This window comes from Acytostelium subglobosum (assembly GCF_000787575.1).
Source record: "Acytostelium subglobosum LB1 DNA, scaffold: scaffold5, whole genome shotgun sequence".
NCBI classification, from domain to species: Eukaryota; Evosea; class Eumycetozoa; order Acytosteliales; family Acytosteliaceae; genus Acytostelium; species Acytostelium subglobosum.
Window position 1 is genome coordinate 1255901 of NW_012236527.1, and position 122770 is coordinate 1378670.

General features: G+C 45.3%; 48 protein-coding genes across 48 annotated transcripts in view; 25 read left to right on the forward strand and 23 right to left on the reverse strand.

Annotated features, from left to right (window-relative positions):
• SAMD00019534_032660 (hypothetical protein) overlaps window positions 1-1689 on the reverse strand; it is a gene marked incomplete at both ends in the record, with an annotated part of 5294 nt that extends 3605 nt beyond the window's left edge. Inside the window, 3 exons of the mRNA XM_012901399.1 lie at window positions 1-898; window positions 975-1265; window positions 1345-1689. The exon at window positions 1-898 is cut by the window's left edge and continues 3605 nt beyond it. Of these exons, the coding sequence (XP_012756853.1) occupies window positions 1-898; window positions 975-1265; window positions 1345-1689 (1534 nt within the window). The remainder of the gene's footprint in view (window positions 899-974; window positions 1266-1344) is intronic.
• A 2014-nt stretch (window positions 1690-3703) lies between these two features.
• Window positions 3704-4581, reverse strand: SAMD00019534_032670 (hypothetical protein; the record flags this gene model as incomplete). Its single annotated transcript, XM_012901400.1, has 2 exons — window positions 3704-4363; window positions 4516-4581. 2 exons carry the CDS (start codon window positions 4579-4581, stop codon window positions 3704-3706), a joined length of 726 nt encoding a protein of 241 aa, XP_012756854.1.
• Window positions 4582-4810: 229 nt separating this feature from the next.
• On the forward strand, window positions 4811-5713 carry SAMD00019534_032680 (hypothetical protein; the record flags this gene model as incomplete). Its single annotated transcript, XM_012901401.1, has 4 exons — window positions 4811-5033; window positions 5140-5272; window positions 5341-5415; window positions 5482-5713. 4 exons carry the CDS (start codon window positions 4811-4813, stop codon window positions 5711-5713), a joined length of 663 nt encoding a protein of 220 aa, XP_012756855.1.
• Window positions 5714-5922: 209 nt separating this feature from the next.
• On the reverse strand, window positions 5923-7534 carry SAMD00019534_032690 (hypothetical protein; the record flags this gene model as incomplete). Its single annotated transcript, XM_012901402.1, has 5 exons — window positions 5923-6228; window positions 6313-6443; window positions 6524-6744; window positions 6816-6940; window positions 7028-7534. 5 exons carry the CDS (start codon window positions 7532-7534, stop codon window positions 5923-5925), a joined length of 1290 nt encoding a protein of 429 aa, XP_012756856.1.
• A 752-nt stretch (window positions 7535-8286) lies between these two features.
• Window positions 8287-9134, forward strand: SAMD00019534_032700 (hypothetical protein; the record flags this gene model as incomplete). Its single annotated transcript, XM_012901403.1, has 2 exons — window positions 8287-8318; window positions 8471-9134. 2 exons carry the CDS (start codon window positions 8287-8289, stop codon window positions 9132-9134), a joined length of 696 nt encoding a protein of 231 aa, XP_012756857.1.
• A 342-nt stretch (window positions 9135-9476) lies between these two features.
• On the forward strand, window positions 9477-10446 carry SAMD00019534_032710 (hypothetical protein; the record flags this gene model as incomplete). Its single annotated transcript, XM_012901404.1, has 2 exons — window positions 9477-9736; window positions 9807-10446. Coding segments are annotated over 2 exons (900 nt in total), but the record flags the coding sequence as incomplete, so codon positions are not given.
• An 18-nt stretch (window positions 10447-10464) lies between these two features.
• Window positions 10465-12918, reverse strand: SAMD00019534_032720 (hypothetical protein; the record flags this gene model as incomplete). Its single annotated transcript, XM_012901405.1, has 7 exons — window positions 10465-10680; window positions 10751-11100; window positions 11172-11435; window positions 11513-12059; window positions 12132-12342; window positions 12416-12837; window positions 12910-12918. 7 exons carry the CDS (start codon window positions 12916-12918, stop codon window positions 10465-10467), a joined length of 2019 nt encoding a protein of 672 aa, XP_012756859.1.
• Window positions 12919-13032: 114 nt separating this feature from the next.
• SAMD00019534_032730 (hypothetical protein) lies at window positions 13033-15248 on the reverse strand (the record flags this gene model as incomplete). The annotated part of the gene is made up of 3 exons (XM_012901406.1): window positions 13033-13117; window positions 13203-15159; window positions 15230-15248. The coding sequence occupies 3 exons, from the start codon at window positions 15246-15248 to the stop codon at window positions 13033-13035; spliced, it is 2061 nt and encodes a 686-aa protein (XP_012756860.1).
• Window positions 15249-19334: 4086 nt separating this feature from the next.
• Window positions 19335-21683, forward strand: SAMD00019534_032740 (hypothetical protein; the record flags this gene model as incomplete). Its single annotated transcript, XM_012901407.1, has 2 exons — window positions 19335-19504; window positions 19577-21683. The coding sequence occupies 2 exons, from the start codon at window positions 19335-19337 to the stop codon at window positions 21681-21683; spliced, it is 2277 nt and encodes a 758-aa protein (XP_012756861.1).
• Window positions 21684-22890: 1207 nt separating this feature from the next.
• Window positions 22891-23367, forward strand: SAMD00019534_032750 (hypothetical protein; the record flags this gene model as incomplete). The annotated part of the gene is made up of 1 exon (XM_012901408.1): window positions 22891-23367. One exon carries the CDS (start codon window positions 22891-22893, stop codon window positions 23365-23367), a length of 477 nt encoding a protein of 158 aa, XP_012756862.1.
• Window positions 23368-23597: 230 nt separating this feature from the next.
• Window positions 23598-26569, reverse strand: SAMD00019534_032760 (hypothetical protein; the record flags this gene model as incomplete). Its single annotated transcript, XM_012901409.1, has 6 exons — window positions 23598-23923; window positions 23984-25144; window positions 25201-25502; window positions 25574-26079; window positions 26161-26382; window positions 26462-26569. The coding sequence occupies 6 exons, from the start codon at window positions 26567-26569 to the stop codon at window positions 23598-23600; spliced, it is 2625 nt and encodes an 874-aa protein (XP_012756863.1).
• Window positions 26570-27013: 444 nt separating this feature from the next.
• Window positions 27014-28513, reverse strand: SAMD00019534_032770 (hypothetical protein; the record flags this gene model as incomplete). Its single annotated transcript, XM_012901410.1, has 1 exon — window positions 27014-28513. A coding segment is annotated over one exon (1500 nt), but the record flags the coding sequence as incomplete, so codon positions are not given.
• A 690-nt stretch (window positions 28514-29203) lies between these two features.
• SAMD00019534_032780 (hypothetical protein) lies at window positions 29204-30796 on the reverse strand (the record flags this gene model as incomplete). Its single annotated transcript, XM_012901411.1, has 1 exon — window positions 29204-30796. The coding sequence occupies one exon, from the start codon at window positions 30794-30796 to the stop codon at window positions 29204-29206; it is 1593 nt and encodes a 530-aa protein (XP_012756865.1).
• Window positions 30797-32941: 2145 nt separating this feature from the next.
• On the reverse strand, window positions 32942-35252 carry SAMD00019534_032790 (hypothetical protein; the record flags this gene model as incomplete). Its single annotated transcript, XM_012901412.1, has 2 exons — window positions 32942-33956; window positions 34024-35252. 2 exons carry the CDS (start codon window positions 35250-35252, stop codon window positions 32942-32944), a joined length of 2244 nt encoding a protein of 747 aa, XP_012756866.1.
• Window positions 35253-35558: 306 nt separating this feature from the next.
• On the reverse strand, window positions 35559-36689 carry SAMD00019534_032800 (hypothetical protein; the record flags this gene model as incomplete). The annotated part of the gene is made up of 2 exons (XM_012901413.1): window positions 35559-36307; window positions 36386-36689. 2 exons carry the CDS (start codon window positions 36687-36689, stop codon window positions 35559-35561), a joined length of 1053 nt encoding a protein of 350 aa, XP_012756867.1.
• A 536-nt stretch (window positions 36690-37225) lies between these two features.
• SAMD00019534_032810 (hypothetical protein) lies at window positions 37226-38251 on the forward strand (the record flags this gene model as incomplete). Its single annotated transcript, XM_012901414.1, has 1 exon — window positions 37226-38251. A coding segment is annotated over one exon (1026 nt), but the record flags the coding sequence as incomplete, so codon positions are not given.
• Window positions 38252-39397: 1146 nt separating this feature from the next.
• Window positions 39398-40192, forward strand: SAMD00019534_032820 (hypothetical protein; the record flags this gene model as incomplete). The annotated part of the gene is made up of 1 exon (XM_012901415.1): window positions 39398-40192. The coding sequence occupies one exon, from the start codon at window positions 39398-39400 to the stop codon at window positions 40190-40192; it is 795 nt and encodes a 264-aa protein (XP_012756869.1).
• A 266-nt stretch (window positions 40193-40458) lies between these two features.
• On the reverse strand, window positions 40459-43555 carry SAMD00019534_032830 (hypothetical protein; the record flags this gene model as incomplete). Its single annotated transcript, XM_012901416.1, has 3 exons — window positions 40459-41788; window positions 41880-42033; window positions 42118-43555. 3 exons carry the CDS (start codon window positions 43553-43555, stop codon window positions 40459-40461), a joined length of 2922 nt encoding a protein of 973 aa, XP_012756870.1.
• Window positions 43556-45958: 2403 nt separating this feature from the next.
• SAMD00019534_032840 (hypothetical protein) lies at window positions 45959-53161 on the forward strand (the record flags this gene model as incomplete). The annotated part of the gene is made up of 3 exons (XM_012901417.1): window positions 45959-47313; window positions 47391-48027; window positions 48092-53161. 3 exons carry the CDS (start codon window positions 45959-45961, stop codon window positions 53159-53161), a joined length of 7062 nt encoding a protein of 2353 aa, XP_012756871.1.
• Window positions 53162-54422: 1261 nt separating this feature from the next.
• Window positions 54423-56216, forward strand: SAMD00019534_032850 (hypothetical protein; the record flags this gene model as incomplete). Its single annotated transcript, XM_012901418.1, has 2 exons — window positions 54423-54513; window positions 54592-56216. 2 exons carry the CDS (start codon window positions 54423-54425, stop codon window positions 56214-56216), a joined length of 1716 nt encoding a protein of 571 aa, XP_012756872.1.
• A 282-nt stretch (window positions 56217-56498) lies between these two features.
• On the reverse strand, window positions 56499-58411 carry SAMD00019534_032860 (hypothetical protein; the record flags this gene model as incomplete). The annotated part of the gene is made up of 4 exons (XM_012901419.1): window positions 56499-56917; window positions 56984-57229; window positions 57312-57748; window positions 57825-58411. 4 exons carry the CDS (start codon window positions 58409-58411, stop codon window positions 56499-56501), a joined length of 1689 nt encoding a protein of 562 aa, XP_012756873.1.
• A 274-nt stretch (window positions 58412-58685) lies between these two features.
• On the forward strand, window positions 58686-60345 carry SAMD00019534_032870 (hypothetical protein; the record flags this gene model as incomplete). The annotated part of the gene is made up of 2 exons (XM_012901420.1): window positions 58686-59658; window positions 59837-60345. The coding sequence occupies 2 exons, from the start codon at window positions 58686-58688 to the stop codon at window positions 60343-60345; spliced, it is 1482 nt and encodes a 493-aa protein (XP_012756874.1).
• A 13-nt stretch (window positions 60346-60358) lies between these two features.
• On the reverse strand, window positions 60359-65279 carry SAMD00019534_032880 (hypothetical protein; the record flags this gene model as incomplete). The annotated part of the gene is made up of 6 exons (XM_012901421.1): window positions 60359-60781; window positions 60846-60965; window positions 61038-62056; window positions 62117-62304; window positions 62380-64370; window positions 64443-65279. The coding sequence occupies 6 exons, from the start codon at window positions 65277-65279 to the stop codon at window positions 60359-60361; spliced, it is 4578 nt and encodes a 1525-aa protein (XP_012756875.1).
• A 247-nt stretch (window positions 65280-65526) lies between these two features.
• Window positions 65527-69617, forward strand: SAMD00019534_032890 (hypothetical protein; the record flags this gene model as incomplete). The annotated part of the gene is made up of 4 exons (XM_012901422.1): window positions 65527-65620; window positions 65692-65873; window positions 65958-66778; window positions 66851-69617. Coding segments are annotated over 4 exons (3864 nt in total), but the record flags the coding sequence as incomplete, so codon positions are not given.
• An 824-nt stretch (window positions 69618-70441) lies between these two features.
• Window positions 70442-71967, forward strand: SAMD00019534_032900 (hypothetical protein; the record flags this gene model as incomplete). Its single annotated transcript, XM_012901423.1, has 2 exons — window positions 70442-71194; window positions 71269-71967. 2 exons carry the CDS (start codon window positions 70442-70444, stop codon window positions 71965-71967), a joined length of 1452 nt encoding a protein of 483 aa, XP_012756877.1.
• Window positions 71968-72017: 50 nt separating this feature from the next.
• On the reverse strand, window positions 72018-72428 carry SAMD00019534_032910 (hypothetical protein; the record flags this gene model as incomplete). Its single annotated transcript, XM_012901424.1, has 1 exon — window positions 72018-72428. A coding segment is annotated over one exon (411 nt), but the record flags the coding sequence as incomplete, so codon positions are not given.
• A 2129-nt stretch (window positions 72429-74557) lies between these two features.
• SAMD00019534_032920 (hypothetical protein) lies at window positions 74558-76180 on the forward strand (the record flags this gene model as incomplete). Its single annotated transcript, XM_012901425.1, has 2 exons — window positions 74558-75203; window positions 75267-76180. The coding sequence occupies 2 exons, from the start codon at window positions 74558-74560 to the stop codon at window positions 76178-76180; spliced, it is 1560 nt and encodes a 519-aa protein (XP_012756879.1).
• Window positions 76181-76514: 334 nt separating this feature from the next.
• On the forward strand, window positions 76515-77450 carry SAMD00019534_032930 (hypothetical protein; the record flags this gene model as incomplete). Its single annotated transcript, XM_012901426.1, has 2 exons — window positions 76515-76952; window positions 77019-77450. 2 exons carry the CDS (start codon window positions 76515-76517, stop codon window positions 77448-77450), a joined length of 870 nt encoding a protein of 289 aa, XP_012756880.1.
• A 1620-nt stretch (window positions 77451-79070) lies between these two features.
• Window positions 79071-80285, forward strand: SAMD00019534_032940 (hypothetical protein; the record flags this gene model as incomplete). Its single annotated transcript, XM_012901427.1, has 1 exon — window positions 79071-80285. One exon carries the CDS (start codon window positions 79071-79073, stop codon window positions 80283-80285), a length of 1215 nt encoding a protein of 404 aa, XP_012756881.1.
• A 459-nt stretch (window positions 80286-80744) lies between these two features.
• SAMD00019534_032950 (hypothetical protein) lies at window positions 80745-81995 on the reverse strand (the record flags this gene model as incomplete). Its single annotated transcript, XM_012901428.1, has 1 exon — window positions 80745-81995. One exon carries the CDS (start codon window positions 81993-81995, stop codon window positions 80745-80747), a length of 1251 nt encoding a protein of 416 aa, XP_012756882.1.
• Window positions 81996-82658: 663 nt separating this feature from the next.
• On the forward strand, window positions 82659-84335 carry SAMD00019534_032960 (hypothetical protein; the record flags this gene model as incomplete). Its single annotated transcript, XM_012901429.1, has 2 exons — window positions 82659-84204; window positions 84271-84335. The coding sequence occupies 2 exons, from the start codon at window positions 82659-82661 to the stop codon at window positions 84333-84335; spliced, it is 1611 nt and encodes a 536-aa protein (XP_012756883.1).
• A 125-nt stretch (window positions 84336-84460) lies between these two features.
• On the forward strand, window positions 84461-86209 carry SAMD00019534_032970 (hypothetical protein; the record flags this gene model as incomplete). Its single annotated transcript, XM_012901430.1, has 1 exon — window positions 84461-86209. The coding sequence occupies one exon, from the start codon at window positions 84461-84463 to the stop codon at window positions 86207-86209; it is 1749 nt and encodes a 582-aa protein (XP_012756884.1).
• Window positions 86210-86791: 582 nt separating this feature from the next.
• SAMD00019534_032980 (hypothetical protein) lies at window positions 86792-87998 on the forward strand (the record flags this gene model as incomplete). The annotated part of the gene is made up of 4 exons (XM_012901431.1): window positions 86792-86876; window positions 87063-87265; window positions 87362-87718; window positions 87795-87998. The coding sequence occupies 4 exons, from the start codon at window positions 86792-86794 to the stop codon at window positions 87996-87998; spliced, it is 849 nt and encodes a 282-aa protein (XP_012756885.1).
• Window positions 87999-88427: 429 nt separating this feature from the next.
• SAMD00019534_032990 (hypothetical protein) lies at window positions 88428-90498 on the forward strand (the record flags this gene model as incomplete). The annotated part of the gene is made up of 4 exons (XM_012901432.1): window positions 88428-88657; window positions 88739-88986; window positions 89063-90084; window positions 90145-90498. Coding segments are annotated over 4 exons (1854 nt in total), but the record flags the coding sequence as incomplete, so codon positions are not given.
• Window positions 90499-90650: 152 nt separating this feature from the next.
• Window positions 90651-90965, reverse strand: SAMD00019534_033000 (hypothetical protein; the record flags this gene model as incomplete). Its single annotated transcript, XM_012901433.1, has 1 exon — window positions 90651-90965. A coding segment is annotated over one exon (315 nt), but the record flags the coding sequence as incomplete, so codon positions are not given.
• A 987-nt stretch (window positions 90966-91952) lies between these two features.
• Window positions 91953-93498, forward strand: SAMD00019534_033010 (hypothetical protein; the record flags this gene model as incomplete). Its single annotated transcript, XM_012901434.1, has 4 exons — window positions 91953-92369; window positions 92437-92755; window positions 92830-92943; window positions 93017-93498. 4 exons carry the CDS (start codon window positions 91953-91955, stop codon window positions 93496-93498), a joined length of 1332 nt encoding a protein of 443 aa, XP_012756888.1.
• A 190-nt stretch (window positions 93499-93688) lies between these two features.
• SAMD00019534_033020 (hypothetical protein) lies at window positions 93689-94691 on the reverse strand (the record flags this gene model as incomplete). Its single annotated transcript, XM_012901435.1, has 2 exons — window positions 93689-94385; window positions 94447-94691. 2 exons carry the CDS (start codon window positions 94689-94691, stop codon window positions 93689-93691), a joined length of 942 nt encoding a protein of 313 aa, XP_012756889.1.
• Window positions 94692-95475: 784 nt separating this feature from the next.
• On the reverse strand, window positions 95476-97535 carry SAMD00019534_033030 (hypothetical protein; the record flags this gene model as incomplete). The annotated part of the gene is made up of 2 exons (XM_012901436.1): window positions 95476-97356; window positions 97473-97535. 2 exons carry the CDS (start codon window positions 97533-97535, stop codon window positions 95476-95478), a joined length of 1944 nt encoding a protein of 647 aa, XP_012756890.1.
• Window positions 97536-98218: 683 nt separating this feature from the next.
• SAMD00019534_033040 (hypothetical protein) lies at window positions 98219-100006 on the forward strand (the record flags this gene model as incomplete). Its single annotated transcript, XM_012901437.1, has 1 exon — window positions 98219-100006. The coding sequence occupies one exon, from the start codon at window positions 98219-98221 to the stop codon at window positions 100004-100006; it is 1788 nt and encodes a 595-aa protein (XP_012756891.1).
• Window positions 100007-100598: 592 nt separating this feature from the next.
• On the forward strand, window positions 100599-104365 carry SAMD00019534_033050 (hypothetical protein; the record flags this gene model as incomplete). The annotated part of the gene is made up of 3 exons (XM_012901438.1): window positions 100599-102777; window positions 102915-102971; window positions 103035-104365. The coding sequence occupies 3 exons, from the start codon at window positions 100599-100601 to the stop codon at window positions 104363-104365; spliced, it is 3567 nt and encodes a 1188-aa protein (XP_012756892.1).
• A 457-nt stretch (window positions 104366-104822) lies between these two features.
• Window positions 104823-107387, forward strand: SAMD00019534_033060 (hypothetical protein; the record flags this gene model as incomplete). Its single annotated transcript, XM_012901439.1, has 4 exons — window positions 104823-105035; window positions 105107-106731; window positions 106798-107300; window positions 107344-107387. Coding segments are annotated over 4 exons (2385 nt in total), but the record flags the coding sequence as incomplete, so codon positions are not given.
• Window positions 107388-107863: 476 nt separating this feature from the next.
• SAMD00019534_033070 (hypothetical protein) lies at window positions 107864-108515 on the forward strand (the record flags this gene model as incomplete). The annotated part of the gene is made up of 2 exons (XM_012901440.1): window positions 107864-107975; window positions 108052-108515. Coding segments are annotated over 2 exons (576 nt in total), but the record flags the coding sequence as incomplete, so codon positions are not given.
• Window positions 108516-108554: 39 nt separating this feature from the next.
• SAMD00019534_033080 (hypothetical protein) lies at window positions 108555-111738 on the reverse strand (the record flags this gene model as incomplete). The annotated part of the gene is made up of 5 exons (XM_012901441.1): window positions 108555-110131; window positions 110191-110502; window positions 110568-110855; window positions 110920-111521; window positions 111581-111738. The coding sequence occupies 5 exons, from the start codon at window positions 111736-111738 to the stop codon at window positions 108555-108557; spliced, it is 2937 nt and encodes a 978-aa protein (XP_012756895.1).
• A 317-nt stretch (window positions 111739-112055) lies between these two features.
• On the reverse strand, window positions 112056-112888 carry SAMD00019534_033090 (hypothetical protein; the record flags this gene model as incomplete). Its single annotated transcript, XM_012901442.1, has 2 exons — window positions 112056-112732; window positions 112792-112888. The coding sequence occupies 2 exons, from the start codon at window positions 112886-112888 to the stop codon at window positions 112056-112058; spliced, it is 774 nt and encodes a 257-aa protein (XP_012756896.1).
• Window positions 112889-114260: 1372 nt separating this feature from the next.
• On the forward strand, window positions 114261-115835 carry SAMD00019534_033100 (hypothetical protein; the record flags this gene model as incomplete). The annotated part of the gene is made up of 1 exon (XM_012901443.1): window positions 114261-115835. The coding sequence occupies one exon, from the start codon at window positions 114261-114263 to the stop codon at window positions 115833-115835; it is 1575 nt and encodes a 524-aa protein (XP_012756897.1).
• A 69-nt stretch (window positions 115836-115904) lies between these two features.
• SAMD00019534_033110 (hypothetical protein) lies at window positions 115905-117221 on the reverse strand (the record flags this gene model as incomplete). The annotated part of the gene is made up of 1 exon (XM_012901444.1): window positions 115905-117221. One exon carries the CDS (start codon window positions 117219-117221, stop codon window positions 115905-115907), a length of 1317 nt encoding a protein of 438 aa, XP_012756898.1.
• A 418-nt stretch (window positions 117222-117639) lies between these two features.
• SAMD00019534_033120 (hypothetical protein) lies at window positions 117640-118662 on the reverse strand (the record flags this gene model as incomplete). Its single annotated transcript, XM_012901445.1, has 1 exon — window positions 117640-118662. One exon carries the CDS (start codon window positions 118660-118662, stop codon window positions 117640-117642), a length of 1023 nt encoding a protein of 340 aa, XP_012756899.1.
• Window positions 118663-118751: 89 nt separating this feature from the next.
• Window positions 118752-118958, reverse strand: SAMD00019534_033130 (hypothetical protein; the record flags this gene model as incomplete). The annotated part of the gene is made up of 1 exon (XM_012901446.1): window positions 118752-118958. One exon carries the CDS (start codon window positions 118956-118958, stop codon window positions 118752-118754), a length of 207 nt encoding a protein of 68 aa, XP_012756900.1.
• Between the last annotated feature and the right edge of the window lie 3812 nt (window positions 118959-122770).

A 122770-nucleotide genomic window follows, 5' to 3' on the forward strand; every position in this document is an offset into this window, starting at 1 on the left:
TCATGATCTCAATGACCTCGGCACGAGTCTCCACGGTCTGTGGCACGTGGAGGTTCATCTCGTCACCGTCAAAGTCGGCGTTGTATGGTGTGGTTACAGAGAGGTTGAGACGGAACGTGGAGTACGGCATAACCTTGATACGATGACCCATCATAGACATCTTGTGAAGCGATGGTTGACGATTGAAAATGACCACGTCACCATCTTGAACGTGTCTCTCCACCTTGTAGCCGCACTCGAGATGCATGTCGCTGACCTTCTTGAGGAAACGCAGGTCGAAACGCTGGCCATCCTCACGGATGATGTACTTGGCACCTGGATGTTCGTTGGGGCCGTTGCGGATCAGCTCACGCATGCGGTCGATGTTGAATGGCGTCACTGTCTCGGGGTAGGTGAGGTTGAGTGCGATAGAGCGAGGCACACCCACCTGGTCAATGGAGAGGTTGGGGTCGGCAGTAATGACTGTTCTTGCGGAGAAGTCCACACGCTTGCCCATGAGGTTACCTCTGATTCTGCCCTCCTTGCCCTTTAGACGCTGGCGGAGCGTCTTGAGCGGACGGCCAGAACGTTGCTGTGCCTGTGGCAGACCTGGCAGCTCGTTGTCGACATAGGTGGCAACGTGGAACTGGAGGAACTGTGTGGCCTCTGTGATGATGTGAGCGGGCGCACCGTTCTTCTCCTGCTTCTTGAGCTCCTTGTTTGCCTTGACAATGTCTGCCAGCTTGTAGGTCAGATCGTCCTCTCCTCTAGAGGCTGTGTCCATCATAATGGATGGGCGAACTGGAGGTGGTGGCACTGGCAACACTGTCACCACCATCCAATCGGGTCTTGCCCACTCTGGGTTGAGTCCCATCGCCTTGCAGTCTTCATCTTTGATTCTCTTTAGTATGTTGTGAACCTGTGGAGTGTATGAATCAATGTTAGTAATTGTGATTGATTGATTGAATGATCACGTCATGTGTGAACAAACATACTCTCTCTGCAGACAGAATCGACTTCTTCTCGACAGACTCGTCCTGGACCTCTTTGAACTCGACGATGAACTTCAACTCCTCCTTGGTAATCTTTGGCTGGAGGTTTCCACAACCGCCCTGCTTCTGCTTCTTCTCTTTCTCGCGCAGCTCCTCCTCAGTCTTTGACAGATCGTCCTCCTTATCCTCGGCGGCCAATGCGCAGACCTTCTTTGTTTTACAAATATCGACCACAGCACCCAGTCGTCTCTTTGGATTCTTGATCTTTAGCGCCTGTCTAAAATGTACATCGTCCTATATATATATCATCCAATCATGAATGAATGTTAGTATGTTTAAATGATTGATCGATCACATGATGAATGAGACTTACAGTATCGACCAACAACTTGGAACAGTGGAAACAAACACATCTGAGAATCTTCAAGACTGTGTCGATGAATCCAATGTGAAAGACTGGCTTGGCCAGCTCGATGTGACCGAAATGACCTGGACACTCGGCCATCGTACCAGAGCACGTTGCACACTTCTGTGACTTGTCCACTGTGCCCATCCTAGGGTCGACCAGTCCACCGGGCTTTGGTTTGCCATTCTCGTAGTTGTTTGGATGTTCGACCAGTACGACTGACATCTCACGGATGTCATCAGGACTGAGGATACCGAACTGGACCTTTTTGACCTTTCTAACTTCGGCAGTTGAGTTCTGGAAGGATGCCATATTATTGTTGTTGTTTTTTTTGGTATATGTTTTTGTTTGTGTTTATAAATATATATGTATGTATGTCTATTTATGTATTTATGTGTTTATGTAATGTATGAGATTGTGATTGTGTGTGATGGTGATGGTAAAGTGATAATATGATACTATAGTATTTATGTTAAGATTCGGTATTTGGGGGAGAGATAGAGCATCAATGTGCACTGATGTTTAGAATTGGAATGTGTTAGATGAGGTGATTGTGATTGTGATTGTGATGTGATGGTGATGGTAAAAGTGAGATATATATAACTAATGATTAAGAGATATTAAAGAAAAGTGTATATATATGTATATGAATGAAAGTATATGATCGCAAAGTCGGTCGAATTCTCTGCTGCTGCTGCTGTTGTTGTTACTCCTGCTGCTGCGCGATTGTCTTTGATTTGTTGTTGTGTCTGCTAAAGTTTATCACCTGTTTAATCACAACATCATAATGATTGGTCGGTTGAATGATTGATTGATTGTGAGTGGGAGGGAAAAAAAGATTAGTACTTGTGTGAACATCAACAACATTGTTGTTATTGTCTGTTAAAGTGATGACTGCAAAGAAGCAAACAACGTGACAATGAAAAGGTGTGAATGGATCGATATGATGGTAGTTGTGGTGGTGATAGATTATGATCTATTGTGATGGATTGATATATTAATCGATCGACATGTTTGACATAGTAATAGTTGTTGTTTATGTATTTATTCCCACTATGATACAGAAGCATCAAACAAACAACAAGAAAGATAGGTCGCAGTCTCAATAATATATATGAGTGTTGAATGAATGACTTTGAATGACTTTGAATGAATGAAGTGCAAAGGAAGGTTAAGATTAAGGGAGGGGAATGATGTTTGTCTTTTTCTTTATATTAATTAATGTGATTCTCTCCCGATAAGACTTATAGTAGTCTTAAAGAGAGAAGAGATGTGGGTGATAATTAAAATTATAACTTCACTCACCTACTGTGCACGACAACAACAAATGAGAGAATGAAAGTGTGCGTCACTGTGCACTTCTATAAATGTGTGTTGTTTGGCACGTGGTGAGAGTGAATAACTCCCTACTAAAATATTCAATTTATTCAAAATTAAATCATATCAAAGCAAGAAAAAAAAGAGAGAACACAAAGAATAGAAGTTGAGTGTGTTGCATTGTTTCAGCTTTCATTTACATTCGCGCGCCAACATAAGTGATAAGAATTATTATTTATGTGTCTCTGTCTGTGTTTGAAAATAAAAGAGGACTCTTCCATTGGGTTATAATGAATTAATTGTTGTTGAGCCAGATAGGCTACACAAGGACTCTGGGAATGAGAAGTTCCAAGTTGGAACGATACCTGAATGGGCTGGGATCACTCCATCCAAGGTCTTTATTTTTGTGACTGCCCAGGGAAGTCGGGATCATTCAATTCAAATCTTAAACCAACAACAATCAACAACATACATAACTTAAACATACAATTGTACAGATAAATATAACACACCTAACTACTCGTTATCAAACATAAATAGACATGAACTCTCCGAAGAGCGTAGTCTGGGGATTGTAAGAGGATAGATGGATTGATGGATTGATGGATGGATGAATGGATGAATGAAATGGAATTGAGGTTGAGATTGAATGATGATACTAACATAAATGGTAAATGTATTACTAGTATATCCTTAACAGTGGCGGGAATGGGTGCTTGGTACATCTCTAGAAAGGATTACATGAGTGACAAACAAAAGAGAGTAGAGCTGGCACAAAAGCAAGCCGAGATGAATGAGAAGCAGGTAACAGCAGGTGGCTACAAGCTGTTTGATGAATCAGATACACGAGCCAATAAAAAGACATAGCAGTATAACAATAGTAATATGATCATACATTCACTTCATTCAATCATTCATTCTCATAGTGTTTGATTGGTCAATTGGTATGTTTATTGATATATATATGTTGTTCGCAAGTCGTTCATTCGTTCGATCGTTGAGGGCAGACCTAAGCCATCTCGATGTTCTTCCTCTCGACACGCGGTGACTTGAAGCGGTAGAGGTTGTATTCGTCGATCTCCTTCTTGTCCTCAGAGAGCTGCTTCATCTCGAGCACAGCTGTCAGCACTTCGTTGGCTGCGTAGGGCACGACGACCTTGTCGACGAGCTCCAACTGAACATCTGGGAAACGGTTGAGCAGGAAGGGTGTTTGCAGGTCGCCATACACGCTGCCCATCGAGTACAATGTCTGCTCAAAGGTGATCTGGTCGATGGGATGATTGATGCCCATAGAGACGCGATAGTACTGCTCGGTCTGGAAGACAGAGGTGATGCCGGCAAGGCCGGGGTTGTGCTTGGTACGACCTCCCTTGATACGCTCGACAACACCCAGCTTGAAGAGATGCTCATAGTGGATGGCCAAGAATGTGTTGGACTTGATGTTGGGCATGAGACGCACGATCCTGCTCAGCACCTCAAAGTTGTCCTTGACGAGATAAGTGTCTGGCTTGACGAGCAGCAAGTGATTCTCTGGTGAGTACGACAACATTGTGCTGCAGTCCTTGAAGTTGATCCAATCCATCTTTAAGTTGTTTGCCAAATAGTCCACTGTCCTTGCTCCAATACTGTTGCGGCTTGCAATTGTGCCATAGTTACCAACACCAAACACCTGTATGTATGTTATGTGATTGATTGATCGATTGATAAAGTGTCAGCATGATGTCTATTACCCTGTTTCTGTTTCTGTTGCTGTTCCTGTCGTTTGAATCATTATCATCGTCATCGCCGTCCACATCACATTTGATTCGCGTATCAACGTACAACAATAGGGTTTGGCTTAGCCTTGACTGTATTGAATAGGTTGAGCAACTGCTTTGATGTCGACATCCTGTATGTATATATATGTGTAATGAGTTGTATCTTTCAAACAAGTGCATCTACATTTCGAGTCAACTCACTCAGACATTCGGTCACACTCACTCCCACAATCAAAATTCATCAGAAACGAGCCTTCACCCACCCTCTGATCAAACTTCCTACGATTATGAATGATCAACATCATTAATTACATTCAATAGATAACCCATTAACCTTTTAATCAATCAGAACAACACTAATGAACTTGAATCAGAGTCAAGGCAATCTACAGCAACAACAGGGGCAACAACAACAACAGGTTGGCGGACCAGCTAGCTCACTCGCCTCATCAACCTCTGCCACAGGCGGATCTGGTGGAGGCGGTTTAAGTGCAGGCGGTGGTGCGGGCGGATACACCAAGATATGCGAGTTAAAGCCCTTTGTAAAGAACGTCAATTGTATATTTATAGTATTGGAGAAGTGTAAGTTGAACTTAGTGGAAGTGTGTTGGCGACCGCCAGAGTACCTGTCACTCTCCTCTCTCCCCAGGTGTACTAAACTAACTCCCTTCCACTTCCCTTCATTCAGTTCCACCAGTCAAGAAGAAGGAAGTCATACACCAAGTACTTGTAGCAGATCATACCGCATGTATAAATATGACATTGTTTGATCAGTTTGGAGAGCAAGCACAACCTGGCGACATACTTAGACTTAGGGGAGGGTAAGCATGCATGCAAGCAAGTGATCGATCATTCATGTTCACCATCTAATCATTCATATTCCTCACAGATATGCATCACTGTTCCACGAATCGCTATATCTCTATGTTGGCAAGACGTCTGGTGTCATTGAGAAGATTGGAGAGTATGTACCTTTGCCGGCGCGCTCAAACACTGGACCTAGAAATCGCTAACATCCCTCCAATACCAGGTTTGCACTCAACTTTGTAGAGCATCCCAATCTTAGCTCAGCTCAATGGATGCCAGATCCAAACAATCCAAAGCTGTTCATTCCTAAGCAATTACAACCTGGACAAGCACCTGTTGCCGTGCCATTCCCATCCAAGCTGAAACCAATGTCCCAATCACAACAACAACTACCACTCCCAACACCCCCTGCAGGAGCGGCTGGTCAACTACCGCCACAGCAACAACCAAAGTAAAGGTGCCACAAGCATCCTTGATGTACATATACATGACGATGAACGGAGGTGGGCAGATGCACCCACTGGATCCATTCATTTATTCCTCAAGCGTGGAGGTGGAATCACCTAGAGGTGAGCTTGGCTATATACACTGTTGTTGTTGATGATGATGACGACGTTGACAGGTTGGAATGAATGCCCGGGTGCGATGGTGGCATATTAACTACTCATATTGAATCGCTGACGACCTTGGACACGCCAGAGAATACACCATATAGTGTTGCTCCAACCATGCCAGTGCCCTTGGGTGACCTGCCAACGGTCTTTCCAATGTTGCCACTTGTGAGTGTATCGTAATGCGCCTCGCCATACCTAAAGGTGTCTGCTGACACTGGCAGATAAACGATCGAATAGGATTCCTTGTCAATCGTGGCCTGGCCCATGTCCAGAGTTACCTTTGTCACATTGTGCTTCTTCTGGATATACTGTTGGCATCTCTCCTTCTGTTTCTGTTCAAGGTATACCAGTACTTTCTACATTCATTTGTTTGATTATTGTTTCGTTGTGTCGTCAGTATCGTGTACCATCAACCATCACTGTCATTGTCACTAACATACATCCACCCATATATCATTCTTTGAGATATCGATACTAAGCGTCTTCTCTGACAACTTGTTGTCTGTGGTGATTGCTTTCCACTCGCTCTTGTCTGGAAGGTAATATGGATACCTATGTGAGTAACTGTTCTCTGTGTTATGCGTGAAGGGGATGGTTAGCAACAGCCAGCCAGCAGCCATCAATACTCGTCATTCATGTCCGTCGACATACTAAATATAAGGCTTTCTACAAGGGGAACATCAATGGAGCTTGAGGCGCAGACAATGATCTCGTCAAAGACACTGGAGAGTGTCTCTTGGACACACATTTGCTGGTCCTTGGCATCCTTGGCACCAGACTCATCCTTAACTGTGAAGTATGCGCTGAACTTTGTTGTTACACTCAAATTGAACACATATACTGGGTAATAGTATCTATTCTGTTTGGTCCATCTTCGTTGGTAGGTAGTGGTGTCAATACTAATGTCCATCCATTCAATAATTCATTCATTCCATCTACATACTCTATCTCCTCCATGTCTGATGGCAGGAACCATCGCTTGGCCAGCCATTTCCTCGCTTCATTACTACACATCTCTGTTGTTTGAAGGAATGGTATATAGTACTGAGAGCATCCATTGGTACTTATCTGTTCATTTGAAGAATGAATGTATGAGAGAGTGAGCAAATGATTTGATTGATTGATCGAATGAATGAATGATTGAATGAAACATACAACTAGATCCTTGATCTCATAGAATCCATATTCATCTTCATTGTCGCTCTGAATCGAACTTGTGTCATCGAGTCCTCCAAATGAAGTTGGGTCAAACACTGTGTACTTTTGTTGTTGAGGTTGTTGTTGAGGTTGTTGCTTCAGATTACCATTTCCATTATTACTATTACTCTGCCTGCTTTGTTTCGATGATGATGTTGATGTTGATGAACGCGTTGTTTGTGTTGGTGATGATCTTTGATTTAGTTGTTGTTGTTGTTGTTGTTGTTGATGATGTTGTTTAAAGAAGTCATTATCAACATCATTGAACACATCACTATTGAATGAACTACCAATGTGTATGACCTCTTTACTGTTTGAGTGCTTTGAGCTGACCGATCTCTTTTGACCCTGATGTAGCTGTTGTTGTTGGTGTTGCTGATAGGCCTGATGACCACTTTGGTTTGCAGTAGCCAACAAATCAATCCTTTTTGAGGTATCAACCTTTACAGAGTTATTGTTGCTCATTGTATAACACTACAACTCTTGTTATTAAATATGTATATATATCTATTCTATCTATCTATTGTATATATCTATCTATCTATCTTGTCATCTTCACACTCACACTCTCACACAACACACAACTTTACAAGGCTCTTCTTCTATTCTTCTGCTACATTTATTAATTAATAATTTAATTTAACTTTTGATTTTATTTCAAGACAGTTGAAGTGAAGAGGCGGGAGTTTGACACAGTGATTTCAAATATCAGTCTTCCAAATAGATATAAATTATCATCAAATTAGTTTTCAGCCATCTTTGTTATCAATTGATTTTGAATAATTTAAAGTTATTCCTAATCATCTTTTCAAAAAATAATATTGTATTGTTATAATATTTGTAACACAAACATACATAATCCAAAAGTTCCCAAGTTCTCCAATGTAGTGTGGATCATTGAGGAGAAGTTGGAACAAGTTGAGTATCACATCAATCATACATTCTCATTGGACTCAAAACACAGACAAATCGAAGTTTCACTGGGTGGTGCATGAATGGATTCAATTCAGTCTTGGGATCAATCAATGATGGGCTGAACCCCCAAAAGAGTGAAGAGTAGGTCGCAATCTAGAGAAAAATCGTTGTTGTTGCAAACAATCTTCGTGTCATGTCTTGTCTTCGAACAACATGAGTTATTACTAGCTCATTCACCTTAACATTATATAAGTATACATATACATATAATATAACGAACAAAGAAAGAAAGAAAGAAAGAAATGAATGAAGAAAGGACACCATTGTTACTAAAGTATGTTTGTTTCACTCAATCAATCAATCAATCAAATGCTAACAACGAATTTAAATAGTACGGATGCCAACTCGTTGATTCAGTTTCTGTCAAAGACATACTCTGATATAACAGCATTCGAGAAACAACTAAAGGATAWTTGGTACATCAAGAGATACCAACACATTCAGATCATTGCTGTACAAGAAGAAAGTCACAATCAATGAGAATCTAAAGCTCATATCATCGAGGTTGAAGCAACCAGGACTCAACATGTCCAAGATACAAAAGGACAAGATAATCAAAGACCTGCGCGATGCCACCAATCGCTACGAAGAGTTGATCAACATTGCACATCAGAAAGAGGCCCAGCACAATCCAATCAATGACCCAGAGTCGATTGAATTCCACAGGAACTCGTATAGAGACCCACAGATGATTGGAAGTCCAGAGAGGACGCCACAGGATCAAGAGAGCAAGTACATGACGTTTGGCCTGGGCGGACAATTGATCGATCAGGAACAGATTTATAATGATATTATCGAGGAGAGGAACAAGGCCACAAGACAATTGGTCGACGATCTGAGGACACTTCAAGAGGTTGTCGGTGATATCTCTGAACTGGTAGTTGAGCAAGGTGAACAATTGCAGACTGCCCACACCAATGTGGTGCAGGCCGATGCCAATGTTGAAGTGGCTGTAGACGAGCTACAAGATGCAATGGTCTACAAGACATCCTATCGAAAGAAAGTGTTCTTCCTGGTCATCTGTCTATCAATCACATTCATCGCCCTTGCCATCTTCCTGGGTCTGTGGTTTGGTGTCTTCCACAGATGATGACGTAGAAATAGTACTTAGTCCAATCCTTGATGTTGGGTATCCCTTAGCATCATTCATTCATTCATTCATTCATCAATCATTCAATCTCCCACTCCTCCTTCCTTCCTTCCTTCATTCATACATTATGTATATATCTCTAAAGTCCATCAATCGTGGTGGACAATCAATCAGCCAATCAATCCAAGATGGTGCATGTAACAGTGACACCATCTACATTATGCACCAAGACCATAGACGTCTGGCGGCATTCAATAAACGACAGGGACCATCTTTGGCCTCGTGTGTGGTCCATCAAAGTTCCATGAATGACCAATCAATCATTTCATGCATCAAACATTACAGATATTTACAAACAAAGACAGATATCATAATCATATAATGAATAAAGACGAACAATCTAGAGTTGTTGTGATCACTGGTGCTAGTTCAGGCATTGGTGAAGCACTAGCATATATCTACGCAAGCAAGAAACAGACCACGTTGGTATTGGCATCAAGAGATGTCACCAAACTCAATGTTGTAGCCAAGAAGTGCAAGCAACTAGGTTGCAATCAATGTATAGTGATTGGCTACGACGCAGCCAAACAATCAGATTGCCAGTATGTCTCAAGAGGGACACTCATGACATTCTTCAACATTCGCTAACATGTGAACTACATCGCAATGTAGGAGCTTGATTGAACAGACCATCAAACGATTCAAAAAGATTGACTTGCTCATACTTAATGCTGGCGTGTCATATCATAACCTATTCACAGCGACTGAGAACCTCTCTGTCTATCGCGACATGATGAACATCAACTTCTTTGGATACATGTACACAACATATTATGCACTTCCTCATATGATCAGTCAATCAAGTGGTGCCAATGCTACAAAGCCACAGATTGCCGTCGTTTCGTCGGTGTCTGGTGAGCTGGGACTGCCTCTGCGGGCAGGCTACTGCGCGTCAAAGTTTGCAGTCAATGGCTTCTTTGAGTCACTGCGCATGGAGGTGCCTCAGGTGGACTTTACAATGCTGCTGCCGACCTCTGTCAACACACCAATGCGCACTCACTCTCTTGGTGCCACCGAGAAGAAGTCCGTTCAGTTCAATGAGGACGAGAGCAAGAGGATGTCATTGGAGGATTGCTGCAACATTATGGTATCATCAATCGAGGGCAGACGCAAGAAGGTCGTCTTCCCATTCAGCAACTATCTGGCCACAGTCATCAAACCCATCTTCCCATCCTTCATTGAGAAGATGGCTCTAAAGAAGGCAGGTGGATCAGTGAGCGCATCATCGACACGACCTCAGCTCAAGGCCAAGCTCTAGGCGTCATCATCATCACAAGTTTATTAAACTCTCTGCGATGATATCCATAATGGTTCTTCTGGTCTCCTCACTGCAGGTCTCGATGCTAGCATTGGATGGTGACAGTCGAACGATGGTCTCCTCCTGTTTGCCAGCCACAACATGTCTGATTGTAATGGTTGCCGATGCATTGGAGTTGAGTCTACTCGACTCACTCTCCATGTCTGTCGTAACATTCTTGAATCCCTTCTACAGGTTGGATTAGATGTCAGTCAGTCACGTCATGATAATTGTGCTGTAGTCGGAATGGATCACTTACGACACCGAGTTGCTTGATGATCGCTTCTACAGAGAGTGTTCCCCACAATAGCTTCTCCTTCCAGTGGGATAGACGACTACGATCGGAGAATGTAGGGTTGGACAGGACGTATTGACTGTCATTGAGTGATAGAACAGCCTCAACTTGTGCCACCGTGATGCTGTCTTCGCCATTATTGGAAGTGTTGTTCTCAAAGAGTGTCTTGGGTTGTATCTGTTGTGCCAGTGAACTGTCTATATGTCCATGTTCGAAACGTTGTCGATTGTTTGATTGGACCTTGATCACATCAGTTGGATTGAGTATAGTCGTCACGCCTTCTCTTCCATTCGATTGTTTGTTCTTTAGTGCATCTGAATGAATGTGAAGTTGTTAGTCATTGTCCATCCTGGGTGGAAGGAACCAATCCAAGACGACTACATACATTGGTATTGATAAGGTATTAATAGTGTGCTTGGGGATAGTTCCTGGATTAGATCATTGGCCTCTGAATGGCCTAGACGTGGATCGATAGGGATGAACTGAACACGACACTGTAGATTTCCAAATGGTAACAGTGTCTTCTTAAAGTCGTATTCCGGTTCAATGAAGAGTATGGCGTTCTTTGGATTCTCCCCCCAGAGGTTGATCATATGTACAACATCTCCCATTCTGCATGATGGATGTCCAACAAACATAACACTTCCATCTGATTGATTGATTGTGATTGATAGTCAGCCAGTGTCCGCGTCACCACTCATTTTGATCGATGGCAGCCATACTTACCCTTTGGAAGGAAGTTTGAGGATATATGTTGAAGTGGAGTGAAGTGTTGATTGCGTATCATGTCTTGATGGAGGAATGGTGCTTCGGGCATGTATGATCGCTCCTTCTTGGCCCGACTCAGCCACTCGGAGTAGATGTCAGCATATGATAACACGGACTTTGATACAGGGGAGCAGTAGTACATGTTGGCAAATGTCAGTCCGACCTTGCTAAGATACTCGGAGAGCGGTTCGAACAGATCGAGCACCGTACCACATGAGTAGGTAGGTATCAGAACGTTTCCACCACTGCTCAATGTACTGCCAATTGTTGACAACAACTCCTGGATGGCATCACCAAATGGCAACTGATACTGTGCCATTTTGGCAACGAGGAGCACGTCCGGCTTGGCAATTGATTCGCGATCCAATGGTTCAGGATAGCGAGAGCTATAATGTGATGAGTCGGACAAGTAAACAAACTTCTCTGAGCTTGACTCGACAATCCAGTTTGAGCCGCCCAAGCAGTATCCAGAGCTAACAGCTCTGATTGAGAATCCGTAGAAGTGCTGGATCAGGTGGAGTGGAGGGCATGTTGGTTAGACACTGTATGGGCTGGCGCGATAGATAAAGATACATACAAGATGCTCATTGAAGCGCACTGTTTGTACCTTCTCAAAGCACTTCTCTGTGTCCAAGTTGTTGTATAGCTCGCGCCAGTGTGGCGCATACTTGAAGGCACTGTGAGCCTGTGCTGCGCCAATCTGTTTAAGTAAGCTACTCGATTGCCAATGTTGATTCCTCGATGTCTTGTTGTGCTTGTCATACTGTATCATCTCATCCAGTAGCAGTCTGTGAATGTGATTGTTTCAAGGTTAGGACTTGATTGATTGAATGAGTGATTGAGTAATGATGATGGACATACTTGCCAAGCTGGACTGAGGGTTCGGTTGCATAGATCTTGCCATTGAATGAGGTGTACTCGGTGATGTATGGCAGTGCAAAGAGGTTGGTGTAGTTGGACAACAGGATGATGTCCACAGTGGCAAAGTCAATGAGATCGAACTGTGGCGTATGATACTTGATGCCAGCGTCTATATATACAATGTTATTGATACTCTTGAAACAACTACTATTCTTCAATGAGTTATCTGTTGTTGACGTCGATGATGTTGATGCGGTAGATGCTGTAGATGTCGATGTTGCCGTTGACTTGCAATTAACAACAGGTGACACTGGTAAGAATTGTAACAAAGAAGTACATTCCAATGAGCAATCTAACAATATTCTACAGTTCTTAAAGTGTAACAGATAGCATGATGACGATGGTGTCAGACCTAGACTACTCTGCAATTGATTGAATGAGTGATTGATTGTGAGTATGATTGTTTGTTGGTCAATGATTGACTTGAATCATACCAGCTTCATAGTATCTGTTGGATTATGTTTATGATGTATATCAATATATATATGATTGACAATGCAATGAAGGTCAGTCAAGTGCACTTCACTCTTAAAACCCTCAACCCTAACCCTCAACCCTCAACCCTTGCCCTCGCCCTCGCCCTCGACCATTTGAAGAGTGACACTTTCAGGAATACATTCGAAGATAAGAGATAATACCTCTCTTATGTTAGGTTTTAATAATAATATTAGATATATAGAGATAAAGATAATAGGATGTTTAAACTCCACCTTGTGGATCAACAAACAATGGATTCACTTGGTTGTTGGGACTTGGTTGATATAATGGATTCATGTTGGTACCGGTATTGGTCATGTTACGATGTTGGTTCCAGTGATCATAACCCTTCTTGCCACCATAGATTAGAGCGGCAAGTGCAACGGCTGCGGCTACGACTACACCGGCAATGACACCAGTCGAGATGACTGCAGCCTTGTTACACTTGAATGGCTTGGGATCAAACTCGTGGAACTCACATGCCTGTGTGACGTTGTTACAGATGCCGTATGAGCAGTCGGGGTTGTCGGCAACACAACGATGCTCCAGCACCACACATCCTAGACGGTCGTCACAGAAGGCGTCGATACAGAAGTTGTCCGAGGAACAGGTGATGTTCTTGGTGGTGCATCCCTTGCCTGGCTCACAGAAGGAGTTGAGGCAAAGGCTGGTGGGCTCTGGGCATGTGGTCTGGTTGTGGATACATCCTGCAACCGAGTCACACGAGTCGATGGTGCAAGGATCGTTGTCATCACAAGACACTGGCAGGTAGTCGCAGGTGCCGTTGGTGCACACTTGGTTCGTGCAAATGTTTCCGTCGTCCTTGCAGGTCGCACTGTTGTCGACACAAGTACCGGCTTGGCAGGTCTGGCATCCAGAGCACGACTTGGGAGTGTGCTTGATCTCACCGTTGGTCTCATCACAAGTGTCATCAGTGCAAGGATCATTGTCGTTGATCAATGGATCCTTGGTATAGTTGCATGCACCTTTGTCCCAGGTGTTGAGATAACAGTTCTTTGGCTTGCAAGAGCTGCACTCACTTGGTGGAATGACAGTGTTGACACACTTTCCAGCGACACATTGCGAGCGAGTGCAGTTGTCAGGTGGGGTGCACACCATCGACTTGGAGACACATCCCTTGACTGGGTCACAGGAGTAGATCTGGCATGGATCGTTTCCAGTGCAGTTCTTTGGTGTATCGATACACTTGTCGGCGGCGCCGCCAGTGCCTGCCTGGCAGACCGAGTTGGTGCATGGTGTTGAGGTACACAAGTCGAAGCTCTGGCATCCAGAGCCCTCAACACAGACAGGTGGCTTCTTGCAGGTCTTTTGTGGACAGGTCACAGCAGTCTTGTTACCACATGGGTGGTCAACATCTGAGCACTGGTAGTTGAAACAGGTGGATGTAAGAGCGCACTTGACTGGTGTGTGAGTGCAGTAGTTCTTATAGTTGTCCTTGGTGATGCCTGGAGTGTTGGGCTTGGGACAGGCATCGATGGTGCAAGGGTTTCCATCATTACAGTCAACTGCGGCATTGCAGCACTCTCCGACACCGTTGCAGGTGCCACAGTAGTCTCTCTGGCATTGGACCATGATGTTGGTGTCAAAGTAAATCTTGGAGCTGTAGGTGTGACGCTCACAGAAGTACAAGTCGAACGAGTAGATCTGGCCCTTTACGAGTCCAGATATAGTGGACAGCTTGATGTAGCCATACTCTGCACTGTGGACTCCACCGATATCGACTACCAACTTGTTGTTGATGAAGATCCAGACGTCATCGTCACCGAGGAAGTTGAACTCTTCATTGCCAGCATAGGTGAAGAATGAGTTCCACTTCATGCAGAAATGGTAGTTCTGGTAGTTGTCTGAGCGATCGGCGTAGTTACGGTAGCTCTTGTCAACGTCCCATCCCTTGTAGTTGATTGGGAAGAACTTCTCGTTGGAATAAGAGTAGGCGGTCTTGTTCTTGGTGAGTGAGAGGTTGAATTGGAGTGGTTTGTTGATACCGTTTGTTGGTTGGAAGAATGATGGGAACAGGGATGGGTCCACAATACAAGAATCATCACCACGGTTGGGGTTTAGACGGGGAATCTTGTCGTTTGGAAGATCCTCGAGGACAGTGTTTAGACTGAGTCCATCACTACATGTTTGGAAATTCTCATTCTTTGATGGATGATGGTCATAAACTTGTACAGTAATATCCAGATCTTTAAATGTTGTTTAATTGATTGTAAAGTTAGTATTTGTTTTAGTCCAATCAATTAATTGTTAACTTACCTTGACCATTGGACACCATGGAGCATATTAATATAACCAATATAATATTGGCAAGTATGAATTTGTACAGAGACATTCTTTAAAGAATTATTATTGTCTCTTCAATCAATTAATTAATTAATCAAATAAATAAAGTATGAATGTATTAATGTATGAATATGATGATGAAGGTGGAGGGTCAACTAGTAGGTAGTTAATATGAGAACAAGGTTGATTGTATGAATGATCGGTACGGGTACGGGTATGTTGTGGTTATATAAGTATATTTGAATTAATGTAACAACGATGTAATGATACTAGATCACAATAGAGATAATAATAATTTGTGTTAATGTTGTGATTGATGTAAGAATAATTCTGCCTTTGTGGCTATTAAATAATATTTGCTCCCATCACGAAGTGTCTTGTCGTGTCGCGTTGTGTCTGGATGATCAAGTGTGTCAAAGACAAAGTACCCCTCCCCCAACCATCAACCTCAATCACTGACCAATCAATCCTCTCACAGTCTTTGACTAACTCACACTAACTCTATCAAAGAACGACAAACAGACAGACAATCACTAAAATTTATTATTATTAGTGTCGACAACCACCCGGGAGCATGTGTTTGCAACAGAGGTTGTCAATCGTCAGGGCAACTGGTGTGATGTTTGAGGTGCAGTCCCGCGGGACCTTTGCATCCTCCCCCAACAGTGTACCATCTTAAACACCTTGACGTCGTTTGGCAATTTTGAGCACAAAAACGAGATCTCGATCGCCCCCAAACATCAATATGAAAGCTTTCGACAACTGAACCCAGCTCTAATTTGATAGCCACTGCTCTGTTGGTCATTTATTGGTCGTTCGTTGATGCGCGTTTGGGGGGAGTACCACACACGGTCAAGGAATGATCCTGAACCGTCGAGGCTCTCGTGGTTGTTGGATAAACGGTGTTCATCATTTTTGAGGTGGTACTAAGAGTGGTCCACCTCAGATGAGGTATCGATCCCAAACCAAACACGAAAGTTAGAGATGCATGTATGACATCAATAAGAATGACACTCATTTTTCCAAGTTGAGGGAATGAGCACAATAACATTATCCAGCCTTGTTAGTAACTAAAAATACATCCTCTTTTTAAGTGAATTGGAAGATGATGTATTAACCACCAGGTAATTCGTCCATCCCTCCCCAACTTTAATATTATTACATGTATATTATTACAAACAAAATAGTCTTTGATCAACCCTTGATCGATTGGTTGTCACGACTTTTTGCCCCATTTGTTGGTGTCTATCTATTACCACATTCTCCAATATGCTGTTACATGATTAGAAGATTGTTCAATTGATGACGGCAGTGGACTTGAGACTTGGGTGGTGGTCGAGTTGGATACTGGTTTTGGTCCATTGGATGTTGATGGCATCGAGGTGAAGTTACCAAGGTTTCTAAGGGAGTCTAGAGATCATACATTATATTTAGTTAATTGATCATTCAATTCTTTATCAATAACATTAAACTTACTAATAATGGTCATTTTTTATGAGTTATAGTTAATTAGTTGTACAGTTAGTAATACAATATATTATAGATTGGAAATTGACTGGATGTTATAGTTGTGATCACTCGAGTATAAATAGTGAGGGGTACCTAATACTATAGTTGATCACTAACTAAACTTAAGTAGTTATACTACCCTACATTACCAACTACCCTCCCACCTACATACCCATCAATCAATTTACAACCATTCCTCAAACGCTTCTTTTAAAGATGATCAACAGTGTTGTTCTCGTTATTGTCTATAGGAACTCTGACGGATATCTCAAGGGTCGGGGGTGGGTAGTTGGCTCACGGCTCACTACCAAACTCCATATTAATTAACCAGCAGTTGGTTAGTTTGATCAAGGGTGGTAACCATATTGGGGAATATTGATGATGTAAGAGGTGGTCCATATAGTTGTCATCAAATTCCACAATTTCCATTACAGTTAGAACTGATAATTACTATCATGATGGGTTGATGGGTCGTCACCAAACCCTCCCTCCTACATATATCAATCAATCAATCAACACACACTTCTAAAACGATCAGTCATTCAATCACAAACAAACACTCATACACCACACTCACACCCACATCCACACATTTGTCGGGTAATCATTCAATCAATCAATCAATCAATTAAGGGTTAATCAATCAATATTGACGATAACAACAAGGGTAAAAGGACGAAGATGATGTATACATGTTGTTGTTGATGCTGCTGTTGAGTTATTGAGTGACTGGTCTTTTGGTAGTTGATTGGACTTTCTTTGACTGTTGTTGAAATAATAATATATATTATTAATTACTTCGTTGGTATTGTTGTCATTGTTGTAGAGTTGTTGTTGTTGTTGTTGTATGCTTAGATGTCACTAAACAATGTGATGTTCACCAAGAGTCATAACCTTGTTGTGTCTCCCTCTCAACATAATGTTATGATGCGAACTAGCAACTTATGAAGTTGTGTGGCTGTATTCTAGAACAATATGAGTCGTAATCAAACCCATGATGTACTTTGAGCTTGACAGGTTGAGATACCTCCTTGATATCCTTGTAATTGTTTGACTAAACAATAATGATGTGATTCCTATGACCCGGGACATCATGTAGCCAACCATATCAAAGTTAAATGATGATGATAGGTTGTGGATTGTTCCTTCGAAAAGAAAGTATTCGTCTTTCAAGTAATGATCACATCATCAACCTAATAAACCTCAATCATACCTGTACCTCCGAGGTCAATGGGTGCCCAAAGACAAACAGCCGTGGTCAAATGATGTCACTGATCCAATGACCAATGCCATCCAACACTCTTCAGATAATAACAATAATAATCAATCAATCAAAAGTTATGTGTGTTTGTTTCACCTTTGCATCATTCACTGAATCAACTCACAAATACATGAGCGAGCCCTCTGCACTGTTTTGTGTTCAAAAACAAAACTTAAAACTAAACAGCCCACAGGTCCATCAGTCTTAATAAGGTAAGTGTTTTGATCAAAAACCCACAAAACACATACTATTACCCAATGGTAAGGTTTAGGATAGGATTGGTTGGGATTCTAAAGGACAATCTAGACCAGGAAAAAGTGAGTAACTGCGCTTCTTTTTTGTTGATGGTGGCGTTGTTGATAGTGATCACACGTGTGCCGTATCTTTCATTTGAGGACTCATAATATTATTCTGCCCTAATACTGCGTCAATCAAAAGGTAATGTTATCTCCCTCCCGCTCAATACCTACGAACCACCAATCACCTTGTGTATGGAAGTGAGTGTGTGTGATAGTGTGTGTATGATTGGATGTGATTGTGTGTGTGTGTGTGTGTGTGAGTGTCTCTATCCCTTGGACCGGACCGTCATACGCACACACACACTCACTTCCATCAGAGCACTAACTCAGTGGACATTATATATACCACATAATAATTCAATCATTATGATAATAGAGAAACTAGTTGTCCAATTATCATAATCAGAACACTGTTCTCTCTTCCTAGTGATGTTGTTGTGTAAGCATGCATTCCTACCCTAGCTAGGGTAGCGAGCTGTAGCTCTCATCACCATGGTGAAGATAATGGAGATAGAATATTTGGTCATACCATCTATGGACATTTGTTGTTGATTATATATCTTTGAGACCATCCTTCAATCACTTCTGTAAACATCATTCATTCATTCATTCATTCATTCAATCATTCTTTCATTCTCACTTTCAATCATTCATTCCTTCGTACTTTGTCTCTTTCAGAATTCAAGAGTTCACAGGACCATTCAATCTTAACAGCAATTAACGAATAACAACTTACTTAATCAAGTCATCACGATCAATTTCAATTAATCAATATCTCTCTTGTTTATAACAAACTTAGAGTATTCATTTGTACAAACGACCAATCAACCCAAATAAGGTAAGATTGATTGGAGCTCACATATATGCAAACTCGTTCGGTCCCCCTCCCCCAAGACGACTAACTCATTGATTGATCCATCATCAACACCCACTACTTAGCACCTTAGCACTACACTATCCACCCGACCCGATCGACCCGAACAAACCACACCACACTAGACACGACAAGATGACCAAAAAGAGAACTATAGAGGCACTTCAAGCGGACGACAGCCCGTCTTCATCCAATCAATCAAACGCCAACACAAGCTTTCCAGACATCAAGGCAGAGGTTGATGATCTTTCAGCCGATGGATTCACAACCAGTGATGACCTGCTCTCACTTATGACCTTCCTAGAGTAAGTTTGAGGTGATCGTTTGGCCCAGGGTGGCAGCCCATCACTCATCACACTCTAACTAACTCTCTTTAGCAATGGATCACAGTCGTCATTCATTATGAAGAATGATCCAAACTCATCGCCAGCTGGAAACTTGTTTGAAATGCATCATCACCAACAGCAACAGGCCCAACTCCATCATCACCAACAACAGATGCAACAACATCAACAACAGCAGCAGCAGCAACAGCAACAGCAGCAGCAGCAACAACAACAGCAGCAACAGCAACAACAACATCAACAGGTACAACAACATATTGTTCCAACAACATATACCAATGGAGGCGTGGTACAGGGACAAGGACAACATCGACAATCCTATCCAATGCCAATCGTTCAGATGAACCAACAACATACAACTACGACGCCATTGATCATCTCGCCTTCGATATCATACGCTCATCCAGCCGATCTACATCAGCAACAACAGCAAATGATGTTACAACAGCAGTTCCAGCAGCAAATGTCCGCCGCGCACCAGATCCAGACTGCGGCACACTCATCACCCCCGCTCCAGTTGCAGCCTCTCCACTCCATGCCACCCAACTCTGTTATCCAAACATCCCCGACCAATGGCGGTGGTGCCCAGGACAATGCATATGTGGCACATCAAGCTTATGCAGCCGCCACTCAGCAGCCCCGCCAACACCAGGTTCAGAGCAGCACATCGACGCCAAACCCCAGCAACCAGCCAATCCCCCTGCCTCCACACTTGCTGCTCGTGCCATTTGGCAATCAGCCACTGCAGCCACATCAACAGATCATCAATGAGTGCTTGAAGCTACACCTGGCGCAGAAGGATCAGTTGGAAAAGATGAAGATGGTCCAGAAGCAAGTGCTGGCACATCCACAGAAGGAGACATTCCAGATGTTGGACAACGAGCAGAACACCTTGAAGAAGCAGATCGATGCCGAACTGACATCTTTGACGCAGATCGACCAGACATTCATCCTGTCGCCACAGGAGATCCGCAACGTCGTGTTCCTGTTACACGAGTTGACGATCCAGTCGATACAGCTTGAGCTGTACCATGAGGAGCTGCAGCTGCTGGTGCGTCCACAGAGTCCGCCACCAACCATTGCTGCGCTGGTCGTCATTGATCAGCCATTCCCCATGGTGATCACCAAGTGCAAGCCATTGGAGGATGACCCTGTCGTTGTCCAGCTGCTGAGCGGCACACGAACTGAACTCCAACTGATTGGAAAGGTCAAGGCGACAATGATTGTTGAGAACCAACAGAACTCCAAGACAACGTCCACGCCCAAGACCATCGAGACTGAGGTAGTCAGCATGGACGAGACACAGCGATTGGCAAAATATCACCTCAAGTTCCTCAATGGTACCAGGAAGAACCCGGTAACGCTCAAGTTTGGCATGCAGGTGCAGGTCGTTGGCAGCACAGCCGTCAACATCGAGTCGCCACCAACTAGCCCCTTCATCGTCATCACCAACGAGTGTCAGTACGAGGAGAGTGACGGCACGCTGCTCAAGAAAGACAGTTTTGGCAACAATGCCGAGCTGGCCTGGGCATCATTCGGAAACAAGCTGCAGCGCCACTTCCTCAGAGCCACTCGTCAGGACTCTATCAAGCCCACTCGCTACCTGGCGCGCCACGAGCTGATGTACCTGCACTCGCAGTTCTTTGGATCACGCGCACTCATCACTCAGGCACTGTTCGACACTTTCTGGAGCTGGTTTGGCAAGAGTCTTCAGAAGCTGCGATACCAGCGCCACGTTTGCTCAATGTGGCAGTCGGGACTGATCTACGGCTTCATCTCACGTCAGAGCGTGGAGGAGGCACTTATCAATGAGGAGGTGGGCACATTCCTCATCCGATTCAGCGAGCGACATGCCGGACACTTTGCCATTGGCTACAAGGTAGACGATCCTGACCCCGAGAAGAAGATTCGTCACTACTTGGTCAAGGCGGACGACACTGCCGGCGCCAAGAAGACCCTACCAGACTTCTTGTCCGAGTGTCCACTGTTCAACAAGATCATGCAATTGACTATCGATGCCACTACTGGCGAACCCAAACTACGTATCTTCCCAAAGGATGTCGTACTGGAACCCTACTACTCCAAGCGTGAAGCACTGCCGGCAACCAATGGCTACGACTCTTTGCCAGTGATGAACTAGTTCCCCTTCCTTCCTACCAACCCTATTGTACTGCTGCACTAACATATACATTACATTACACTACCTCACCGTCCTTTGTATATACATTAACCAATCCAACTCTACCGCCCGACCATCCATTTAAACAATCATTACTTTACTTGTTGTACAATCAATCAATGATATATATAAAGTTTTGCAAACAGATAATATATATTATATATAATTCTCAGTTTATGTATGTGAATACAGATAGATAGTAACTATCTATCTTCATCTGTCAATCAATCTATCTTGAGTTGTGTGTGAAGTGTTGCTTTGTGGAAATGATATGATATTGAGTGTTTGGCGCGGATCATGATGTGAGTGAATTGGGAAGGGTGATTCATTCTAGAACGACATCCCACATACATACATATCAACAACATCATCATAACAGCAACATTACATTTAAACATACTTATACATACTTATAATACATACAAAGAAAGAAATATAGTTATAAATGGATGATGCTCTTGCCTTTGCAGCTATCACCTATCACAAACAACCGAAACAAGAACGAATTAAACCTGTAGAGTACCTCGATAAACAGTATGACAAGATCTTCCAAAGCAGTTCATACACTGTCATCGATGGTATATTATATGCAATGCCAAAAGAGAGTACGGATACAACAAATCAATCAATCAATCAATCAATCATCCAATACATGTACTAACATTTGTTAAAGGAGGGTCAGCTCCACCAAAGAGAGTGGTCGTCAAATCAATGGCAATGGCAGTGATGGCAGAGGCACACAATATCCATGGTGGACACCAAGATGCATCTCTGATGAGGAAATATATAAGAAGTATATAGATCGGTTCAGAAATATCATTGTGACAAGATATTTACATAGAAGTACTGACCGACATATCATTACCTCTTATTGTAGGGACATATTTATGGAGCCATTTGCAAGAGGAGCTGTGTCAAGAATACGTTGACAATTGTATCGAATGTAAATCAAAGCCAAAGACAGAGAAGACAGCCGACAAGAGAATCCAACCAATCAAACAAGACAACAGTGGTAGTAGTGGAAGTGGAGCAGGAAGCACTTGTAGCTCCAATAACAAGAGGAAGGAAGATGTACATAATGAAGGAAGAAAGTTAACATTTGGTAGGTCAATCAATCAAAGAGCTGAGTTGGCGATGAAGCCATCAGAGTCACTCACTAACAACAACCATGGCATTGACAATAGCAATCAAGAAACCAAAGATTATACCTGGAGAGTTTAAACAAGAACAAAACGACAAAGCACTGGTACTGCCATCACCGACATCCATAACTCCATTACCACCCAACACAATGACACCTCAAATGCTATCGATCAATCAATTCATTGGCGCAATTGACACATCAGAGATGAAGACCAACGTTGACAATCTGACAAAGATAGTCTCCAATCTGACGGATCAGAACAAGGAGAATATCAAGTGGGCAAAGAACCAGATGGTGATGACCTGCGACATTGGCCAGGCGGTGGCTGGTCTGGACGAGAAGGTGGAGACAGAGATACAGAAACTGAACACCAAGCTGGACATAGAGGTACAGAAGCTGAACGACAAGGTTGACAAGACGCTGCAGCAGTTGGACAAGCAGACTCAGTTATTGGAGAATATCTACAATTGCCTGTACCATAGCCAAATTAGAAACCAATGAAGGAATCTTCTTCTGCTGTAACAAGTTGAAGTTGGTTCATAGACATGGATGGTAGAGATTATTTATTATAATATATATTTGTTTGTGTGATCATTCAGATGAAGTTGTTGTCTAAACTCATCTCTAGGCGCAATGTTCGATGTCGATGATACTGTTGCTTATTCTTGCTGTTGCTGTGTTGCTACTTTACTCGCTCAATCATTCATTCATTCGTTCAATCGCTAAATCAATCACTTCTTAGACTTTGAAGCTGGTTCTTGGGTGGCATTAGGGTTGGGCTTCAAAATAACGATACCTTCCAAGACTGATGACAATGGAATGTAGTCGTCAGTGGCCAACTCTGCTCTCTCGCTATATCCTATTAGTACAGGTGTGGTATGTGTCTGGAAACCGGTGATGGTCTTGGGCTTGCCTGCCAGACCAACTGTATCTACACTCTGTCCAACACGCACAGACACTGGCAGTGGGTTGAGCTTCTCATCCAATGTCATCAGCATTCTTGGGTGAATCGCCAGGACAATAGAGTAGAATAAATAGTGAGCCTTTGTAAACAACACTGATTAGAAATGATGTTCATGTTAGTTAAGGTTAATTGATTGATTGGGAGTTGACTTACAGTTCTTAATATCCAAACCAGCATGAAGAAGGACCAATAGACCACTGACAGCAACTGGTGACATCAAGTTACGATCACTGTGATATGGGTTGAGGGTCAGAGTACCCTTGCCAAGATGGAGGAGACCTTGTGCCATGCGGACAAAGAAGAGATGAGTCTCCTTGGCATAGAACACAGCCAATGCCTTCAAAAGGCCTCCAATACGGGCGTTGTTGGTACCGGCTCCAATGAGACCGAGAGAAATGATGGCACCCTGGGCAACCTCGGGGTCCTGGTCGTGGGACAACTTGGACAGGATATCCATGACGGCAATACGTGGGTTGGAGGCAGACAACAGACCGAGGGCCATTGGGATGGCACGGCGAATGTTGATGTTGCCCTTCTGGAGCAGATGGTCAAAGGAACGGAGACACATCTCTGAGCCAATCTCCTCACCCATGGCTATCAGCGAGATACAGAGGACGGCCAACGAATGGTTGGGGTTCTCCTTACCGTCGCAGCAGAGGTGGAGCATGTTTTGTACCTTGAGCACGTTTCCAGTGCCGGCGAAAGCACAGCTCTCCAATGTGAGACGAGCGTATTCACCTGGGGCACCCTCGATGGCCTTGAGTGTCTCGAGTGTGAGCTCAGCCTCCTCTTGCTTGCCCAGATATAGGAGACCAAGGGCCAGATGCAGGAAACGGCAGTAGGAGCTTGTGAGGGAGGTCTTGTCGCGAGTCAACAGTGTCTGGACAAACAGGGTGGACAACGAGTCGTCACAGCTGCCCACGTAGATCAGACCAAGAGCAAGTGCAGCAATTCCAACCAGCTCCATTCCAACAGAGTTGTCTTCGACGATTGGCAAGATGTAGGACTGGAGGTCCTCGCGTCTAGTGCCAGCGTAGGCAAAGCCCAGCGACAGCACGGCGGCCGTCCTGACTGTGACGGATGGATGGGAGAGATGCTCGACATTCAGCGCAATAACTGGGTCGACCTCACTGCGAATGCCCGATGAAAGGATTCCAATTGCCAATATAGCTCCACTCTTTGCATTCTCATCGGTGGACGTAAGGTACTTATCAATCTTGTTGAGGCCATTGTCAATGTCCCACAAATGAACCATTCCTAGCGATGCGACTGTACTCATAATACCGAGATCTCTGTTCTTGTACCACCATTTCTCTGTTGTTGATGTTAGTCATGTTCAATCAATCAAAGTAATATGCTGAACAACATACCATCTTCAGTCATCAACTTATCCTTGGTGAAGGCACAGTTGACAAAGGCATTTACAAAGGAGGAGGCAAGGTTGATTCTGGCCGACTCGGGGGCGACACCGGTGGAGTTCTCCAGGTGCGATTGGAAGATGTCCTCTGGAAGCTTGGGCTCACGGACGTCGAGGTCATTGGCAAGGTTCAAAAAGTATTCGCTAAGATGAGTGTTGTTAATGATCTCCTCGACCGAAGAGATGTCAACATCGGTTGGAACAATCTTATGTCTGGCGGCAATGTATGCCAACTGTTGAAGAATGGTCGTGTTCCTATATGAGTGAGTTTGTTAGCATGACTGTGGACTGACTGGTCACATGACGCAAGGGTAAGTTAAACTTACTTCTCAGCGAGTCTGAATATGTTGGAGACGAGAGCTGGCTCACCAATCCTCAGGGCAACACGGAGAGCGTCTGGGTATTGCTTGACCTTGATGTATATCTCGACGACGACCTTGAGGATGTTGATGTCATCGGGGCCTGGCACGTAGTATGCGGCGCTGGTGAGATAAAGACAGACACGGGGATAGTTGTTCTCGTCGATAAAGTTGAAGAGCTTGGGCAGCTGCTCAACCTCGAGCAGCAGGTCACAGGCCTCTGGCTCGGCGTTATGTGCCATCTGGAAGGGGACGATCTCGTCGACCAGTGCCAGCAGGTCGTCGACAGACTGGTTCTCGACCTTGCGGATGTCATAGTCGACACCAATCTCCATGGCCAAATGACGGACGTACTCGTGACCCCATGAAGATATCTGTTCGCCAGATCCCAGCAACTTGTATTTCAACGTATCCCTTATCTCCTCATTACCATTCGCCATTGCCAACACTGAGAGTATATCTGCCAATGATTTCTAGATTGAGTAGTTCGATTGATTGATTGAGTTAGTGACATCATCATATATTGTTCGCGTAGACACAACCAATAAACATACCTTTGGCTTGCCTTCATTCATTGTCTTGTATGTCTCAACCATTGTATTGTAGTGAGCTCTGAGGAACTTGAGTGGCTTGGGCACTGATGTCATTGAGCTGGTTGAAGACTTGATCTCACCCTTTAGAGACTCGAGCGATGCCAATACAATCTCTGCATTGCTATCCTTTGTACGCTCGACCAATAACTCCAAGTCGGCCTTTAACTTCTCATCCTCTGGTGACTAAATAATAATAAACAAATAAAAATATATATTAGAATCAATCAATCAATCAATGAATGATTATTAATTAATAACATACCAAGTCATCATCCTTCTTCTCATCCTTCTTCTTGTTGGGCACCTTCTTCTCAGCTGGTTTCTGCTGTTGAGCGTCCTTTGATGCTGCTTGTTCTTTCTCAGTAGGCATTCTAATCTAATATACTCTACTGTTCTATTTTATAATATAATATATGTAAATGTAATATGTAATATGTAATATGTAATATATATAAATGTTGTAAATTATGTACACTTAAGTGATGTTGATGATGGAGATGAATGAGAATTGTGATGAAGTGAAATTAAGTGAGTGATGTTCAACTCATCACAACTTCATCAAAAATGTGTGTTCCATTCAATTTAAATTAAAAAAATTCCAAAATTAAATTCATTGAACTTCCAATTAGTGATCAACTTAATTGTTTAATGACTAATTATGATCATCATGATGTAGTCATTACTAATTGTTTGAAGGATTGATTGGAATAGTCCCATCCTCACTATGTACTGAACTGGATCTATTCCAATCAATCATCCAATCAATCAATCAATCAAGAAGTTGGAGTTTGATAATTATAATATTATTTATTTACATCAGACTAGCATTGGTTGTTGGACCAAAGACTTGGGGTTGGAGCAGGAATTGATCATTGATCAATTGACTGGAAGATGGTCTAAGTGTGTAGGGTTGTAATATACGCTCAATGAATGTTGATTCTTTGGGATACTGGAATTTGAAACTGGATGGAAGTGTATGATTACGTTTGAGTGCTGATAATGACATTACTCGCTCCATCTCCGTCTTGAAACACGCCAACAATTCATAATATATAACGCCAACACTGAATATATCGGTCATCTGATTGTATGATTGGCCTGATTCTTGTTCGGGACTGGTGTACAAATATGTTCCAACTGGTGCCTTATTATTGATAGGTGCGCCACGATGATGTTGTAGATGTTGATCAAACATCATTGTAGATTTTAGATGATCCAATGATTCGGCCAGACCGAAATCGCCAATCTTGGCCAGCAATGAGGAGGGCGTGTGGAACAGGAAGATATTGTCCGGTGTGATGTCCCTGTGTACAAAGCCTTGTCGATGTATATATTGCAGTCCATTGATTATCTGTTTGATTATCTCTTTACATTCACCCTGATTCGATCCCAATTGTGATTGTTGTTGCTGTTGCTTCATCCATGATCTCAATGTACCCTTGCCGCACAGCTCCATCTGAATGAACAGGTAGCCAATGGGCGGGGTCTTCGACATGCACTCGTCCTCAGGGTCATCTTCGTCCAACTCGTCTTCATCCAACTCGTCCAAGTCATCGATTGACCATTCGCCAATATCATCCTCATCATTGATGCCAGTTGTAGTATCATCGGTGGGATGTAGGTGTGCTGGCTCCATCCATGTTGAGTAGTAACGTACTATGTTTGGATGGTTCAACTTGGCCATGGTACGTGCTTCTTTGAGAGCGATGGCAGGGTCGCCACTATGTACCGCCAGCCTCTTGACAGCATACTCGACCTGGTCAAAATGATTGATGCATCGATACACCACGCCAAACCCGCCTCTTCCAATCGTGTTGACCATGTCGAATTCATCCTTGAATCGACTATATCCATGCTCACCAGGTGAGTTGATATCGCCTGTTGTGGACGATGAAGTTGATGTCGATGTTGTTGTTGGTGAAGATGATGACGTTGATGATGCTGTCGAGTAATGTTGTCTGTTGTTTGTATTGTTGTTCAAGACTTGGATGCTTGTGGTCGTGGCTGTGGCTGTGGCTGTAGCTGTGGCTGTGGCCGATGCAATCTTTGATTGTTGTTGCTGTATAAGATGTGGCGTCTGTAGGATGGCCGAGAGTGCAGGGACTTTGACCAAAGTCCGTTTGGATGACAAACTTGTCACACACGACTTGTTGTTGTTGTCATGAGTTTGTGATTGGCTGGCAACCAATATAGGTTGTTGTTGTTGTTGCTTGGTGATGAATGAGGATGTGTGAGGAGGTGGTGCAACACTTGGTGTCAACAATAGTGATGATGATGATGCCCTCGTTTGCAATTGATTAAGTATCTTCCACATCTTCGATCAATCATTCAATCAATGATGAATGTGTAAACTTGATTGTGATTGAATGAGTGAGCGAGTGAGATCAACATTGATCTTTGATTGGCATTCACTCCCTAAGAGAGAAAGGCAGGTAGTGACCGACCACCAGGTGCCACTCACATCCATCTGACTGACTGACGACTGACGACTGACTGATTGATTAATACATCATTATTAGCTCACTTTACAAAAGAGGAGTGTGGTCAATCATGTGATCATGAAGCCCAGGGCTCATTCGTTTTTGGATCATTAAGGGAGAAGTGGACTAGCATTGATGTTGAATGGCAGCACATAGTATTATGGAATAGACTAAAGAATGGATGTTGATGATCATTTATTATTACTTGGGCCTGGCTTACAGTTAGGGAATAGTCATCGGGCGAAATGTTGGTAAGGTGTTGTGGTCGGTGATGCTGATGTAGTTGTTGTTGAGGAGTTGATTGTTTGAATGATTGGGTTGGGTCAGGTTGGGTTGATTGAATGTTTATTGATCGATGCCTAAGACACCGAGGGTAATTGGTAAGTTGAGTGTGGAGAGGGGCTTGTGGGCGAAGGGCTAGCCCTCAGCGGCAGACAACTTGAAGAAGTAGGCCTCGGCGACAATCGGAGGCGTGTGTATGGTATTTGCGTGATGCGTGTACCTGCTCCTGACGACTAGGGGATTTAGTAGGCAAGGAAGTATGGTCTCCAGTTCTCACAGATGGTCTTGAGGTATGGGACCTGGGCGTCGAGATCGGTGGGGTCTGGGCCGTAGTACATGGCGTTGGGGTAGGTGGATGGCCACTGGGAGAGGTAAGACACTGGGCTTCCGTTGGCGGCAAAGTCAGTCCAGGCGCGGTTCATTCTGGAGGCCATGAAGTAGTCGCCGGTGGAGAATGGGTATGGGGTGTAGACGTCGCGGAAGAAGATGTATGGCAACTCGTTACCGTGGGAGGCGGCCAAGTATGGCTGCGAGGCGGGGTAGTTTGGCGAGGAGTAGTTGAAGATGTATGAGTTGAAGTTGATGTTGTCGCGGTTGAAGTACTCGGTGGCGAGGATGGAGCCACAGGTGATGTAGTAGTCGCCAAAGAACTCAGCGCCGCCGTACCAGTTGCTGGAGGCAACGGATGGGACGTACCAGCTGAGGATGTTGTCGACGTCGGATTGGGCAAAGTACACCTTGAGGTACTTGGCGATGGTGTCGTTCAACTTGGTCTCGGTGACGTTGGCAGTTGGTCCGACGAAGCCAAGACGCGAGTAGGCCATGAAGTTACCCTCGTCGTAGTTGTGTCCGATGATGACCTCGGCGTGCTTGTTGTACTGACCGTTCTTGAGGGCAGTCAATGGGAGGGTGTCGATGAGACGGCCGTCGACCATTGGGACGAAGAAGTCAGACTGGGCAGCAGATGGGGTGATGTTGCGGGCGGGGAGGGCACGCATGCACTCGAGGACGCCGTTGACGTTGGGGGTTCCGTTGGAGTTGGTGATGTTGCAACCCTTGGTGGCGGCGTAGGCAACAGTCTTGTCACGGGAGGTGGTGGCGGTGGGGATGTACCATTGCCATGAGGACTGGATGATGGCACGGTCGTACAAGTGGTAGGACTGGGGGATGGTCAAGTGGTGGAGCACAGATGAACCTCCAGCAGACTCTCCGTAGATGGTGACGCGGTTGGGGTCTCCACCAAAGGCGCGGATGTTCTTCTGGATCCAGCTGAGGGCAGCTTGCTGATCCTGGAGACCGAGGTTGGTGTTAGAGTCGAATGACTGGAAACCAAAGATGTTGAGACGGTACTGGATGACGACGGAGATGACGTCGCCGACTGGGGCGATCAAGCTGCCGTCAAAGTCGGTGGCGGCACCGGTCCAGTAGCGACCACCGTGGATGAACACCATGACGGGGAGACGCGAGAAGAACTGGTCGTCGTCCTGGGACACGTACTTGGGGGTGAAGATGTTCATGTAGAGGCAGTCCTCGCTCATGTTGTAGGTGGCGGGGAGGCCAGACTGGTAGCATGAGGGCGGGTTCTGGGTGGCGTAGGTCATGCCCCAGTTGTACCAAATGGGCTGGGGTGGACGGAAACGCAGGTTGCCGACGGGTGCCTGGGCGTAGGGCACTCCGAGGAAGGCACGAGTTTGGTTCTGGTAGACACCTGTGAACAGACCAGAGATCGAGCTGACTGTCAATGGGTATGTCTGGAGCTGTGGCTGAGTGGCAAGCACCACACAGCTGGCGGCCAACAAGCATGTGGCCAATACCAACAATGTTTGTGTTCTCATTGTTATAGTGATAGAGATAGTCGTAATAGTATTTGTTGTTGTAGAGATATTATAAGATCGGTGGGTTGGGGATTAGAATTACAATGAATGAGAGTGCTGCGTGGGGGTGTTTGCGCAAAGGGGGTTGGGCAGGCAAGCAGGCAGCAATATGACGCGTTATGGATCGACCTAAAGAATGAGATATCAAATCAACAAACGACAAAGGCGCAAGGTCAGTCGCAGATTGGATTGGAATTGGATTAGGATATTAATATATATTAAAAAAATAGTTTGTTTTTGTTGTTGTTGGAGTGTGCATGCATGCGAAGTGTAGTGAGTGAGAATGAATGAGTGAATGAGTGAATGAATGGATGATGGAGTTGATTGAGTTGGATCAATGACGTTGATGTCCTTGTTGTCGCCAAAGCCAAGTACAGCCGCGGTCGTCGACACGACGCCGTCTGGCGCGCGAGTGTGTTTAAGGGGGGGTTGGTGGCAGTTGACTTGAGGGAGGGGTGGGTGGGGGTTGAATTGGGTTGAGTTGAGTTGAGATGAGATTCATACCTTTTTAGGTGTGTTTGTGCGCGCGCAAGTACGAGATTGATTTAGATCAAGATATAAGAAATGAAATAGATAATGATTATAAGACACACAGAATGTTGATATTGAGTATTGTTACAGTACTCTGTGTATTGTTATATATATCTATCTTATAAGATGTAGTAGTAGTAATTATACAGTGTTTGATTACCAAGTGGTTGCGCAAGTGGACATCATTTAAAGGTTGTGGTGGAAGCCCAGCTTGGCACTGCTCCGCATTCATACTCACTTTCTTCCATTGATAAGTACATCACACTCATACACATCACCATACAACCTTTAGGTATTTTTTTGGTAAATTGATGTTAATCGAGGCCGAGGAGATTTTTATCGAGGTGCAAGCCTGATCGAAGGGTGATACAGAATAATCACATACGCATATGTGTGCCAAACACGGGGCAAACTGGCACAGCGAGTGTATCTCACCTCGACCAAACCATCACCAATTTTGAAAAATGGTCTGTCTCTACATTGATTCACTCACTCATTCATACACTCACGCGCATGAACCCAAACAACACACTATTATTGGCATTGACAAACCGCGTGGTCCAAGATGGTCTTGATCCCCCAGACAATGTCCTTGTGGACCCACATCACACCCCCAAGTTTGAATAAAAAGATTCAGCACACATGTACATCGTCATCATCAACTACATAACGACAAACAGAACTGATGTGCCACCATCGTGGAATAAGATAGAGTCTTCAAAACTCCAACGGTTTGTTCCTTGTTGCCTTGTTTGAATCTATTGAGAAGTGAATGGATGTTGTAGAAATGGAGTGGCGTGGAGCGATGGATTGATTCATGGAACGAGTGACATCAAATATCAGATATACCCTTGGACACGCGAATATATACTTATCGATGGATGCCGATGGCGATTGCATGCATACACTCCCTGCCTGTTTGGGTCCCGTCCCCACGAGAGGCAAGAGCACTTACCTACTTTAAGTTATAAATCTAGAAAAGCGACTTATCAATACTTGCAGCCTTCTGGTCTGATGTGCCTTGATGCCATTGGCTTGCCCAGGGCACAACAGCAAACGAACCCTCGCTGTGTGTCGACCATACCAAACATTGACCTAACCTTACCAAGCACGTCTCTCGAAAGTCGATCAACATGTTTGATCAAACTCACCTACTCGAGTGGATAGTCCTAAGAATACTTTGATCGATCCAAACACCTGGCTCAACATAGTCCATAGTTGGAGATTGTGATGAGGTTGTTGTCCATGTCGTTCTAAAAGTGGATGTTCATACTATGTATGTTGACTCAATCATTCATCATCAACATCCGTCAGTTCCTAAAGGTTACATTGGATTATGTCTGAATGAATGAACATACTTGTGATCAGTCCAACACAAACATGCGCGCGACTTAAGGATGGATAGATCGCGATGTCAGGTCCGATGGTCCTACCCTGCCCACCTACCCAAGACCCACAACCTCACTTGCCAAGACAAGTCCATCAATCATCGCATGTGCGTAGCAAACATTGTTGGACATGTTCCACATCATGATGTATCATTGTTATTGTTGTTTGTTAGGTATGTGGATGTATTTATTGTAGCTTCTTTTGTTTCTTCTGCTCCTTCAACTCCTTCTTGGTGAGAGGCTGCTGGGGCGCACGACCAGGACCTGGTGGCAACTCGATTGGATTGGGATTCTGCTTGATGTCGAGGTTGAGAGTGTATTGTGAGTCGCAGCCAATGTAGCCATCGCACATGAGGTGCAGCGAGTAGGAGTACTGGCCTGGCTCGCGAGGCGTCAGGAACTGTATCTTGATAGTGTTGCCAGGCTCGCTCGACTCTGACTTGCCAATGGCCACCAGCTCGTTCTTGATGCGGTCGCCAAAGATGATCCACCAGCACATGTTGCGATCGTCATTGACGAATGGGCTGTGATAGTAGTTGTCGTTGGCCTTGGGCTTCTTTGGCTTGGCGGGTGGCTCCCAGTCCGAGTCGCTGTCCGAGAGCTCGTGCTCCGAATCGGTGTCGCGCAGATCCTCGTCGTCGTCCGACAGTCCGTCGTCCTCGTCGTCGATGACTTCGCCGTTCTTCTGTGCCTGACGTCTGGCATCGCGCTCCAGCTGTCGACGCTCCCTCTCGATGGCCCTCTGCTCGCGACGCTCCTTCTTCTCCTGCTCCTCGCGCTCCTTCTTCTCCTTCATCAGCTTCTTTTCCTCGCGCTCCTTGGCGGCCTGTCCCTTCTTTCTCGAGATACCCTTCTGCTTCTTCTGTCCACCTGCTACCACGGGCGAGGTGGAGGTGTTCTCCTGTGACGCATCCTGGCCCTTGCCATCCTCTGCTGTCTCCTCTGTCGAGGGGGACTTGGCACCAGCACTAGCTGACGACTCGTCGGCCGCCTGCTGTTGCTTAGTCTTCTTCTTTGGTGTCTTGTCAATGAACTCCACCTCCAATGTGCAGACGGATGTTGTATAGATGATACCGTCCTTCTCTGTGATCACCTGATACTTGATGCCCACCTCTGTTGGTATCTTCTCCAACACATTCTCAATGTCCTGCAACTGAGCTGCTGTGTACGAATCCTGCAAGTACTCCTTACGTGTCTCTGGTCTATGTTTGTGCGAGTGAGCGTAAGTAAGTGAGCGAGCCGGCTCGCGATCAATGATCCAATACATACTCCAATCTCTTGAACTTGGCAATGTCGTGAACCTTGCGGAAATGGAGTGAGTTGATGGCAAAGGAGTCGAGATAGGGCACTTGCTTGAGGGTTTGCTCCTCCCATGCGCTCTGAGTGATGCATTGAATGAGCCTGGTGAGCTCGATGATGGGCACCATCATTCTTCTCTCCTTGACTAATTGGAAGGCACCGTTGACCAGCATGCGCACCTTTCCCAGGACCTCCTGGAGGTCTTGTGCCAGGTTCTCGGGCAGATGTTGATGAGCGCGCGAGATGTGAACGTAGAGCAGTGTGGTGGCCTTGACAATGTATGGTTGGTTGAAGCGGAACTTCTTGATCTTGTGCTCGGTAGGCAGGTACTTGTGCAGCGCCTTGAGTGCCTCCTCGTCCGTGGTCCTCTCTGGAAGCGATTCCTTGAACTCTGCTGACGCGCCAATGATCTCGATTAAAGACTTTAACAATGTCTTGTCGCTGATCACGTGATAGTACAGTCCCATTGAGTTCTCTGAGACAACACCTGACGAGAGTTTCTTGGCACTCTTGCGCCAGAAGTACACTCCTGAGGGTACCAGCACGACCAAGGCGATAAGATAGATAGCCAGCACGATCGATGAGTTGTTCTTGTCGACCAACCACGAGGGAAGTGCAATGCCGACCGAGATTGGCTGTGGGCCGTCTGGATTGCCGTACATCTCCCACTTCTCGCGGATGGCAGGGTCGGTGAGCGCTGTGTACGCCTTGGCGATGGCAATGAACTTCTCCTCAGACTCAGCCTTGTTCACGGCCTTGTCCGGATGATGCAGCAAACTGAGCTTCCTGTACGTCTTCTTGATCTCCTCCTCGGTAGCGCCCGTCTGCAGACCGAGCACCGAGTATGGGTTGTATGGCTCGTGCTCGGCGATGCCGCCACCCGCCACCTTGAACAGCACGATGAAGAACACCAGCCAAAGGAGTGCGAGCAGACCGAAGCGCACGTAGTTGGACACTGACTTTATCTCGCGCTGTTGTTCTTTGATCCTCATGCCAATCTTTCGCTCGCAGCCTGGACAGCTACAATCGATCTTCTTGCATGGCTTCTTTGGGAAGAGCTGACGCTTCGCCCACAATGTACTAGGCAGCAACACTATCAACAGAGAGAACAATATCCAATACTGGAATGCGCTATCATTATAGTCCTCTGCCTTTGTGCCTGAACCTCCTTGTTGTTGTTGTTGTTGTTGTTGAGACATTGGTTGTTGTGTTGTTTGTCTCTATGTGATTGAATGAACGAATGAAGTCGTGTCTGGTCTGTACACGCTTATATCTTCCCTACAACTACCTATATATATGTATAATATATGTATAATATAAGTTGACACGAGACTGTCTAATGAACTGACTCATCACACGACCGACCCATCATCATCAAAGAGAGTGTGTGACTCAAAAAAGTCAAAGTCAACACTTGTGTTTGTTCAGCAAGATGAGCGTGTGAGGGCAAGGGTAAGGGCAAGGGTAAGGGTTGATGACGAAGATATCGTGTATTCTACTCTATTCTATTCTAATGAGATATGTTGAAAGGATGTGGATGATGAGGTTGGCGCAACTTGTTGTTGCTTGGACTGATCAATGTTATGTTGTTGTTGAGTTTGTTGTGCACTTGGATCATTATTGCCATGAATGTCCAGTTGAGTAAGATCCAATTTGATTGGCTCTGTTGTCTCTATTAATCCGTCGTCCATACCGCCACCAGACGGTCTGTTTGGTGTAAGTCCATTATTATTATTATTATCATTATTGATGTTGTTGTTGTTGTTGTTGTTTAAATTTGATGGTGGAGACTGTGATGAAGAGGAAGAAGAAGAAGCGGGAAGCATAGACTTGAGTTGATCCATTGATGGAGATATCATTTGGGTGGTGACACTCTGCTTGGTTGGTATGCGATGAAGTAGTCCATAACCAATGTCGCATCCAAGACTGCCAGAGCCACCCCAGTTCTTGTTGGGCGTGATGGTGACGAGTCTCACCTGCTCCGTCAGCGACGAGTAGACGTAGAGTTGAATGGGTCTGTACATATTGTTGTTGATCAACGTGAAGAAGTCCTCTTGTTCATTGAGTATGAGATCGGGAGTGCCTACTATATAGTCGGTGCGAGTCTGCAGACCCGACTCATGCGCCGGTGAGTTCATATACACATCGAGTATATGCCATACAGTCTCCAATGTCTTGACCCAAGAGCAGAAGCGAATGCTTATACCAGCCAATCCATTTCCGCCCCATGAGTTGCTAGGAACGATCACTTGTTCTGTGGTGTATGAGTGAGTGTCAGTGATCTCGCTCTTACTTACTCGCTCACTCAATCAATCAATCAGTTAATGCATACCTCTAGTTGTATCAGACTTGATATTATACACGATTAGTTGAACTTCTTTACCAACATTCTCTCGGAAGGTATCGGCAAAGCGTGAGTCCTCCTTGTCAAAGATGACCTGGTTGGCAGCGACTATAAAGTCAAAGAAGGGTACTAGTCGACCACATGCTGGAGAGTTTGGTTGTACCTGCAACACATGGTAACCTGTCTGATTGTATTCATTGCCATTATTCGCCTTATCATGTACACCAATAGCATTGCCCTTGTTTGCAGGGAATAGAGTGTTTGGTGTCTCACCAGACTGTGCGTTTCCCATCTTCTATGTAGTTCGTTTGAGATAATAATATCTATTATGTTGTTATATTTATATGATTGTGTCTTTACAACTTGTTAATTAAATAATGAAGTTGTTGTTGTGTTTCCCCTCCCAAATCAATCATCACAGTCATCATTCACTTCCAACAAACAAACAAACACAACCCTTTAAAGGTGTGAGCTGGCATCGTGGCAGTGTGGTGGGGTGGGGAAGTAGTTGTGATGGGAGTGAGCGTTGACCTTGGGCTTGTAAGTTAAAGGGCAAGTTATATGTATAACAAATTAGACATGTTGTCAATGATCGATGTGTTGAGTGAACATCAATCACTAAATCAATCACTTCATCAGGTCCAACCAAAATGGGACGAAAGGGTGACAACTTGTTTAGATGGGTTGAGTGATTAGATGAAAGTGATGGAGGGATTGAGTGTGAGCGAGGCTCAATGATGGGCCTTCACACTCTTAATTCATTCAATCACTATTCATTGTAATATATACATTCTACATACATATAAAGCACATAAGAAAGAGAGGAGGATGACAAAAGTAAAGAGATTGTTCAAAGTTAGAGTACCTGCTACAACAGCAAACATTGGATGTGGATTCGATACATTGTCTATTGCATTAAAGTTGTATATTGTGACTACTGTTTCTTATGAACAACAAGATAGTCAAGAGGATGATGCAAAGAATACTTGGTCTGATAGGTATAGGGTAGTATACACAGGCCTAGGAAGATACAATGCCGACTCCCCTATACCAAGCCAGCCAAGCAAGAACTTCCTAGTACAGATACTCGATAGAGTGCTTCAGGAGAACAAGGAACACTTCACATTGCCATCTGGACAGCGACTACTACTCGAAGTGGAGAATAGCATACCGATTGGAAGAGGAATGGGTAGCAGCGCAGCAAGCATCGCTACTTCTATACTTATCGCAAATCAATTGGCTGGCCTTGGATGGACATCCAATCAGATATTCCAAAAGGCAGTTAGCTATGAGCCTTCGGCCGACAACATCTCCGCGGCAGTCTTTGGCAACTTTAACATTGTCGTTGGCACCGAGCCGCAGACCACCTGTCGCACCATCCCCATCTCACCAAGCACTTTCCTCCGGGCGATCGTGGTCATCCCTCACTTCCAGGTGCTGACCTCGGAGGCACGCACAGTCTTGCCCGCTCAGTACTCACGTCAAGATGTTGTATTCAATATACAACGTGTGTCTATGTTGACGGCCATGCTATGTAGTTCGTTCCAGGACACACCTCCTTCGACACCATCAGAAAATCAAACCTCATGCTTGATGTTCAACGATCGTGTACACCAGCCATACAGGGCCAAGTTGGTCCCGGGTCTGGAGGAGATCCTATCACTTGGTCCAAATATACCTGGCATGTTTGGAGTGTTCCTAAGTGGATCAGGGCCAACAGTGCTATGTCTGGCATCTGGAAATCACACTGAAATAACCAAAATGATCACGGACATATTCGCCAAGCACTCAGTTACATCAGACAGTATGGTGATTGAGTTTGACACTCAAGGCCTCTATGTTGAGGCATCGGTATGAAAGTCCATCAATAAACGAATGGATTGATTATTGAATAATCAATCATATCAATAAATATAACAATCAAACGGATCGATCCAATCAATGAACCGATATATAATAAATATTTTTTATATATATATTTATTAACTTTTAAAGTCACCATTATATTGACATATGACCAAATAAGGTCGTGTTGTTTTAGAGACCTTTCAAGAAGTAGTCGACTCTGATAAGTGCAATCACACACACACATTCAACATCCATTACCACCATCACTACCAACCCCTAACCACAACACAACGCCCGAACGATTTAATCATCTATACACATACACACACCTTAATACCAACCAACCAACAATCATTGGAGTTGACCATCCGCCTCATCACCCTATCACTTCCACTCTCATCGTCACACACTCACTCAATCAATCACTCACCCACACACTATTACATTAATAATATATATAATCAGTCACACCATATCTAGCTATCCAGCCATCCATCCATCCATCATCCATCCATCATCCATTCATCATCCATCACTAGTTCGGTTATCTCCTCAAATTAATTAACTTTAAGTGTGATAGACACTGTTAATCATTAACTCTCTCTCTCTCACTATCCATCATCACGCGACAAGTTTTATCTCTTTGTCTATCTATCTCTCTATCCTCGTTCATTCACTCTTCACCTTCACTTCACTCCACTCTCATTAAAAGAGTGACAGTACTACTATCAATCCAAGGCCAATCATCTACCACAGTGAACTCAAAGTCTGCAAGACATTATCAACCAATCAATCAATCAATCAATCAATCTATATATATATATATATATCTCTAAGTAGTATTAGATTAATTAAAAAATTAATATATCTTTGTAGTTTGAAAGTGAGCCTAGATTAGAACATCAAGATTCTCGGCCCCAGCCCACACTCATCTGTCCAATCTCAACCAATCACCAAGCACGCGTCCCTTCACACTCACAAAGCCTCTTCCACCCAAGCAATCAATCAATCAATCCAATTCGATCCATTAATCGGATCACCAGCCTCTCTCCCTGACAGACACTATTCTATCTTGCAAAGAAGTAGCCAATGTGTCATTGAACAGATAATATATAATATAATAGATAATTGATAGATACAGATATACCAAAGATGGATATGCCACCTACATACTCACCGATCATTCGACCGGTTATACATCAACAACATGCGGTGCCACCGTATCTGTCACATGACTTGTCGTCACCATCGCCACTGTCCTCACCCTCAATGTTATCAATGACGCCAAACATTGGCAACACACCAACGCCGCCAGTTCTACTTTTGAACCAGACATTCCTGCATGTTATGCAGCCAGTCGGGGACAGGGACAGGGACAACAATCAACCAATCTTCATGCCTCTGAACAATAATAATAACAATCACTTCGTACTCAATAACATTAACAACAACAATGCCAACTTGTTGACAACTACAACTACAACTACGACTACAGCCACTACTGCAGCAACAACAACCAACTTGAACATCAACAACAACAACAATAATAATAATAATAATAACAATGTATTTAATCATAGTATATCACCTTCACTTACACCTACATCTTTAAGTGTTCCGTCAACACCTTTGGTCGGGCCACTCAATCATCCGCCACAGTCAAACAATGTTGCCGCCAACACAACACTGGCGCCACTCAATCAAACACCTTTCGGAACAGTCAACACATTACATCTACAACAACAACCACAACCATTACAACTACAACCTCAACAACAGATGTCTACAACTACAACTACAACTACAACAAATGGCAGTGCAATACTTAGGAGGATAGCAGTCAGCAATAATGTACAAAGAACAATGGAGACTGAAGAACAGGTAGTACCAAGAGGCTCAAACTCACCTCTTATATCATCTTGTAAGAAGAGAGTGAAACTATGGTAGTAGTAGTAGTTGACACATCTGGATGTATGGATGCCCGCGAGTGAGGGCTAGGATTTTCCTTCGAAGCAACGACTACGCTACACAACAATGTATATTAAAGGAGAACAACATTCAGAGAGTTATCATGTACAAACCAACAACATACAAAGTGAGAGATAGGGATGAAGATGGAGGGACAATGGTATATCCCTCACATGTGGACACAGGTATTATTATTATTATTATGTACAGAGAGGTGGAGGAGAAGGGAGGATGAATGATGATGACTACATCACAGATGCTTGCTTGGACTTGGTAAGCTTGTTGAGTGGATTGGTGGGCGACTCGACAAACTTGGAGAAGGCGTACAGCTCCTTGTCGGGAAGGATCAGCATGTCCTTGTCGAGGAAGTTCTGAGCGTTGGAGTTGCTGGTGAAGCTGAGATATGGATGCTTCTGGAAGAACATCAAGTTCTTGAAGATACCTGACAACAGTGTCATCTTCTTGAAGTTGACCACCTGGTCCATGCCAGCGGACAATGATAATGGTGAGCTGCCAATGACTGACGTTTCACCGCCAATGACGCCACCGCCACCTTGGACCATGTTGTTGGCATTGCCATCCTCGAGGAAGTTGATGTCCTGCAGGAACAGGCCGAGGTAGGGAAGACAGGGGAACTCGCGCGCCTTGATCGCACTGCGATACAGCTTCCAGTTCTCGTTGGTCGAGAAGAAGTCGGACATCTGTTTGAATGAGTTTTGATAGGCGCGTGGCAGAGCCTTCCATGTGTCCTTGAGACGGCGCACCGAGCAGTTGCTCAGACCCGAGACGATCTCCATCATCGTGTTGAAGTTGTTGATCTTGCGGCAGTACTCGGCCGTGGTGATGAAGCGCTTGAGCACCTCGACACGCTTCTTGGGATGTGGTGTGGTGACGACCTCTGTCGCCACCCAGTTGGCCACGCGGTTCGAGTTGTTGATCATCTCCATCACGTTGGGACTGGTCTCGAACTTGGTCTTGGCCACCGTCCAGCTCTTGTGGTAGAGCTCGCGGATCTTGATGCGCTGGAACATGCCAAACTCAATGATCGTGAGCTGCTTGGCCAGGTCGTGCGGGTGGTGGTCCAAGAACGTCTTGGAGTACGACTCCTTGGAGATTGGCACCGGCGGGATGGAAAAGACGTCGTCGCGCTGGATCTTGTTGCGACTGGCATCACTGCCACTCGCTGCCTTGCCAGTCGACGAGCCACTGCTGCCCGGCGTCACCTTCTTGGCGATGATCATGTTCTTGATCACAATGTCGGCTGCCGCGCGTCCCACCGACAAGTGTTGCACCAGCCAGTCCTGTAGCTGGTGTGCTGCGTACGTCTGTGATTGTGACTTGCTGCTCGTGGCACTACTAATGCTACGTGGTGAGTGTTGTAGATCGGCGCGCATCAGCTCGAACAGACTGTCTATATTCGAGCGCATGACGACCTGTTTGTCGACGGCCTCCATCAACGCGCGTGAGTTCTGTTGCTGCTGTTGACAAAAAGTCAACAATCTCTGATGCAGTATCTCATTATCTTGGAAGTCTGCATAGTTGGAATCGATCCAAACTAATAATACAATGATTACACTATATTGATTAGAGTATTAGTATGAGTGTGTGAGGTGGGGTTGATCGGGGGGCTGAGGCCGAGGCTGGAATCATTCCAGTTAGTACATACTTTTGTCTAATACTATCGTTGCTGTCATCACCAGTGGATAGCTTTAGTGAACCATCATGGTTGTTCTCATACCTCCTAACGAGGAAGTCGAACAACTCCTCTGGCGTCATGAAGTAACTAAAAGTCGTGAGGAAACTATATACATATGGCAAGTCTGTTGTTGGATGGATGGATGGATGGTCATGTTAGTCCAACGAATCAATCAATCAATCATTTGAATCATCCAACTCCAACCTACCTAGCTTGTTCTTATTACAAAGGTAATCCAGAAGATGCTCCTTGCGGCCAGAGACCACTGATGGCTTGTGTTCCTCGTTGTTCTCGAATGTTAGACTGTTGCTGGATGTGCCAAGACCTCCAACAACAGAGTTTGATCTGTTGCTACCAATGCTGCCCATTGAGTTGGATCGCTCGTTGGTCAGAACAATGACTGGTGACAATGATTGATGCTGCTGGTTGGTTGTGGATCGTGGCGAGGATGATGGCGAGGTGTTGTCGGCTGCGCCGTCCTGGCCATTACCTATGGCTGTGCTGTTGCCGTTGGCTAGATCGCCGCCTGCGGTGAAACGCTGCGAGATACTACTGCCGCGACTAAGTGACAGTGAGCCGTTTATCCTAGGGCCGCGCATTGGCAGCTCGTCCGCCATGTTCATCTCGTCGTAGGGGGATGCCTGCTCCTTGACGTATTCGTCGATGGAGTCGCGGCGCTCCCATGCAACATAGTCCCACGATGCAAGCAACTCGACTGACTTGCTACGGGGACGTATCGGTTGGACAGGTCCCATCATAATGAATCTACGCGACTCTGAGTCGTCGGACGCGGCCACGGTGACTCCACGCTTCCTGCTGTTCTTGCCGCCGGGCACCTTGGGCATGCCCATGCGAGCCGAGCCCAAAGGACTACCGCTAGCGCGGCCGTGTTGGAGTAGACTTGGCGAGGACATCTGTCCTCTGGTGAACACCAGCTGTGATGGTGGTGATGGGCTGCCGTGGATGGTCGCGCCATTGCCATTGCCACTTCCACTGCCGGGGTGGGCGACATGTCCATTGCTCATCATTGAGCGTGGCAGTGGCGGCAGGGGAGATGATGGTGCCTTGCGCATTGGTGATGGGCTGCCGCCCAAGGGAGTCGAAGGTGAGGTCGATGGCGAGGGCGATAAGATGCCCGACTTGAGACGGGGAGGCACTGGAGGTGGAGGGTAGTTTGGTCGCTGAGGTGTCGATGGCGATGAGCCACTGGCGCTGCCTTTTCTTATGCTGTTGCTGTTGCCGCTGCCACCATTGTCAATTGGTATTGGCGATGATGTTTGGTCAAATGTCGAAGGGGGTGCTGGGGGTGATGGTGATGACGGGTTGAGTGATGTCCAGGGTGATGGTGTGGGAGCGGCTGTCGTCGATGTTGTGGATGTGATCGTAGAGGTGGTCCATGGAGAAACTGTTGGGAGTGATGGTGTGGAAGTTGACATATTTGCTGCGGACATTGTTGTTGATGTCGATGTAGTGGATGTTGTCGATGGTGAATATTGCGACCCAACATCTTTAGACTGGCCAATGTTGACTATAGGCAGTGATTCGAAGGACCTAGACTTTTCGTCATTAGGCAGTTGTTTGGAAAGCAGTTGTGATGAGTGCTGTGGTTTCCTCTGAGTGATTCCTTTTGGTGATAGCCAAGACATCTTTGTTTGATTATGATTGATTGATTGATTGTCTGATTGAGGGTTTGAATAAATAAATAAGAAGATGGAGAAGATAAGGGTAGGGGATGGAAGGGGATGGATGGAGGGGAAGGTGGGAGGAGTACTTTATACAGGTGGTAATGTTAGGGAAGTGGATAGGAAGAGGAGGACCTTATGCGGRAAGGTTGTGTTTTAAATAAATAAATAAAGTATATGTATGTAGGCTTTAAGTTGGCGCTGTATGAATGACAATGTCAATGGGCCAAGAATTGGAACGGATGGTGAACAGCTACAAAAAAAGGGGGATGTGACTGATCAGTCAAAGGAAAGAAAGAAGGAGCAAAGTCTTTCCGAGGTGTCGTAGACTTGCAGCCTTTATTCAGTGAGTCCGATGTCTAAGTGTTTGTGATTGTGATGTGTCTGTGTCTGTGTGTATGTGTGTGTGTGTGTTTGTGATTGATTATGATTATGATTGTTTGTGTGTGTGTGTGTGGAATGGAATGTGTTCACTACAACGATTAAACAGTCAGTGATCATGGTGTGATGACCTGAATGACAAAGTCACGATGCAGTACATCGCCATGGCTATGGGCTGATTTATTATCAACATTGTTTTTTTTTGTCTGATCCACACAACCCAAAACAGAGATCTAATGGGCACTTTGGGAAAACGGGCCGTTCGTCATCTCGATTGCTTGCCGATTTGGCTTGGAATGATACTATTAATGATCATTATTATTGTTATTGGTAGACAGACATCATTCTCTCTATCTATCTCTTGGTTGTGGTTATGTTGATGATGTTGATGATGATGATGTTACTGTTGTTTAGGGGGGGCTACGTTTGTCTATCAATCTACTTGACATTGAGAATTCAAGTGATCCAAAAGACAATCAAATAATCATTGTGTTTCAATGATTGGTGCCCAAGGTTTTTTTGGACAACTGTTTAGAGGGCCATTGTTGTTATCCCTGTATTTAAACAAAGACATGTCTGCAATAGCTCATCATTGTTGTTGAGACAGTTGGTGGGAGTGGGCTAATGAATGAGGGAGAGGCCAAGTTGTGTGTTCAATTCATTTAAGATAGGTAAGAACTTGATGAATACGAAAACATAGTTGGGTCCAATTCGTCGACGATGGGAGAGACCACGTCTCAGGGTCTCACGCCACCGATGACTGGCGATAGGTTAAATGGTCCAGGGACTGACTCGTGGTAGCTTTCCCTGTATGTTGATGATTGGTTACGCAAAGAAATTGATTGTTTCAGTAATGGGCGGAGGCCTTGATTGCAAATTTTCATGTTTGTATCTTGGGGAAGGGGCACAATGGAGGACCAACAGGTCCCCGCATCTTTGATGGTGCGAGCTCTCCATCCAATCACACACATACAATGATTGGATGTCCTCTCATCAATGTCAATCTATCAATCAGTCTATTATTGTCGTCCTCCTACTCGCTTTCCTCATCGCTCGAAAAGATATTATTGATATCAAATTTACATAAATAAATAAATAAACTTTATGAGATAGTTGATGTGGTGTGATGTGATAGATTGTTTGTTAATGTTTGGACTGAGACGGAGAGACGGACTGATTGTTTGATTGATCACCAATCAAAAATTGGTAACCTCAGACAATCTTTAGATTAGGGGTGAATCCTCCAGAAAAGGTAGGCAAACACATTCACACCCTTCACACACTCTCAAACACACAAACAAACTAACAAACAAACACAACACACATCATCAATCAACATCATCTCATCCCAACCAACAATAGTCAGTGACCTTCTCTTTCTGCTCTCTCACACACATAAACTCATACTCAACAACAAATAGCTATTACCACCTGCTACACTTACCCAATTACATATACATATTAACTCAACGACATATTCATATTCATACATTACATTGAAAGAATTGCATTGTTGTTGTGGATTGGATTGATACAGGCACACATCGCCCAACTCAATTAATCAATCAATCAATCAAACTCCGAGTCATCGAGTCAGACAACAACAACAAACAACAAATAACAACAAGGAACAGGTGACACACACACACAGGGTACAGCGACAGGCAATATGAACAACAACAATATCGATCAGTGAATTCGATCAATATAATACATACATACAACCAAAAAGGAGTCATAGTTTGAAAGAACCTTTCATAAATACATACATACATATATACATACATATCACTCTAACAACACAGGAACAGTGGAGCGACATAGCATAGTAACATTAGACAGAGGACAGATAGATAGATAGATAGTTAGTTCGAACGGACAGGACAGTTCACCAACAGACTGACTGAGATCAGTCACAGTCAGAGAACAACACAACCCAAAGACACAGACACATATACATACATACACATACACATACATACAATGATGAATACATTCGTTGGCGGTGGCGCGACGGATGGGGAGGCTGGCGGCGGAAGCGTCGTCGCCACACCTAGTAGGGTGGCCCATCTGTCGTCGCATATACCATCGTCTATAGTATCGAGATACAAACGAAATCAGACGCCGCTCGATACGACCGTGGCCGACGTCTCAGCCATTGTCGCACCGGTCATCGTCATTAAACTGTACAGCCTCTTGAACAGTGGCGAGTCAACACACCGTGGCCATCACTCGAGTTACCTGGCCATCATCGAGCTGGTGTTCCAGATCATCCTGGAGGAGGGCGGTGACATCCTGCAGGTGTTGAATGGCGAGGAGATCATTGCCGTGTGGCACGAGACCACGAGCGAGGAGATGTCCACACTGGTGCGACGTGCGGCCAAGTGTGCGCAGAAGCTGCGCGCCCACTTACTGCGGCGCATCTCAAGTCTGCGCGGCGAGGAGCACGGTGGTCCCACGACGCCCAAAACCCCGGGCATTCCCATCCCCAACAGCAGTAGCAGCAGCAGCAGTAGTGGCAACAGTAACAACAGCAGTATATTAAGTAATGGTCATCATGGTCACCATCATCATCACAGCAGCAATAACAACAACAACAACAACAATAGTAATATAAACAGTATCAACTATGGCATTGCCACAGGAACACAATCGTCATCAACTTCTCAAGTCAACTCTGGAAGTATCAACACGTCGGCTCATCACACGTGGTCCAGCAACATGGGCACGTCATCCAACAGCTTCAACTACAACTACAACTCGTCCAACTTTAAGAACCACTCACTCTCATCGAACGCAACGACAGTGGGCGGCGGCAACCACAACAGCAGCGTGGTCAGCAGTGTGGGCTCGTCGCTCGCGCATCACCATCATCAGCAGCAGCAGCATAATAACCACAGCCAACATCATCAGCAGCATCCACACTCGACCGACCTTTTGCTGAGTATACCAACCAACCATGCATCGCCGTCCCTGACGCCAACGACAGCTTCAGCCTACCACAATGTATTTAGTGGCGGCGGCAACATGGCGGGCGGCGGCTCCTCCAGTAACACGCTCAATGTACCATCGTCACATCATCATCATAGTCATTATAATCAACCTCACAGTGGCGGTGGACATCATGGACACACCGGGGCGTTCAGCCCCTCTGGTCATCATCATTTATCAAGTAGTCCCTCATTCAATTCGCAACAACATCAGCAGTCCAATGGATCGAATGCTGCTGGCTCACAACCATCCAACCAAAGCATCCAAACGGCCAACACAGAGCACCTCTTCAACATATTCATTGGATGTGGCGAGGTGTTCCTCGGATCAATTGGCGGTGAGACCAACAGGTATGTTGTCCCAATCAATCAATCAATCGATCAATCACTCACTTACACATCCACACTCTATATATATATGTATATAGTTGGCTATTCTTTCAAGGTGGAGAAGGAGTATGCTCTATCTACAGCATCATCAGTGCGTATGACGAACTGTTTAATATCCAGTCGTTCCCTGTAAGGCTGTCTTTAAGTAGACAGCAACAGGAGCAGCAGCAGCAGTCGCGAATGAAGTCATTTTATACATTCCCATCGGCGACGACGGGCACAGCAGGCTTCCACTCGACGTCGGTCTGCTACCCAAATCGAGTGTTTGGTCAGATCGTCATCACGGCTGCCACCTGGCAGATGATCCGAATGTATTCGCAGTGCGAGCCGCTGACCTCAGAGATCGACCCTGCGGCGCCGCCCATGTACTTGCTCAAGCAGATGCAGGAGATGTCCAACCCAGTCGGTATCTCGGTGGAGAAGACCCTGCAGGACATGCAGCCAGAGCAGCTGATCACCATGCATCGTCTGCTATGGTGCCATCTCCCGATGCATCTCAAGGTACTGGCGTCGTCTTCCATGCCCAACAGCTCGTCTCAGCCCGCCACCGAGCAATTCCGTCTGACGCAGGACTGGAGTCTCGAGTCACGTATCGTCACAGTCTTTATCTTGCACTTCTTCGATCTAACCTACAACTGGGAGACGATCAATTTCTTTCATCCAGTAGTGGCAAAGGTATGTTATGCAGAGTCCGCCGTGTGATCCACAAGTCTTACTTACTCACTCATTCATCATTCAGTTGCAAGAGATATTGAGAAAGAATGACGGATCAGTTACAAAGCTGTTACAACGCGAGAGTGGAGTGTTTGTAGTGTGTGTCATGGGCCTGCCACCATTCTCCAATGATAGTCATGCAGTTGCAGCTATCAAGATGGTGATGGACATTGTAAAGATGTTGCAATCACATAACAAACACTATATACGCGATGTCAATGCCATGGTGGTCAGCGAGAAGATGGTCTGTGGTCTAGTTGGCGTCAAGTCGCGATCAGAGTACGTGGTCATCGGAGAGAAGGCACACTACATGATCAAGTGGCTGTCAACTGTGCGCACTCAAACAACCTTCCACATCGACAACAACAACAACAACAACAACAGTAACAACAGTAACAACAATGGCAATGTTGGTAACCTGCCACAGGACACAACAGAGGGAGGATGGATACTTTGTGATGAGGCAACCAGGAAGGCTTGTGACAAGGCCATCAAGTTTGATGCAATCACCTATGACATCCAATTCCCTTTGACAGTGACAAAGACCAACACAATGCATCCATCGGGAATAGGCCTCAAGCGATCAGCTGATGCCAGCGCCCCAACGACACCTACACCCATGGATAACAACGCTGGCGACGCCGACGACGAGTCGCTCAGCGTCACCTTCTCGCTAAAGAGCTCGTTCAACTCGGATCAGGGCGGTGAGAACACCCCGCGCAACCCAATCTACATCGACAGTGCCAACAAGGGACGCGAGTTCAGTGTGCAGTGGCGCCACTACGTCGCCACGATGGTCACGTACCGACCGATTGCCATTGCGCACATCCCCACCACGATGGACAACCAGGTGATGGTGGACGACCCCAACAACATTGGCGGACACAGCATCATTGGTAGGAAGAAGGAGATCACCACGCTGATGCATCGATACAATCTTCTGTCGGAGCGTCTGGTCTCATCGTTCACGCTGATCGAGGCCGACATTGGCATTGGCAAGAGCTCGCTCGTCACAGAGATCTACAAGCAGTGTGCCAGGTGTAACGCGCAGGTGCTTTGCGGCTCGGCCAGTCTTCTGGAGAAGACACGCGCCTACAACGTCTTCACGGGCGTCTTCTCCGATCTGTTCTTCTCCGAGTTCTCCCTGGGCGAGACGCGTTTCGCAGGCGACAAGCACGCCTATCGCACTTTATCATGGACGCGCTACAGACACGTGCAGTCGATGCCGCCTGAGCAAATCCGACAGTACATCTTCCAAAAGTTCACAGACTGCCGTCCTGAGCTGCTGCCCCTGCTCTCCCTGCTGAATCCCGTGCTGCGCATTGACTTCCCGCCCAACGAGGTGACGGCAATGTACATGGGCTCGTCGGCCATGCTGCTCGAGAAAACCTTTGAGCTGCTGTCCTACTTTTTGCGCGCCAGTGCCTCGCGTCGCCGTCTGGTAATCATCCTCGAGGACATCCACCACATGGACTCAGTGTCATGGTCGCTCCTGATGCACATATCCTTCACCATTCGTCCCATCATGATCATCGCGACGACGCGCAGTCAACACGAGAAGACGAAGGAGTTGAATCGCATCAAGAAGGCCTTCAGTCCAACGACGACCAAGGCGCAGTCCCCAGACTCGGACACCTTTGTCGCTTCCACCACCACCACTGCCCCAATGGTGCCTGAGCAGGCACCGCAGCAAGTCCGCGAGGATGCTGGCGGTGATGATGTGGGAGACAATGACAGCAGCGATAACGATAACTACAACGACCACGACAATGACCAAGACAACCATACTGTAGATACAAATGTACATAACACAACAAGCCGAACGACACAGGGTACACAACAACAGCAACAGCAACAGCAACAACAACAACACTCAAATCTGACCACACCATTATCATTCGAGTACCATGAGATGAAGCTGGGGCCTCTCTCGCCCACCGCCATTCACGAGATCATCAAGCAGCAGCTCAACGTCAAGGTGATATCCAACTACATCTATCAGCTCATCCAGCTCAAGTCGGAGGGCAACCCGTACGTGTGTCTCGAACTGGCCAAGAGCTACCTGGAGCGCAACTTCCTCATCATCGACAACAAGCACTGCATTGTCCAGCCGGCCTATTTCACACGCGGGTTCCCCTCGATGCCCGAGATCCTGGAGCGCTTCTTCCTGAGCAAGGTGAACCATCTCAACGACTTCTATCTCATCATCCTCAAGGTGGCCAGCGTCATGGGCCTGTTCATGTTCCCCTATCCCCTGATCCATCTTCTGTACCCCATTGGCTCGAAGCGACCCTTCCTTCGTGACATCCTCCAGCGCCTCGTGGACGCTGGCTTCCTCGTCAACTTGAAGCGCAGCGAACTGAACAAGGATCACTTCTACTTCCCTCCACCCTCGACCAAGCATCGAATGAGTTTCATGAACACGCTGCAGGATCAGAGCAGCTCGATTTCACTGCCATCGGCGTGGTTCATCCCCACCAAGGACAGGAAGGGCTCAAAGTCGAGGACAATGTCGCCCACCAGTAGCATGACCAACATGCCCATCCACACACCCACCAGTGGACACTCACCCGGCAGCCATCTCCACTACAGTGCCAGCAGCAGTGACGACGACAACCTATCGGCCTCATCCTCTCCTACGGGCCTGTTCAAAATGGTCCGTGGCCATACTTGCGACTCGCGTCCCAAGAGCATCTTTGCCGACGCTCAGGCGCCCTCCAGCCAAACGCCGCCCACTGCTCCTACGACCGATCGCTTCCTGGTCGAGGAGGATTGGAACCAGTACTACGGTTTCAAGAGTCCGTTGCTGCAGGAGGCCATGTACAACTCGCTGTTAGTGATTCAGCGCCACTCTCTGCACCAGAAGATCGCGGACTGGATCGAGGAGACATACAACTCCACCGAGATTGCCTGCTACAACGAGCTGCTGGCCGACCACTGGTCCAAGACGGACCTATCCATCAACGAGAACCTGGCCAAGGCGTTGCACTACAACTTTGCCGCAGGTGAGGATGCCCACCGTCGCTGCATCTACTTTGACATGATCAAGTATCACAACGAGTACATTGCGCTGTTCAAGAGCTTCAAGAATGGCATCATCACAAAGGACCCGCAGTTTGAGCGATCCATCTTTGACTCCTTCGACGACCCCATCACATTCGCCATGAGCACCGAGGAGCGTATCCGGTTCGCCATCTCCACCCGTCGCATCGCCGAAGCCTACGCCAACCTTGGCTACTTCAAGCTGTCCGAGAAGTACTTCTTGTGGGCGCTCACGGGCGTTCTGAAGGAGCCCACGCCCAAGGCCTCGAGCACACTGGCAGTCTCAGTCGTCACAATGGTCACCAAGCAGAACCTGCTCAAGCTGGCTTCAAAGAACAAGAAGTACCAGGCCTACCAAGAGTCCGACAGCTACATGGCGCCATCTGCCGCGCTCGCCTTTGAGACGGCATGCATCTACTCCTCGATGTCCGAGTTCTTTTACAAGAGCCAGCGACTTCCCCTCGCAGTCTACTGCGCTATGCATGGCGTTCAAGGACTAGAGATGAGCCAGGGTGCATCTGTGTGGATGGCCCTTCCCGAGCTGGCTTTAGCGTGCTCGCGTCTCTCCATCATGTCGGCACTCTTCCCCTTCTGTGGCACTGTGTCCACATCACTGGCCAAGCAGGCCAACAAGATAGTTGAGGACCTCATGGACGACTATCTGGAGCTGGGCAACATTGAAGCAACCAACAACCTCATGTTGACGCTGGCTGTTCTTGGTCTGCGCGACATCTTCTTTGGACAGTGGAAGAAGGTGGAGAAGTTGTACCAAAAGTTCAGCTACATCTTCCACAACTACCCCAACGCGCTCAAGAAGGACAAAGAGCTACTGCTGTTTGTCTTTGTCGTGTATCGCTTTGTCAAGGGCGAGCTCAACACTGTGCACACAATCGTCGAGGAATGTTTGGAGAACAACATCCTGTCAATGTCCTGGATGACCACGCTCACCTTCTTCCATTTCCGCGCGATGACCTTCACCTTCCAGGCCAAGTACCAGGAGGCTCAGAAGATCATCATCGATGCCGAGCTGCTCCGACCCAAGATCGATGGCATTGAGTACGTGCTGCACCAAGCCGTCAAGTCCACCATCGCCCTGTCCAATGACCAGATCACCAACTCTATGGACTTGATCTCCACTGTGCTGCCAATGGTTGGCGGGGGATGTGGTATCCGTGTCGTCCTCTCACTCGTGCTCATCTCGAGAGTGCTATTGTCCATCGTCGAGAGGGACAAGCTCAGGAGGAATAAGTTGGCACAGGCTACTGTGCATCCTGCCACCTCGTCTTCGTCATCATCGTCAAACAGGTCGTCAGTGTCACTCAGCAATAGATCATCTGCTGTTACACAGACCAGCGAGTCAGTGCCCATCCCTGCTGCACAGGTTCATCTACAGCAACAACAGACTCCAATATCATCTTCGCCATCTCAGGCACAGTATCCAAAACTGTATATCGTTCATCCACAGAGGGCACAGCAGCAACATCAGTCGACTGTGGAGCTCAACAAGGCAACAACAGTGGCTCAAGAGACGGCTTCAGCCGCAACAGACGTCAACGGCATCAATCCACCCAATGATGGTGCCGTTGGAGACAGCACTATACCGCCATCTCTGCACACCATCAATGGAGTGCAGATCTTTGTCGATGACAACTACAATGGAGGCAGACACAGTGTTGCGCTGGGCAGTGGCGGTGCCAACAACGTGTTTGAGCTCGACACTCAGGAGATTGAGATGTGGATCAAGAAGATTCTGACCGAGATCAAGTCGATGGAGAACACGTCGCCCTTCTCAGTGACGAGCTACACGCGACTCAATGGCTTGTTCATGATCATCTTCCAGTTGGGCCGTGATGCTCGCGAGCGTGGATTGGCATCGCTGTACAAGAGCGCCAAAGAGGCCAAGCTCAGTGAGCTGCCAATGGAAGAGGCATTCGCCTGGCATGAGATATCAAGATACGAAGAGGCAGCATCGCTCAAGCAACAGTTGGCATGGCGCAATGCCACCGAGATCTCACAGAAGCTTGGCATTGATCCAAGTTCATTGATTGTGTAATAAATCGCTACTTTATATATTATATATTATACTTATATTACATGGATATTGGAGAAGGGATTGATTGATTGAATGATCAATCCAAGTCTTCAATTTCCTCATCTTCGTCATCTTCATCAACTTTGTCAACTTCTTCATCTTCGTCATCATCATCATCGTCTAGTCCAAACCTATACAAGGCAAGTCGAATGGCCAATTTAAGATGATCATAGGATAGGATTGGGTAGAGGATGGCTGATGCTATGCACAATCCAGTTCCAAGAGTGAAGAAGAGCTTACAATATGGTTTGGAAACTCTCCATATATTTCTTAGAGGATGTATAGTTGACACCTTTCTTCCTCTAATTGTTATTTCATCATTCTCTCTACGTATATACATGTTGTTGCTGTTTTTGTTGGTATTTGAATTGAAGTGTCTGCCAACTAAAGGTCTAGAAAGTCCGTTATGGTATGATGAGAATCCTCCTTGACAGTGTGAGGAAATAAAGTAGGAAGGACTGGCAATGTATCTTGAAGATAGGGCAAGTTGTTTCCATAATGAAGTGGATGAAACCAATGATCTTGAGGTTGTTCTTAGCATTCTTGTTGGTTTGTTTGTTTGATTGTTATTGATTGATCGATTGTAATATATCGGTCTTATTTGGTATTGACAACTTGTATTCAAACAACATTGATGATGAAGGGAGAAAGAAGCCACCTATAAATGAATAATCATTCTGATGAGACCATGTCATTGTGATGTCAATAATATGATTGGCTTTGATTGATGATCGTCAATGAAATGATTGACTTGATTTAACTAAAATCATTCATTCTGATTGTATCAATTTAATATCATAAGTAATTACATATATTTTAGTATCTCTTTTAGATAGTTACTAAACGTAGAATGTCAAGTCAATAAAATGATTGACACGTTTGTAAAGTGGTGGTTGTCATTTGATTGAATACGGAATTTCATTGAAAACTATCTGAAATTTCAGATAGATCCTAAAATGGTAAACAATTAAGGTGTGTGTTTTGTCCTTCACTTCCAATCTCAAGGGACACCACTTCAGGAGAAAGAACAAGACAAAACTGTTAACACTTGGTCCACATCATTGTTACATACATCTACACTCATTCATACGAACATTCACTAATACTTATACTCAAACATAAATAATAGAAAGATAGATATTTATTATTGTAACAATAATTATTAACATTATATTAATCAATCAATCAATCAATCAAACAAACAAACAAATAAGAACAAACAATGGACCATGAGACTTTAAAGAACAAAGGAAACGAGAGTTTCAAAAAGAATAACTATTCGGAGGCCATTGATTATTTCACAAAGGCTATAAGTATGTAATTATTTTAACTTGAACTACTTTGATAATAATATTAATACTAACATTCAAACTTACTATCCATAAATATAGACTATTCCGAAGGAAAGATAGCATCTTATTTTGGAAATAGGGCCGCTGCCTACCTGGCAATGGGCACAAGACAATCGTTGAAGAAGGCTATATCGGACTCGGAGAAGGCTGTTGGTGTTGATAATAAGTTTATGAAGGGTTACCTTCGTGCTGCAAAGGCCAACGTTCAACTTGGTCAAATTGACCAAGCACAATCTTTTATCGTCAAGGGACTGGCTGTTGACCCAAGAAACAATGACCTATTACAAGAGAAGACCAATATAGACACCTTGAATCGTTTGATTCAGGCGTTGTCACAAGACACTGGCCGTAATCCCAAGCAAACAATATACCTAGTCGACCAAATTCTTGCTCAGTGCAAGTTCAACCAACAGGCCATCACCAAGAAGGCTGAAGCCTTGATCAATTCCAAAGAGCACACCAAGGCCAACAACTTCCTAACCTCAATGCTTCAAGATGAATCTAATGACGACAAATTCAAGGCCCAGTTGTTCTACTTCAAGGGACTGTCACTGTATTATTCCAACAATCTATCATCCGCCTCATCATCGCTCCAGAGTTCGCTCAAATTGGACGCCTCATCGACCAAGACCAAAGAACTGTTACAAAAGCTCAAGGACCTAGAGACCAAGAAGAAGGAGGGCAATGAAGCATTCAAGAGCAAGAACTACACCAAGGCACATCAACTGTTTACTCAAGCTCTCCAGGTTGATCCGACCTTTGACCAAATGAATGCTCAACTCTACAACAACCGTGCTGCTGCATCCTTCCAGTTGGGCAAGAGGAACGACGCAATCACCGATTGCACAAAGGCCATAGAGCTGGACCCCAATTACACCAAGGCATACATCAAGAGAGGCCAATGTTACATGAAGGAGGAGCAGTACGAGGAGGCCATGAGGGACTATGACAGAGCCAACCAATTGAGCCCCAATGATCCGGACATCCAAAGCAACTTGCGCCAGGCCCGTATCGAGTACAAGAAGGCTTCAAAGAAGGATTATTACAAGACTCTGGGCGTTGCCAAGGGCGCGTCGGACGCAGATATCAAGAAGGCCTACAGGAAGCTTGCTCTACAGTACCATCCCGACAAGAATTGCAACATGTCCGAGCCAGAGAAGATCAAAGCCGAGAAGATGTTCAAGGAGGTTGGTGAAGCCTACAGTGTACTCTCCGACCCTACCAAAAAGCAACGATACGACCTGGGCCAGGACGAGAATGGCTTCCCAATGGACACTGACGAAGGTTTCAGCAATGGAGGAGGATCATTCAGCACTGGTGGATTTGGAGGCGGAGGTTTTGGCGGCCAGAACCCAATGGACATCTTCAACATGTTCATGGGAATGAATGGAGGAGGCATGAAGTTCAACATGGGCGGTCCTGGTGTAAGGACTGCATCTTACAGCAGCTCTTCTGGAGCTGGTGGTGGCTTCGGTCAGACACCATTCGGCAATGCAGGAGGCTTCCAACATATGGGCAACATGGGCAACGCAGAACCATTCGAGGCAATGAACTTTGACATGGGAGGTAGTCCATTCGCAGGCTTCAACTTTGGCGGTAACATGAGACAGCAACAACAGCAACAGCAACAGCCTGGACATCCAGGTGGATTTAGATGGGGATAAAGACTTGTCTCCACTGCGCCGGCCCTAACAAGATATGTAAATAAGGTAGACGACAGACCAGTGGCCAGCAATCAACCAAAAATTTGTTAAATAAAGTACCTGTGCATGGACAGCGAAACTGCGTCCGTGTATTATCCAAACACTGGAGGCATTACACATGCCTTGGCTTGTATTTATGTACATCCACTCAGCCTGGAGGGTTGCTGGAGGAATGAATGGGGGGAGGGGGATGAATGGGAGAGGATGGTTGGGTCATGTCGCGGCATAAGTACACTCAATCGCTCACTTTGACCTGGTAAGCTCCATATCCTTGGGCTTGTTAATTGAGGTCTTGTTCTCTTGTAGTAACTCATGTAGATCCTTGCTGATGAGGATGTTCTCGGCACCATTGATCTCAAGGTCCTCAAGGTAGCAAACAAAGATCGTGTCGTTGCTCACACCAATGATGTGTGAGAACATGTTGGCAATGCAGTAGGCAAAGATCGCTGATAAGAGTATGGTCAACATGTTCTCGCTCAGATTCTTCTGCGTGGCGTACAGTACGATGCCAGCCACCAGCGATGAGATGGCCATCACGAGTACCTTTCCAAGTAGCAAGACGAACCAACCGATAAAGTTCATCAATATCGATGTAAAGAAGTTCCTTGCGATGACGTTGTAGCATGCCTTGGTCGATTGACAGTAGCTGTATCCATGCATGGCTGTTTGATTGGTGTGAGTGGAGTTGTTCCCAACGATGATGCTAGGGTATTGTATACAATACTTACACATGTATGCATAGCCATAGGTATTGGCCCATTTGGCAATGGCAGCCAGACAACCAAAGACATAGTGAAGGCACTTGAGAATGGACTGTACCCACTTCTTCTCAGACTTGATCCTTTGGACCAATCTCAATAAGAATGCCAATGTCTCAACCCATCCAATCATTAGACTTCCGAATGCAATGCTACCCATCGAGAGTGAAAAGGCCAATGATAACGAGGCCAGAGCATTGCGTGATCCAACCTCGGCTAAAGTGTTGTATAAAGATTGATTGATTGAGTATGTGTGTAAAGTGATTGAGTGATTGATTAATGGATTGAGTGAACTTACACTTTCCAGTTGGTCCACGGGAGAAGTACCAACGTGAGATGGCTCCAGCGATGGCAAACTGTGATACAGCACCAAGGAATGAAGAGGTCCAGTAGAATCCAAAGGACATGATGGTGAAGAGATACCTGATCTTGGTGTCAAAGTCAACAGTGTGAAGTGGGATGCGGTGGTGATCACCATCACCATCCTCCAACTTCAGGTTGCTCTTATCTGGGATACTGAACAAATAGATCAATGTAGTGGTCCAGTAGAACAGGAAGGCAAGGAATATCAACACGACCAATGTCACGGCAAAGAATACCGAGCGACTTTGACGAACGCCACGGCAACTCTCTGCAAAAGTGGCCACAGTCAAACGAATGCTCCTCCTCATCAGGTACAATATGATTGTGAACAGTACCGAGAAGGCTGTAACTACTCCACCAAATATGATTGATCTGTTGGGATGGTCAAGTGTTAGTGATTGGATTGGATTTCCGGAATTATTCCAGGTGGACAGGTCACAAGACATACCCTCGACTGTTTTGAATTGATCCAGCAACGATGAAGAATGTACCAAGAGTGAGAAGAATGATCACGCCAAGGACGATGGTGACATAGATTACTTTGCGAGTGAATCGTTTGAGCAACTCGATCCAGATGTCTGAAATGAAGAAGGCAACGATCACCGAGTAGAGTAGACAGTAACGGTTCTCCTGCATCTCACTGACGTACTCGGACACTGTGTAGAAAAATCTGTTGCCATTGTCCCAATTGGGGTCGGGCAATGTTCCATTGGCCAATGTGTTGTTCTGGACGAGCAATGATGGGTCGCCACGTGTGTAGGCTATAGCTGACACCCAGGCCATTGAGCCCAGTAGACCGAGAAAGAGGAAGAGGAACAACAGGTCATTGCACTTGTACTGACGCTTGATAGGCTGTTTGCGAGAATATAATCCACTGCCATAGTTCATACTGTTGTTGTTGGATGAAGATGGTGTATTGATGTTGGACATTGACTTCATCGAAGATGAGCTGCTCAACGTAGCGCCAAGCTCGCCACTGTCATTATTTAGTAGCAGTGGCTGTTTTGACAGATCGCGTTGCGAGTCAGACCACATGGTTTATCTCTTTGTCTATTTGATTGTTTGATTGTTTGTTGACTGTTTAAGAGTTTGACGAGTGAATGATCACTCCTTCATTCCAGTGATGGGAGCTGGCCAAAAGGTTCCCAAAATTACTTGAAAAATCTTATGAGGCTCAGGTAGCCCGCAAAATGCCCAATTTGGTCTGATTGGGACATAATGAAGACTCTTTGGAGATATCAATGATTACAAATAAACTCACCTAGGTTCTTAAGATCACTCAAGAGTTTCAATCAATTATAGTTTAATAATGAACATCAACAAAGATACACAATCACAATACTTCATTGGGGTTGATGTTGGCTCAGCAAGTGTTAGGGCAGGACTCTTTGATGACCAAGGCCAGAGGTTATCATTTGCAGTAAATGATATCCAGGTGTTTAGAGGCGTGCACTCACATGATGTAGTGGAGCAATCATCACAGGACATTTGGAATGCAGTATGTCGATCTGTTAAGCAGGTCTTACAACAAGCTCCTCCACATGTCCCAGCCACATCTATCAAAGGCTTGGGATTCGATGCCACTTGCTCGATGGTCGTGATCGATCACAATGGACAACCACTCAATGTCTCACCAAGACCAACAATGGACAACAACACAAATACATTGCATGACATCATCATGTGGATGGACCATCGGGCGACCAAAGAGACATCGCTCATCAACTCGACCAAGGATCCAGCTTTGATGTATGTTGGAGGCGAAGTCAGCGTGGAGATGGAGCTTCCAAAGGCATTGTGGCTCAAGAACAACCTGCCTCAGACATACAAAGATGCTTGGCGTTTGTTTGACCTTTCTGATTACTTGGTGTGGCGCGCCACCGGAGTTGATGCGGTCGGTATCTGTACATTATCATGCAAGTGGAACTACCTGTCTCATGAAGGACGCTTCAGTGAGACGTTACTGCGAGCTGTGGACTTGGAAGATATACTGGACAAGATACCAACAAAGGTCATCGGCGTTGGACAGCCTGTTGGAACATTGAGCAGAGGAGCAGCACATGAGCTTGGTCTATCGGAGGAGGTTGTTGTCGCGAGTGGACTGATCGACGCACATGCTGGAGGACTGGCCATGATCGGTCAGTCGCCCGACTCAAGCCTCGCCCTCATCTCTGGCACGTCTAATTGCCACATGTTGGTGTCACGCGATCCTTTGATGGTACCAGGCGTCTGGGGACCATACTTGAGTGCCATGATCCCTGATCTATGGCTGAGCGAGGGAGGTCAGAGTGCGGCAGGATCATTGGTCGAATGGACCGTCATGAATCACATTGGCTACATTGAGTTGGAGCGCGAGGCATCAGCAGCGGGACACAACAACATATATCATACACTCAATCAATGGGTGGACAAGKTTGGAGGCAGAGGATCGCTATCCAACACGACATCTACATGTACTAGATCATCATCATGGCAACAGAAGTCCTCATTCAAATCCACACTCGCGAGCAGTTGTCATGGGCCAGACCCTGGAGCAGGGCTGGCGAGCATTGGCTCGATTGTACCTGGCCACGCTCCAATCAATTGCCTATGGCACTCGCCAGATCATCGAGGCTATCGAACAAGCGGGTGGCACAGTGGGCAAGGTTGTGCTGTGTGGCGGCGCCAGCAAGAATAGGATATGGATGCGGGAGTATGCCAACATTACAAATAGGGCAATAGGATTGATGGTTGACGAGGATGCCGTCACCCTTGGCGCGGCAATTGTCGCAGCCGTCGCATGTGGTTCGTACACCTCTATACAGGAGGCTTGTTCGCGAATGGCCAAACTTGGTGCGAGTGTGGAGCCCAAAACTACCATCGCAACCAAGTCATTCCATGATTTAAAGTATCAGGTCTACCTGAAGATGTACAACTACCAACTCGAAGTGATGGATACTATTAATAAACATGAATGCCACCCATCATAGATTGGTGGTTCCTTTACTTCCTCGTTCGCTTTGTCGCGGGCTTCTTCTTTGTCGCCGCTGCTGGCTTCCTTCCACCTCTAGTCTTGGGCTTTTCCTCTGCCTCTTCCTCCTCGGCTTCTTCCATCTCCTCCTCAGCAGCTTCCTCCTCAGCCTCCTCCTCTTCCTCTGCTTCCTCCTCAGGCTCCTCAGCTTCGTCTGATGACTGGTCGCTCTCTCTTTGTTTCCTCTTTGTCGTCTTCTTTGTGGCTGCTGCCGCTGCTGCTCTTTGTCTGGCAGAGGCACGTGTTGGCTTGGCGGCGATAGGCTTCTGGGCCTGCTCCTTATCTTCATCATCCTCATTTCCAGCATCATCATTGCCAGCATCTGTGATATCGAATGGAATGGCAGCATCTGGTGATTTGCCGCCAATTGTTGTATTGGTGACTGATGATATGTTCTGTTCAAAGTGAAGAGGTTAGTATTTATTTCATGTTCACTTTGCGATCGATGGTACTACTTACATGTCTCAACACTGATCCAGGACTCTTCTCCGCTAGCTTCTGATAATATGTGCTCTCATCCAATCGTTCAGCACCCCTTCCATTCATCACAACAAAGAATGTTGGCAACTTGTCAGTCGTCTGGAACATGATTGATGATTGAGCGATGGTTAGGAATGGTCCCAATCAAATTCAAAAGGGAGGGCTACTTACATCCATGTCATATTCTCTAAAGTCAATGTTGTCCATGTAGATGAAGTACTCCTTGGGCAGGTTCATCTGGGTCTGGACCTTTTGGACCTTCCACTTCTTGTCCTTGTACTCCTCGGACAGGATTTGAATGCCGTGATTGGCTATTCGTCGCGTGTTCTTTGAGTATGGCTCCAGTCCATCGATGGACTGCCTGATAAAGACGAGGTAGTTCATCAGGATGGCATAGTTGTCCTTCTCCTCGATCATCATGTTGGTGTAGTACTTAAAGTACTTGGACGTCTCTTCGTAGTCGGGATACTCTTTCTCGATGCCCTCGCGATGCGCGATCAGATAGATGAAGTAGGTGAATGAGTCCTCTGGGTAGCACTCGCCCTCCAGCTTGAAAGAGGGGTCCAGTCGCGAGATGGTCATACGCTTCATCTTGATGATGGACGACACCTGCTTCTTGACCATGTTGACGATGCTCGTGGGCTGCAGTGCCGTCAGGCCGAACGCGGCCATGAATCGCAGCGGGATCTTGTTAAGGCGGACCGACTTATCCAGCTTGTGGAAGAAGCGGTGCTGCAGGGCGTCTTGGTGCTTGGCCTCGCTCTTGATGGAGGCGACGTTGCAGAAGCCAATGAAATGTACAGGTTGGAAGCAGAGCGTGAAGTGATGCTGGCGCAGCATGCGCATCGTCTCAATGTTGACTGAGAGCTTGATGTAGAGCTGCTCCATGGGTGTGAGGTTGGCCATCCTCTCGGGCAGGTAGAGGAAGTCGTAGAGATATGAGGCCAGCTCATAGGTCTTGCGTGTGATCATCGTCTTGGGTATGCCACACAAGTAGTTGCCCATATAATATATTCCGTACATCTTGAGCAACACCTCCTTTGAGCATGGTACGTCCAACTTCCACTGCTTCATATTAATGTCCGCCTTGGCCTTTCCATTCATCACTCCCTTGTACACGAATACCTCTATCATCTCATAATGCTCATAGTCTATCAATGAGTGATACTTCCTTGCAATGAGTCCAAGTGCTATGTGTGGATTGAGTGAGTGAGTGAGGGCGGATGATTGAGTGAGGACAATGGACTTACAAACGAGTGATGAGATGATATTCTTGGTCTTGTCTTCGAGGGTTGAGACCAGCTTCTCGGCCAGATCCTTAAAGATTGCTCGCGTGTCTGTCAATGTGATGGTCACCTTCTCAATGATCCTAAAGGCCATCTTGACAACCTTTGGTGATCCAATCTCGCAAAGTGTTGACAATATACCTTGTAGTTTCCTGTTGATGATTGATTGATCATGGTTAGAATGATTGAATGGTTGATCGTATGATTGAATGATTGGACGGACATACTTGAGTGTTGGCTTTGTGAACTTGAGATACTCCATCGTGTTGAAGATGATCTGGACAAAGTTGTCGGTGATGACCCTTGAATGATAGAGGAAGCCGACAAGCTTCTCGCCATAGCCTTCAAAGATGTTGGGTGAGATCTTTGATATGCGCAACAGGAGGTCCATGCTGATCTCGACGTTCTTGGTGTCTTTGGTGTCCTTGAGATACCTCTTCTCGACAAAGTTGGTCTGCTCGACGTTGGGCAGATTGTTGTCCACGTCCTCCAGGATGAACTCCAGTGTCTCGTGACTGACGAATGAGTAGCTGAGCAAGAAGACAAAGTACTTGATGAACTCGGAGAAGGCGCCCTCGCTCGACGACGCCTTGTTCAGTATGGCCACCTTGATCTCAAACTGCTTCTGCAGTGTCGTCTCTGGACTGCTGATGGCTTTGAGCAGGCCCAGCACCTTCTTGTTGGCCGGCTGCAGCAGCGTCTTGAGCAGCGTCTTGGTCGTCTCGTTAGCGTACTTGGGAATGAAGTTGTCCACGTAGGCAATGTGCTTCTCGATCAGCTTCTTGTCGTCGGGCGACTCCTCCACCACGGCCATCAGCTCGTTGAACTCCTTGATGACGGAGCGCTTCTTCTCGAGATACGTGAACAGACTCTCCTTGGACTTGTTGTCGAGGTAGCCCAGGATCTCGAGGAACTTCTCAGTGCGCTCCTTGGGGTTGGCGTGCGCCTCAAGTATGATCGTGTCGATGGCCACCTCCAGACGGTACTTGTCGTCCTCCAACAGGTTGAAGCAGCTGAACAGCACGTTGGGGATGCAGTCAAAGCACTCGGCCAGATGCTGGGGCCACTCATCGATCGGGCCGTTCTTCTCGCGAATGGCCTTCCACACTTTGGACAGTGTGACCACGGCGTCCTTGCGCACAGTGGACTCCTTGTCGCGCACACGCTCGTAAAAGTTCTTGAGCATCTTGGGCGTCAGCAGCTTGGTGCGCTTTATGATATACTCGCACATGGACGCGATGGTCATTGAGCGAATTGCTGGCTCGGTGTCCTTGAGACGCGTCACAAGGTAGTCCAGGATGATGTCGCTGTATGTCGAGTCGATGGGATAGATGCGGGAGAAATCCAGCATGATCTTGCGGATGCGATGATCAGCATCCATGAATCGCTTGAGAAACTTGACAAAGAGTTCCGAGTATTCCTCGTCCAGGTGCGGGTCGGCCGAGAACATCTTGGACACGAGTTGCACGGCGTTCTTACGCACCTTGGGGTCCTCGTTGTGGAGATCGACGGCCATGTCATAGACGCCAGCCTGGTCCAGGAACGTGGGGTGCAGCTTGAACAAATGGTAGATGATCTCATTCTTGCGCGCCTTGAGCTCCGACTCTGAAATGCCACTTACGAGCTCGCGGATATAGTAGCGGAAGTGAGTCTCGAGATACTCGCGGTTGTGTGTGAGGATGGACTGCACGGCCTGAGCGCGCGTCGTCAGCTGGTGGTGGTCGTTCTCGAGCATGAACGTGCAGATCGTGTCCATCACACGCACGTTGTAGTCCTCCAGGTTCTGAATGACCGACGACATAATGTTCTGCAGCAGTGGCAGCATTGCCGGGGGCAGTTTGTCGTCCATGAGCTTGAGTGTCGACTTGAAGAAGTCGGGCAGGCCCGGCGCATCGATCTTGCCCAAGATCGAGAAGGCCTTGATTGAGGCCAGTCGCTCGATGAGGTGGTAGTAGGCGGGGAACAATGCGTCGTCCGCGGGGAAGTAGAACAACTCGTTCATGAACAGTTCGTATATGATGGACAGTTGGTCCTCGTCCTCTGTGGGCACGCTTGGCCATGACAGGCGGAACAGTTCCACAAGGCAGCACGCCACCATCAGCTTGAGCTCGTCATCCTTTGACTTGAGCAGACCTGGAACAAGCAATAGCTTGAGGAGATGGTCCAGCTTGCCCTCCATATCGCTGGGCGACAAGTTGGACAAGTGTTCATCAAGTTTCTAATGTGTTGTAAAGGCAAGGAGTTAGTTGACCACGATACGGTACGCATTGCAAGTTCGCGGACGCGTTACCTTTAACCTCTTTATGAGCTTGTCGACCTTGACGACGGCGGGCGACAGGTATTCGTCGTCCTTTTCCAACTTCTTGACGTTGAGTGGCTTGAGCGCGGGAGCCTTCTTGAACTTGGATGGCTCAAAGTTGTGAATCTGCTTGGATTTGCTCTGTGTCGTCTGGGAGGATGTGCTGGCAGCTGACTGTGAACCAGACTTCTTCTGTTGTTGTGAAGCCTTGGTTGGTGTTGTCTGTTGTTGTGGTTCTTGATTTTTGCCCGATGGCTTGGTTGGCCTCTTGAATGAGTCATCCTTTGGTGCTGACTTCTTCTTCTTCTTCACTTCTACCTCCTCCTCTTCAGACTCGTCATGCTCAACCTGTTCCTCCTCAGAGTCCTCGTCCTCTTCATCCAACTCTTCTTCTGCTGGTCTCTTCTTTGACTTTGAATGCTTGTTTGCAGTTGCAGCAGCAGCAGCCGCAGCCCTCTTGGTAGTTGCCGTTGTACGTTTTCTCTTCTTGTCATCCATTTCGCGATCAGTTATAATAATAGATATATCTTGTGAATCATTATTATCATCTTGGACTTCATCATGATCATTCTTCTTCTTTGTTCCTTTTGCAGGAGGTTGTCTTCTTGTTCTTGTTGTGGTTGTAGTAGTTGGTTTGATTGGTGACTTTGTCTTTGTAACCTTTTTCTTTGGCTTCTCTTCCTCTTCCTCCACTTCTTGTTCACTTCCAGTGTCCATCTCATCATCCTCATGTTCTTCAATCTCCTCAACCTTCTTCTTTCCTCTTGTTGCAGCACCAGACTTTGTAGTCTTTGCAGTAGCTGCTGGTTTCCTTTTTCCTCCAGCCATAACTATTAAGTTATATGTGTATGTATATGTATGTGTATATGAATGTCAAGTCCAAAGAGATAATTGAATGACAAGTGTGACCCTTCATTTGTTTGAGTTCGCGCCATTTTTACAATTCGAAGAACTTGAAAGTTTGTTATTGAGCTTGGCGCCAAGATTGGCAAAACCCATTCATTCACTTCAATTATCTCTAGGACAGGCTACAGATATTAGTTATCTGTATAATAATTTATACATATTCACCATGGTCTATATTAAACAATTAAAGATCGAAGGTTTCAAATCATACAAACATCTAGATTTGGCCTCAAATACATTTCATCAAGGCTTCAATGTAATCAGTATGTTATCAATGTTTGAATCAATGAATGAATGAAGTGGAGTTAAACTAACAATTAATGGTTGATTGAAGCCGGAAGAAATGGAGCTGGTAAGAGTAATCTATTCAGTGCAATTAGGTTCATATTGGGTGATATTGGATCGATGACTGGACAGAGAGAAGACAGATCAAAGCTCCTGCACACCTTTGGTTCAGTCACTGTACAAAGTGGCTACATAGAGGTAGTCTTTGACAACAAAGATAACAGATTCCCAGTATGTTACATTACTCATTCAATCAATCAATGTCAATCACATCAATCACTCACTCGAACAATCAATCAATCAATCATAATATAGATTGAAAAGGAAGAGTTTACACTTAGAAGAACGTTTGGACCAACAAAGGATGAGTACTCATTGGATAAACAAAAGTTGCCAAAGGCTGATGTAAAGAGTTTGTTGGAGGCAGCAGGTCTGAGTGCAAGTAATCCATATTATATTGTACATCAAGGCCAGATCACAGAGCTGGCACTGATGAAGGACGCTCAGAGACTGGACCTGCTCAAGGAGGTGGCCGGTGCACGTGTCTACGAGGACCGCAAAGAGGAGAGTCTCAAGCTGATCCTCGAGACCGAGCAGAGGATTGGCAAGATCGTCGAGTACCTCGAGTACATCGACGAGAAGATCGAGCAGCTGGAGCACGAGAGGAATGAGCTTCTGCTGTTCCAGAAGCTGCGCAGCGACAAGAAGTTGGTCGAGGCCTACATTGCTCAGATCGACGACGTCTCGTCGGCCGAGCAGATGAGGTCGGTGCAAGAGCGCCGAGACGAGATGATTGAGCAGGCAGAGATAGCCGGCCGCCGTCTGACCGAGCTGCACGAGGAGCTACGCGCAGAGCAGGCGGAGCTCTCCGAGCTGAGCCTGTTGGTGAAGCGCGATCGCATGGAGCTGGCCACGTTGGAGAAGCAGTTCGAGGACCACCAAGACAAGAGGACAAAGATCGACGTACATTTGAAACATTTGCGCGACCTCAACAGGAAGCAACAGGCCAGACATGACAAGCTAAAGACAGAGCGCGAGAAGCTCAACAAGTCCATCAACGACACGACCGCCAAGCTGGCCGGTATCCAGCCTGAGCTCGAGGCCATCGAGAACCAAGACAAGGAGTTTGACGAGGAGTAAGTGTCCTGCGAACTGGACTGCGTGTCATCAGATCACTCACTCATTCAATCAATCAATCAATCAAACAGACTATCCAAGAATGATGTCAGACTCAATCAGTTGTACTTGAAGCAGGGAATGCTTCAGTTCAAGACAAAGAAGGAGAGAGATACATACTTAAAGACAGAGAGCGATCAGATTAGTGAGTCGCTGAAGCATCATCACACCCAGATCCAATCAATCAGAGACGACCTGCAAAAGACACGCGACATCATTGCGAACAAGGCCAACTCGCTCGATGAGATGAAGGCACACGAGTCGCTGGCCAACCAAACCATCATGGAGATGCAGACAGAGATCTCCAAGAAGAGATCGGAACGCGATGATGTGGACCGCCGCGTGAAGCTTCTCCAACAGACCGATCAGATGCAGAAGGCCAACATCACTAATCTGCGCAATGAGCTGAAGCGCGCCGAGCGCCACCTCCAGTTTATCTTGCCGCGTGGCATGTACGAGGGCATTGCCAAGATCAATCAACTGCGCGACGAGGGCAAGATCCAGGGCGTGTACGGCCCACTGATCGAGCTGTTTACACTGCGCGACCCCAACTCCTACAAGGCCATCGACACGATTGGCGCCAACAGTCTATTCCACATCGTAGTGGACAACGATGACACTGTCAGCAAGCTGCTTGACATGCTCAACACTGAGAACATTGGTCGCCTCACATTCATGCCTCTGAACCGCCTGCAGATCAGGAAGGGCGGCAAGCCACTGCCGCGCGCCACGGACGACTACGAGCCACTGATCAACATCATGCAGTTCGACCCCAAGTTTGACGTGGCCCTGCGCATCATCTTTGGCAAGACTATGTTCTGTGCCGACATTGAAAAGGCCGAAGCGTTGAGGAAGGAGCACGCAGTCGACTGTGTCACGCGAGACGGTGACCTGTTCTACGGCAAGGGTGCCATCGTCGGAGGTTACCACAACGCCACCAAGTCGCGCTTCCTCGCCTTTACCGACTTCCAACAGTGGCGCACCAAGATCGTTGAGAACCAAGAGCAGATTATGGAAGGCGAGCAAGAGATGGTCTCGCTGCAGAACCAGGCACAAGGCGTCAGCAAACAGATCAGCGAGTTGGCTCACAAGCGCGATGAGATGGCCGCCAAGATTGAGACGATGCAGGCAGAGCGAACATCAGACAACAGGCAGGTGTTTGAGGAGATTGTGCGCGAGAAGGAGACACTACTCAAGAGGATGCAGTCCGACTATGCCAACTTGGAGAGAAGGCTGCAGGGCCACCAAGAACAACTCAAGTCGCCCTTTGAGACGACGCTCACCGAGGCCGAGAAGGTGGAGCTCACCAATCTGAGCGAGGCCAGCATGAAACTCAAGGAGCAGCGATCGGCACTGTCCAAAAAGATGGCCGACCTACAGATGACGCGACACAGGATGGAGGACCAGCTGCGCAACAATCATCACAGACGTCTGCGCGACGTCGAGGAGGAGATGTCCCACCTGCGCTCCTTTGACAACCCCGAGGAGGCGGCCGACGTGCAGATGGAGGAGTCCGAGGCACTGTTCAAGACCGAGAACGAGGAGGTGCGCCGATACGCTGAGCACATCAAGAAGTTCAAGGAGGAGAGCAAGAATCCCAACAATGAGAAGTACACCGCGCTCAAAGAAGGCACGGCCAAGAAGAAGGACGAGATACAGCAGACCGAACAGAAGCTTTTGGAGTACGCCAAGAAGCTGGAGGAGATTGTTGTGAGGCTGAAGGAGCACAGTACCACCTCCACAAAGAGCAGAGCGCAGGCAACGGCGCAGCAGCTGAACTTTGACGAGCTGAAGGGCGTGTCCAAGAAGGAGGCCACCGAGCGTCTGCGTACCATCAACGCCGACATGAAGAAGCACACGGCCAGGAACTTGAAGGCCGACGAGCAGTACAAAACGTCGGTTGAGATGCGCAATGGACTGGTGGCGCGACGTGAGGAGCTGGACGAGTCACTCAAGGCCATCCTCAGTCTGATCGAAACCCTGGACGCCAAGAAGGACGAAGCCATCGCCCGTACATTCTCTGGCGTTGGCAAGCACTTCTCAGACATCTTCAAGGAGATGATTCCCGGAGGCTCGGCATCGCTGGTCATCAAGCGTTCCTTTGACGCCGACGAAGAGGGCGAGGAGCCCAACAAATGGGAGGTAAACGGTGAGATCAAGAAGCCAACAGACATTGAGTACACAGGCATTGGCTTCAAAGTGTCGTTTGGCGAGGGACACCAAGCCCACACCATTCGCCAGTTGTCTGGCGGCCAGAAGACCCTCGTGGCGCTGACGCTCATCTTTGCCCTGCAACGTACCGATCCTGCACCCTTCTACCTGCTCGACGAGATCGACGCCGCACTCGATCACAACTACCGTGTTGCCATCTCCAAGATCATCAGGAAGCACGCCAAGTTCACACAGTTCATTGCCACCACGTTTGGTCCCGAGTTTGTGATGGATGCCAATCAGAACTGGGTGGTCACATTCTCAAAGGGCGAGTCCAAGCTGCTGCCGGGCTCCAAGGCCGACGCGCTCAACATCATCAAGCAGCTGGACAGCAAACAGACATTTGATTTCTCATACACCGGTGTGCCCGTGGAGGAGGAGTACGTCGGACCAACACTGCTCGGTCTGCCCGAAGACAAGCAGATCGTTGAGATGGACTACCAGCGATGCAAGAAACGTGCGCAGCAGGCATTGCAGCGCGCCGAGGGAAATGTTCAACCAGATGAAGCACGCCGCCCAGACCCTGACGTCGGCGTCACAGGCCACCGCCGAGTCGCTCACCACCCAGCTGGTCGAGTGCAAGAAGGAGTTTGAGCGACTGAACAGGAAGTACCTGCGACGATCGCGCGAGTTCAAGGAGGCCAGGAACAGATTCATTCAGGCGGGCGGCAAGATCAGCATAGCCGGTCTGGACGACGTTGGCAAGAAGGACTCTGATGCTGGCGCTGTCGACTCTAGTGAAATGGACACAGAGATGGAGGAACAAAAACAGAAACAAGATGAAGATGATTGGGATGAGAAGGAAGGAACATTCTCGCAACAAGTTGACGACACGATGGAGCAAGTTAACGAGCTGATACCAGAGTCTGAGCGATCTGATCCAAAGGCCATGAAGGAGGATGATGAGGAGTTTGATTCATCAGATGACGATGTTGCTGCCGACCAAGCATAACTCAATCATTCATTCACAACTTGTATAGATAAACACCACTTTAACCAATGTATCTCTGTTCATAAGATTATGATGAGTCGACAAAGTTCCATATTTGATCAAAACAGTCTACGTATCTTTCTTGGACATCTAGGAATGATTGATTGAATGGGGGTGTGGTAAGTTCACTCCCCACTTTGATCAAGTGATCGGACATGGACGCCAGGACCAATCAAGCAAGTATTTATATCTGGATGTTCCGTGGTCATTATGATCAATCATTCTTATTCTAAAAGTAACAAAGATGGATGTTATAATAAGTGATATTAATAATATTCATAATGATCATTCAATATGCTTGTCACATTGTGACCAGAAGTTGGAGATATTGTGCCTACAATGTAGACAACTTCTTTGTCCAATATGCTTGGTAATCGGTCACAATGGTCATAAGGTTGACCATGTCTACAATATAAAGAAGATGTTGGCATTGAAGAAGTATGACCAGTTGAGTATCACATCCCGTCTTGATAGGTTGTGGTACAAACTCCAACATTTAGCATCAACCTATCAGGTCCTGGACACTTCCAATCGCTACGTGGTCAATCAGTTCATGCAACTACACGAGCAACTTGTGGTCGAGGAACACAAGGTCACATCACCACTCATCCGCGAGATGGACCTGACGCACGCCACCATCTTAGAGATTGTCAAAGAGTTGGCCGACATTGACAACATTGTCAAGGTGTCATCAAATGGTGCTGGTTCCGAGATCATGTGTGCGCCACGTAATGGCGGTGAGGTTGTGGTCGGCATGGACAGGGACCAACTCGCCCAGTCCATCAAGGAGTGCAACAACATAGAGACGTTCATGGAGATGGCATTCCCGTCCACCGAGGAAAGTGAGCCTTGTAGTGATCATGAGTTGTTGACAATCGTTCAACAAGCCCTCAAGCAGATGGATGTGTTGAGCTATCCGGACACACATCAGTTCCGCATTAAGACTGACTGTCCCAAGCTGGGCGACATCAAGCGACAGATCCAGTCATGCTTTAAGATCATCGATTCTCACGAGTTCCACAACTCCACATTCTCGTTTGGCCAGCATGCATGCTCGCTCTTCAATCCAGCCACTCAGTGTGCCATCGTGTTGAAGGATGGTTTCAAACCCAGGACTGGCATCCTGACCGCAATGATATCAGCTCGCGAGTCTTTATATGTGTTTGGTGGCATGGTATGTTAGATCGACACATTGTTTGATTGATTGAGCGAATGTACACTTACTAGATTCATTCCACCTCACTCTAGGAGAGCCCTGGTACATACTCACGCTTCACCCTGGCCGACCATCAGTGGACAAATGACAATCCAATGTCTGGCATTGAGTCTGGATACGGAATATCCGCATGCTTTGACGGGGATAAACACATCTACTTGGTGGGCGGCATGCATCCAAATGACAGCTACATGAATCGCGTGGACTGCTTCGACATTGAGACCCAAAAGTTCCGGCATATTGGCCAACTACCAGTCAGCCTAGGCTCAGCACACACCTTCTTCCATGATGGCAAGGTGTATGTGGTGGGTGGCTTCTACTCGACCAACAACCAGCATGGTATGATCCTATCGTTCAACATAAACACGTTAGTCTGCGAAGTGATTGTTAATGGCCTGGACCTGGGCTCCAACGTGATATCATGTTGTTTCGATGGCGATAGCAACGTGTACATCTACACCAACTGCTTCTTTAGGGTGTCGCTGGTCAACAAGCTGCGAAACAATCTGTCGCCAGTGACTGTATCGCGCTCCAATGGCTACCATCAGGAGAGTCAAGTGCTGACTGGGCCCAACCTAATCTTCTACGACAAGGAGTATGGCATCCTATTCCTGCGAGGCAAGGGCAACAACTTCCAGTACTCTGTCACAGACAACAAGTGGGTCGCATTGAGCGATCACTATCGCAACGAACTAAATGACTATGAGGCAGTGCGTCTAATCCGCGACTGAGAGAGGTAGAGTACTTACACACCAATAAACAACTATCGATCGCTTTATTAGTTGCCAGTTAGACCATGACCAGCATGCTTGTTCGCAATCAACTCGATCTTGTAGTTATCGGGATCCTCGACAAAGGCGATGACGGTCGTGCCACCCTTGACGGGACCGGGCTCGCGTGTGACCTTGGCACCAGTGGCGCGGATCTTTTCGACGGTGGCAGCAATGTCGTCTACACCGATGGCAATGTGGCCAAAGGCAGTTCCGATATCGTATGACTCGACGCCCCAGTTGTAGGTGAGCTCGAGAACAGCGCCCTCTGACTCATCCTGGTAGCCAACAAAGGCTAATGTGTACTTGTACTCTGTGTTCTCTGACTTTCTGAGCAACTTCATTCCCAGCACATTGGTGTAGAACTCTATCGATCTGTCGAGGTTGCCGACTCTGAGCATTGTATGAAGGTATCTTGCCATTGTATATGTGTATGTGTATGTGTCTGAAGATATTAAACAAGTGAAGTGCCCATTCTGAAAAGTCAAGCTCATTATCTTGTTGCCTTCATCATGTTTGCAATTCAAATGAGGGAAGTTGAATCTTTGGCACAGTGAGTTGCTCCAATTCAATCATCCATTTCATTATTTCAAACATAGTTACAGATAATATAATAAATCATACAGATAATAGATAAGCAAATAATCAAATTTATTCATTCAAAGATGGATGTAGACATGGAAGTTATGTCATTGAGTGCCGAGTCTGCCACTACCACTGCCACTACCACTGCCATTGTCGATGGAACATGTTTGAAACATAACAAAAGGTTTAAATTGATATGTGTAACATGTAATGAAGTAATATGTTCACATTGTTCAGTGTTGTTGCACAATGGACATAAGATGGAGAATGTTGAGATCATCAGATCATTGATGTCAGAGCACAAGTATGATAGGTTCACTGAGCGTTTGACGACTCTTTGTCATCAGATGAAGCAGATGGCAACCACCTATCAATCATTGGACAAGTCGGCAATTGAGGTGTCTGAACAATTCAGAAAGATGCACGAATCACTCGTGATCGAGGAGCATCGGATCAAGTCACCAATCATCGCGGAGATGCAGCTCACTGTAGATGTGATCAAATCCATCATTCAGGAGGTGATACAACTTGCCAAAGTTCATGATCCAATGGGGAGGTCCACCCCCAACACGTACAATCCTCAATCTCCTCCACTGGCGGGCGACTTGCAACTTCCACAACAGTTCAGATATGAGGAAGTCATTACATTGATCAACTCTATCAGATCAATTGTGTCATTGGAACAAGATAATAATCTTGCTATCAACGATCAACCAGACAATACGGTCACCAATAGTGATTTGTTGGTTGCAATTCAAAGATGCCAAAGGCAGTCCACTATTGTCCACCAACAAACAAGGTCCCTTTATGTTAAGATAGATGCCAATGTGACAGGCTTGGTTAAAAAGGAAATCGAATCATGTTTCACTCTTATCAACGTCCATCATCTTCATAACCTTTACATCTCGCTCACATCAGAAGCCTGCAATATTTTGGACCGAAATCTGTATCACAGGCATGAGACCCATGGATTCAAACCACGATCCAGCATTGCACACTCAACCGTTTTTGCGGGCAACAATGTCTATGTATTTGGTGGCAAAGAGAGTCCAAACACATACTCAAGATTCTCCCTCACACAGAATCAATGGTACATGGACCATCCAATAACTGGTTTTGAAGGAGGAGAGCATATATCAGCTTGCTACGATCGAGGATATTACATCTATTTGGTTGGTGGACTCATCAACGGAACGCGTAGTAATCGAATAGATCGGTTCAACATTGTAACCCAGAAGTTCAGTCATGTTGGATCTCTCTTCGACCCGCTTCACTCTGCCGGTGTCGTTTACTATGATAACAAGTTATTCATTATTGGTGGATTTCACTCCAATGGCACCTTACTTGGAAGGATCCAATCATTTGATCTAAAGACCCTGCAGTGTACCATTTACATAGATGAGCTTAAGCTTGACAAAATGGTATATTGCTTTGATGAGAAGGACAACATCTATTTGTACACCTCCACCGGGTTCCTCCGCTGTTCATTGTCAAACAAAGACTCAAAGACAACACAAGTATGGGAATATTACAGAAGTACCTACAGGATATCTCCAAAAAAGATGATTCTCATTGGACCTTCCTCAATCATGTTGCTCAATAATAGTAACTCATATAATCATTACATTAATATTAATGACGAAACTGAAACATGCAACCAGATATCAACCAATAATCAATACTATGAAGACAATGGAGGGCTATGTATTGTGCCTGGCTGGTAAACTTTATCCACTTTGTGATCGATATTGCCTCATATTTTATACCATCAACCTGATTGATCGCAATTAAAATCCATTTTCAAACCAATAATTAATCATACTGTAAAAAGATGGATAACATTGTAAAAGATAACTGTTTATTACACAATAAGAGATTAAAGTTATTATGTAACGAATGCAATGAGATAATATGCTCACATTGTTCATTGTTAGATCATAATGGACATAAATTGGAGGGTGTTACAATGATCAGATCATTGTTAGAGGCCAACAAGTATGATCGATTCACACCAAGATTGATGATACTATACCATCAGTTGAAGCAGTTGGAGATGACTTATGAGACACTGGACCAATCGAGCAATGATGTCACCGAGCAGTTCAGACAACTTCACGAGTTGCTCGTCGTTGAGGAGCATCGTATCAAGTCACCCATCAACGAAGAGATCAAGAGGACGACCGAGGAGATCAACTCAATCACTCAAGAGATTACACATCTGAACAACCTTCATAAGTGCTTCAACAAGGATGGCCCCAACGCCCCAGATCTCTCTAACAAGGTCGATAATGATCAACAGAATGAGAATGACAAAGATGTGGTGGAGGATGAGGATGAGGACAAAGACGACGAAGATGAAGTGGATAATGATGAAGATGAGGCCAAGGTCGATAAACAAGGCTTCTTTGACATACCTCAAGACAACGATGATGACGACGAATGTGTTACACCAACCAATGTATTTGATGAGATTGTCAAGCTAATCAAATCAATTCAATCACTCGTCATTAGTGATCAAGACAACAACAATGCTGCCTCTGACCTTGCAATGGAAAATGATCAATCTATCTACATCACCTCGGACATGGACTTGCTACACGCCATCAAGGAGTGTGAGAGAATGTCACAGACATCTTACGAAACACAAATGACTCTACATCGTGCTGTCATCAAAGGTGATGAGTTGGAACAGATCATCAAGGAAGCCATCGAGGTCAATATAAAACTGATCGATGGACACGATTACCACAATCACTACTTCTCGCTCACTGCCAACAGTTGCATGTTGTTCAATCCGGACAAATCTCCAATATCAATGTATGGCTATCAATCAAGGACAGACATTGACCACTCAACAGTGTATGCTCGCAATAATGTCTATATCTTTGGTGGAACGACAGAGGCTCATTTGAACTCATATGATCGGTTCTCACTTCCCCAAGAGCGTTGGTACAATGCACTCCCATTCAATGGCAACGTAACTGGTGCCCACAACATGTCGGCTTGTTATGATGGAGACCATTACATCTACTTGTTCGGTGGAATTATCGATGCAAAGGCCAAGATTTACAGCAGGGATATCAATCGATTCGAAATTGAGACACAAGAGTTCAGCCATTTCGTATCACTCCCAACACCTGTCCACTCAGCATGGGTCTCTTTCTATAATGGTAAGCTGTTGGTAGTCGGCGGAACAACTCCAGAAGACAAACCACTTGGAACCATCATGGTACTCGACATTGAGAGATTACAATGGGAGATCATGTGTGAGGGTCTGGATATCGGACTCAAGAATTCAAGTTGTTTGGTTGGCAACGACATCTATATTTTGTCATGCAAGAAACAAACAGTATTCTTTAAGGTCTCTTTGGAGAACAGTTTGGTGAGGACACTCTCAAATCCATCCACTCGGCCATTATTAATCCCCCTCAACAAGATGTTCTATGATGGCACAAATATCATATTTCTGAACGGAAAAGGTGCAAACAGGAGGTACTGCCTGGACACACAAACATGGGAGCGTATCAGCGACAACTATCGAACAGATAGATATGCTACTGATGGTGGAGTATGTCCAATATTTGATTGAGGCATCAACTACATGGCAACATAGCCTTAGTTTGTACTTCTCAATGATCACTCACCAATGTATCTTGGAACATCCTTGATCAGATATTTGATCAATGTTCAAAATAAATTTAAACATTCATTCAATCAACATTGTTCCAAAGTAAACTGGAATTCAAGTACAAGAAGAAATCCAATTAAGTAGATGGATTGTTATTTCTTTGATAAATTATAGAGATAATATTATGCGCTCAAACAAGTAGAGAGACAACATAACTTCATCAACAACAACAACGTCAACCATTTCTTGTAAAGAACACCAAAAGAAGTTAAAGTTGTTGTGTGTCAACTGTAATATGGTGATATGTTCACATTGTTCAGTGTTGTTACACAATGGACATATATTGGAGAATGTCGATATCATCAGGAAGTTGATCGCTGATAACAAATATGACAGGTTCCCAGAGCGTCTAACAACTCTATGTCATCAGATGAAACATTTGACTACTACTTATCAATCCTTGGACAAGACTAGCATGGCCATGTCTGAGCAGTTCAGAAAGATGCATGAGTTGCTCGTCATTGAGGAGCACCGTATCAAGTCGCCCATCATCGAGGAGATGAAGCGAACTGTCGATGTGATCAAGTCAATCATGAAGGAGGTCGTCCATCTCGCCAACATACAACCGACCGAGAACCCCAGCGCATCGCCAGAGGTGGTGGTACGTGACGTCGAGGAAGATGACCAAGACATCAAGGTCGTTGAAGAGGCAAACGTGGACGACAAACCAGAGGTATTCAATTATTCCTCGGCAATGGAGCTCATCAGATCAATCCAATCAATTGTCTCGATGAAACAGGACATGACCCTGTATGCACAGCCAAAGCAATCAATTCTTGATATTACAGACAGTGAATTGTTTTATGCCATACAGAGATGTGAGAAACAATCACAGACGTTGCGATATGCTCCCACCAAGTTGCTTCGTGTCGAGATTGATGAATCCGTGACAGACCTCATCAAGAAGAGCATCGATACATGCTTCACACTCGTTGACTCCCACAAGTACCACAGCCATTATGTAGTCGTGGCGTCAGACACATGCACCCTTGTCAACTTGACCAACAACACACCAGCTGCCACATTGGTAGGATACAAGACAAGGACAAATGTCGTCCACTCAACAGTATACGCCGCAACAACATTTATGTGTTTGGTGGCAAGGAACTCCCCAACTCATATGCCAGGTTCTCACTTCCAGAACATCAATGGTTCAATGATATACCAATGACTGGTGCCGGTGGTGGACAATACATCTCAGCTTGTTATGACGGAGATGTCCATATCTACTTGGTTGGTGGCATTACGATAGATGGCAATCGCAGTTGTCGTGTGGATCGCTTCAACATTGTGACTCAACAGTTTAGCTATGTTGGTATACTTCTTACACCATTGCACTCTGCCAGTGTATTCCATCACGATGGCAAGCTATATATCGTTGGTGGATGCCACTCGAGTGATGTCCATCTTGGCACTATCATCACTTTTGATGTCAGGACGAAGGAGAACGAAATGCATGTGAATGGACTTGATATTGGACAAGGAGTATCATGCTGCTTTGATGGAAAAGAGTCATCAAGAGGATTCTTCCCGGTAACACTTGCCAACAAAGGTGTGAGAACACTCAATCGGACTAATGGTACACCAAGAGAGGAATCATGGGTCAATATGTATTGCAACTCCACAGTAAACATCGTATTGCTCAATGGAAAAAGCAGCTGCGTGTACTCCAAAGAGACTGGCACTTGGTCACAATGGACTACTAAATTCGAGAATGCGAATGGAGTTTGTTTGATCACTGATTGACCAATGTAGTTCAATCATTCTTGCACATCCAGGACGGTGATGGACAATCACCACAATGATTGAGTGCGCACAACTCTATCCACCAACCAGTAAACACATTAGCTGATCATTACTTCTTGGCTGCACAGAAAACTAACCCGACAAGTTGAAAGGGGGACCCCTTTGTTGACACACTCCTTCACAGATCAGTGTTGGGGTGTAGTGATGATCAATCTGACAATTTTGAGATCAGTCCGATGAATTGGGTTGGTTGGGAAAGAGCCATTCCCACGTCCAATTTACATTTGTTGTGTTAGATGCTTGGTTAATCCATTTCAGAACATTTATAAATATCTATTTGTAATGTTTGATTGATTGAGTTGAGTTGTGTTATGTTGAGTTGAGTTGGTAGTGATGAATGACAACTTAATGCTGGATGATCAGGGAACATTATTCATTCATTCAATCATTCATTCATTCTTTCATTCATTCGATCAATCAATCAGATAGTCACAAATAATTAACTATGGAATCCAATGGTGATGTAGCAATCATTACTTCCACAACATCTACATTACCATCTTTACCAACATCAACCAATATTATACATTCCACTGATATAATAACACTTTGTGATCTTGCCACTTCCATCTCCCAAACACAATCACAATCACAATCACAATCCCTACCTCAATCACAACCTGAATCAATCTTATTTTCCTCAAACTCATCAGTTGACACATCGTCATCTGGTTGTCCAGAACACAAAAGAAGACTTAAACTAATATGTGTTCAATGTAATCAAGTTATTTGTTCGCATTGTTCATTGTTGTTACACAATGGTCATAAGATTGAGAATGTTGATATCGTTCGTTCATTGTTAGCTTCTAACAAGTATGATCGATTCACTCCTCGTCTCGCCTTGCTCTGCCACCAGATACGGCAATTGGCGTCTACCTACCAGTCCTTGGATCATACCAACAATGATGTCACCGAGCAGTTCAAGCAACTCAGAAACCTACTTGACCATGAGGAGAGACGTATCAAGCAGCCCATCCAGTATGAGATGAAGTCCACTCTTGAAGTGATGACCTCGATACTTCAAGAAGTCAACCAACTCTCCAACCTCCAGCAGAGACCCTATGAAGACGAGTGCTCGAGCAACGAATCAGACACCAAGGATGCCAAACCAGAGGAGTGCAGCCATGCCCAGGTCGTTAAGATGATCAGATCAATCCAATCACTAGTCCCATTGGATCAAAACACAAGTGATCGTCTCAACTCATCAACCGATGAGTCCCCCAAACAACTCTCAGACTATGACCTTCTCCATGCCATTCAAGAGTGCTCAGAGATGACCAAGTCGTTGAACTACTCCCAAACCAAGCTGCTCCAGATCAAGATTGATGACACGGTTACCAACAAGATCATGAGCAACATTGAGAAATGTTTCACTCTCATTGACTCTCATGAGTTCCACAATCACTACTTCTCCCTGACTGCCAACTCGTGCAAGCTGTACCACTCTACTCTGACCAATCCATTGAACATCAAGGAGTTCAAGCCAAGATCATACATTGAGTATGCAACAGTGTATGCCTCCAACAATGTATATGTGTTTGGTGGCACTGAGAGTCCCAACACGTACTCGAGGCTCTACCTTCCAGAGCTGCGTTGGTACAATGATCTACCAATCACCAGTATCGATGGTGGCCAATCTATCTCTACGTGCTACGATGGAGATCGTCACATCTACTTGGTTGGTGGCATCATCAATGGATACCGTAGTAACCGAGTAGATCGCTTCAACATTGTGACTCAACAGTTCAGTCACGTCGGATCACTTCCAACACCTCTCAACTCTGCCGGAGTCTTCTTCCACAGTGGCAAGCTCTATGTCATTGGTGGCTATCACACCAATGATACCCAGCTTGGTACCATTCTCTCATTCGATGTCACAACTCCTCACTGTGATATCCACACGTATGGACTTAATGTTGGTCAATCAATATCCCATTTCTTTGATGGCAAGGACATTTACTTATTGTCCACCAATGGATTCTTCCGTGTGAATCTGGCTTCAAAGGAGGTGAAGGGTCTCACCCAACCAAAGTCAACGGACTACCACAAGTTGTTCTTTGATGGAAAGATCCGATTGTTGGTTGGAATTGGCAACAACATGGAGTACTCAAAGGAATCTGATAATTGGAAACAATTGAATGACAATTACAGATCAGAACCACTTGGTCTTCATGCTGGAATGTGTCTTATCAACTCATAAATAAAATTTAGAACTTATTAATAAGGATTTAAAAGACTAGTCCTAAGTTATCTCCCTCAACAACCCTGTTAACTAGAGCCTAGAAATATGTCAATCATTAATAAAAAACGAACCTTCCGAGTTTTTGGTTAGAAAAAACAGTTTTTCATCATCTAGTCAGGATGGTGTAGTTGGTTATCACAAAACCTTAACACGGTTTGGGTCATGGGTTCGATTCCCATTCTTGATAAATCCTTTTTTGAAACTTTGATATTTTTTTATTTGTTTGAAAACTCGTTGTTATACGAGTAGAATAAATATGTTCCAATATTAAATATGTATTTTAGAAAGATCTATACAATATATTAAATTGGAAGGTGAACGAATTAGTATTAATATTTATAAATATATTAATAATAATACTTCAAAACAAATAATGAAACTCCGTCATTTATAACAAACTATGATCTTAATTTAGAATTAAAGATTGCAGGTTGGAAGACCATTGTTCCATGTTACAGAACCTTTGCAGTCCTGACATGTGGTACCAGTGAATCCTGGACGGCATACACAAGTTGATTGTTGGCACGATTGGAATGGAAGGTTTGGACAATTGTAATCCTGTGTACATGTTAATGGAGCACCACCCTTGTTCAATGGAACACAGAGAGGGTTGCCTTGGACCCATTGTACACTTCCAGAACATGATTGACAGTTATTACCCTTGAAGTCTGGTGCACAGCTGCATGTTCCCTCTGATGGTGAGCTGAATGGATTGTAGAGCACTGTAGTTTGTGGGTGATTGGCCATCATTGGTCCAACCTTCTTGATTGCTCTGTCGGTGGTTTGGTAGAATGCCCATTGTCCTGTGGTATCCATGACAAACTTGAGGATAGGATCACTGACGACCCATCTGAGTGCAATCATGTCACCACTCAGTGGCAACTGGATCAGGCCATTGGTGGTCTTGTTGTAGCCGACGCTGAAGTACATGTGAGTAGAGGTGACTTGGAAGGCAGTGGCTTCAAAGTTGAGGGTAGCAATCTTTGTGAGATCTGAAGCCGCACATTTGTCGCAGTTAATGTTTCCCTTGTATACTTTGGAGGTAGTTCCATTGTCTCCATAGTAGATGCTGAGCAAGTACAGATCGTTGCCATTAACACCAAGGAAGTTGCAGTTTTGATTGAGGTACATATCGATAGCACCATCATATCTGTCATTGGCAGTCGATGGAATCTTGTTGATTCGGTGAACATTTCCATCACAATAATAGGTCCTACTGTTGATATCATCAAAGTACAGGCCAAGGGTGTATCGTATCAATGCCCATATTTGAACAAAGGAACCATTGTTGGAAAAGTAGGGACCAGTGAATGGAGCAGGGTTGGTCTGAGCAATAAGGAATGGAATCTTGGAGTATGGAGTGTAGGCATACATTCCATTAGTCTGGAGGTAGTAGGATCCTCCTCCAACATTACACATCACTGGATACTGTGAAGTAATTGGACCTCCAGCAGTAGGCAATGATGATATATATTGATAGTTGAGAGCAGTTGAGTTGAAAGTACCAAGTAGAATAACATTCTCATTTGTTGAATCCAGTCCAATACCTGGCAGGGGATTAAAGTTCTTTACACAGTTGGAATATGGCATATTACCACATTGGTAATGCTCTGTACATGCCATAGTTACACCAATAATGGTGATCAACATTAATGTTATGGAATACATTTATAATAATAATAATAATAATAATAAATAATTAAGTTATATCTTCCAACAGATAATAATATGTATAAATATATTATTTGATTGATTGATTGATGGATGGAATGGAATAATGTATTAAGTATGTATTGAGTATTTGATGTTGTAGAAGTAGTAGTATTCAGAGTGTCATACTGGCCTAATCGGGGAACACTTTAGGGGGTTTGTTTAAACATGGGATTTAGTGTATGTGTGTGAGTGGGAATGGGGTTTGTGGCTGTGACTCTGACACCTACACAACTACTCCTAAGTCGTGAGGCAACGAGTGGTGTTGACAGAATGACAGGATAGATTGGTGCACTACCCTCACCTCATTATCCAATCACAACTTTAACCTTAGTAGTGTTAGTATTTGAGACCATCTATCTATCACTTCCAAAACAAACAAACACTCAATCAAATCAATCAATCAATAACAAACTAATATGTACAACTTCACTGAATTAGATTGTGTGTCGACTAACATAGACTTCTTGTTAACACCATAGTCCTTGTTCAACTAGCTTGATGAAGTTCATATCATTGAATATCGATATACATGAATGTGGACAAGTCTAGAATGTCCTCGAATGACTTCGAACAAACCAAAATAGATAGAGATAGGAAGAGGAGTCTGAAAGGAAAGAAATGAATAATAACATAGACAATGACAATGACAATGACACTAAACAGTATACTGCCAATTGTCCAAAGCACAACAAACGAATAGATATGTTGTGTAATGATTGCAACACAATCATTTGTAATCACTGCTTGGCACTGGAGCATAATGGACACAAGATTGTGAATGTCGATATCATCAGACCATTGATCGCAGAGAACAAGTACGATAGGTTCTCAACCCGTCTACGTCATCTCTGGCAACAGATGAACAAGTTGGCAATGTCATATCAGTTGATGAACAAATCGAGCATCGCTGTGACTGATCAGTTCAGAGTGCTACACGAGCTACTTATCGCAGAGGAGCACAGAATCAAGTCGCCCATCATTGATGAGATGAGACGAACAGGCGATGCCATCAACTCTTTAATGGAGGAGATGTCCCACATTGTCTCTTTGACAAATGCGACTGCCATCGCACAGGGTGCCTCTGCAAACAAATCAGACACTGAATGTAATGAAGCCGTTGACATGGATCACATTTCTCAGTCAATCAACTCGTCAGAGTCAATGGAACAGTTCATTTCAAGATCACTTGGCAATCAGTCTATCAATGTCAACACATTTAATGACATTGAGTTGTTAAATGCCGTTCAACAATTGGAACGTTTGGCGCAGAAATCATCCCTGACCAACTTGAAACCTATCCGAATCAGAACCAGCCCTACAGTTTTGGAGAGCATCAAGCAGAGTATCAAGTCGTGTTTCATTGATCTGAACCAGTGCCATCTAATCTTTTCTCACAATGAGACAGGCTGCAGAATGTTTGATCCACGCTCAACATCAACTACCCTAATCAATTACAAGAGGAGGATATCCACCTACTACGCGATAACGTACGATGGAGACTATGTCTATATATTTGGTGGTGAAGAGAGCCTCAACACCTATTTACGCTACTCAACAATTGATCTGTCCTACGCTGATTTGCCCATGGTCGGAATCAATGGAGTGTGTAATGTATCGACCTGCTTCGATGGAGACAAACACATCTACCTCGTCGGAGGTACAACAAATGGGCTTCTGAGCGATTGCATAAATCGCTTCAATATAATAACCCAGCAGTTCAGTCATTTTGGAACTCTGCCATCTCCCTGTTCATCATCTTTTGTCTTCATACATGAAGGCAAGCTCTATGTCATTGGCGGCCTCAAGGAAAAGTGCCACCGTAAATCAATTCTGGCACTTGACCTCAACACATTGGAATGGAACACGCACACTGATGAACTTGACCTTGGGACCCATGGGCTTTCAAGTTGCTTCGATGGCAAGGATATTTATGTTCTGACTGAGAACAAGTTTATCCGTGTCGGGCTCCAATCCAAAGAGATTAAGTACCTCTCCCCTCCTCCCCTAGATTTCAAGAACAATTTCAACAAGTTGTTCTTTAGTCTCAATCACAATGAAGGATTGCACCTGTACCTTGGTAATGGAAAAAACTGGAACTACTCAAGGCAATTGGATAATTGGACAAGTTTGAGCGATAACTATCGATCAAATGAAAAGAATCCAAGTATGTGTTTGATCACATAGTGTAATGTATAATTATATGACCATTTTTATTAATAAATTTAAATAGATTGGTTGATGTTGATTGACAATGTAATAGCCCAGTCCAAAGAATATTCCACGCACATTGTCTGATCAAAATCCTCACACACTTTCCCACTCAAGTTTGATCAATCAAAAGATTCACCACTCCCAACTTCCAGATTCATTTCATTGATGATTACTTGATCAAGTAATATATATACATACATATACATACAATGGCAGATATAAAGATAACACATACTACAGACAGGATTCTGCTCACAAGCACAGATGAGAAGATACTGCCTTATGGCGTGTCGATCACCAAGGCTGATGGCCTGCACTACAGACTGACAAACAGCGAGCCACTGGTTGGCGAGACGATCCTCTCGACGACAACCATCCACGGCTGTCTGATTGGCGTGATCAACCTGTTGTCGGGCCGCTACCTGATGCTGGCCACCGCCACGAGCAAGGTCGCCACGCTGCCCGGCAACCACGACATCCACCGCGTCGACCAGGTGCAGCTAGTGCCCTTTGTCGCCAACCAGCAGAGCCTCATCACGATCCCCGTCTACGACGAGGAGCAGGCTTACCTCGAGATGCTCAACTGGATCTTCAAGGTCGAGCTGTTCTTCTTCTCGTTCACCACCGACATCACGCACACTCGCCAGCGCGCATTTGAGCAGGCAGCCAGCGCGCAGCAACAGTCCGACGCCCGCTTCTTCTGGAACAGGAGCTACATCGCCAACCTGGCCGACACATGCCCCGCCTGGGTCGTGCCAATCACCATGGGCTTCGTCGATCAGAAGTCATTCGCCTACCAGGGCTCCAACTACCGCCTCACATTGATCTCGCGTCGTAACATGCGTCGTGCTGGTACTCGTTACAACATGCGTGGTGCCGACCAGCAAGGCAACGTCGCCAACAACGTCGAGACTGAGCAGATCTTTGAGTTGGTCAACAACAGCGGCAAGGCCAACTACACGTCGTTCGTGCAGATCCGTGGCTCAGTGCCCCTGCTCTGGTCTCAGTACCCCAACCTGGCATGGAAGTCCAAGGTAAAGTTCTACCGCTCCGACCAGGACAACACCAAGGCTGTCGCTGGTCACTTTGGCGAGCTTCAGTCACTCTATGGCGGCAAGACTACCATCGTCAATCTGATCGACAAGAAGGGCGACGAGCTGAGGCTGGGCGAGGCTTACGAGAAGCACGTCGGCCGCATTGCCCAGACACCCAAGTACGTCTGGTTCGACTTCCACGCCATCTGCAAGGGCATGCGTTACGACAAACTCTCACTGCTGATCGATCTCATCAAGGAGGACATCTCGCGCGACGGCTTCCTCCAGGTTCGCGACGGACAGGTTGTCCAGCGTCAGCAGGGAATCGTGCGCACCAACTGCATCGACAACTTGGACCGCACCAACGTCGTCCAGAGTCTGGTGTCGCGCAACTGTCTCGAGCGCCAGCTGGCCGCGCTTGGCGTCGACGTCGGAACCATCAGCTCGCCCGCCTTCAACGGCGTCTACAAGAACATGTGGGCCGACCACGCTGACAACGTCAGCACACAGTACTCTGGCACTGGCGCCTTGAAGAACGACTACACCAGAACCGGCAAACGTGGCTTCCCAGGCGTACTCAAGGATGGCGAGCACTCGGCCGTGCGTTACTACCTCAACAACTTTGTGGACGGCTTCCGCCAGGACGCCTTTGACCTGCTGACCGGCGCCTACAGACTGCAACCGGACGTCCTCAAGCAGCCCAAGCATCAATCACAGATCGTCTGGGTGTTGCTCGTGCTCGTGGCACTCTGTCTTGCCTACTCCTTTGTTGTGCCATCCACCTCATCATCGATTGTATCATTCCTCCTATTCATTGTATACTGGATTGGAATCATCTTCATTGGTACCAGGTTCCTCAAACAGAATCACAACCTCATAATCGATCGACCATCCCTTGTCAACCCTACTGATGCTTACAACTAAATAGTCAAGGTCACTCTCATTCATTCACTCATTCTTCATCTATTCAATAAACACAAGTCTAGTTATTGCGTTAATATATACATTCATTCATTCATTCATTCATTCATTCTATCTCTAACTCTAGCTCTGTTGGACATGAAGTTCAAAGATGAAGAGTCTGGCTTGAAGAATAACAATGGGTTTTGGTGTGGGTGATGGCTCAAACATCATTGTTTTGATTTTTTTTTTTAATAATATCCTTTTTCATTCAAATCCGACTTCACACACTCACACTCTCAAACACACTTTAGTCATTTCCTCTTCACTCACGCAGCTCATCTCACTAACCCATCCAACGCAAAAACACAACAACAGACATCTTTTCCATCTCTCTCTCTCATACTTACTATCTCCACTCCCTCACTCATACTTACATAACTTACTTGTTGTACATTAATTTGTTATATCTCTCACTCTCTATCGTTCATTCATTGCTTGAGTTTAGTAGTATTACCTTATCCTTCTATTCTCTTGACATATATACTCTCTTTATACATATTGTAATCTTAGACAAAACAAACAAACAAACAACATATAGCAGCAATGGCCACCAACGACGAGATTGTAAAGATTGCCACCAACTTCCTGTTGAATGCTCCACCAGGAGAGTTCAACGAGATTGTTTCAGGTATGTCATTCAACTACAACAGCAGGTAGAGAGGATGATTGATTGATTGATTGATTGAATGAATGATTGGATGAATGAATGTGACACATGATCAGACGACATCAATGACGATGACAACATACAGATAGACAGGAATAGAAGACTAATGAACAAACAAACAAAACAAACATATATAACAACAAACAGATGTCCGCACTCTTCTCCCAAATGAGTCGATGCTCAATGCTTCTGCTCACGAGACCTTCAGAGAGTACAACACCGAGCAAATGGTGTCTGCTGCCTCACCAAAGGGACACAAGGTGCTGATCACCAAGAAGGGTGAAGTCAGTCACAGCGAATACTTGGACCCAAAGGGAAAGCTCGTCCTTACCTACGATCACATCAAACAGGTATGTGTGTTGTACTCATATCATCAGCTGATCACCCTGCCGGCGGACAGCCATGACTAACAATATCAATTAATCAATCAATCAAATAACATATAGGTTGTCTCTGGCTCTCGCCCAATCGCTGGAGAGCTCGACTCTGATGTGGAGCCATACAGAGCTGCATTCGAGGAGGAGGCATTCAAATACTGCAACGAATACTACCCATCTGGTGTTGTCACCGTGTACAGTGCCAAGGTGTCGGAGGGCTACCAGATCACTGTGTGTCTGTCCTCATCCAAGTTCAACCCCAACAACTTCTGGAACGGCAGATGGAGATCGACCTGGACCTGCACCTTCAAGTCTGGTGGCAACGTCACACTGAACGCCAAGTTGCAGATAAACGTCCACTACTACGAGGATGGCAACGTTCAATTGAACACCATCACCAACAAATCCACAACCTCACCAGGTGGTGTATGTATCTCCCATCTCTCCCATCTCTCCTATCTCTCATCGATCACTTACTAACTCATCATGCATATTATAACAGGATGCCAACACAACTGCTGTCAACGTCTTCAAGGCCATCAGCAAAACTGAGCTCAATGTACACTCTTCTTTGGATACTGGCTACTCCACAATGGGAGATACCACCTTCAAGGCTCTCAGACGTGCTCTTCCAATCACTAAATTGAAGATCAACTGGCAGAAGATCAAGGGACACAAGATCGGAGCAGAGCTCTCCCAGAAGTAAACAAGCGGTTGTTTACTCCTTCTCCCTTTCCCTCTCCCTTCCGACTACCAGTCAATCAATCAAATCAACCAATCAACCAACCAATCAAACAATCAGTCCACAGCCTCCCCTTTGCAGCATGCCAACACCTGAGATGGCATAGACCCGCCCCCGTGCAAGCCAACCTAGCCAACTAACCAGCCAACTTCAAGCAGCAATCAAGTACATCAATACATAATATATATATATATATATCTATATGATTGATTCAATCGTCTTGTTCTCTGAATGTGTTCATCACTCTTCTTTCGCTCACTCACTCAATCAATCAATCTCTTTTTGATCATGACCCCCTCATCGCTAATGAATCATTTGATCAAGTTCACAGTCATATGACATTCATTCATTCTTGAGATAAAGATAGATAGATATAGATAGAGGATGGCTAGATTGAAACAAACTAGTACACATCTAAATAAGATGACTGCTGCCCGTGTCGTTGATGAGGATGATAGGAATGTATTCCAACCGCGATTGACTACTGTGTTCCTATTCTTCCTCTCATCAGCCGTGTGCTCAGCACTCTACAACAGGATCATCGATTGTGATGAGCCCATGAACTACTGGGAGCCCACTCACTTCCTTATGTTTGGCAATGGTCTACAGACTTGGGAGTACAGGTATGTGTCGCGCCACTCACTCACCCATAGTCCATCCCTCACTCACTCACTCATTCAATCAATCAATCACGACTACTTTAGCCCTGTATATGCACTGCGATCATATGCATACTTGTTGTATCATTCTTCGTTTGGCAATGTATTGAAGATGATTGTACCAAACAATACATTGATATTGTATATATATATGAAGATCATGATTGGACTACAGACTGCACTTGGTCAGACAGTGTTCTACGCTGGTATCCAACGCAAGTTTGGTAATACCATCGCATTGTACACTGCACTATTCATGCTGTTCAGTCCAGGAATGTTCATATCTTCCACAAGTAAGTCATGTCCATCGATCAATCAATCAACTCACTCATCTGACACCTGGAATCATTCCACCACCACCCACCACAGCATACCTCCCATCAACCTTCTCCATGATGACATTGTTATTGGCTTATGGATTCTGGATGTTGGATAGACCATTGTTGGCCGTGTTTATGTGCGCCACAAGTGTGTTCATGGGTTGGCCATTCGTTATTGTAGTGTGCGTACCCATTGCCCTCCACCTACTGGTGCGCCATGGCCCGCTCCGCCTGGTGGCGTGGGCCTTGCTGCCATGCGCACTTGTCCTGGCGCCCATGTTGGCGATCGACTACCAGTACTATGGCAAGTTTGTGTTTGCCATACTCAACATCATTACGTACAACTTCACGGCGAGCCACGCTGGCGGCTCGCAACTCTACGGCATCGAGCACTGGTCCTTCTACTTTATCAACTGCTTCGTCAACTTCAATGTGGTCTTTGTGGCGGCACTGGTGGCCGCACCCCTGGTCGTGCTGCTGTGGCTGACGCCCAACTATCGTGGCACGCTTCAGGACGTACCCAGGACACTGCTCACCCTGTCTCCCTTCTACATGTGGTTCGCGTTCATGTCGTACCTGCCACACAAGGAGGAGCGATTCCTGTTTGTAGTCTACCCCTTCCTGTGCCTGGCGGCGGCCACGGCCATCTATCTTTGCACGTTCGCGCTCGGGCGTCTGTGCAACAAGTACGATGAATACCTTCATAAGAAGAACGATGGCGATACAGACATTCTACGACAAAAGGGCACCAGCAGAGTCCATGCGCGCAGCAGAAGCTTCTGGACGAGCGCACTCGAGACCATCATCACATTCGTTCAATACACATTCGTCCTGCTGTTCATTGTACTATCGATCTCGCGAACATACTCAACCTACATCAACTACACTGGCGCGCTGGACACGTTTGTCCACCTCCATGACCAGGTACTCAAGGGTGGCAACCTGGCCCACCCCGACTTCCCCGCCGGACTGCCCCACGGCGGCACAGTGCGCGTGTGTGTCGGCAAGGAATGGTATCGCTTCCCGTCCAACTACTTCCTGCCCAAGCCACAGTTGGATACGCGCAGCAACACAAGACCTCAGCAACAGTTGAAGCAGAAACAGCAGGGCGCCGCCATGCTGAGCTTTGAGCTGGGCTTCCTCGAGTCGCACTTCAAGGGCCAGTTGCCCCAGCCTTTTGCCAGCGGACCTAATGCCACATCGATCATACCGAGCAATTTTAATGATCAGAACAGGGAGGAGCGAGATAGATACGTGCCAGTGGAGTCCTGTCACTACATCATTGACTTTGACCTCCCGACAGATGCTGCAGCGGATAGATACACTAAGCGTGACGACTTTGAAACGGTCTTCTCTGCGCCCTTCATGGATGCCGCGCACTCAAGCTCATTGGCGCGTGCCTTTTACATTCCATTCTACTCTGCCGATCACTGTACCTTCCACAACTATGTCCTTCTCTCTGCCAAGTCGAACAATGGCAAGAGATTATAATCATCATCCAAGAAGTCGGCCTCGTCCAAACCATCCAGCCCATAAATGAATGATTGAATGATTGAATGAATGAACAATGAACTTGATCGACCATGATACATGTTAGACATCGCCATTTATTCGTCATCCTCGTCGTCGCTATCTTCATCGCCATCCATTATTAGGTCTTCAGGGTTGGCATCGGGTTGCTCCATCTGTTGTTTCAGGGCTTTTAGCTCGTCCTCTGGCACGTCCATCACTTGTGTGTACTCCATCTGTATCCTGACGCCATCGTATGACATTGGTATCAAAGCTCTCTCCTCAGTAGTGAGTGTGCGATCTACACCTATTACAATTAGAGGACGGATTGCATCCTCCAATGCACTTGATCTCATCAACTTATAATACTCTACACTGAACCTATATTGAAATGGTAGGTTCAACGAAGTTATATAATCTTTCAGTCGAGTCTCTTGGTCTACAGTAGCCATTTTATATTATATTATATGTATATTTGTGTAAATATGTATGATTATATGTTCTGAGACGAACGAGTGATTGTGTTGTGAATGAATAAGTAGTGAAGTTGTGTTGGGTCTCAAATGACTCGGTTTTTGATTGATCGAAGCAATAATGAATGAACGTTCTTGGTGACCTATCAATGACAATACTATATCTAAATGAATGTCCACATTTTCAACACATGTATCAAGTGACATAATTAATGGATATATATGAACAACAATGATCTTATCTTAATTATTTATTTGTTTGAATTCTGAGATTAGACTTTGAATCTGAAACTCAGCTCACACTTTGGAAGATGAAGAGGGTGTGAGAATGGGATCGAAGGTGGTGCCAAGATACTTGTATTTGGTGTACGTGTGAATAGACAGAATTCAGATTGAGTTGTGTTGATGTTGTTGTCATCATTCGATCAGACCCAGATAGCACACACATTAACATTCATTCACTCATTGAAAGAGATAGATATAAATACATACATATATAAAGACAGGCATATATAAATATAAAGATAGATAGAGACAGAAAGGATCAATCAATAATATATTTACATAAACATCTCAGAGAGAGGAGTGATAGATAGATAAAGCAGGATGATTATCACTATTAATCTGGATGAAGTCAATGTACCATTGATTATATATACATTTGTTATAACTATTATATCAATGGTCATGGTACTTTGGTCTTGGCGTAATAATAACAATAATAATAATAACATTGATAAAAGTATTACAAAAGGAGGAGGAAATATAGATAGTTTATCACAACTGATAAAGTATGATGGAGATGATCTACATCATGTACAACAACAAGAGAAGATTAAGAATCAGAAGAAGAAACATCAGAAGCACTGTTGTTGTAATTGTCCAAACAGCCGTGGCAATGGAGGCAAGCCTGAGGACATGCATTCACATTCTGGCGCATCAATCTATTCAAACACAATGCGTGATTTCTTGTTGCCCGATGCCATGGATCTTAGCTCGTCATCAGATGACACAACAAACACAAACACCAACACCAACTCAAACAGCAGCAGCATCGTTAATACTCATCAACAGCCATTCTCTGCGACATCACCTACACTGTCTCAATCGAGTTCAGAGGACGATAGTTCACTATCGCCCACACTTGCCAAATCATTCCTCTCACCTCTCAACTTCACAACCTGTCCGTCATCAACGCGCTCACCAAACAAGAAGAATCAATCATACTCTGTCTCCACATACTACTCAAGTTGCGAGATGCCAGACATGAGTGAGTCGTCCGATGATCAAAGCAACAACACTCTCCAAGTGGCCAGTACCACCCCAAAGATACCTCAGCCAAAGAAGCACAAATCATGTATACTTCCTCAGTTTGTAAGTACCGCTGCGTCACCTCCTCCTAAAGAATGGATGGATGCCTAACTCGATCAATCAATTGTAGTTGCAACTGAGATGGAACCATGCACCAAAGAAGGTGTTGGTCATTCACAAGAACCTTGATGTTAATGTGTTGGCAGCGACAAAGCCATTGATACAGTTTCTCTCAGAGTTGAACATCACGACGTACTTGGAGAAGGAGAACTTGTCATCATGTCCAACGGCACAATCATTGTCAGACATCAAGGATCCCTCTTTCATCGACTTTATCATTTGTCTCGGTGGCGATGGCACCATCTTACACACATCATCACTCTTCCGCACATTCATGCCACCCATCCTACCATTCAACATGGGATCACTTGGATTCCTGACATCCTTTGGTAAGTCATCAATGGAGAGACTGGCATTACTCTGACGAACGATCACTAACCAATACCGCCCGTGTCGAAAACAGATTACCCATCATACAAAGAGAACATTAGAGCGGTAGTTGAAGGGAAATACTACGTCTCCTATCGACTCCGAATCCAGGCAAACGTCATCTCCTCAAGGGGAGTGCCGGGTCCAAGTATGTGATTCTATGTATATCCTCTCGAATCCTTGAACAGTTATACTAACCAATCAATCGAATACAACAATAGCCAACCAAGTATTAAACGAAGTGACTATCGATAGAGGCAACAACCCATACCTTTCAAATCTGGAGTGTTCTTGCGATGACAAGCTGATAACAATTGTACAGGCAGATGGACTTATCATTGCAACTTCGACTGGCTCTACTGCATACTCACTCTCTGCTGGAGGATCATTGGTGCATCCAACTCTGCCGGCAGTCCTCATCACTCCTATATGTCCACACACTCTCTCCTTCCGACCAATCATCCTTCCATCCACATCCACACTGGTGATACGCGTATCCGAGACGAGTAGATGCACGGCATGGTGTTCATTCGATGGAAAGAACAGGCAGGAGCTGCACCAAGGTGACTCTGTAGTGATCAAGACATCAAAGTGGGCAGTACCAGTCATATGTAAGACTAACGAAAGCAACGAATGGTTTGAGAAGCTGGCAAAGAACCTCAATTGGAATGTCAGAAGTGTACAAAAGTCGTTCAATCCTTAAAAGGTAGATCATATATTATAAACTCCTTACTTGTTCAAGGTCTCCATATTGGAGGCCTCCAATACCACCATCCCAAGCCTCAACTAGTTAGACACTACTTGTTGTTGTTGTTATAAGTGATCTTATTTATTTGATTAGGTCTTGTTGATCACTGATTGATTGATTGATTGATGATTGTTGGATTGTTCAATTAAAGGTCGGTAAACTCCATGACATCGTCGTCTTCTTGGTCAGAGGTAGTTGGGACTTCTTGCAACTGATTGAGCATTGTCTTGAGAGCCTTGACAATGGCAGCCAGCTTGGCAGGAGTAACTTCGGTGATGTCTCTGTCGTTGGTGATGTAGAGACGGTTGGGTACGTCGTCATCGTCCAGCTGGAGCACATCACCAAGCGGGAACATCAACAACCACCAGCGCAGAGTCTCGCCGTCCTGCTCGACGTGGTCACTCTGCACATGCAGATGCAACACCTTTTGCTTCAGGTACCATGACACCATCTTGGTCTCACTCTCGAGTGTGACCATTGGATAGCGACGCTCGGCACGGAAGAACTCCATCAAGTACTGGAAGAACTTGCCACCATAGCCGGCACCACGCATGCCCGGACGGACACAGAGGTAGTCGATATGGTAGGTGTTGGAGTGGTGCTGCTCGATCACAAAGGCGCAGGCGACAACCAAGTTGTTCTGATCCTCCATCACAATGATGCGATAGAAGTGCGATCTGACCAACTTGGCGATCTGTCTCTCGGAGGGCTCATACGGCGACAAGAAGCTCAGCGTGTAGAGTTGCAGCGCCTGCACACAGGCGTCATCCTCTGCGTTGAATACCTCCCTGACGGCGCACTTGCTGCTGTCGGTCGACAGTGGGACGCCACCCTTTGTGGTGCTGTTGTGGACGTGCCCCTTATCGCGATTCACATTTGCTTTGTCGGCCTCATCAGGAATACGACTTATGTTTGACGGCAAAGGTTACGGTTTCCGAAGCGGATGGGGCGACGATGGCAGTCGACAACTGGATGAATGGCTCAAAGGACGAGGCACCGGCAGAGGCGGCAAGCTCACTGGCGATGTTGAGGAAGCCAGCTGAGCTGGCCAGGACGGAGGGGGTGGCCTTGGTGACGATGGTCGACGTCACCAAGGTATTATTGACAGGATTATGTCCAAAGTTGTTGTTAATGATCAATGTTGTCATTGAATGATAGGGGGATAATGTAATTGGTACTGAGTTGTTGATTGTGTCTTTCGAAATTGTTATAACTATTGATTTGAATTATTTGTTCTCTCTATAATACTAATAATATATTTGAAGTATAATTATTATTATTATAAGTTAAGTATCTGTATTTATATAATATGATCTATTACAAGAGTGTTGTTGGTTGAGTTATGATGAATGAATGAATGAATAAAGTATGAGGATAAGGAGTAACAAAGTAGTGTTGGTAAGTTTGTGTTTGTTTGGCGTAAGGGTATGTGTGTGTCTGTGCGTGATGGGGGTTGTTGAAGCAATCTTGGGATGTGAGTGTTGGTGGGAGTTGACTCAACTGTTTTGGGTGATTGATGGTGGTGCAGAAAGGGTGACTTGGGAACCACATTGTGAGGTCGTTGGTATCCCAAGATATACATAAATTTATCAAAAAAATCATAATAAATTAGAATTAGCCTGGTGACTACTTTGAATTCGATGTTTGGTTTCGTTTCTCCTATTCTCGGGATTTGTAAATATACATCGTCTAGCCTCTGAGGAGGTATAAGAATAAGTTATCATTCCATTGATCAACTACCGATTCGAAAGGGTACCCATCTTGAAGTAATTGATATCAATTGAACTTCATCTTCGTATCTCTATCCTTTGGAAGGTTGAGTTTGAGGAGAGAATGGAAAACATGTAGATTTGTAATATAGTGATAATTTAATATAATAATAATAATAATGTCAAGATCAATTATTATTCTTCAGAAAGTTGATTATATTATTTACTTTGGAACCAAGATGACAGATGTCAAACGAACAATTGAACCGAGAGCTGTGAAGGTGAATATGTTGTTGGTCGCGTTGGTCGAGGACAATACCATGTCAAAGTCAGGTGTTGTGTCAACGATGGAGTTCTTGTTGAAGTAGGGCAAGGTGAATGTGGCAACGTCAACAGTGTTCTGAGATACCTTGATACTGAGGGGAACCTTGGATCCGGTAGAGACACGCAGGTAGAGGTCGAATGATTGGTCAACTATATTGTTCAACTCGAATTGGTAGGTGATCGAGCCTCCAACTGGAATGAACATCACGTGGTAACCAGGTCCGTAGAACTCTGGCTCAAAGTATGTACCACCACTGACGGACTGGTACTTCTGAGCGTCGATCACGGTTGTTGTGTCCTTCAATACCAAGTTGTTGGGGAACACATTGGCTGGCAAAAGTCCAATTGAAAGGGCATCGAGGGCAGGGAGCAGAGTGGTCCTCTCATTGACACCCCAGCCAAAGACAGTTCCAATCTTGTGGCCAGGTGCTGCAATGTCGTCCATGTTACGCTGGCCGACCAATCCATAGAAGCCATGACAATAGTCGTCGGTTGTGGCACATCCTCCGTCCAGGACAAGGCCCACGCTGCCTGAGAGAGTGAGTTTGCGTGGGTGATGATCATACTGGTAGCTGACGTTCTGTGGACTGGATGTGGGAGGGAATCGCCACTCGAAGATTGATGATTGACCTTGGTCGATTATGGTCGAGCCAACCTCTGCGCCCATGCGAAGGCTGGTGCCCGTAATTGGACGACTTGTCGTGTATACAGGCTGAGCAGTGTAGATAAAGTCATTCTCCTTGAGTAGGAAGTTGACACTGGTCAGGTCGCCCTTGTAGTCCTCTTGCTCCAGTGCCCACCACATCTCTTGCAGACGTTCGAACGATGGGCTCATGTAGTCCATGATATCAACTGAGTTGATCATTGATTGGTCAACGCTGTAGCCAATGGTGCTCGAGAACAGATATCTTATTCTCTCGGCATGGAAGCCTCGGTCAATGGCGATCTTGGGGTCGAGGTTGTACCACATAGCCACAAAGTCAGACACTTGGGGAATGATGACACGGCGCAGCTCTTGGAAGTTGTCAAAGCGGCCAGATCCATCAATGTTGGTGAGTGCAGCGATGGGGTCGTTGGTCGCGTCAAACACATCCTTGGCGTACAGTGTGTACTCAACAATCGATTCGTGATAGAGAGTGTTGTAGGCAGTCATATCGTCCCCTGAGATACCCCAGCGGGTGCCCCATCTTGCAATGTCGGTCAGGAGCAGTACTTGTGATGTAGCAGCCAACGAGAAGATGGTCAACTGCTCGAGAGGCAAGGTGCGGAACTCCCCATCAATGGCAAGCAGCTCCTGTAGGGTAGTGGCTAGGGTGACGATGGATTGTCTCAAGTCGATGCCACGCTGAGGATCGGTGATGTTGTTGTTGAACTCATTGAGGTTGGTGGTGTACTCGAGTGCTGCGGTGTGGATCATCTGGTAGCTCAATGTTTTGATACGATTATCTTCGGTTGCGCTGACGTTGTAAAGGATTGATTGGGGATTGACGTAGGCGCGTAACAGAGCAATGTAGTCGCCAGTGACACCGACGACGCCGGTGGTGTACGGGTTCTCTTGATCGGCGACATAGTCCCAGATTGAGGTGATGAATCTTGACGAGGCCATTGACGCACCAATGCCATTTGTGTAGATAGCATTGATCACATGATTGACATGTTCAAAGAACGATGGTCCCAAGTCTTTAAACTCTGGGAATATATATTTGTCCAAAGGTAACTTGATACCTCTAACAAAGGCATCATTCTCTCTGAGCCAATCTCTCTTGTTTCTTGCACAAATCTAAGTGTTGGTTGGGTGAGTGAGTGAGTCAATGAATGAATGAGTGAATGAGTGAGCTAGGAACATGTTGTAACAGTTATTACTTCTTGGAATATGATTCCAAGTACTATACATACTATGGGGTCAACATTGACAAGCAAGATAACTAACAACAACAATATACTTATTTGTTTAAACATTGTTTGTTATTATTATTACAACAACAAATAATAATAATTTTAATAGTATTAAGTATGTTGGAGCGAGTTAATGAGTACTCATTCAAACATGTCATGTCTATTGAAGATCTTGTTTCCGAATCAGGACGAAGTCGATGATCAAGTGATCTGGAATATTCCCACTCTTCTATGGCGCTCGTGACCTCTAATCAATCTATTTACGGCACTTATTATGTACATCAACATTCATGGGGCTCAAAAGGTCCTATTTGTAGTACGACCAACTCATCGATCCATAAAAATGAATACTTCCATCAGGTACCAAATTGTCCAGATAGAACGATAATCACTGCGTCTCATCGTAGATTCTGGTTATTCCTTCCGAATGGTCACATTGAAGCAACCTCTATGTATGTATGAATATAATTGTGACAACTTTAGACTCGATAATAATATTAATAATTACAAAGATAAATGAATAATTCAAAAATATTTTATTTGTTGTTAGTTATCCTTTTAGTTTCCATCCAGCTTGTATCTTTGGTATGTTCCAATTCCAAACTTTATACCATCAATCAAACATCCACCTACCTTCTGTTATTAACAATTGACACAACAAGACTCATGCAGCACCTGCTCCAAGGAATAAAAGAACATTGGAGACTGATCTCAACAAAAGACATTGGTACAATGAGATGAAGACAATGACTGAACTGATCAGATCCAAGGAATCACCTTTGTCCGCCTCAACTGCGACTGGTGATATACTAATGCAACAACTCAAGTCTGCGATAGTGGGCATGTCATCAATCACTCCTCAGAATGGAACATCAGTGAGCAGAACGATAAATGTAATCTGGTCCGCATTTCTCGATAACTTGTTCAAGGACTCTTTCATCAATCAATGGTACCTGGACAACCTCCTTGCCGCCACTGGTGATTTGAACAACTACAACCTGACCAGTATCAAGGCGCCAATGAAGGCCACCCGTAATCTCATGAACACCTTTGCCACCAATGTTGAGTTCCAACTTATGGAGAACACGCCACAGTCACGCCAAAAGGTGCGTACTTCGTTCACTGCGCTCGAGACTAAGCTGCGCATGAACCTGGCCAACATCTTCCGTCATAGCTCATCTGATCTTGCTGAGTTGCCCACGTTTGCCTTCAGCTCCACGATCTACTTCATGGTCCAAACACAGTTCCAGAGATACGCCACCGCTTGGGGATTCGACAACAACGCCATCGTGACCCAGCGCACCAATGTGCGTAATTCCTTAGCAAACTTCTCCAATCACACCCGCGCAACCTTTGAGGCCATGTCAAACAAGATTGTGAATACACCGAGAACCGAGATCATATTTGATGAGCTGGATGCCCAACACAAATTGGAGAGTGTCCTCCTCCTTCGCCTAGCACTCATTCCCACTGTGTTTGACTATGTAGCGATGTGGTGGAGAATGGACCTCTCGACTTTTCCCAGCGGCACCTATGGTGAGCAGGTCAGACTGTTGTTCTCAAAGATCAGTGGTAATGTAGTGGATCCCAGTACATCCACTACTCCATCTGGGTTTGACTATGCTGGCACCTACCAAAGGATGGAAGAATTATTCTCTGGCGCCAAATTTGAACACTACCGTGGCCAGGTCACTCAGATCCAGTTCTGTTTCAGTAACCAAGGTGTAATCTCTGTGACCAGGAGTCTCAAGCTTTCGAACAAGACAACGGTCACCGTCACACCTCGATCCCCCACTGATACAGTATCCAGTGTGCAGAGTGTGATCATTAGCCCGACCATCAAAGACCAGGGTATCAACTTGGGCCATGTGGAGGTGCCACTGTTTATCGGACTGGAGATACACGTCGGCTATATGTACGCTGTTGGCGTGGTTGGACAGACCTACCTCCATCAGGCCGAGTATCCTCTACAAAACTTCAATATATCGGTGCCCGGCCACAAGATATCCGACTTGTTCCCATGGAGTAAAACTCGTGACATACTTATGGATTACAAGATCGTTGACGCGATTCAGGGTGCCCTGATCCCGTCAGAGGTATTCCCAGAGAATGTCGTTCTTGCCCGCGTGTCCACAATGATCAATGCCCAGAAGTACCATGAGATCAGTGGCAACGTCACTTTCGCCAAGGACCATCACACGATTGGCTCTCACTCAATGAGGATGGAACCAAGCAGCCGTATCAGATACTATTTCGAGGCCAATGGAGTGGTGGTCGAGACATATACTATTGGTATCTTTGCCAAGACCACTGGAGCTGCATCGACAGTCAGAATCTATAATCAAGTGAATCGAGTCAAGACATTGTTGACCACTGTGAACATTCCCGCATCCACCGACTATACGGCATACAATGACTTGATGGCATTGATCGATGTCAAGAAGGACCCATACACCAATCTTGAGTACCTGACCATCGAGCCATCTGCCGAGATATTCCTGAATGCCATCATTCTCAATCCAATTAGTCTCTAATAATAAAAAATATATATTATATATTATATTATATATTTATATATAATGTCAATGATCACATTCTGGGTCATATGAATGAATGAACTCGTTAACAAAGATATTTCGATCTCACTCAAGATGTGGTGATTAGACACTTCATTGAATTAATTTCATTCACGACACAAAGAGAAACAAATACTCAAGAGGGTTAGAGAGAAACTGAAGAGAGACAGCGAGGGAGAGAGAGTTGAGGTGAGAATCCAATTAGAAAGAGAGATGACTGCTGCTTGGACCATCATCATTTAAAGGGAATGCCCAACCAAAGACTCGACCAACAACATACTGATCATTACCTAACGACCATCTCTCTTCAATCGTATCCAGTCAAGAGCACAACAACAACAACAACAACAACAACAACAACAACATGACAACAAATCAAACAGTAGTGAACACCTATGAATCATTTATAAACAGTACAAACAATATTGATGATAGGAACAATAATAAGAGATATTATAGTGCTGCCTACTATGGCTACTATCGCCAGTTGGAGTCACGTGGCAATGACAACTTTTCCAGGGGTGTCACTGGTTTGACCACCAATGATTTCATGGCATCATCCGCTAACAATGGCTTCCTGTTGACCGACTACAAGATCACCGCCCACATCACCGATGCATGCTCCCTGACCACGCTGGAACAGCGCTACACCAACAACTTGGCCAATGCCGTTGAGGCCTTCTACAAGATACCCCTGCCACCCTATGCCGCAGTCAACTCGATGGAGATTGAGTACGATGGACGCGTACTACATGGTCAGATCAATGAGAAAGAGGAGGCTGAGAACAAATACAATGACGCAATGGCCAGTGGTCGCGGCGCATTCCTCGCGCAAAAGCTGGCCAACGGATTCTTCAAGGTGTCGTTGGGCAACATCATGCCCAAGAAGGACGTGGTTATCAGGGTGACCATCATCTCGCAGATCTGTACTGTGATCGACTCGCTGCACTACTGTCTCCACCGCTACATGTTCCCGCTCAACAGGTTCAACCTGACAGTGAACATCACTCTGGACATGTCCACGCCAATCACCGACATCCTTATCGATTGTCCACATCAGCTCACGTATCAGGATAATGCACATCACAAGGCATTGGTGACGATCAGTCAGGTTGGCGTAACCAACAACATATTGGCCATTGTGACCACGGCCAATGCCAGCATGCCATCATGCTACATTGAGCACAATGGCGCTGATCAGACCTATGCCGCCACGCTGTCCTACTATCCCCAGCTGGGTCACTTCTCCTTCGAGACAATGGCACAAAAGTCCGAGGTGGTGTTCTTGGTCGACTGCTCTGGTTCCATGAAAGGCAACAGTATCCAATCGGCCAAGCGTGCGCTCGAGGTGCTAATGCGATCACTCAACGAGAGTATCAAGTTCAACATCTATCTGTTTGGTAGCAGGTATGTCAAGCTCTACAAACAATCCACACCATACAACGACAAGTCTCTGAGTGAGGCCAGTACGTGGATTGACGACAAAGTGCATGCTACCTTTGGAGGCACCAACATGTGTGAGCCACTCACCGAGATCATGGAGTATCCATACAACCCGGAGTACCCTCGCCAGGTGTTCGTCCTCACCGATGGCCAGGTGTGTGATCGCGAGAAAATCCTCAACATGATGAGCAAACAGTCGTCATCGACAAGAGTGTTTGCCCTGGGCATTGGACGTGGAGTGGACAGGAACCTGGTGATTGGACTCTCCCAAGTGTGCAAGGGCTACTACTCCTTCATTGCCGATCGCGATCCAAACATGGAGGCCAAGCTACTGCCTCTGCTCCAGATCGCACTGGAGCCTATGCTCTCCAACATCACTGTTGACTGGGGCACTGGCATCAAGGTCACTCAGGCACCATCAATCATTCGACCTGTGTTCATGAGTGAGCGAATGATTGTGCACGCTCTGATTCACACTGTCGATGATCCCACCAAGGAGCACACAGTTCTGGTCAATGGCACCGACCCCTCGGGCAACGTGTTCAGCTATCCCGTCAAGTTGGACTTCTCCCAGGCCGTCCTTGGCGATGACTCTGATCTCATTCACTCAGTCACTGCCAATCTCATCATTGCCGACTTAGAGCAACTCGAGGAGAAGAAGGCACAGGACCACAAGGCGACCATCGTCCGACTTGGCAAGCGATATGGATTGGTCTCCAAGCACACAGCATTCTTTGTCGACTGTGACAATGACCAGCCAATCTTGGACAACCCAGTGACTGCCGACATCCTTGGTGGCGTGCCAAGTTATGGTGGAAATATTCCAAACTCTATCTCTTTGAGTGTCGACAGTGCACAATACAAGGGTGGTGGCGCATGCTGTGGTGGCGGTGGTGGTGGCGGCTATAGCTCAAGCAACTACCCTCAAAAGGATGAGACACCCATCTCCCAGTCTGATGTGATGGCCAACAAGAAGGTCATGGATATACTGAGGCTGCAACAAGCCAATGGATCATGGAAATCATCTTGCAGGTTTGAGTTTGCCGTGGCCAGGCCGGGGCAAGATATTGTCAACGCAGACATTTGGACCACAATCTATGTGATTGCATACCTCCAGAAGTATTGTGCTGCCACCGAGACCTCGTGGTCCCTCGCCGTTGCCAAGTCAATCAAGTGGATCAAGAGTCAGTTGGATGGCAACGAGTCAATAACCTATGAGTCTTTGTTGGAACTTGCCAGACCAATGGTTGTATCATCCAACTTGCATGATGCTAACATGTATAGAAGTAAATAATTTGTTTTAAATTAATTAATGATTTTGAAGACGACTCGGGTGGTTGCGTGTGTGTGAGTGATCAAAAGACGAAAGCGAATGAAACACATTCATTCACTGTACATAACTGAATCTAGATTATATATATAGCATACATAAAGATGCCAAAGAAGAATATAAAGAATAATAAGATAAATGATAGTAATAGTATGTGTTTGATTGATTGGTACAATGATTGACTCATTGAATGACTAACCTTGAACCGAACAGTCAACAGATTCAATTCGATGATATCGATGTTTGAAACAGAGAATGGAGCTGACAATGAAGTTGACGATGTATCAACTACAACTGTTACATCAACATCGACAGCAACAACAGAGACGACATCAACTTCGATATTGAGTGATCCAAACTTATACAAGGATAAGAAGAGACTGAAGGAACAACAGGAAGATGTTGGAGATGAGCAGACACAGCGTGCCGAGAAGAAGAAGAAGAGATTGCCACCACCACCCGCCGACTTGCCCGTCTCAACTGGCAACGGCAACAACAACACAAACAACAACAGCAATAGTGATGAGATCAAGAAATTGAAGGATGAGTTGGAGATGCTGCGAGAGGAGTTTGAATCACGTGAAGCAGAGATCAAGTTGCAGGAGAAGGATCTGAGGAAGAAGATGAAGGACTTGAAGGAGCAGAAGAAGGAGGCAAAGGATGCTTTGGAGAAGGTGGCACCACGTAGCTTCTCAAAGACTGCGACCAAGTCCATAGCGATCCCCGCCAACATCCTGGACGATGTGACCTCGGACGAGATGACCACATACTTGGTGGAGATGATATCGAGAGTGTCCACGCTGTTTGCCGTGGACGAGGTGATCGTCTACCGCTCTGCCGTGTCAAACTCACGCTCGGACAGATTGATGAAGTTGCTCGAGTACATCGAGACGCCGAGGAACATCAGACATCACCTATTCGACCTCAGAGACGAGGACTACCAGCACGTCGACAAGTTGAAGAAGATGGAGGCAGCGCATCACAACACCAATCTGCGTTGGACACGTTTCCGCGAGGGCATCGTGTCGCACAAGAGCGAGCAGGGCGCATCACTGGTCGACGTGGGTCTTGGCCCAGGCAAGGAGGTCGTGGCCGACAAGCTGATCAAGACAGGCGTGCGTGTCACCCTGGAGATGGAGGAGGACAAGGGCGCAGCCAAGGGCGCCGGCGCCCTAAAGAAGGGCAAGCTGGTGTCTCCACAGGATGTCAAGGCTGCTGGACACTACTGGGGATACCAAATCCGTCGTGTCGACACATTGGACGAGGCGGACGAGACATGTCCCTACGAATCAGGCTACGACTGTCGCGTGATGTTGTCAAACGAGGCATCCGATGCCACACCAGTGGAGAGCGTAAACTTCAAGGGCACCGATCAATTCCAGCACATACTAATTATCTTTGGCGAGAAAGAGAGTACTTTGAGCAAGCCTGCCGACTACATCATCAATCCCTTAGGTTCGGAGATCATCTCCAGGCGACCAAGATTCGAAGAGTCACTCACAATATCATTATCCATGCTGGTTAATAAATTGTACAGTGTCTAATGAGACAGGTCTTCATAACTTATATATGTTATATATGTGTGTACAACTATGAATGAATGAATGAATGAATGAATGAATGTTCAAACTAATTGAACAAATATAAATAATAATAATCAAAATATCGGAGTTTGGAGTTGGTGAAAGACGAGTGTGGTTGTGGGGAATGAATGACCCTTTTTGACAAGTTGCTCGCCCCTTCACTCACTCTAACACTCTAACATTCATTCTCTAACTTATATATACATACATACATACATATACATATGTAGTAGTAATACTTATACATTATATACATATATATACACCTACATACCAAACAACAACATAGTTATCATTACTTCATTAGGATACCTCACTCAATCAAGTCCACTCATTCACTCAATCACTCGATCATATATTCAACTCATTCATTCAATCTATCATTCATTCAACCATTCAACAACAATAACAAAGACTACTACAACAAAGAAGACTAAAAGGAATGTCAAACTTTAATCCTCTCAATGCTATACCTTCAGCATTGAGGGATATAAACTTGAATCCACTCAATCTAAACTTAAATCCATTGAACCTGAATCTAAACGATCTGAATCCATTGAACAATGATCGTCGTGATCGTATAGCAAGCTTCTTTCATCAAGGTACAGATGACTTTAACAGTAGAATGCAGGTAAGTTATAGAAGGAGGTCCAAACGGCATGCCAATCAATTCAAGTACTCACTCGTCAATCATTCTCTCAGAATGTAGTACATAATATAAGATCAAATGAATATAAGAGAAAGATGCACAAAGTGTTGACAAAGATTAAGGATACAAAGGAGTATAAGGCAACGTCAATGGCCGACTATGACGTAGTCTTTGAATCCGTTGATATGTACTCCAATTTGCAGTCCGATCCAACGATGGAGAAGGACGATGTCGAGACCGTCAAGGATCTGGACTCGTACAAACGTCGTGTTCAGCATTGGTTCAAGAAGGAGCGTATCTCCACACTGATGTTCATCCCCATCCTGGGCATCCTAATCGCTCTGATGGGCATCATGTGTGACGAGGTTCTCAAGCAGCTTAACAACCTGCGTCTAAATCTAATGGGCGACGACAAGGACATGTACAATTGGAAATATGGTCTCATCTATGTGGCCTACTGCACAGGTCTTTCGTTTATATCAGTCAGCTGCATCTCCTTTATCAGTCCGTACGCCGTCGGTTCGGGTATCCCAGAGATGAAGTCCATTCTCTCGGGTATCAATCTGAGTCGTGTGCTCGGCTTCAAGACACTGGTGTCCAAGCTGATTGGAATGGTGGCGGCCACCGCTGCCGGCCTGACCATCGGTCGTACAGGACCTTTCATGCACGCCAGTGCCATCATTGCACATCAGATGATGCAGCTCAAGATGTTCTCCAACATCAAGAAGAATCAGATCGTTCGTTATCAGATGTTTATTTGCGCGTTGGCAAGTGGCGTCGTTGCCAACTTTGGTGCGCCAATCGGAGGACTCTTATTCGCCGTGGAGATCACTGCGACCAACTGTATCTCTGGCAACCTTTGGAAAGGTTTCCTATGTGGCACAACAACTGCGATTATCTTTTATCTGTCGCGTCCACTGATAGGAGGCAGCTACTCCTTCTCAGTGTACACGGTCAACTTGAACGATCTGCCCACATCCTACACGATCACAGACCTCTTGCTTGTCGTGTCCATTGGTATCATCACAGGCCTCATTGGAGCTCTCTTTGTCTTTTTGTTTGAGAAGATCGTGCGATTCCGTCTACGCTATCCAATCCTCAAGCAGTCGCGTATCGGCCTGGTCGTCACGATTGCCATAATGTCATCAGCCCTCACCTATATGGCTGGTCCACTGGCCCGCGAACCATTCTCAGCCGCGATGAAGGCGTTCATCTCGCATCCAGCCGATAACCCCAAGCCCTACCTCTTCCCAGCCGACAAGAACGACCCGTACATCAATGGAGTATACAACCTCTTGGTCTACATTGGACTCAAGCTGTTCCTGACGGCGTTCAACATTACCATCCCCATCCCAGGTGGTGCCATCACACCATTCATTGTCACTGGCGCAGCCATGGGTCGTCTGTTTGGGATGACTGTCAATCACTATGGCATATCCAAGATCTCGACCGTTGGTTATGCTGTCATTGCCTCTGCCGGACTGGTGTCTGGTGCAACCAGAGCAATGTCACCCTCGATCTTTGTACTCGAACTGACTGGCCAGCTATCATTGCTGATGCCTGTGCTAATCTGCTCGATCACCTCATCAGCAGTTGGCAACTTCTTCAACAAACCACTCTTTGACACAGCGCTAAAGATCCAAGGATTGCCATTCCTCTCTGCATTCAGGAGTGAGAAGTAAGTACTTCTTCAAAGATTATGCGATCAGATCAATGTTACTAACGACAATACCTTTCATCTCAGGGTGTACTCAATGACTGCCAAACAAGTGATGAAGACAGATATCAACTATCTATCGATGGCAAGCACCGTCAAGGAGATAAAGGAGTATCTGTCAAAGTTCAGATACACCTTTATTCCCGTGGTGGATTCACAGGAGCATATGTTGCTCGTTGGACTGGTGGAGAGGTCCAGTTTGGACGACCTGGTCGACACGCATATCCAGATTGTCGAGGAGACACTGGACAAGATAGCAAGACAATCGGAGGAGGCGCGCTTGGAACAGGATGGCGGTGTTCGCCAGGTGGGATCGATCATCACCGACACAGATCAACATCGTGATCATCCAGAGGAAGACGATGACGAAGAGGATGACGATGACAAGCAGAGTCTGATACCTCCAACTACAAGCACAACATCAACAGCGCAACTAGAGGAATATAGAGAGGTTAGCCTGGCAGAGGAGAAAGAGGATCTGGACGATGAAGAAGAAGACGAAGACGAAGAGGACGCAGAGGACGATACAGGTGCACTCATGATGAGAAAGATTGGCTCACCTCGTGAACCAAGAGTTAGAAATAGACACCAACATACCGATGATCAGGACGACCTGAACAACAACATTGCTAGCAGCAACATGGACAACAACAACAACAATAATAGTAGTACCAACTCGGAACCAGTAGAGATAACTGTTAAAGAGGATGGAGCAGGATATAGTGGCGAGGCCATATGGTCGAATCATTTGCTGGGCGATATCATTGAGAGTGGCGAGACAGCTTTGCTGATGGACTTGGCACCCTCACAGATTCCAGACTTGACGCCAATGAACAAGGTGTTCCATCTGTTCACCATGTTGGGTCTGAGCTTCACCTACGTCACGTCCATGGGCCGGTTGGTCGGTGTCATTACCAAGACCGACCTAATAGCCCAAGAGCTGTAGTCAATCAATAAACCCATAAATGTACTTCGTGAACCTTATTTGAATCTCTCCTCGCGCGACACTAATTTGAGAAGTTGGCGAGAAGACACAAGAATCATTGACTTCATTCATACTCAATCATACATATACACATACATACATAGATAGACAGACATGTCAAACAAGACCATCACATTCATCACAGGCAATGCTAAGAAGCTTGAAGAAGTAATACAGATACTTGGTAACTCATTGCCAATCACCTCAATGAGACTTGATTGTATGTTGAGCGCATGAGATCAGAAGCAAGGTGATGCGACGCGACGATGTGTATTGACATAGGCATACATACATAGTACCAGAGTTGCAGGGTGAGCCATATGACATCTCAGTAGAGAAGTGTAGATTGGCTGCTAAACAGGTCAATGGCCCAGTGTTGGTAGAGGACACTTGTCTGTGCTTCAATGCACTGAAGGGTCTGCCAGGTCCCTATATTAAGTGGTTCTTGGAGAAGCTGGCACCAGAGGGTCTGTACGAGATGCTGTCGGCATACAACGATAAGACAGGCTATGCTATTTGTAACTTTGCCTACTCAGAAGGTCCCGACTGCGAGCCGATTGTGTTTGAGGGCCGCACCAACGGCACGATCGTGCCACCAAGAGGTCCACGCAACTTTGGTTGGGACCCAGTGTTCCAACCAGAAACATTCGAACAAACCTACGCCGAGATGGACTCTGCCCTCAAGAACACTATATCACATCGTCATCGCTCGCTGGAGAAGTTGAAGGCACATCTCTTTGCCAATGGATATGGTCCAAGCAACTGAGAAGCATTAAACAGGATCATACGTACAACATGCTCATAGTTTATTCATCTTGACCGAGAGATTCTTGTCCTCTCGTTTGAATAACCAATTCCTCCTGACACCAATGAACACTCCAATGGCTACAGCAGTCAATACTACAACGCCACCTACCAAGATGGGTATCCACCACCACCATACCCTCTTGGGTCGATCACACAGGTCATCCGCTCCATGTCCACCTATATTGGTCAGCACGCTAAAGTTGGGATCAAGAACAGCCTGCTTATCAAAGTATGGAGATACCATTGACACGTATAGTCGACTGTTGATAGAAGTGTCGTTTGTCATCGGTTCAAGATACATGAGATCGGAGGACTTCAACAAAAGACGGTTGGATGTCAATGTTGGTCGACCATCAATCACAGCCAAGTTGATGAACTTGGACACAAAGACCTGATCTCCAAGTACAACGTTGATGTACTTTAGGTAGTTCGTGTCCTTGCTGTAATCGATTGATGTCTGTTGGCATCGATCATTCTGTGATGGTGCCTCAATCTGATAGACAAGCTCCAATGAGTTGGTCTTGGACTTGAATGGCCATGCACTCAATGTCGATTGGTACTTGGTCGTATTGGCATCCATAATGAACTGTTGTTGACCAAATGTGATGTTGGTCCTTGTTGCAAAGTATCGACTGATCACTGTAATCTTGAATCCAATAACACTTGGAATAGTTCCAGCTGTAGTGTTGGACGATGATGACGGGTCAACTGTCGTGTTGCCCCACACGATGTCACTCACTGGGTATGTTACAACTGGTATTCCGGTGGCATCCACCTCGCGTACATATCGGAATAGGAAGGAGAATGGGCCCGCAGTGGAGTTGGACTGGTTGGTGTTGGGTATGATTGGAGTCGATCCGTTTGTTGTAGAGCTGCAGTTGCCAAAGCCAGTGGTGCACTCACAGTAGCCATTGACGCAACGGCCATTGCCAGAGCAGAAGTTGAAGTCGCCACAGTCCTTGTAGTCAAACGCCAGGATGTTTGAGAGTTGGCCATCCACGCGTATCTGGATCTTGCTGGTACCTGATCCACGAGGTAGATTGAAAGACAGCACTTTGTGAGCGGTCACAATGTTCATTGCTTTCAACACCTTGCCCTCATGTAGCACATCTATTATTGATGAATTGATTCCAAACTGTGTTCCAATGATAGTTGCCACACTTCCATTAGCATTAATGTTGGTGATATCATTGATGATCGGAGGGTAGAATCCTAGGTTGTAGGTGAAGGACGAACCAGAGGAGTTCTTGTTGTCCACATAAAGAGTGAGTGGTCCCAACACTCCCGTGCCAGGAGGGAACAGAACACCCAAAGTACCATTTTCATGGAATGGTATGATACGTGACGAGATGACGACCAGGTTCATTCGAGTCAGTGTGTAGTTACTGCTTGTAAATCTCATGTTGTCCACTGGCAACTCAATCCAGCCGCCATCAGTAGGCAACAATTTGTTCACTGATTTGGTAAACACTGGAGGAGGTTTGTTGATGGTGAACTTTGTATATGTCTTCCAACTTGGGTTCATAGAAGTGTACAACTTGAGGTCCACAACAGATTGTCCAAGGAACTCTACATGATTGATTGATTGGTAAGTGAATGTTCCTGGAATGGGTTATCACAATACTTACTCTGGGTAGTGTCAAAGGTGGAATCTAGTGAGACAACGGTAGTATCAATCACTAGAGGGTTGATAGTCTTGTTGGCATATACTATTGTTTTTCCAGCATCGGGACCAGACGTAAGTATAAAGTTACCGCCAATGTTGTTGGCAAAGAATAGAGTCCAATCCCAATTCAACATATTCCTTGTGAAGCAAATGTCCGATCTGGTCTGAGGAGTGAAGTGCTGGCAAACAAATGACTCTGTCCTGTAGTAATTATTACTATAGGTGTCGGCACTATCCGAAGTAAACATCAATAAACTATCAGTGTCATTATTATCTGTTTGATAGGATTGACATATTTGTTAGGGATTGAATGAATGGGTGATTGGTATCATTACTTACACATTGGTATCCTGACTATATTCTCCAACTTGATATTGCCAACTGTTAGGCTGGATACTGAGGTAACCCTGGTTGGCGGTGTAAGGGTTTGGTAGTCCGGATAGATGGTCTGAGTGAGAAGACATTTGAATGATCGATCAAGTATTGGCATCGATATTGGTGTACATGGAATGTTTGAGGATATCATGAACTGATTGATTTGTGATAGATCATCACCAAAGTTACGGCCATTCACTGTTATAGTTTCATTAGCTTGATACTTTATAAATAGTGATGTGATCAATGGTACTAAAAGGTGAAGTAATATAAGTTAGTGATTGACTATGATGGTTTGTGAGATTGATTGTCTTACAATTTGAATGATACCTCAGTAGAGTATGGACCTGGACTCCATCAGTGATGTTGAGTGTGTACTCTCCAACAAGATATTGAGTTGTCTGACATGTCACCGATGACTTATTGAAGGTGATAATGGTACATTCAAAGTCGGGACGGCTAATTGAACTACCTTGGAAGTTGACTCTTAGCTTGGAAGTGTTAAATGGCCGTTTGTCCAGGTTACTGATGGTGAGTATACCTGGCTCAGAGTCCTTGGGCCAGATCACTGGATCAGTTGAACCACCTTTCTCTATAATATATCCATTCATTGGTGTATTGTCGAAGAAGGTGGTCGAGTCGGTAGCGTCGTCCAGTCCATTGGTATTCCAGATATGTATATACTTTTGACCGAGCAATGTATCAGGCTCCAAAGCAACAAACTTGCAATATCCAAAGCACTTTGATATATGTTTATCATAAAGTGGAACACCAGATTCTGGGCCAGACACCCATGTATATAATGATCCATCCGGTGACCCAACAGCAGTAGCACCAATCCATATCTGAGTATTTGTACCCATGATATTACTCATAATAAAGTCATACTCTGATTGATATGTTATTGTTGCCAAGTATCTATTCATTGAGTGTGGGTGAGTAATTGGGGAATTGATTAAGTGATTGATTGAACATACTCGCCTGGATTCAACTCTGCCGAAGCATTGGCCTGAGACCAATTGGTATTTGTAAGGACCAATTTGTATTGGTGATTGTTGATGGGGTTTGTTACCCATTGTTGAGCTATTGAATACTGAACAAGAGATAGAAAGATCAGAAGATGTAATCTATTCATTTATAAATAAGATTGTACAAGGTTATTTATATGTATCTATGAACTTATGATCTTTTGGATATGATTAAAAATCAACATGAGTTCACCAAAGGCTAGATGGATATGACCAACCATGAATCTGGACCAAAGATCGGAATCAAAAGATCTGGGTTACATCCACATGTTGCCTGGACCTTTTTGATCAGTGCCCAAAAAAGATATAAAATAGGTTCCCAATCAACAGGACTTTCGAACCATGATCAGATATTCAATTGATAATCCATTAGTGTCGATGTGTACATAATGACAGGTTGGAGGGAGTGGAATGAATGCATCACCTAGTGCTCGAGCACAACATGTTGCATGTCCATCTCCCCGCTGCCATCTCGTTTACTCTTCTTCTTTCGCTTGTGTCTGTCACTATCGCCTCCAACTCCATCGGCTATATCGCCACCCTCTCTGTTCTTGCGCTTCTTCTTGTCGCCGCGATTCTTGTCACGATGCTTCCTCTTCTCTTTCTCTGGTCGTACATATCCGCCATCCATCAGAGTGAATGCCGCCATCATCTGTGGCTCCGACAGCGACAACAGGATCAACTCTTGCTGGTCGTCCTCGTAGGCGATGCCTGTGTTTGTGATGCCCTCCACCAGCTTTGCCAATCCATTCACTACATTCTGTTGCTGTCTCTTCTCATTGTCCTTGCGCTGTTGTGCTTCTTGTTGTTGTTGCTGTTGTTGTTGCTGTAGTTGTTGTTGTGGTGATAGGATGGGACCGGTTGGTGTGGCCACTGATGTGGGCGTGCCGACGTTCTGATGACCGATGGGAGTGGATGTTGATTGTCTGTCGCTATGATGATGATGATGTTTCTCTCGTCTTATATAAGTGTCACCCGGTAGATTCTTTACATATGATTTATAAGTTGATGATAAATGCTTTGATTTAAAGTCATTCAATATATTCAACAAGTTAAAGTGTTCTAATAAGTTTGATTCACCTGTTACAACACCTTCTGGTCCTATTATTATGTTTGTAAGTATGATCGTTGATTGATTGATTGGCCATTCTTTCCCATACTTGTTATTTGATTGATCATATATAAGTCTGATGATGTTGTCGCAACATCATTATTTGGAGGTGTACCATTGCTATCTAATATATTACTTATATTCATTCTTTAAATATATGTACATTTGATAAATAAATGAATGGTCGTGGTTTGTTGTTGTGTTTGATCAAAATGCTGGTGAAGCGCCAACCCTACTAAATTTCACACATTATTGATTGGAGTTGAAGTCGATGTTATGAACTACACCAGCTACATTCAGAGGTATATTATCTGTTCAACATCAGAGTTGGTATTCCAATCAATATAAGAATAGTTGATAGAAGTTTAGGTCTTAGATCTTTTTTGGTATTTTGTCCCATAAAATCATTGTTTTTGAGCCCCAGCTTTGGGACTCGTCTGGGAGGTAAACAAGGTGCAAAGATCAAGACGTCGACCTTTCTGTTGCATGGATGATGCTTGTCACTCTTCTTCCGCTCCAATCTTAAAGACTATTTTAAATTAAAATCAATATTTATATATAAGATTGAAGTATCTTTGTAATATTCTTATTTCTCTCTATCAATAATCGAATAAGTGCACATTGACATTCTCTCAACAACATCAATCACATCACTTAACAACATCACCAACAACTTCAAAAACTACATTATAATATAAATTATTATTCATACAGAAAAGGAAGAGGAAGATTATTATTAGTAGTGATCTCTAGTATCCCACACCAACACCCTTATAAACATCGTCTGTGTGTGTCGTTATATGGTATGTATGTACTTATACAAACAACAAACACTCTCACACACACTTAAACAAACACAACAAGCACACTTCACTCTCTCACGGAACACGGACAGAGTTGTGCAAGAGCGTGCCCAAGTTGGTAGTCATTACGACAAACAGTTCCTCTGTTGGTGTGTGTGAGAGAGAGAGAGAGAGTGACTAAAGTGTTTATACACGTTCTGTCTTTAAAGCATTGGTTTATGTTTACATACTTATACACTGATGATGATGATGATGATGATTCTATCATTCATTCATTCAATATACATAGACAGTACAGATAATCAAACAGACATTATTACTTTACACATTCAATCAATCAAAAGTCAAACAACAACAACAATAGAGAAAAAGGAGGTTATCAAGAATGTTGGGCAATCAACATCCTTTGAACTCTTTGCCGCCAATGCCCCCGTCTACATCTCAGACAATACCTTTACAAATCAATCATAATGATTCGTAAGTGCACTTATCCTGAACATTCCATTGATAGTAGTCCTAACACACAATACATATCGATAGTTGCTCAGTACATGTAGAGTTGGACAAATCATTCTTTCTGAATGGTGGAGAGATACATGGTGTAATAAGATTGACAATATATAGAAGACAGTATCTACATTCAATACAGGTACATCTAGGCGGCTACGAGAAGATATATATACAATCACTATTTGATAATGGCCATCATGGAAACATGATGCACAACAACCACCATGCAACCAACGCTGATAATCACATCACTCCATTCTACTCAGAGACCATTCAAATCTATCCTCCAAACATTGAGGAATCAACATCGGTCGTATCATCATCATCAATATCACCAACCAACTCTCAAAAGATCATTCGAACACCAGCCTCTGGTGCCTACGCATCTCCTTTGGCCAGTCCAGTGCTCTCATCACAACAGCAACACTTCCATCAACATCATCCTCACCTGCCAGCCTTGGCAAACTCCACAGACCCCACGGTCATTTTCTCCAAGCTGAAGCATGCTTCGGAGGGCAAAGAGCTGGAACCTGGCGTCTACACCTACGCATTCTCTGCCAAACTACCAAACTTCCTGGCGCCCTCCCTAAACTACTCTGGCTTCTTGTCCATATATTATATAGCGCGCTGTATCATTCAATACAGCAAGGGCAAGGAGTGGGAGGAGACGACAACATCACGCAGTACAGAGTTCTTTATACATGGAGTTGGATCCAGTCAGTTGCAGCATATCCTCGACAGACAATCAAACAGTGTGGTAGTGGCACGTTCGGCCAAGCCCGTCTGGGGCCACAAGGGCTACCCACTGGAGATGGCAATCTGGCTACCACACAGAGATTGCTTCATTGGTCAACGAACACACTTTTATGGCAAGATACACAATCCTGGCAAAATACCAATCGATCAGCTCCATGTTGGTCTCTACCAACAAATATTCATCATGCCTCCAGATAACTCAAACGCCAAGAAACAACTGGCGTGTACAAAGGTGCTATCAGCAGTCTTTGACTTAAAGACTAACAGTAGCAGCAGCAGCAACAATAACAATCACGCCAATCACAACAACAACAACAACAACAACAACAACAACAACAATAATGAATCACCTTCTTCATCATCCTCTTCTTCCCCATTAGCTACATCATCATCGTCATCATCATCATCATCATCATCATCGTCATCATCTCACCAAGATGAAGACATTATCTCTTTCCAATTTCACACAATTCTTCCCAAACATGTTGGCGACGACACTGTATTCCCAACGACCTATGGTCGCCTGCTCAAGATCAAACACTTCTTTGTGCTCTCGGTGGCACATGCGCGACTGGATGTTAAAGTGCGCCTCAGACTATGGGACCCCGCAACAGGCAATGAAGAGCTCATTCCCAAGCGCCCCAGTAAGAGGCCAGTGGACTGGCGTGTACAGTGGATGCCAACATGGGTGACCGACGAGGACAAGACACACAAATGTGCACTATGCTACGACCAATTCAACTTCTTGGTGCGTCGCCATCATTGTCGCCAGTGTGGCAATGTCTATTGCGCCAAGTGCGTGTCTCACAAGATCCCGCTGAGGCACTTTGGTATCAAGGAGCCGGCCAGAGTGTGTATCATGTGCTATGAGCAGGTCCAGGACCAGCTGGAGAACGAAGCGATCAACAACCCAAAGGCAAGGTATCAACCACATCTTATCGATTTGAACAACAACAAGGCCAGGATGGGCACTGGAAGTGGCTGCAGTTCACTTCAGAGCAGTCAAGAGCTCTCCAACATATGATCCAATCTCATCATGTCAAGTCAATAATAATGAATAATTTATTTGTCTCTTGCTGATTGGACACATTCCTTAGTCTCTGATGATGCACATGGCTCTGAGTGCCCTTACATCAAGCGAACAATACTTGTCATCCAGATTTGTCCAATTATCCGAGTCCTTGTTATACTCCATGTTATGACCTTTACCGAGTAACAACAATATCCTTCCATTATCATAGAACAATCTATGTCTTCCACCTTTGGATGGCTGAGCAAGTCTTGTTTGCTCCTTTGTAGCCAGTGATACTCTGATGAATGCAGATTTCGACAGGACATAGACCAAATCAGTGCCATCGAAACAACTTGACAGGTATTCACTAATCTCCAATGCATCACAGTGAGTGGATAGTTGTCCAGTGGCCAAGTCAAACACTTGGATGGCCTGATGTTGGGCGTCGCGTGCGTAGAGTCCACCTACAATGTAGAGTTTGGAGTCGAGGAAGAAGACCACTGATGCTATTACCTTGGCTGGAAGTGATGAAACAGGGCTGAACTTCTGGGTGTAGATATCAAAACGATCAATGTGATCCGTGAATTGATCATTGGAGAATCCGCCTACTAAGTAGATGTAACGGTGGCCATCGAAACACGCCGAAAGATAGTTTCCTCCAGCTGTGCCCTCAGTGAAGGGAGTGTTCTGGTACCATTCCCTCTCGGGCAGATTGAATCGCGAGTATGAGTTGCTAGCATCTTTTCCTCCAAACAAGTAGACATTGTCACGAGCGTATACTGCACTGGTGGGGGTGCCTTCCCTGGCCTTGTACCCTTCGATGACAATGTCAATCTCCTTCTCCGGATGTGTCATTGTGCATACATTTTCACAGATAGCGAAGTAATGATTGTTGAACTCGACTGCACCAATTATCCTTACACATGCGGTAATGTTCATCTTGATAACCTTGTTAACACTGTTGTCAATGTGGACGATTCGTGGTTTCTCGAGTCCACTTGTTTGGGTCGGTGCACTTGCTAGTCGCTCACAATGTTGGACAGCATTGAGTAGTTGACCATCATTGCTTATGTTGATTGATTCGACGTTGGGTTGGATGAATTGATCAATTGTTGACGATGAGTTGATTGATTTGATAAGCTGATCCTCGTCCATTTCATCACTATTATCAATATTGTTAACATGATTTGGTGATTGCTCTTGTGAGGAGGTGATCACTGTTGTGATCCTAGTGACCTCCTGATTCATTGTGCTGATGGAGTCCATTGTACATCTCATTTGATCAATGATTGGTGACTTGATACGGTGCTCCTCAATAACTAGTAGTTCATGAAGTTGACGGAATCTCTCTGTTACAGCATCAGATGATTCATTCATCTTCACGTATGATGTTGCCATGCTCTTCATCTGAGTCCATAATAGGTTCAATCTTGATTGGTACCTATCATACTTTTTATCATTGATCAATGATCTGATCATGTCAACCTTCTCAATCTGATGTCCAGGATGATCCATTTTAACACAATCATCACAAACGATTGTATTACATTCCAAACATAGTCCAACTATTATCTTGTTATGATATTGACATGAAGTAGTAGTAGTAGTTGTATCCATGGATTAAAAATACTTTATCTCTTTTGATATTTATTAAAATGATCAACCAATTCAAAATATCTTTGGATTTTTTGATCTTTCGTTTGATCAGATATTTTGATCTATTCACATTCCCTGGACCCATCACAAACGAGATATTTCTAATTATTGTATTATAACCTTTATTAGGATTGATTGATTGATTGATGTATGTATCAAATCAATCTTTGATCAAACATAATCCTGCGTTGGGTAGTTCATCTGATCGGTAGTTATCGCTCAAAGGTATCCAATAATCCTTTTCCTTGATGTACTCCATGTTGTTTCGTTTGCCAACGAGTAGGAATATCCTATTGCCATCAATAAACATCTTGTTTCTTGCAGCTCTCTTTGGTGCCTTGAGATGTTTGACCGACTTGGTGATCATGTTGACGCGAGTGAATCCATCGCCAGACAATACGTAAATGTCTTTGCCATCGAAGCAACATGAAGTACAGTCACCAATATCCAATGCGCCAGAGTGTATACGGCATTGGCCAGTGGCCACCTCGAACTCTTGGATCCTGCGCAGTTGGACTCCCTTGTGTGATCCACCAATGACGTAGAGTTTTCCATTGTGGAAGATGGCACTGACTATGCCCACCGGTGTTGGGAGTGAGCCGACCTGACTGAACTCCTCCGTGGATATGTTGAAGCAATCGATGCGGTTGGATGGCAACGAGTTGATGATTCCACCAACCAAGTAGATGTTTTGGCTGCCATCATAGCAGGCTGTTATATACTCGCCGCCCAGAATCCCTTGGATGGGGATGTCATTGTACCATTTCTGTTCAATGAGATTGAAGCGAGCGTATGTGTCGGTACAACCTTGGCCGCCAAACACATACACATTGTTGCGAGCAAACACTGTGGCGTAGGCAACGTTGGTCCGACCCTTAAACCCATGGATGGTTACTGGCGTGACTTTGTCTGGATGGTACAAGGAGCAACTGTCAAGAGAGATGGAGAAGTAGTGATTCTGGAACTCATGCCTCCTATCCGAACTCTGGCTGGCCATATTCTTGGCGATGTTCATCTTGAGCAACTGGCTCAAGTTGTCATCAATGTTGACGATACGAGGCTTCTTTAGTCTGACAGGAGGTTGGGGCGAGAGCAAAAGTCGTTCACATTGTTGAATGGCCAACAACAGATCAAGGTCATTCGATGATTGAACGATTGATTGATTGACTTGGGAATGATCCATCGAGGGAGCCTGAGAGTGGAAGATGTTGATCCAGTGACGTCGATGAGTTGATTGATGATATCAAAGTTGATCGATCGTCATCATCATAGTCATTTACCAACCGGATGGTCATTGTGATCATGATCGAATGAGATCACAGAGGTGATGCTGTTCACCTCCTCAATGACCGTCTTAATGGCCTCGGCAGTGAGTTTCATCTCATCGATGATTGGTGACTTGATCCGATGCTCCTCCACAACGAGCAACTCGTGAAGTTGTCTGAAACGTTCGGTGACATCATTGCTCGAGTCATTCATCGCTTGATATGATGCAGCCATCTGCCTACTACTTATCCATAGTTGATTCAATCTTGGAGTGAATCGATCATACTTATTATCCTTTAGTAATGATCTTATATTGTCTACATGATGATGGGAGTGACCGACATGCATCTCCGTCAAGCATGATGAGCAGATTAAAGTGTTGCACTTGAAACATAATAACTTTAAACTTTTGTTGGTATGTGTTGAGCATAACCCAATTTCCAAAGGTGACTCCATACAGTATGTTTCATAAGTTATGGCCACCCCCTGTTCAAACAGGTACGAGTTTGATATCTCCTACAAATATGGTTCAAGATTCTTATTCACTTCCAAATATAGTAGTTCACTTTTGCTCAAAAATTTCCATTTATGAATATTTTTCCAAAAATGGAATTAATATATCTTTATCATTCAAACGATATTTTTGTTAAAGTAATGAACATGTCCATTATTTATGCAATAGTAAAGAATGAATGAGTTCAAACATCAAACACTTTGTTGGAAGAGATAGAATATTATTTATGTACATTACAATTAATCATGTCATTAACAGAAGAAGAGAGAGCTAAAATCGTGAGAGCCAGAAGGAGAGGATATTCAAAGAAATTAATATCAAAGATGTACAATATTTCCCGATCAACTGTGAGCAGGACTATTCAACGACACAGCGAGCGAGGAGACTTCAAGGACCGTCTCAAATCGGGACGCCCTTCAAAGTTTTCAAGAAGACTTAGAAGGAGGATCATCAAAGCTTTGGTCAGGAAGGAGGTCATCACTTTGGACGAGTTGAAAGCCAAACTTGAACTGAGATACGATACAGAGATATCAACGGCTCAAATATCTCGTATCGCTGCAAAGGAAGGTCTCACCTATCGCAGTTTAAGCAGGAAGCACGATCTAAAGCAAGTAAACGCAGATCAAAGGCTCGAGTTCGCTATGGCTCATCGAGACTGGACAGCGGAACAATGGGAACAGATAGTATTCTGTGATGAGACCACAATTGAGTCCAACTCAAGAACTACCGTCAACACGAGTGGGCTAGACAAGATAACAACACATTCAGTCGAGTTCATGGCATCAGGAGACTTCCCGGAACCAAGGTCAATTTCTGGGGATGTGTCACGAGTGCTGGTGTCGGATATCTCTCTGAGATTGAAGGCAATTTAGAAAACACTCAATACACGGAGATTCTTGATGATGCATACTCTCGATCCATCCGATATTATCATGGCCAACTCCCAGACTTTACACTGGCGATGGACAACTGTCCAATTCATAGAGCAACAAATGTCACCAGCCACTGGAGAAGGAAGAGGATACCCACCCTATTCATTCCCCCATATTCACCAGACATCAACATTATAGAGAATCTTTGGGCGATCTTGAAGAAGAGAGTCAAGAGAGAGCTGGCAAAGAACCCTGGAGTGGTCCTTTCCGACCTTGCCAATGAACAATGGGAGCTAATGGATGACAGCATTGTTGAGAACCTATACGCCTCCTTGCCACAACGAATGGAGGACATTATAACAGCGAATGGATGGTGGACCAAATATTGACAACCTCCTTTGTCATTATTCTAGTTCATCGTTCCGATACCTTCGATCAATTTTCGTTGCATAAATAATGGCCATGTTCACTACTTATCATTTCAACACTCTCATTCAATTATTTGTAAATAAATATAACTAGCAATAAGTAATTCAATCAAGATTAGTAGATAATTGAGTCTATTATTTAGAGAGATAAGATATCATTTGGTATCTCTTAATATTGAAGAGATATCAATCACCTATCTGTTTGCTCAGGGGGTGGCCATAACTTATGAAACGTACTGATATCTCTATTTATAAATAACTTGATTCTATATTTGTCAGGGCATCAATGAACTTGACGGGTACACCAGTCATGTTTGATTATCCCTCACTTTGGGAAGTGACACCCAAACATGTAACCTTAAGGGTAGTGAAGCAAAAACGACACCACGTGATTTTACTTTGGTTTGACCAAACCATTCTAGTTAATTTGTTAGTATAAGAATATCAAGTATTACAAGATTGAGAGACCCTATCTTTCAAATAAATTGGGACATTAATGGAAACCAAACTATATGTTGGAAAACAATAAATTTGTTTGAAAATTTTTTTTTGTACATAATCCAATTTAATATATTGTGTAGATCTTTCTAAAGAACACATATTTATTAATATTGGAACATATTTATTCTACTCTTTTTTTTTTTGACTAGAGTGGAAGTTTATTATTATTGCAAATAAATTGGCGTCATTGAAGAGGCGGGATAATATATTTTTTTTTTTTTTTTTTTTTTTGACTAGAGTGGAAGTTTATTATTATTGCAAATAAATTGGCGTCATTGAAGAGGCGGGATAATACATATAAGTTAGTCGATTTTGAATTTTCTTGATTTTTTTCTTTCTTTTCTTTTCTACTGTGGGCCTCTGAATTCGGCCACCAAGTATTTGTTGATAGTTGGCGGCAGAGGCGGAAGACGGATGTCGCTGTTGCGAGTGCTGAGGTGCCACTTGGTAGTGAACTCGGCCATCTCATTCTTGATGTTGACTGGTCGTCCGGCCAGGATGTGACTCGTTAGCGTTGACGTGAGGGAGCGCCACTCCTGGCGGAGGAGGGACTTGAAGGATGTGATGCACACCAAGCTGAGCTTGGCCAACAGTGCCTCCTTGTTGCCAAAGAGGTGGTTGGCGATGTAGTGCCAGAGGTAGTTGACGATGATTGCCATGAGGTGGATGAATGGAAGGTTGGGGCGACGAGACTTCGTGGAGATGTCCAGTGCTTTGATGTTCCATTCTCTGACATTGATACCAGAGCGTTGCTTCACCAAGTCTAAGGATGGGCGCATGGCTTCTTGGGTCGCCACTTTGCTGCAGTCAAAGAAGAAGTGATTGTAGGGTTGGTCTGTGCAGGAGTTGCCACAGAGGGTACAGTCAGCGTCTGCTCTCATATGGTTGATTGGGAGGGTATGGGAGAAGAACCTGAAGAGGGCGTTACGCGAGGATGGTCCTCTCAGGGTGCTGATGACCTTGAAGATGTCTGGGAGCTTGAGGCCGTGGAAGACACTGAGCTGCCATTGACCCTCGGTCAGTCTGATTGAGCCATACTTTGCCTTCCAGAGGATGGCATAGATGTCTTTCAGACTGAGGGTGACACCATTGCTATCCAAGAGAGGTACCTTGTCGCTATGGCTGGAGAGGTGGGCGGAGCGGAACTCCATCCAAGGTGTGTGGAACTTGCGGAAGAGGCCAGTGAACTTGCCTCCCAGGCGCTTCCTGGCGTTGCGGTGTTGAGTTCTCCACGAGTCCAGGTAGCCATGGGTGAGATGGGCTGGGGTGTTGAGGAAACGATTGAACACCCATACCTTGTAGGCAATTGATCTGAGGCCAATGTCCCAGAGGTTGAGGCCACCTTGATCCCAATGGAAGCTGGCACGGTCCAGTGCCATCGTGTTGATGAAGCTGGAGCCGTAGGCGGTGGTCTTGGGGGCTGAGATGAACCATTTGGTGAGGTTTTCGATCTTCTTGATCTGCCACTTGGTCGGTGAGTCCAGATAGAAGTGGTACATCAGAGGGGGGGAGGGCGTAAGACTTGAGAGCTGCAACCTTGGACCGCAGTGTGGTGCTTTCAGACTTGAAGAGCGAGAGTCTGCCGCGGAGGGAGCTGATGTGAGTCTTGAACTTGGAGTAGATGCCCTGCTTGGTGAAGTTGACGCCCAAGTACCTTTCAGGTTCGGTGGCCACTGGGTAGGGGAGCTCAGACGTTGGTGCATCGCCCAG